At 40.4% G+C, this 143,503-nt stretch overlaps 11 protein-coding genes and 1 non-coding gene across 17 annotated transcripts in view; 7 read left to right on the plus strand and 5 right to left on the minus strand.

Moving 5' to 3' along the window:
• Nucleotides 1-279, plus strand: part of LOC115018958 (carboxypeptidase O-like) — a 73,627-nt gene extending 73,348 nt beyond the window's left edge. The window contains exon 9 of the mRNA XM_029448245.1: nt 1-279. This exon is cut by the window's left edge and continues 302 nt beyond it. The gene's annotated coding sequence lies outside the window, so the exon portion shown is untranslated.
• nudt15 (nudix (nucleoside diphosphate linked moiety X)-type motif 15) lies at nt 232-1,895 on the minus strand. The gene is made up of 3 exons (XM_029448257.1): nt 1,425-1,895; nt 732-928; nt 232-651 (listed from the first exon to the last, which is right to left on the minus strand). The coding sequence occupies exons 1-3, from the start codon at nt 1,571-1,573 to the stop codon at nt 530-532; spliced, it is 468 nt and encodes a 155-aa protein (XP_029304117.1). The 5' UTR covers nt 1,574-1,895; the 3' UTR covers nt 232-529.
• Nucleotides 1,896-4,474: 2,579 nt separating this feature from the next.
• Nucleotides 4,475-6,351, plus strand: LOC115017171 (TSC22 domain family protein 1). Its single transcript, XM_029445429.1, has one exon. It carries the CDS (start codon nt 5,229-5,231, stop codon nt 6,204-6,206), a length of 978 nt encoding a protein of 325 aa, XP_029301289.1. The 5' UTR covers nt 4,475-5,228; the 3' UTR covers nt 6,207-6,351.
• A 15,685-nt stretch (nt 6,352-22,036) lies between these two features.
• LOC115017179 (TSC22 domain family protein 1-like) lies at nt 22,037-28,885 on the plus strand. Its single transcript, XM_029445440.1, has 3 exons — nt 22,037-24,779; nt 25,148-25,199; nt 27,135-28,885. Exons 1-3 carry the CDS (start codon nt 24,328-24,330, stop codon nt 27,399-27,401), a joined length of 771 nt encoding a protein of 256 aa, XP_029301300.1. The 5' UTR covers nt 22,037-24,327; the 3' UTR covers nt 27,402-28,885.
• Nucleotides 28,886-45,050: 16,165 nt separating this feature from the next.
• On the minus strand, nt 45,051-47,504 carry ccdc122 (coiled-coil domain containing 122). Its single transcript, XM_029444495.1, has 6 exons — nt 47,477-47,504; nt 47,099-47,214; nt 46,066-46,464; nt 45,853-45,969; nt 45,475-45,548; nt 45,051-45,279 (listed from the first exon to the last, which is right to left on the minus strand). Exons 1-6 carry the CDS (start codon nt 47,502-47,504, stop codon nt 45,183-45,185), a joined length of 831 nt encoding a protein of 276 aa, XP_029300355.1. The 3' UTR covers nt 45,051-45,182.
• Nucleotides 47,505-47,730: 226 nt separating this feature from the next.
• Nucleotides 47,731-53,035, plus strand: mtrf1 (mitochondrial translational release factor 1). 3 transcript variants are annotated; one of them, XM_029444463.1, is made up of 10 exons: nt 47,731-47,806; nt 47,887-48,287; nt 48,706-48,803; nt 48,884-48,965; nt 49,094-49,201; nt 51,700-51,872; nt 52,013-52,130; nt 52,237-52,373; nt 52,456-52,554; nt 52,726-53,035. In XM_029444463.1, exons 2-10 carry the CDS (start codon nt 47,891-47,893, stop codon nt 52,858-52,860), a joined length of 1,347 nt encoding a protein of 448 aa, XP_029300323.1. In that variant the 5' UTR covers nt 47,731-47,806; nt 47,887-47,890; the 3' UTR covers nt 52,861-53,035. The 3 variants fall into 3 exon arrangements, with proteins under 3 accessions (XP_029300323.1, XP_029300333.1, XP_029300340.1); XM_029444473.1 differs by lacking the exon at nt 47,731-47,806 and having other exon boundaries at nt 47,813-48,287; XM_029444480.1 differs by lacking the exons at nt 47,731-47,806; nt 47,887-48,287 and having other exon boundaries at nt 48,748-48,817.
• An 819-nt stretch (nt 53,036-53,854) lies between these two features.
• On the minus strand, nt 53,855-57,877 carry wbp4 (WW domain binding protein 4). Its single transcript, XM_029444664.1, is given in 11 exon segments — nt 53,855-54,872; nt 54,952-55,262; nt 55,353-55,379; nt 55,381-55,556; nt 55,664-55,739; nt 55,827-55,888; nt 55,983-56,288; nt 56,371-56,497; nt 57,323-57,385; nt 57,471-57,543; nt 57,726-57,877. Coding segments are annotated over 11 exon segments (1,434 nt in total). The 5' UTR covers nt 57,728-57,877; the 3' UTR covers nt 53,855-54,661.
• Nucleotides 57,878-59,034: 1,157 nt separating this feature from the next.
• trnae-uuc (transfer RNA glutamic acid (anticodon UUC)) lies at nt 59,035-59,106 on the plus strand. Its single transcript has one exon. It is a non-coding gene; the product is annotated as a tRNA-Glu (tRNA).
• A 216-nt stretch (nt 59,107-59,322) lies between these two features.
• LOC115020962 (glycerol kinase) lies at nt 59,323-70,675 on the plus strand. 2 transcript variants are annotated; one of them, XM_029451068.1, is made up of 21 exons: nt 59,323-59,531; nt 61,168-61,241; nt 61,340-61,446; nt 61,528-61,605; nt 61,743-61,822; nt 62,278-62,415; nt 62,500-62,609; nt 63,078-63,144; nt 63,398-63,415; nt 64,387-64,422; nt 64,536-64,603; nt 66,283-66,325; nt 66,417-66,497; nt 66,603-66,681; nt 66,873-66,969; nt 67,054-67,138; nt 67,438-67,558; nt 67,958-68,101; nt 68,192-68,278; nt 68,923-69,009; nt 69,197-70,675. In XM_029451068.1, exons 1-21 carry the CDS (start codon nt 59,439-59,441, stop codon nt 69,205-69,207), a joined length of 1,704 nt encoding a protein of 567 aa, XP_029306928.1. In that variant the 5' UTR covers nt 59,323-59,438; the 3' UTR covers nt 69,208-70,675. The 2 variants fall into 2 exon arrangements, with proteins under 2 accessions (XP_029306928.1, XP_029306935.1); XM_029451075.1 differs by lacking the exon at nt 63,398-63,415 and having other exon boundaries at nt 59,324-59,531.
• On the plus strand, nt 69,772-81,719 carry nfkbiz (nuclear factor of kappa light polypeptide gene enhancer in B-cells inhibitor, zeta). Its single transcript, XM_029452734.1, is given in 14 exon segments — nt 69,772-69,779; nt 71,158-71,273; nt 71,966-72,073; nt 73,062-73,150; nt 73,456-73,712; nt 74,411-74,516; nt 74,600-74,746; nt 74,842-74,851; nt 75,463-75,557; nt 79,887-79,950; nt 80,042-80,211; nt 80,417-80,527; nt 80,608-80,775; nt 80,902-81,719. Coding segments are annotated over 14 exon segments (1,494 nt in total). The 3' UTR covers nt 80,947-81,719.
• Nucleotides 81,720-81,951: 232 nt separating this feature from the next.
• On the minus strand, nt 81,952-84,587 carry LOC115018461 (protein jagunal homolog 1-B). Of its 3 annotated transcripts, none has more exons than XM_029447418.1 (4): nt 84,401-84,587; nt 83,763-83,860; nt 83,456-83,528; nt 81,952-83,363 (listed from the first exon to the last, which is right to left on the minus strand). In XM_029447418.1, the coding sequence occupies exons 2-4, from the start codon at nt 83,849-83,851 to the stop codon at nt 82,974-82,976; spliced, it is 552 nt and encodes a 183-aa protein (XP_029303278.1). In that variant the 5' UTR covers nt 83,852-83,860; nt 84,401-84,587; the 3' UTR covers nt 81,952-82,973. The 3 variants fall into 3 exon arrangements, with proteins under 3 accessions (XP_029303278.1, XP_029303271.1, XP_029303287.1); XM_029447411.1 differs by lacking the exon at nt 84,401-84,587 and adding an exon at nt 84,065-84,271; XM_029447427.1 differs by lacking the exon at nt 84,401-84,587 and adding an exon at nt 83,952-84,058.
• Nucleotides 84,588-85,439: 852 nt separating this feature from the next.
• Nucleotides 85,440-106,125, minus strand: LOC115018457 (collagen alpha-1(VIII) chain-like). The gene is made up of 4 exons (XM_029447396.1): nt 106,096-106,125; nt 91,311-91,493; nt 89,105-89,417; nt 85,440-88,572 (listed from the first exon to the last, which is right to left on the minus strand). Exons 3-4 carry the CDS (start codon nt 89,412-89,414, stop codon nt 86,624-86,626), a joined length of 2,259 nt encoding a protein of 752 aa, XP_029303256.1. The 5' UTR covers nt 89,415-89,417; nt 91,311-91,493; nt 106,096-106,125; the 3' UTR covers nt 85,440-86,623.
• Between the last annotated feature and the right edge of the window lie 37,378 nt (nt 106,126-143,503).

The following is a 143,503-nucleotide window of genomic DNA, read 5'->3' on the forward strand; positions in this document are numbered from 1 at the left end:
TTGCATTCATCTTGCATGAGCGGCACCAGTGTGTAGTTTAGTGTGTAATGTTTTTTTTTAGACAGAACCTTTTGTTGATGAATTATGATCAATAGTATGGAAATGAATGTTGATAAATAATAATGGACCTTTGGTTCAAACTATTATATACTCTTTTGTAAAGTGTCTTAAAAGAAAAAATGTTCACACTTCTATTTTATATCATTGTATATCATGACATGAATTACATTATGTGGCCCCTAAAGAGTTATAATAAAAGAATAAAATCCCATTCGCCCAATTTAATTAGAATTTTGTTTGTTGCATCATTTGCTTAAAATCTCAATGAAAGCGCAGCTGACAATCTGTGTATCATGAAATCCTTCTACTAAATCTTTTAATATTGGCAAACATTACAGTATACCGTAACAGAAATACATGAGGTTTGAGAAAAAGCACATGTAAACCAACTACTGAAGTAAAACAACAAGTTGAGTTTTGAAGAGGTATGCTTGTTTTATCCTTTGGGAAAGTGTCCCAACAGGAAGTTTTAAAGCTGCGTTTCAGTGCTTCTTGTCCTGAACGGATTGAAGCCTTGTTGTCTCAGACCAGCTAGTGGCAAGAAGAGCTGCTCCTCTGGAGGAAACGTATCCCACGGCGTCCACGTCCAACCTGTCAGGCAGAGAAAAACAGATTATTAACTGCTTTTTTCATTTAAAACTTGTGAAAATCAGGAGTTCCACTTCACATACCCTCATTCTTCTCTGGCTCCAGGTTCTCTGGCTCTCCTGACTGCTTCCTGTCCAGCTCTCCTTGCATAATAATGGTGACGTAGTGGTACTGCTCCTCCAGTCTGATGGAGTTCACCACGGAGGCAAATGAGACGTTTACCAAACGCACCCCTGCTTCCTCCAACACCTCTCTGTGAGCACACTCCTCCCATGTCTCTCTTTCAATGACAGAAATGAGAGTCATCCACTGGAAGTCATCATGCATGTACAGTTAGTACATTGAGGAACATATTTACACTACTACCTCAAATAGCTGAACTTTTACTTTGAAATAACTGACTGTCTAAAGAAGGATCTCAAAATAAGCCTCACTACTGAACACCAAATTGCATTTACAAAATAGCAAATTAGTATTTGTGCACACTTATTTGGCAGGCACGTGTTACAACACAAATTCAGAACATGTCTTAACATTTGCTGAACACTTTGGGGTAATTCGGCACAATGATAACTTGCGAAGACATTTTTATTTCTTATTATTATTTATTTTTAAGTGAAAAAGTGTGTGTTTTGTTAGAATAAGAGATGTTTGCCGAGTTGTATGAAGGAAGGCAAGAGTTGGACGTTCATAAACGGTCTTGCGTCACTTATGTACGCTACTTAACTGTCAGATTTGTGAATGGGGTTTGCTATCTAGCTGCCTAGGTTACCTACCCAAACTCCAAGTGGCCACCGGGGAGCTGGTACTTCCCTTTGCCCATCGCGCTTCTCCGTTTTCCCAGGAGAACACAGTCTGGGCGGGCTGAGTCTGTTACCAGCACCCCAACCCCAACTCCGGGACGTTTCACAATTGTATTTGACATCTGGTCAAATTTAAAAACGACCCATAAATGACACAAAGTTAGCTAAACAGACCCAACTCGACCGGGCTGCATTGAGGATAAGCTATTCGGGAAATACAAGAGGTTTCCCTTTGAGTACTTCCGTCTTCGCTTTAACAATAAATCGTTTAGGAGGCCACTCTCTTGTTGTCCTACATTCGGCAATGTAAATGTATTGACAACTATACACTTTTTCTCTCCTCTTTTTACTGCCTTCTCATCAAATGAGTACAATGTGTTCTTCAGGTTTTATCACATTAACATTGTGTCTTATTTATATTTTGTCTGGATTTCCTGCTCTTTCTGTTTTCTGGAGGACTGTGATCGCCATCTTGTGGTGTTTTTTTGTTTTTCTCCCTGCTGTTTGCTAACCAGCAGGTGATAATGATTTGAGCTGATTACTGCCTCTACAAGAAATGCCTGTTTTTCTCTTTCACACTTCCCTAAAAACCTGAAAATATACTATTAACAGTCTGCAGGCCTCTTTTGTGCCCTGCAGTTAATTATTGTTTATCTTACACCGGACTATTTTTCTCTGGATGTGCGCAGACTTCTGTAATGAATCAAAACGAAAATAAATGTAAACAGAAAATAATAATTGGGAAAATAATTAAATATGAAAATAGAAGAACACAAGTTGAAGTAATTTTTCAAATACATTTTGTTCATATATTTTTCTATTACTGTACATATCATTTTCAAATTATCCTTCATATTTATTTGATAATTGAGGGTTTTCTTTCCACATTTTCTTTCTTTCTTTTCTTTATTAAATTATTTAATCATTAAATTATTTATTAGTTTATTATAATGCCAGCTTTATTCCTCCATACTCAAATGTGTTCAAACAAATGTTCGGATTTGCAATAAGAAATCCGGATTTGCAATTTACTTTTTGGTACGTAATCACTAATGTGGGTCTTAAATGTCATATATTTGTTTCCATAACAAAGCCTCTGCTGATGTTCACGTGTTTGACGTTGTGTATAGAAAATGTTAAATGTTATTCCCAGATATCAGGCATCATTTTTGCCATAATGACCATAATGAATTGCTTTATTACTTATACCATTTTGAGGAGGTTGTTCAATTCAACTGAGCAATAAATAGAACTCATCACTTGAAAGGTCTATACTTGATATTTTGAACATCACTACTGGAGATTAAAACAGCACACAGTAGATGGCGGTTGGTATGTCCCAGTTTGGAGAAGCAGACAGGAGTAACAGCAAGAAGCTAAGAAATGTACTGCTGTGGACGGGGGCAGCAGCAAAACCTTTAGCCTCCTAAAAGAAAGGCTCACCTAAATGTTCCCTGTTGGAAACATAGACTGTATAGCTGTTTGACTGCAAGGTGAAACGTTGAAAATATTCTAAATATAGCAACACTTTTACTGACATTGACTTTCTTTAGGTGGCTAAAACTAATTTTCTGCTTCCCCTGTTTACAGCAGTACGTTGCTTAGCTTCCTACTGGTACGCCTATCTTTTTCTCCAAACTTGAAGCGTGCCAACCGCCATCTCCTGTAGGTAATACGCTGACTATGGTTATGTAACCCATACAACCCCACTTCAAAACATCCAAACTATCACTTTAAATTGATCATTTGTTGCATTAAATTACATTAAATTGTCATGTTTTTGGGGTCTGTTTGTATAAACTATGAATCGTTTTCTTATTGCATTTTTTTTCCCATGTGGAATTAAATCATTGATCAAGTCGAAAATGTCCTGGTATGAGCTTTTTCTACATTTGAATTAATTTAAGTGAAGGTTGACATGACTCCTGTTGACACTATCTAAACTCCTTATCAGCAGAAGCTGGGGCTGTCCAGGAACAGTCTTGACGTTCAGGTTGAACGTTTACAGAAAGCATGGCTTACGTCTCTCTGTTTACTTGCTGCAGTTTCAACATTATGCAACCTTTGGAATCAGACTTCTGAGTGGAACTTTCCCATAGCTCGCCCTCCCCTACAGGTACATGTGATGTGTTTATGAATAGCTGCGATGCTGACATGTTGGAAGTCATCTGACAGGCGTGTCTCAACTCTTTGATGGCTGTCATGTTTAACAAGAGAATCTGTTGCCAGGTCGGAGTGGTTTTTGATGCATAAGATATGTAGGGGGGTTAAATAAATGTAAAGCTGGTCCTATATGAAGAGATTATTCAACTTCATCTTCGTGCCAAGACTTGTTTTGCATGAAATGTCAGCATTGATTGGCTTGTCATTCCTTTCACCAAAAGGTTATTTAAATACAGAAAATAGAGGCTGGAACCTTTCTAAAATGCAGTATGCTGTATTTTCTGAGGAAAATCACATGTTTATAATTCATGTGTAAAGGGGTAAATATTAGACAATAGTTTCATAAGAAAAGATAAAATAAGATGCAATAGGACACCTGAACATTTATTATGTTTTAACGTCTATGGGATTAAACAGTGAGCAGCAAATAAACAATGGAAATACTGTGCTTAGAGCAGCTTCAAAGACATTAAGCAGCACTGTTTAGTTTATATGTCTTGCTAATAGTAGCGCTTCCAAAACAGTGGGGTCCAAGAAAATAAATAAACACATCCCAAAGTCGAGTGCTGCCTTCATATCTTAGTAAATATTGTAAAACTGGCATTCTAACCGTGGACATTTGGTTCAAGAGGTAAATACTTTGGAAAACATCCAATTGTCCAACAATTAAATTGTCTAAATCATTTAAAAAATAAGATTAATATAAGAATAAATCGATCTTTATATTAAAAAAAGACCTGACATACATACTGAATAGCTGGAAGGGTACTTTCCGATTTAACAGCAGAACCTGAACGTTGCACAGGTCTGAAAAAAAATGGGCAGAGACGCGCATGCGCAGTCCCAGTGTTTGCATTCCTCCTCCCTCCTCTGAGACTGACAGCCCGTTAGCTGCTCACCGGCAATGATACAGCAAACACGGACTGAGTAAGACTCATCGAGATGGACTTAGCGGGCACTTTTTACCACTACAAAGACGGATATTATTTAGACACTGTTGTCTAATGACAAGATAAGGAGTTTATTCTTCGCCAGGATCATTTTTGTTCCGTATAAAAAGGAGACTCGACGTCCATGAGAGGAATTGATGCGACGTCTGATTTCCTGCGACATACACCGGCCAGCTAAGAAGCTTTCACATTCACTTTGAAGACCACCTGAGTAAACCTAAACTATTCCGGGCTAGACCTAATTTGGTGTGCTAAATTGTGACATTAACATCTGCAAAATAGTCCTGACAAGTAGTGAAGAGATACACCAAGTTATGGAAGAGCGTGGCTAATCGCTACTGGCGACCCCATACAGCTTTAAGCTAACCAACGGCTAGCTGAATTTAACATTCTTTGTTTATTTTATTTGCTGTGTTTTTATCTTTGGATTAATACTTGTGTTAGGAAGAGTAACGCCACTCATAAGCAAACGTTTCAGTGGAACTACATCCCGGAACATCTAGCTTGATTTTTAAAGGACATAAATCATCTGACTTCTCACTTATGGCTCGTTAGTATCGCGGTACTGCAGCTGACCCAGCTAGCTAGCATCTATTTTAGCTAGAAGGTAGCGCCAACAGCCGTCAGCCACTTCTTGGCCTTTAGTAACTCATTGACGGTAAAGATGCACCACCAGGACTTTTCTGGAGATCCGCCTGGGACTGGGAGTAGGAAGACGGGTTACCACTACAGGAGGGGTAGCAGCGGTGCGTCTGCCTCCCCAGCAGCCGGTGGCAGTGGAGCCAACACGGTTGACGACAATCCAACCCAAGCTGGATCCAATTCTCCCGGACTCCACCACCAGCCCCAGTCTCAAGCGGCTGGCGCTCAGGTGAAGAAGAAGAGTGGCTTCCAGATAACAAGTGTCACCTCAGCGCAGATCAACGTGAGCGGCAACAACAGTTTAGCAGATGATACTGAGAGCTATGATGATATGGATGAGTCACACACAGAAGACCTCTCCTCCTCTGATATGCTGGATGTTTCCGTGTCCAGGGCCACGGATACAGGTCTGCCGGAGAGAAGCTCTTCTGATGAGACACTCAATAGTCTCCATGGGGTTGACACACCTGGAATCGTGTCACCCAACGAGCCTCTTCACCCTCATTCCATCCCTCAGGGGTCTCAGCAGCACACATCAATGGTAAATGGGACCATGCACCATCATTATTATCCTCAGCAACAAAGCCAGCCCCACCTTCAGCACTCTGACAGCTTGGGAGGAGGTGAACCCTCAATACCAGCTCTTCCTATAGCTCCTCTGGCTAGCTCTAGCCCTGCTATGGCTTCCAAAGTTGGGCCTAGCCAGTCGCAGAGGTCACCCATGTTGGATAACAGTAAACCTGCAGGTGGGACAACCCAACCATTAGCCCCTATTGTGGGTGGGACTGCCACTGATCCACAGCTACAAGGCAGTCTGAACGTTTCTAATGTGTCTGCTGTCACTGCTGCTGCAGTTCCTGCCGTCTGGGCCTGCAGGTTTCGACAACACTGGTACGAGTGGGCATTTAGCTTCTGTTGGAGGAGGAACTGGCCCGTCTGCTGCCCCCAACACTCAAACCCAGCACACCCAAACTCAGACAGCCACCGGCTCTCGTTTTAGGGTGGTGAAACTAGACACTAACTCTGAGCCATTCCGCAAAGGAAGATGGACGTGCACAGAGTATTACGAAAAGGAGCTTCCTCCTCCAACTACATCTGAGGCACCAAAAGGTGTAGAAGTGGCTGTCGAGACTGAGGCAGGCAACGCTGGGATTAATCAGGGCATAACTGCTGTACAGCCACCTCACACACTTCAGCCCTATCAGTCGCCGAGCCAGGACTTCACTAGTCCACAAGCGATGCAGAGTCCACCACAGGGACTTGCTCAAACCACTCCTCTGACCTATGTTTCACCCCAAGAAGTTGCTGGTGGGGCCCACATTCAGCAAGGTCCTTTCACTCTCCCTACAACAACACCACAGACCGGGGTAAATCAGCCTCCCCCTGTAATACCCCAGCAGCTGCCCTACACTGTGGATCCCCACCAGGCTCAACCCCAGGGAGGTTACCCTGCACCTCAGTTCCATTCAGGGGTCATAGCCCCGGGAAGTGTCCGACAGCCAGACTTCATCCAGCCCACTGCTCCCTTCCAGACCCAGGTCCAGCCTCCGCTGCCTCAAAGTACAGCAGGAATCTCTAATATATCACTTCCACAGCCACCGATCAACATTATTCAGCTGCTGTCCCATCACGGTCAGGTAGCCCCACCTGCCCAGGCAACATTTGCAGGACAGCCACACCCCCTCCCAACTCAAATTCACCCCACACAAGTCCAGCCCCCCTCCACTGCTACAGTCCCAGTAGTGCCCACCCATGGGAGCCCCTACATGCCTTTGACTGCATTGCAAGCTGACCTCCAGCCTCTCCTCACCCTGGGTGCGACCCTCACCCAGGTCCCGGGAGGAGGGAGCTCCATAAGATCATCCCAGCTAGGAGGATGCCCAGCGGCTTCTGCTCCAGCACCAAGGCCTGCTGGCTCTTCCCCGGTTCGGGATGACAACAGGTGGAGACGGGGAAGCAGAGGTCGGCGGTGCTGCCGGAACGCTGGCCCATATGGGGATGTCGGCTGAGGCCAGTGCTTTCATGGCCGCTGCTGCTGCTGCTGCAGGCCTCAGGACTCAGCATGCTGAAGGAGAGGAGGACAGGTGAGGACGGACGGCCTGTGCTGCCAAAGCTGTTTATTTCAATGTCAATTCTGTTTTGCAGATGAAGGTTTATTAGAAAACATTGTCATTTAGGCTGCTTTTGTTGTTGCTTTTGGCAAAAACGGGCACTGAAATATATTTTATTTGCTTATCACATCATTGAAACAACCAAGCGTGATTTAGAAAGTGTGACTATGGTGTCTGGCTAAGGATTTTGTTTTTCACCAACATAACTGTACTTCTCTGACAACTATTTTCATAGTTTATAAAGTAATTTTTTCATGCAAAAATAACAGAAAATGCTGTTTTCAGCCTCTTAAATATGGATACTTCTCTGTTATATTAAACTGAAAATCTTTTGGTTTTGGACTGACAACACAAGACACTTAAAGACCATCACCTTGGACTTTGAGAAACTGGGATGGACATTTTCACTATTTTCTGACATTTTCTAGACTATTCGAGAATGCAATCGGCAGATTAATCGATGATGAAAATATGCATACGTTGCAGACCTGCTGGTAAAAGCATCCTGCAACTGGTTTTCTGTTCTCTGAGTTGCATTCACAATGTAGAAGTCCAATGTCACATCTGCTTGATCCCGTCCTCTGACGTCACTCGGTCAGCCTCCAGAAGACAGTGGTTGAAAAGCAGCTCACTGGACATGTTGTAAAAATATCAGTGGCTGGAGTAGAAGCAGTGGAGTTGCTGAGTCACAGAGGGAGCTGGTGACTCAGCAAATGCTCTGCCCTGGTCAACCCCCTACCATCACACATCCACCTCCATTAGCTCAGAACTCTTTGTGTCAGTAAAAGCTGCATTTTCCCTGTTGCACTTCCTCACACTATCCTTCCTTTCTCTTCTCCCCCTGGTTCAGTCTTTTATTAGACACTAGATATGTTGATTTGTGTACCACCCGAGGGAACTGTGCAATCGTTTGTTTCTGTGTACAATTACTCAACCCCATGCTCCTGTTAGTTTTGATCCTCAAAAGTGGTTATTGCTGTTGCAGAGAGTTTCTAAAAATGCACGGTTGGTCTAAATAGAGTCGATGCCCTGGAAAAAAATCCTCCCGTGTCCCATTTGAAGATGCAGTGTTCGTCTCTCAGTCTGTGCTGTAGAAGCTGCAGAGGGCCTGACCAGGAGTTGAGTTGCAAAAATCTGATAAACTCTCGCTGCAGAGAAATAGGGCACTGTTGTGGCAGCAGTCTAGTGTTACTACTATATTGCCCTGTGTTCCGGTTTAGCAGGAGTTTCATGTTGAGTACAGTAATAATGCCTGCAGGGTATGGTGGGAGCCTCACCCATGCACCCATAACTGAAAACATGTTCTGCAATATTCTGGTTATATTTAGCTGTTGGCAACAAATGCAACCCACCTGAAAAGTTCTTCCAAAATATTGTAAAAATGCATGCTTTGAAATTTAAACAAAGATTTAGTTTCATGAATAAAACAGTTGCTGGGCGAACCAGGAAACATACTTCTAATTCAATTATCAGCACAGCAGGGTCATTGGTGAGCTGAAGCTGTGTATTTTCAGCTGTTCAGATTGTGTCTGAACTGGAGAGACGGAGGGTGCAACAACTGCTGGTTTAATGTTGACGTAGTCATAGTCATGTTCAGCTGCAGACAGAGCAGGACTGTGTTCAGTGTGGAGGCTTTTGTCAGCAATTCGTGGCACCCCATCATGACCGCTTGTGTGTCTTTTTGCATGCGTGTTTTCCGTCTATCAGTCTGTTTGTCGGCCCATTTTCTTGACGTGAATCTGCCACTGTCCTGCAGACAGTCTTGGTGTGTGCGTGTCTGCTTTGTTCATGGTCATGGTCATGTCATTCTGCAATCTGGCTCCGTCTCTCTATTACTGGCTCTATTCTCCCTTTGTCACCCTCTCTTTCTTTCTTTCTCTCCGTCTCCTTTCCTTCAGCAGCGAACTGTTCTCCTATAACCTCTTCTTCTAGACGCTAGTCTGTTCTTTTCTTTCCACTCTTAATATATCCCTCTCCTTTCCCTGCATACATTGCAACAATTCCTCCAATGTAATAGCATCCAGCCATAGTGAAGTTTACAGGTTTTTCATTTACACCCCTATTCGCTAACAGTCAGTACCCTTAGTTATGATCTCACAATGTCCAAGAACAACACCTGTATCAGTAGTGACAGTGACAGCACAGAGTGAAGGCCACTGCAAAGGCATTGTTGTTGTTTCTACCAGTCAAACAACTAGAGTCGTAAATCAAAGCCATCAGATTGACAAATCATCACCAATTTGTACTGCTTTTGTCATCGACAGATTGAAGCAAGGGGCTTTGTACAGTATTTAGGTTAGTGCTGCAACTAATGATTATTTAATCTAATCTAATTTTGTCGAAAGATGTCAGAAAAAACATTGAGTGCAACGTGACTTTTTTAAAATTAGTTTTTGACCAACAAATGGTCCATACAGAAGAAGATTAGAGTTTTTAAAGTCAAATATATTTAAAAAGAATTCAGATCTCAAAACTCAAACACATTTTTCAAATGTGGCCCTAATCTTAATCCATAAATCCAAATCCCCACAGATATTCAGTTTAGATTTTCTTTTAAAACAGAAAAGCAGAAAATATCTGACACATTGGAGATCTTTTGTGACGTAACATTTTGTTTGTTTTTGCTTGAAAAATGACTTAAATGATTAATCGGTTACCCTAAACAAGGTTCAAAATGTTTGCTCGTTTTTCCCCCGTCCGTGAGTGACTAGCTGTCCAGTGTGATTGTTGTACCGGGAGCACAAATGGACTGTTTTCATTCTCCATTTCAGTTGTGGCAACTTGTTGTCAGAGTCCAGTTCGGCACTTTCAAAGCATCACGTTGCAGCTCTCATGACTTTGACAACGCCTGATCTAGCACAGCTGTGTACATGAATTGTGTCATGTTGCAAATCGGGGAGGGTGTGTCTGTGTTTTGTAGGATTATTTCTGCTTGTGTCTTTTCACCTGCCTTTGCTGTATGTTTCTATATCCGTCAGCGATGTTGATGTCAGTGAAAGTGGCGTAAGAGCAGAGATATTAATCAGAGCTTTCATCAGGTCCTCGTGCCTCCCCCGGGTGGAATTTCATCCTGCTGGCCGGTCCCGGTATAATTTTACTTTTGGATCGCTGCCATCATCATCTTGACAGTAGAAGCGGCGCACTTGTGACTTCCATACCCACACTTCCAGTTTATTATACGCCTGTTGTGCGTGTCATATCCACACCCCTTTCAACAACTACAGAGAAATATAACTTTTCTTACAGGTTGCAGAGAGTGCATTCATTTTATTACTTAAAATTTAAACATTTAAATAGTCCCTTTTTAAACTAAGTTATAGAGCTGTAAATGCATAAATAGTCTCAATAATATCACACAGCTCGGCTTATATGAGCACAGTCAGTGTCACGGCATGCTTTGCCAATGAGCCAAAACCCAAATAATGCCTTTAGCATATAGCCACTCTTCAATGCATCATTTTGGAATAATTCACCAATGCTAAAATACTTTTCTCTTCCACCTGTGTAAAGGTGCTGCGTGCTTGTGTGTGAATCATGTGCTTGTTTGTTGAAGAGGAAATGTGTATTTCCCAGGTAACTAAATGTCAAAGATATATGGAGTGTCATAGTACATAGTGTTTTATTAGGGTTATTTATCTGTATGGCCTCATGGAGCCATAACAATTAGAGTTGCAACCTTTATTGATTATTTACTCATAAAACTAGCACTCTCTACAGTTTTTATGACCGCGGCATTCTTTTTAAAAGTTTTATTAACATTTTAATGAAGTAAGCTTAACGGGTGTAATCATCAATCATTCAAGACTGCCTCTTTAACAGCACGTGCGCCAAAAGTGGATGGAAGAGAATCCTTTATGATGCATACAAAGCATATTCTAAGGTTGTCGGAATAGCCTTGGTCTAATAGAGACTGAATATTTTAATGTAGTGACAAAGAGCTGTGTAGTTTTTCTGAGCAGTTTTTAAAAGATGCCCAGTCACAGATTAGAGATTCTTTTTCTTTGTTTTTTTGCTGGTAAAATGTGGCCGATAGTAAAAGAAGAATAACGTGTTAGTTTGGATTCTGTCGTTGATTGTCATTTCTAGGCACTTTCCTCAAACGTGTTTGTCGTCTTTCTCCATGCTGGCTTCCTCTATGATGAAAGCAGACTAACAAAAAAACAGCAGTATTAATTAGTAGAGTTAATACTTAGCCATAGTTACTTAATAATCTGTTTTAGGAGAAAGAACGTTGTTTTCCAACCCTCCCTCTACGCCTTCTTTACCTCCTCCGTCAACGGGGCCTGTTCTGCTACTTGGGGATAGCTACTGTAAGCTTTTTGTTTGTTTGAGTTGCTAGTTATTTTTGTTACGTTGTCTCCTATGTCCTGGGCTTTTATTGTGAAAGGGAGATCGCGACCCGGAGGCTGAAAGAATGGCATCCTGACAGGGAACAAATCTAAACGCCAATGGTGTCGTTATTCTACAGCCATTACATTGTGCAATCAACACGTACTTCATGATGATAAGTTACAGCAAGTTGCCTCTTTAAGTTTACTTAGTAGGTGTCATTGAAAGATTTAGCTCCTTTAAACCCTCTCTGACTGTTTAATGTCAACATGGGACTGTTTTGTTTTTATCGTGGCGCTTGAGATGACGCGCTCACTGTGGAGCTCTGCAGTTATACCGGCTTTGACTCGTGATATTCATATTGACACGCCTGTTTTCAGTTGACTCAGCATCCAAAACTAGGCTTTTACGAGGTACAGGGAGCCCCGACGGCTAACACCAAATATAGATAAATGCTTGAAGCATCTACAAGAATAGAGCTATGATGTATGATTTCCAGAAAATCCAAGAAAACCTCTAAACATTTTTTACTGAGCGTTAAGTTTCTAAATGTAACCCAACACTATTCTAACTCTATTTACGGTACAAACATCAAGCTGAGCATTGAGTCAGAACTAACAACAAACATGTGTGAATCATTGCTCTCGTGAACACACCCCAAGATAAGAATGTTAGGTGTACCGCTGCTTTGTTTATACACGCTTAGGCGATTTATAAACGTAACAAAGACGAGAATAAACTGAGACTCATCATCTTAAAATGGAAAACTTAATCCTCAATGACTGTATTTCGCCTGGAAGAAAGTTGGCTGTACAGAATCACTTTTATTATATTATTATATATTTGTTTGTATTCAAGTCAGACCTTGTTATATAAACATAGAATGTTCTGTGATATTTTGTAGGTTTATGAGAAAGTGTGAGGGAGGGAGAGTTGTGCAGAAAAGTATATGTATATGTTTTTATTAAAGATTAATACTGCTCATTCCACCTATGACTGAAGCTTAGTTGCATGATTTGAATGAATACATCTTAAACTTTATATTTTGTTTTTAAAAGCTTTTTCTAAAATATTAAAAGTTGAACTCTGTGACATCCTGGCTCTACAGGCACATCTGCTGGTGTTTTTATTATCTGACAGCAGCATGATACGCATCACTGTAAACCCCAGGTAGTTTAACTAAGGCAAGAAACAGATGTGCTTATATGGAAACTCAGCTTCTAATGCACGTCGTCTTTGAGCAACCAGATGGCTTGCATTTGGCACATGATGCGTGCTATAATTGACCGTCCAGTCTCAAGGTTTGGCCTGCCTGTGCACACCATTTGCAATCTTGGTTCCTGTCTGGTGCATCTTTAGATTGGAAGTCGGTCAGCAGCTTTGTGAAACGGTGACTCTCGCGGTGCTTCTTATTTCTTGGGCGGCATCTCCTGGACGTCAAGAGCAATAAATGAAACCTGCGGGTAGTTCAGTCATTTGTGTATTAATGAGATGTGACGTTCAATCGTGCTTGAATAGAGACATTACCTTTTGCTGTCACTCTTCACTGCCCTTTGAAGAGTGCTGTGTTGTACTGCTGTTTCCCCACAAGGTAGCAGTGTTGGTTCATAAATCCCCTGGCCTGGTTAACACTTGTTTATATAACACTGACGTGCTTTGAGAATCGCTGACCTAAAATGTGCCTTGCAGCTAAGTGGAAAGGTCCTTCCTGCACGCAACCACCACGTGGTTTCAGATCTTCTCTGCCTTTTATCAGAAATGGATGTGAAATATCTGCTCAGTGTGGTTTCTGGCTGCACAAGGCCCCAGCGCTGTGTGGCTGATATCATATATCCTTTGACAGCGGTTGGAACTCAGTGGGTGGGCTTATTTTTAGGGATGGACTGATTCCCATGCTCAAGTTTATATCAGCCGGTCTGAATGAGTCAGACTATGAGAGGGAAAAGATTATCTGTCTTACTGCAAAAGATTTGTATGAAATTAAACTTTGCGTAGTGCATAGGTCTAATGATTATTCGGCTTATCTTATCAGAACATCTGGTGTTTTTATTTACAGGGCTGCAACTAATAATTATTTTCATTATCGATTAATCTGTCAATTATTCTCTTAATTAATCATTTGGACAATTTTTTCACTATTTTCTGACATTTTATAGACCAAAGTGATGTCTTCAAATGTGGTTAGGGTTAGGGTTAGGGTTAGGCCAGAGCAAAACCTTTTAATATGATATAAAAACAGAGAAAAGCAGGAAATCTCCATATTTGAAAAGCATTTTCTGAAATCTTTTTAATCAATTATTAAAGTAGTTTGTAATTAGCCGAGCGACTAATCGTTGCATCTTTATTTGTTTGTTTAGCTGTTATGTGGATACTTAACTATGACTCTCTAGTTCCTATTATATTATATTATATCATATTATATTATATCATATCATATTATATTATACAGACTTGTACTTGTAAGGCTGATTGATTTTCATACCAAATAAAAAAATCATCGTTGTATTGCTCAACAAAAATGAAATCTAAAATGACTATTTTATATTCTTTCAAAGACTATTTTGATAATTGATTGATCTTTTTTCAAACAATAATACCAAACATAACCTTTGATCCAGTTTAATTGTGAGGATTTTATGTATGTAAGTAATGTTTCATCCAAAAATGTTAATATCTTTTGACAAAACAAGACATTTAAAGACTTTGAGAAACTTGGACGGGACATTTTCCACTCTTTTCTGACATTTATTAGACCAAAAACCATTAATCTTTTTAATTTAGAAAGGAATCATCCGATTAATGGAATGAAAATATGGTTAGTTGCAGCCATCTGTGTGAAAGCAAACTGAATATGTTAAGTTTAAGCACAAAACTATTTGCATGTCATCTTGGACTTTTTTGGTGTGTAAACTAAACTGTTAATCTATTAATTGAGAAAATCATCAGGAGATGAATGGATGTTATAAATATTAGTTGTAGTCGACAGAGCGTGTTTTAGAGTCTTAGCTCAGTGGTCTGACTTCATTATTTATGCACATATGTGCACATGTTTGAGTCCTGTTTGCGGGGACATTGGGAGGACTATGTTTTCAGGCTTTAGAGAATATAATATGTGTCCATGCATGTCTGTGTGCTGGATCATGTTTATGAGCTCACCTGTCAGGATGCTTTATGGTGTGTAGGCTACAGGTGTGTGAAAGGGTAGGTGTTTACAGTGGAGTGCTTTTTAATGCTGTTCTTGCCCCTTCGGGCATTTTCATCGAGGGAAAAACACAAGCAGTTTTAACTGGTTGTGTCACCCTCACTGTTAGGATACCTGTATTTTCGTGTTCTTTTCTCGGTCGTTGCCTTCTTATATAATTTTAACCTCTGGAGGAAAAGACTGTACAGGAGAGAAATGTGATATTTCAGGCCCTATAATTGAACCTTTGGTGCCAAAACACCTGAAAGTATCCAGCTGAGTTTACTGCAAGAGGAGAATATACTGTGACCTGCCACTGAACGAGTGGAGTTACTGTAATCTCCAAAAACTGATATTGGATATGAATACAGAATCTGCACAGACTTTAGTGTAGAAAGCATTCTGGTTTGTAGTCTGAGTAGTATTGACCAATCACGTTTAAGCGGGCTTTTGTTGAAGGCTTGTGTAGGAACGCACTGGCCCGAATGCAATCTCTGAACCCATCGGCTATTGTCTGATGACGATTTAGCTTTTTTCTTTTTAGCTTGTAAAGTGGCTCCTTGTGAAACATCCGTTCGTAGAGCGTGCTCGCTAAACGGGTAACAAGTGTAAACAAGTCTTGGCCCGGATATCGGCTGGCTGCACTTAGGCATCGCACCGCTATGAAAATATTAAGTATATTAATAAATATTATTCCGCTAATTATCAAAATATGTGTAAAACTCGTAAACTGGCCCTAAAACATATCACTTAACATTACCCTTTGTTAAGAAACTAATCTTTTTATTGCATCACATTTAGGACACGCATCCGCTTTAGTGAGTGAGAATCAATCGATCTCGAATAAAGAAGTTAATCATAAATCATAAGGTCCTCCAGTATACATGAAAGATAGGCCTAAATAAAACATGGTGTGAGTCTGTTCTTTCTTGCATGATAATCCCTTTATTCCTCAATCAGGCTCTATTTTTCACTTCTCTACCATGACAGAGCGACGACTCTTTCAAATCACTCCTTATGAGGATATTCACGATTATCCCGATAATGGAAATGAAACACGATCAACTTATTTTGAGTGTTTTTTTTATCCTGATCCGCGATAAAATCCTTTATGTTCCCATCCCTACCAAAATATTGGCCCTTGCTTTCAGAGTCTGCAGGTGTTTTGTCTTAAAATAAACACAAGTTTGAACTCTACTGCGGTACTTTCAGCCCGGCTGGTGGTAATAATGATCCAATTAAAGTAGATTTTAAAGTACGTGGAAGAGCCTGTTTTCACTTTGTCCTGCTGGACATTAATGTAATGTGATGCTTTGTTGACTAGAAAAGCAAAGGGATGTCACCCATAAAGCAGGCAGGGAGTGCGTCTTGCTCAAGGGCACTTCATCAGGGCGTATCCTTGTTTAACCTGGATAAACAGTCCTTTCCCGTTTCTTTTTGTTGTTGTTGAGGAAAGACGTCAAACTCATCGCAGTAACCGGACTACTTTACTACCTGTCGAGGACAAACATTATTCCCCCCCCCCTTAAAGTGACACTTCCTGGTAAAGAGAAATAATATTTCTGCGTAAAGCCAGTCCTGATTGTTTTGTGTCAGAGCCTTGACCCTTCCGACTGTGAAAACACATTCAGACCTCCGCATGAAGCCCGCCCACTGCAGAGAGCCTCGAGCAAAGTTTCTCAACCGCTGCTGAGAAGATCCTCGCTGTTGATGCTCCGACAGCGAGCTTCATGACTCTGTTTACATCCAGCCCTCAAACCTTTAGAGACGGATACACTGTGAGAATCCATGTGGCACAACTTCTGTGACGCTTTAATGTTGCCATAGTGTCGTGATGTTGTGTAATATTTGATTGTATAATATTTATTTTAACACATGGATTAGAAAGAGTTGGAGTCAGAGAGACTGTGTGTGTGTGTGTGTGTGTGTGTGTGTGGCTCTTACAACTACAAATATACATTTGAGGAGCCTACTTGACAGTTTGTGGGGTGTGTAGACACAAATGGAAGCAGGAGGAGATGAGATACGTGTTGATTTTAGCCAGATTTTGTTTAATCTTTTAATCGTCGGTATTTGTGCCCGTGCATGTCGTCGTCCTCTTTATTTGTTTATTTGGTAGTAAACTGAATATATTTGCAATTTTTCAGCTTCACTTCAGGCTTTTGGGAGGTATTTTCACGCATGATAGCGTCTCATCTTTTTGCCAGTTTTCTACAACACTCCTTCCTTGCTGGACGTAGAAGAGAAAAAACTCCCTCCGTTATTTTTTTTACCTCGGCTAAAAATGTGTCCTCACTTCATTGTGGGAGAGGAATGTGTAGAAAGTGAATAGCTCATCCATCAGTAGAACAAGGCATGTCTAGTAGAGATGTCGGAGCACGGCCTCTTTTCTTCCCCGTCTCTCTCCTCGTCTCTCTCCCGTCTCTCTCCCATATGGCTCAGAGGTTGGTTATGTAAGGGGTTGCGTGCATGGCAGACCGATTACACTTCCGCTCCAAAGAGCTGCTGCCCTGCAGCTCTGTGATGCCATGAGAGCTGCTTGAGTTTTGGGGCGTTTCTGCTATTTGTTTTGACTGTTTGGGCAAAGATCAGGGTGGATTAACCCCAAGTTGCAAACAAGGTTGTTTCTGATCGCTACCTTCGTACGCTTCACCCGGTCATGAATTATGAAAATGACAAATGAAGGTCAAAATTTGAACAAATCTTGTTACTGTTACTTTTATTTCTAAATTTGGCAAGTGTCTTTGTGCGCAGTGGGGTTGATCTTGCCGTCGGCCTTGGTTCTCCTCTGTTCAAAATGCCAGTGCTCAAAAGCCTCCTGAAATCCGGATCCCGCCAGTTTGCAAACGTAGCCTCACAAACACACGCGCGCACACACACACACACACACACACACACACACACACACACACACACACACACACACACACACACACAAGCTCATGTCTCCCAACTGCTTGAGGACAAGTGATGCGGAAGGCAGGCGGGCGAATCACAGAGCGGCACACAAACTGATAGATGAGAGGAGAGAAGCAGTGAAAGGGATATAAAAGGGAACCTAATATTAAAATGTCTGACATCATTTAGTCAATAACTTCCCTTTGTTATCAAACCCATTTAATATAACTTACAGTTGGATCTTTTTCAGGACCACACACACTGCAGTGATGGCCCAGTTCTGCTTTCACTCTAACGGCACAATAAAGTGAGGCGGAAGTGTTCCTTACACTCGGCTGGATTCGTTTGTGAATATGTGGATACAGGGAGTGTTGTGGTAGAAAGGGGGGGAGAGGGGGGTTGACTTCTAGTGTATGTACAAAAAACAACACAAGAAGGCTTTTAGGTTTCAGTCTGCACTATTGATTTGACACTTCTTCTCTCCTTTCTTTTACTCTCACCTCCTTAAATAGTCGTGTGGATTTAGAAAGATGTTTCTGTATTATGAAGATGTGGTCCTAAACACTCCAAAGATGCGTCTGAATTCACACATTCACACTCAGTTTAGCTGCCCCAGTTTAGTTTTTATGGCTTCTATCTCAAAGATTACAAAATAATTGCCTGAGGTTTGGATACGGAAAAGCCTACAACTTCCAGGATTTAAAGATAAGTGTCACCTTCCTCAAATATAGTTTTCTCTCCTTGCCTTGCAATGAAACTTTATATTTTGAACTATGTGTGCAATGCAAGCACCATCTGTTCTTTTCATTCCTGCTGCCACACTGTGGCTGCACATCCACCCTTATGTAAGCTCCACGGGGTGTGGCGAAGATGAAAACCACCACACTTCTCCTTTCTATTCAGATCTGTTTGAAATGTTGTCCAAGGTGATTTCATAAACGTGGTTGCTTATATACCCAAAATATCCCACACACAAATTATGAAATATTTTGAAGAATCTATTAAGTGTATTTTTATTTCCTTTTCAAAACTATTCAACACATTAACTCATCAAATCAAATCAAATCAAATTTATTTGTATAGCCCAATATCACAAATTATACATTTGTCTCAGTGTGCTTTACAGACTGTACAGGTTACGACACCCTCTGTCCTTAGACCCTCGCATCGCACAAGGAAAGACTTCCTAAAAGAAACCCCATAATTAAAGGGGAAAAAATGGAAGAAACCTCAGGGAGAGCAACTGACTGTTCTACATCTTTTGTGTTTTGTAAACACTGGATTTATGTGATGGCTAAATATGCTGTTTTGTTAAAGGCTTAAGGGAACACTGTGCCTGTTAGTTGTTTTATCCACAGCTTGGCAAGGTGCAGAGCTCATTACCCAACTAATAAAGTCTAATAGCTTGGTGGAACATCAACAGTAACCTGGACGATTTTAATTTGCCATTAAAGTGACTTAAAGTATTACACTATCGCTTCTTTTCCCAGGTCTGTTTTCGAAGTTTCCCACGTGTAGTATCCATTAAGCGTTACCATAGTAGTTAAGTAATATATGGGTCAACCCATGACACATACACAAGCTTTAGATGGACGTAGATACATAATGAATGAAAGCATCCCAACTGTGATGTCTGTTGACGTCGAGGTCTCTCGCCATTGGTTGAGCCGAGTCTGCTGCGCCATCAGCGATTGGCTGGAAGTCAACAGTCTCCACATCAGTGAACGCTCCCCTCAGACGAGTTCTGAGCCTTTTGTTCTAAGCGGGCATGCGTACACTGACTCCAACCCTTTTTAAGTACACAATGTACAGATATGCAGTATATGAAGAGCTCTGTTTTCAAATTACAAATACACGTAGGAATTGGCACTCATTAATAATGGTAGTTTTGAATGGGTAGTAAGCGCATCACTTTCCTACATCTCCTGTTGCTTATAAAAGAACTCTTATTGCTCTTGTTTTGTGGCCCTTGGATCAGCGACACACACAGTGGAGAGAAGAAAAGAATGTGACCTTCACCTAATGAGGTTAATAATATTACCGCATGCATTGAGCTCAATCCCACCAACAAACTCACGCCCCTCGCCGCCATTTTGTGGTCTCCACAACTGCGCACCATCTTCGACGAGGGTTGCCTCTTCCCTTTATTTTCTACAGTTCCTCTACTCGACGCTTGATGCCGTTCTTTCTTAGCTCTTTGCCTCGTCTACCGTCTCGCTAGCCTTTGTTCAGACTGTAATGCGTGTCTGCGTGGGAGACTGCCAAAGATGGAGGTACACGTGAGCCATGCTCCAGTGGAGACCCATACTGTGAGAGTGTGTATTCAGTGTGCATCCACTGATGAGGAGTGACAAGGCGGCTACAGGCATGCGAAGTACAACATACACATTCTCCTTGAGATAACTTAAGGAGGAGCACAGTGTGAGAGATGCAGGAGGTGGATGTTTGTTGTTATATTCAGAAATATAAGGGAAAAGTCCTATAAAGTGATAGAAGGAGGTTTAGAGTGGGGTACCGCTCCCATGTCCAGCACCATCCCTGTGAGGATGTTGCAGGAAACGAACAAGAAAGACTTGAAGGAGGGAGAGGTTGCAGACCGAAGGGAGTTGCTTGTAGGCGGCTCTTGGCATGCTAAGTGGGTGTGTGGTCAAAAGTAGCTCATCCTATTGGACGGATCACATTAATCTCTACTGACTGTTTATGTAACATCAGAAGGGGAGGTGACATGTCTCCTTAAGCAGTGACATCACACACCACCCACCTATCTCCCCTCACCATGCACCCAATCGTCTGAGAGTCTATATGTGATTCAGGCTTGGTAAGAGAGGACTCGCGCTCCCGTTGTACACACACACACACACACACACACACACACACACTCCCATCCCCGTTCTCCATTGTTGAGCTAGCTCTCCTGTGTGAATATCCCACAGCTAACAGGAGAAGGGGGTCTGGGCCAAAGGGCGCAGGTCACGAGGACGAAGGAAGTGCGGTGGTGGTGTTTGTTTTGGGGTGTTTTTGGTGGGGCGGTCATGGGGGCCCTCTGCTTTGGCCGGGAGTGTGTGGTTTAGCCTGAGAGCATCAATGAGAGAGAAGGGGCTGGCCGGGGCAGGAGGAGCGCAGGGCGGGGACGCCACGGCCCTAAAGCTGCTCTTCTGGGAGCTGGAGAAGCATCTGAAGAGGTAACGATGGCTGTGGTGTTGTCACGTTGTCAGGGGGTCGGCGGTGGTGGAGCGGGGGTCAGGTCCACTGCCGCAGCCTGGGGATTATACGAGGGGCTTTGTGTATGTATCTGTCTGATCGTGGTGGTGTTCAGTCGAGTGCATGTTGTCTGTCGTTTAGAGTAGGACCTGCTGTTATCAACGCATTTATCCAGTAAATGTAACACCTACTGTTTTTAAATCTAATGAGGTTTTCTTATTACGCCGCACTCCGGACAATGTCCAGAGAATTGTAGCCGGACATTGTCTGGAGTTTCCGTTCTCACATGGTGCACACAACAGGAGATTGTCTGTGTCAGGCGCGTTTTCACTTACTGGAAATACTTTGGTTTATGCGATTTAGAGCCTCTTTTAATTGTCACACACAGTGAAATTTAGATCAATCAATAAACTTTATTGTCATTTCGAGCTATATAATGTACAAATCAAATTTCGTTTGAAATTTAGATTTCGATAGCATTTAAATTGAATGTAGTATTAGGAGCAGTGGGCAGATGCTATACAGCGCCTGGGGAGCAGTGTGGTGGTCCGAAGCCTTGCTCAAGGGCTCCTCGGCAGTGGCCAGGAGACGTGGACTGGTGCTTCTAAAGGTACCAGGTACCACACTCCGTACTTTGTCTGTGAACCGTCGACCCTCCGGACCATGCAGGACATGAAGCACATTATACCGCATTAACAACAGAGTCTCTTGCCGTTCCTTGAATTTTACGATTTTGGCGTCGGCCCTTAGACAGAAGTTCCTGAATCCTGAAAGAAAAAAAAAAATGTATTGGCATCTTCATTTAAAATACCCATCGGATGTTTTTTCCAGTTTCACGCCAACCGTAAAGAAACTTCACCAACACGCCTACTTACTAGAATTCTCCTGAGAATGGACTACTGGGGAGCTGGCAGGGGGAAGCCTTGTGAACATGGGAGAGTGGTGCCTCTACCTGCAACGAGGCATCAAGGCTCATCACCTCAGCCTGTGCATTCTCCCGCTCAGCAGCCCTGAATGAATATCAATGTGACTTCAGGACACAATGTTCTTGCTTCAGCACATGCATGGTGTTACGCCTGACTGTGTGTGTGAGTATGAACGCGTGGCTGGTTGATGTTCATTCACTGTAACGTGTTCCTGGACACATCCAGACCAAGATTTGAACTTGTCTGCTATTTAAAAAAAAAAAAATGTTTCCCTTCCAATCTCAACTGCCAGAGATGAGCATCATGTTCCAGTTCCTCAATTGATCCAGTCTGCCCATTATTGCTTCCCTTTGCTCAGTTATCACGCCACTATTAGACTCCATCCTCCGATACCCAATAAACCAATATGTGTAACATGAAAACTACAATATGCAAAAATACATTTGTCCTGCAGTTGACAAACTACTTTTGTTTTGCGCCCAACACCTCGAGAGTTTATTATTCGTCTTTGCATAAGCATATATGAGTAGGGTCTTTACAACAGCATGTAAAGCTGCTCCTGTGGAACAAAAGTAAAAGGAGAAGTCACTCCAATCGTTATTTTCCAGTTCTCTAAAATCCCTCAATGCAGTCAGAGTTCCCTTGACCGTTGAGCCCTATAATACAAAGATAAGAGGAGGTTTTTGTCTTCCCCTCAAACAACTTTGTGATCTCCAAACCCCCATGTTAACACACTTCCACTTACTGAAGCCAGAGACGGTTAGAACAGCTTAAAGGTGTCTGACGTGCAGGCAAAGATCTTAAAGCTTTATTGGTGAAGCTCTTAAATGTGTCCAGTCAAAGTCGATGAAAGGTGTAAACGGCTCAGACTGATTTAATTAAAATGCGTGTGTGTGGTCCGGAATGAGAACAGAAACCTCACCCTGATTGTAGAAGGTACACTACATCTGACTTGTTTGCACTAAATGAACTTCGTTTTCCTTGTGTGCTCTTTATCTAACCGGTATCTTTCAATGGTGACGACATCAGTCACTCACACCATCAAATCACATTATTGTTAAGTAAATTAAGTTAAATATTGATCTGATAAGCTGCTTGAGTAATTTAAACCACATGATTAAATCAAAAATCATTTAAGATCTGCCTTTGTGTAATTAAAGTGGCATGTGCTTCTTTCATGTATAAAGCAACAGGTGGTTAATCAAAGGTACCGACATTCTTTAAATTAGGGCTGCAACTAATGGTTACTTTTATTTTTGAATGAATCCATCGATAATATTCCTGATTATTTCATTGCTTTTTGAAATATTTCCGTCAAAAAATGTTTTGCTGTTTTTATATAATTGTAAACTTGAATATGTTTTGGGGTTTTCTACTGTTGGTCAGTTAAAACAAGGCTAAACAGATGAATGGATAAAAAACGTAACCGCTGGCTACTGAACTAGTTTCCTCTTCTCACTTTTTTGTTTTCCAACACTGCCGTTACAAAACATACAAATTAGGGATACCACACACATTTATGATACCACAACTTTAACTGTGGTTGTCTCTGAATTTGAGGATAGGGTTAGATGGTAAATTAATAAATTACAGATAACAAAAACAGACTAACTGAGGAATAAGAGCTGCAACTTACAATTTTCTTTATCATTATTGATACATTTGTATTTATTTATTTATAATTGGTTGATCGTTCAGGCTATAAAATGTCAGAAAGTGATAAACAAAAAAACAAACACTTTTTCCCGGGTCCAAGGTCTTCAAATATTAAAAACATTTCGACCAACAATTCCAAACCCTGAAGATATGATACTAAATGTGTATATTTATGTATAACCTCACATTTATGGCTGAAACCAGAAAATATTTGTTTGATAAATTACTTTATTATGAAACTAGTTGGCTATTCATTGTCTGTCCGTTGATTCAGTGTTTCAGCTCTCACACATTACAGAAATGTAAAAAATCTTGAGGCAACTCCTAATTTGTGATGGAGCCTAATACAGAACAGAGGGATGGTCCTGTTTTAACTGTGAAGAACAGTGTGTTCCCATTTCAGACATTCAAACTGAGGTAGAGGACAAAGGAGCTCCGCTTCTATTGTTTCTCTGCTTTTATTTACTCTCACAGCTGTCAGTGTCAGTCTTTGCCACAGAGGCAGCTTGTGGCCTATTGATGATGTTTACTTCAAATGACAATGAAGTATGTGTATGTGACCCCCTTAATACACGAGTAATAACCGATAGGTGGAGACATTGTTTCATTGTTTCAACACTAAGCATGATAACAACAGAACGGCACATTTATATCTCAGTTTCAGACCACACAGACGCTTAAAAGCTCAATGTCTGCTGATAAATTGCCGTGTTGCCCCTTTTTCTAAGTCGAGGCAGTCCCTCTTCTGTTCCGTAGCTGGATGCGGGTTTTTATAGAGGACGGTGCAGCAGGTCGAGAGATGTTGCATAATTTATTACCATGAGCAAACCTCTCCTCCAATCCGGGACGCTGCAGCGCTATTTTCTGGTTAACATTATGCTAATGAGCTCAGTCCTCCGCCAATCACGTGGCTGCTCGCGCTGTTTTCCTGCATGCATTACCCAGAGAGTGAGCCGCGGTGCGTGGAGCTGCAGCCCGCCGCTCAGTCTTTTGTGTGCTCTGTCCCGTCTGCGAGCTCTGTGGTCGCCCGGAGAGCAGACCCGACATCCTGCCATCAATAATGCGCTATTTTTTCTACTTTTATACCACTGGAGTTCCAGTTTGTACAGCCGAAGAATCGCCTTTGGGGGTTTTAATGGGCTGGATAGCATGAATTCCCAATGTTACACAGTGGCGATGGATCTTAGCGTTTGTCAACTGAGGAATTTCTCGATATCGTTTCTGTCCTCTGTGCTCGGGAAGGAGAGTGCATCAGTCCGGCTTGACGATAGGTAATGTCACACGGCTTTCTGCGCATTGTCTCACGGTTTTCATATGCGATTTGTGGCAAATTGTTTAATGCCTGAATATGTTGCCTCATTAATTCTCCGCCATCAAAGTCAAAGCCTGCATTCTCGACCTCCATTTGCTTTGTTGCAGATTTCCTCTTAATGTTTTGTTTTCCTCATGACAGCTTCATAATGTTACATCAGACTGTCTTTATTTGTGATTTGGCAGCATAAAACCGTCAGAAATGCCAGTCACGTCTCTGGGAAAAAAAAAACAACCCATTGATTCATCCAATCCACCCTGCAGTATTCAGCTAATGCAACATCACATATGCTGTTATAATAAACCTCTTCTTCTCCCTGTGTTCCAGCTCTTCCGGTGCAAGTGTGGTGGCCATTGACAACAAGATTGAACAAGCAATGGTAAGCATCTAAAACCCACTCCTAAACCACCTGCAGTGTTGGTAAATAGGCTTTACATGTATGTTAATGCAGCGTTATGTAAGCCGAGCACGGTGTGTTCTAATCCCCTTTATGCTTTTATTTTGAAATATTTTTGATTGACTGTTAAATGTTATTTGTAAGATATTCTATGGAGGGAATCTCAGGTTGGTATAAAGCAAGTAGAATTAATTAAGAATTAATTAAGTAATTACGGGGCTTTTCTGAATTCTAGAATTTTATTATAAATTCAGCGCCAGATTCGTCACATACACACATTTCCCCCGCATATATGCACCTGCTGGTTTATATATTAGAGGTAGCAGGAGTTTCCTGCTCGGTCACGGTGTTAGAGAGATGACCTCCGGCTTGCTGGCAACTTGATGTGGGCCAGACTAAGGTTCACACGCCATCCCCTTCTCCCATTCATATACATACATTAGTCCCTTGCCCTCTCCCTCTCTCTGTCCCGTGTTGCTAGGCAAGCAGCAGCCTCCCCGCGGCTCAGTATAAATAACTCCACCGGTGATTGGCTCCTCCCACTCCGGTGCAGGAACATTTTGTTCCCTCGCTGCGTACCGGGGCAGGGAGGAGGAGGAGGAGGAGGAGGAGGAGGGGCGGGTCCACAGAGCAGGGATGCTCAGATTTTAAATCCTCCTTCAGCATGCGGCCACAGCACACTGCTCAGGCATCATCATGGGAACGCACTATACAGCTGTTTCTCTTTTAGAAATCCACCTTTTTTTCCCCCTAAAGGAATTCATGCATGCCTTGTTTTCCTGCTATCATTCATTTAGAGAGCTGGCTTGTGCTGTGCTAGACTGAAGTGATGCAAGTAGCCTTTGCTCCTGACACTGTGTCACACGGGTTTCCCCCTGTCGGCACGTTTCTGAGTCACTTTTTCCTGCAGTTAATTTAACTGTAAGAGTAGTTTATTTTTGTTAATGCAAGTAGGAAGTCTCCCGTGGTTACTACCAGGGAGTCAATAAAATCATAGACACGTCAAATTACATTTGATAAAAATAGAAAGGATGTTAACTTAAGATGGGTTAGGAAGCAGATGTGAATCATGGAGTTTGGGATGTGGTCGCAACTAGTTTTATTATCCACTAATCTGCTGATTGTATAAAATTATTGAAAAACGTCCAAAGGCTAAAATAACATTTTAATTGGAATTTGTGCTTGAAAAATGACAGAAAGGATCTGTTCAGATCTTTATTAAGATCACGTTAAAACATGTCACTAAATGCTGCAGATTAATCGCCTGACTCATAGCTTCATTGACTAATAGTTTTAGTTGTAATGTGGCTTGACTTAAAAAAGAAAAGTAAAGTAATAAAGTAAATGACATCGGTCTGTAGCGAACAGCTCCAAGTGTTGCTCATCATTTTTATTTTTTACAAGTGTATTCATTGTGTTTAAAGCTGGTATTTGTGCACCGCTGCAGATAAAGTATTACAGTATTTGTAGAATTAGATTCCAGCGTAGGATTGCTTCGGACTCGTCTGATCTAAATACTTCCAATAAGTCCAGAGCGTTGTGAAGTCGAAAGTGAAGGTTTATTGAAAGAAGATAGATGTAATCATTTCCCAAATTTCAATGTTTTTATCTAACAAAATATTCAGATTCATATTTGTTGCCGTTTAATTCTTCCACTGTGCACTTGTATTACCGGGCCGTAATCTAACAGCACCATTACCTTACATTTATATAACCACAATAACAAAACAACTAATTTTCCTAAAAATAAATTGAGTGATGTCAAAAACTATGACGACATACATTGAAAGCTTCATTAGAAAACCTCAAGAGAAGCTTTGAATGACATTCGGTACAGCCCTAATATGACATGTCTGTGTATAGTTGATGACATGATGACTTCCCTAGCTAACCATATTTGCCTCTCTCCGTCCTCAGGACTTGGTGAAGAGCCACCTGATGTATGCCGTGCGCGAGGAGGTGGAGGTGCTGAAGGAGCAGATCAAAGAGCTGATCGAGCGCAACACTCAGCTGGAGCAGGAGAACAACTTGCTGAAGAACCTGGCCAGCCCCGAGCAGATGGCTCAGTTCCAGGCGCAGGTCCAGACCGGCTCCCCGACCGGCCCCAGTCAGCCTCTGGTGCCGGTCCCCGCCGGAAACACACAAGTCCTCCCCTCCACACAGAGCTCCGGCACATCTGCGTAACACAGAAACTGCACAGTGGAGAGCCCCCTGAGGATGAGAGATAGGGGGGGATGGAAGGTAGAAGAGGAGGAGGAGGAAGGAGTCTTGCCATACTGTGAAACGACTCTAGCATCAACACAGACTATGCCACCGTCTCAAGGATACGCACACTTCAACTTCACCGGATTACGAACTTTCTTTTGCTGCACATTTAATTTAACTGAAAGACGTTGGAGTTGCACCAGTGTGTGTGTCCCGCTTTTATCACCTGCTTCAGACAATCTTCATCATGGTGATGATGAGGGGAATGGCAGAGCTGACAGGAAGTGACCGTCGAGCCTCACAGCCGCCGCCATTGTTCCGCGGCGGAAGGAGCTAACTCAGTCGGAGGGGAACACGCTGTAGAATCCCTCGCTGTGTGACCTGTGGAAAGTGCCATCGTCTTTGCTCCTTCATCTCAACCCAGCACTAGTCCATCAGCACACACTTAACACTTAACTTGTTTCATTTATCAGTGCTGCAGTCCATGCACTTTTTTCAGGCGAACTATAAAGATTCGTACGACCCATCCGGAATGGGAGTCAAGGTCACATTTTTCTTTATCTGAAGATGTTGTAGTGATGGGTTGAGACGGGGCTTAAAATTAGAATTATGAAATATATATATATTAGACGCACCTCATTGTTTCACGTTGCGAACTTTGTTCTTTCTCGAGGTTCACGCCGCTGTCCCCGCCCTCAGCGCGCTCTCTCCCCGTTCTTGGATGGAGCGTTCAACATTTATGCAGGGAATCAAAAGTTTTCTAGGGAAAGGTTTGTTTTTGTCTGTTTATGTTTCCGCTCTTGTTGATGTAATTAATGTCCTAGTGATCTGTAAAAATTATTGGGGAGACATAAGTAGGACATGACTGTTTATAGTTAGGGAACTTTGTACAGAATAAACATTTCCAATTAAACTCTGCCAAGTGCCTGGTTTCTAACCATAGATACATATATACAAGCTTTTTTTAGTTGTTTTAGTCAATATGTGTATATATCTATATATATCTATATATATCTATGGTTTGCCAGGTTTTGAACTACCTGTGATGTCATTACTCAGGGTGGCAACACGAGGATTCTTTACCTCAACACTAAGATGCTGTCGCTCCTGCAGTGACACACGGCCTCGTACTGTATGTGAACTCTCCTCTGCCGTCGCTTAACTCGCTCGCTCAAATGATCTGGACACTTTTAGCATTTGTAGACAAGTGAATTGTTCTTTTTTTCTTTTCTTTTTTTTTTCATTAATGACGATGGTTTCTTTTTCTTTTTTTTGTGTCTTTTGTACAGCCAAGTGTTTTGAGTTGTTCGTTGTGCAACTGGAGCGCTGAACACAATGAGAAAAAAGGAAAATGCCTAGCCGAAGTATGTCGATGTTTTGTGCATGTTCCTCAGCCCATCACAAATGTGACGTTACAATTGCACTAGACAGTTGCACCTCAAATAAAAAGTGAAAACAAAAAAGTAAAAACTGTTTGACTTTCTTTTTCAACCATGTCGTGTTTTGGGGTTTTATGGCGTGTTCGCTTTGTACTGGGAGGTGGGAAATCAGGAGCTGGGAATCATGTCACAGTTCTAGCCAGGCTAACTTTGTTAGCAATACCAGGTAATAATGATGCAATACGCTGTATTTTACACCTACAAAAACAGACAGAAGTTGTTTAGTACTGTGTATACAACTGATTTAATGAGACATTACTAAGACAGAAGTGCTAATAAACAGTATATTAATACAGCTTTCACACTGTTAATGCAAGGAGAAGCCATCTCAGATTTTTAGGAAATCTGATTTCAGACAATTGAAATAATTAGGTTTACCAGTAGTTAAATTTAGTCATAAATATCCCATACATGTATGCCCTTTCTCTAAGAACCTAAAAATTCCCGATTTCTAAGTCTTTAAATTGAACAAAAATGTGGTTTGACCTTAGACAAATCCTCACATTCCACAATATAAAATATATAGCTGGTTTTCCCTCCACTCTCTACATTTTCTAGCTAATAAACAACCCTCACTACCTCCCAGTTAAACCAGAATATCCCAGTTAAATGCATGAACGTCTGGTTCCCCGCTAGACCTTGTTGCACATGCGCAGAAGCAGATTGCCATGTAAATATTTACCTATATGCGGTCCTCTCATTGGTGACATACATCCGAGCCCCCTCAGCCATTTTACGGTTGCTCCGCCCACCGCACGTGGACCTGCAAGATTAGTGGGCGCGCGCGAACGGGAGCGCGCGTGAATATAGGACGACGTCATGTGTAGGCAATTATATAAACTGAAACGCTGTAAATACGACGTGTCTGGTGTGTAAATTGACTTTAGAACCGCCTTTTAAATGTAGTATTTAGCGTTATTTACACAGAAAAAGCCAATAGGCTCTGTTTGTGTTTTATTTTACATATATCTATGGTTTGCCAGGTTATAAAATGTATAATAGGTGACTGTGAGGAAAAACAAACCCCCATTTTTAACATGTGAGGATGATAACACTTTTAATATAGCATTCAAAACTAGGTATTACTAAATTGCTTTAAAACAGAAAAAGAGAATAAACTGTATATGTGTGAAAATAACTTGCATACATACAAAAATATAAATGTATTTTTACATACGTATATAAACCTGTGTACACACAGTGAGTCTTGTATATATTAATAGTTCTGCTGTGATGTCTCTATAGTATTAATGTAAAATGTAAGATAGGATTACTGTAAATCTTTTCTATTATCTCCCAACATGTACAGATGCTATGTACTTATGTAGATACATTTGATTGTAGTACTTTTAGCTGTCTTGTATAAAGCAGGCCATAACATAATATTACACACAGGTTTATTCGATAAATTAAATATAGCTGTGCAATAAAACCTACCTGCATTATATGGGTATGATGAAGGTACACTAAATATAGAATAAAACTGAACATGATAACCTTCATATTCCACTTAATGTGTAATAATGTATTCATACAATGGGATGCAGCAGCAGGACATTTAAAAAATAAGAACTTATTATTATTATTATTATTATTATCACATATGTATATGAAGGACAGGCGGTTGTTTGATATGATTGAAGTCTGTCTAAACAGGCACTTTTTATATTATTTAATTTGAATATAGGCACAAAAAAGGTCCTTTAAGGAAATCCTTTAATAACATAATGCTGTCTCTATTATTGTATTCATCCAGTAGTAAAACTATGGAGCTTTAGCTATTTTCCAATGCATTAAACTAATATTTAACATACTCATGAGTACATTATACAATAAGGGGTGTAAAGATTTATCCTAACAATTATTTTCTCTTCTTCGAGCAAAGATTCTGATTAATTTCTTCATTTAAAAAACTTTAAAACGAACCAAACTGATTCAAGTCATCGTGCATTTTACACCAAGAAAGTATGAACTTTTATTTTTAAGGCCAAATGTTGACCTCGAGGTACAGCAGCTCGGTGTGTCTGCGTGATATTTTTAGCAACTTTTTCTAGGCTGCACAGCAGAGAGCTCAGTTCTCTCAATTCAGACAATCAGAACTACTTTATTTTGTGTTTCTTAATGAAAACAAACCACTTAATGTGATATTCTAGTCGTATCAAAAGACTTGTGTGTTTCACACCCCTGGAATGATAAAAGGTAGAAGAATAGAGCTTACATTTTGTGTGTCCTGGGACAAAATCTAATTAAATGAGGTCTTTGATGAAATATATATCTATTTCTAGGGCCTCCACCCGCCCTTCTCTGTGCTCCCCCCTCTCCCTCCTCAGTCTCATCCCACATCCCGACCTCGGAGTGGCTGAGCTCCGTGGATCAGACGCTGCGTGGACACAGAGCTCCTGTCCAGATGGCACTTTCGCAAATCCTGTTTCATTGACAAAAGGTGTTTTCTTCAAGCACGCCGCCGCGGGGACAGGATGTACTCTGAGGCCGAGGGATCAAGCGCGGATTAACCTCAACTATTTGTGCTGCTGCTGATGTTTGGAGGCACAAATATAGACGGCAGTTATTTACATTATCTGTTGTGATCCATCAAGGAAGTGTGTAGTCCAGCTGCTGCCACATTTAGGCGATTCTTCCTGTCAATTAACACATAAATTGATATGCATGCAACCTGTATTTCCGCCCTACTTTTTCCAGACATGCAAAAACCATTCTGCCCCAAAATGAATCCCCAAAAATCCTCTTTGCACCCCCTGAACTGGGACCCCCCTCTGTGCTGTTCCTTGTTGCTGAGAAAGCAGGTGGCCTGCTGGTTAAACCCTGAGCGTCCCCATCTCCTGTGCCCCCCCCCCCCGAGACCCCACTGTACTCGGGGATAAGCCCGTCCGGTGTCTGGGCATCAGACACACGCTTCATGTTTGTACACACACAGGAAAAAACCTGTTAACAGCATTCTGATCGCTGCAAAATCCCAAATGTACTGCGGATGGAAGCAGATTTGAAGCTGAGTTAAGAGGAAGAATCCAGACTTAAGCCACTAAGTGCACTATAGAGCACATAGGCAACGATTTCTCTTGTTGGGGGATTCTTTTGTTTTTCCCTAACAAATCAGTGCTAAGTAGCGTAGCTGTTGCTAGGAGCAGTTAACTTCACATTGATCAGAGAAGTTCAGTAAGTTGACTAAGATTCTGCACGTTTCTGATGTTATTTTTCGCGATGTAGGAATACGACCTCCTCATTTTTTGATCCACCGACTAAGCTTGGATTGGTCAATTTGTTTTTATGGGAAACAGCCGTACACATGATGATCTCCATGGATGCCAAGGAACAGCTGTTCAAAAAGAGGGACAAAACTACAACCACACTTATGCACTTCCTGTCTGTTTTCTGAGGCTAAAATGACTCCACTCCCCCCCAAAGCTATATATGAGGCTGTGATGTCATGTCTTCTCTTTTAACTGTATGTGGGTCAGACATAATAATCTGATGTTCTGTTTCCTTGAGATCCCTTTGATCACATGCACATTTAATTAATCGATTCAGCGCTCTGTGGTTATGTCTGAGTCTTCCACACAAATAGCTCGCCTGTGGTTTTTGTCACACACACTCACACACACACACACACACACACACACACACACACACACACACACACACACACACACACACGTGCAATCAATCAGCTTTCAACTCAAGTCAGCTGCTGCCACACATGTGAACATCCAGCCACACAAACGACAGACAAAGGGGGATTTGATGGAGTTTGTGACGCCTCTCCAAACATGTGTGGACATGTTCTGCTCCTCCGCAGCTCTACTACGCTACGTGATCTAAGATACATCTATTAATCCAGAACAAAAATGGCAGATTAATAATGAAAATAGTGAGAATAAACTAAAATCAGCACATATCGTAGATGGTGTGTGTGTTTGTGTGTGTGTGTGTGTGTGTGTGTGTGTGTGTGTGTCTCAGGGTCACTCTTCAGTTTGTCCCTGTCCTTGTTTGTCCTCCACCCAAAGTCACACAGCTCAGAGGCACGTGCCCCTCCGCCCAGCGAGAGCCCTCTGAAAATTCAAAACAAAGCGCAGACAGAAGCATGGAGAGAGAGACAGAGGCTCGTCGCTGGCGCCCCATGGGGAGAGAGGGGGATTATGGGGGATTACAGCCCCTCTCTAATCCTCCACTTTTCCTCCTCTCAGCACCTCCTCCTGCTCCCAGGAAACAAGCAAGGTTTTAATGTCACGAACTTGACTTACTGTCTGTAATGGTTTTCTTCTGTCTGTCTGAAGTGTTTCCTTATCGTGTAAATCTGGTTTCACCCGTTTATTAAATGGCTGTCATCGCTGATGCGTGTTTGAGATCTACAAGACGATTTGTAAGGGATACTATGGGAGATTATTAAAAGACACGAGAGGTTCACTTCATCTTGTAATTCTTTGTTAGCCTGGACACTAAAATGTTCATTTTAAGAACAAGAAGAATATATGTAGTTAATGCATGATTGTGAAGTGGTGCGCACATGACTGGATAGATGAGACTTGGAATGAACTGCACTCCCATATAGTTTTGCTGTTGTTAAACGCGGCGCCCATTTACATCCATTCATTTAGAATTGTCTCCGTGCCAGCTCCAAATGAGTGACTACTTTTGTCTACAACTGTCTGAAATCAAAGATCAATTATTTCTAAAAATGACAGAATTTGGAGTAAATCTGCCTCTGTTATCGTTGCAAACTGCTTATGTGCGTAAAGCCTTACAGGCGTGGACAGGCCTTAGCGAACAGATGATTGCTTCACACTGTGGCATCAATAGTAATGGATTTCCATCCTCACACAGATGAAGTGGAGACGACGTGTTCTCTGCAGACAATGTGCTGATCAGCAACAACCAGAGGGTACGTGCGGCCGTCACAATGCCAGCGTGAGCATTTAATTCGTCCTTCCTCTGCTCACTCAGCACTCAGAGTTCAGACGGGAGGAAAGAGAAGTCTCGACCTTGTGCGACACAGTAATGTGACCTAAAAGCACAGCAACCGCAAACAGAGCGCGACCGTGACCTGATTGAGAAAGACCGGCGTGTGTGATCTTTCAGGTCAAAACAATCCAGTGTTACGGGATGTGTGTCCTGGAATATTACCAGTAACAGGACTAATACTGCCAGGTGAATGAAATACAAATTATAATTAAAACAATTATAACAATAAAATGGGGATAAATAACTTCATAGATGTCAAATTATAAGATAAAAAGTAGACCTTCTTCTTTTAAAGATTTCATCAAACAAGTCGGTGACATCACTCGTCTTGTTTGTGGGCTACCGCTTTGACGCTTGGAGTTTTCGCCGCCATCTTGTTTTGTTTGGAACCAGCAGTGACACGTGGAGTGAAGCACAACCGAACGCTGAACAACACATTTTTTTAGGAAACCAAAATGTTACACTTAACTTTCATCAACTGAAAACACACTGTGAGAGGAGGGCACTCGAACACCTTGGAAGCAACCTGTCAATCACACGGTAGCCCCGCCCTAAAGCATAATCTACTTTATCGTCTATTTTACTCCAAGTGGGACCGTCATTTAGAAAACAAACATCACACTGTATTGAAGACGGAGCAGAAGCCATGCAGCCCTGACCTGAGATCTGCCCAGATACTGGAAGCTTTGTGTAAATAAGCAGTTGAAGGCATCATCTGGCTGACATCTGGCCGTCTGCACTGACACGTCTGCACGAGAAGCCCTCAGAGCCTACGTTTTGTTTGCAGGGCCGGACACCGGGTGTGCTCCGTGTGCAGCAGGCAAACTAACGCTTCCACTTTCTCAACAAAGCTTCCTTTTCCTGTAGCTTTAACTGAGATGGATGGAGCTGATTTGTGTCGGTGTGGAACAGACTCTCTAATATGTCTTCATGTATTTTCAGCGCTGCTGAAACTCTAACTGTGTGTGTGTCCGCCACGTCCTCGAACCCTCAGCCTGCGTCTGGTACGCGGTGTTCAGCCACATGTGCAAACACAAACACACAGTCTGAGGTCAGCTTCTATCACTGCGCTGCACTTCCTGTTTGCTTCCTTTTTTCTTTGAGACAGGAAGAGAAATCAGCCGCCCTTCACCTCAGTCTGGTTTCCACTTCCATTATCTTTTATAAAAGGGCGGTGGGAAGACACGCAACTTCTTTGTGGGCCAATAGTGTCATGTGAACATGAAATGAGCAGAGAACCAAAATAGTAAAAAAATAAAAACTTCACAACTTGCAAACTGAGCAGCCGTGTAAAACACTCCCCGAATATGATCACGAACCCTCTTGAAGGCCCCACCTGCCCCTATATTTATGTGTTCCTTTTAAATTCTTCCCTCCTACATCTGCGGTTCTCCCTCACGTTTTCAGTGCGGCTCCAGGCAGCAGACAGAGACACGTGAAGCGACATCAGCAGGAAGAAAATGCAGGCAGAGGCAAGAAAAAAGAAAAGAGGAGCACAAAACCAGGAGAGAGAAACATGCTCTCTGAGGGCGGCTTCAAAGACTCAGCGTCCAGCATCTGCCACACGACAGGATGCAATTACAAATATGATCCTGGATGTAATCAATATTAGACTGTTTACCATGTTAAATGTAAGTTAGATGCACCAGCCAATCAAAAGACATGTGACTTTAAGCACGATGAAACTCATTCGATACATTTTGCAACTCCTCTTTAAGTTCATTCTACCAGTTTCCTGCTTGTTCCATATAATGCAGCACATAGTTGAAATGAAATATATAAGTATTATCTATTAATATAGATTCTTTCCATCAAGAAAGAAGAAGAAGAAAACCAGAGCCGAAGACTAAACAATCTTCTGAATCAGGATGATGCGACACAGATATAGTAGTTATACTCGCATGCTGCGTTGATATGTAGGTTGTCTACACACACACACATACATATACACACACACACGCCACCCCTCCTCTCTTTAGCTGAAGCGTTTTGGGCTTTGAGAAGTACAAGCTGTTCCAGTACAGTCTGTACATATAGTTAACAGCTCGCACGTTTGCATGCATCAGAATGTTTCCGCCTATCTGCACAGAAAGACATTTTCTATTCTTTACATTGTTTTTAATATTTCCATCAGTGAGTCCTCCAGAGCAGGTGCCCTTTTAAAAAAAAAATGAGCATAAAGCCTGCAGTACGTATGGAATATGGAATACGGTATGAATATGTTGTCATTTCTGTAATGTTCAGTGTGTTACTGTAGAGCAGAACATAATGTTTTGCCCTCTGGACATATCGCTGCGTAGACTTTATTGTACTTGCGTGATGTCTTAATCATTTACAAGAAGGAGCAAATGTACTCATCATCAGCACATTCTTAAATTGTCTCTTTGTCTCAGGCATAAGGAAAAGTAGAGTGCATACACTTGATGTTCGACTTTATTCATAACCCCCCCCCCCCCTTTACTTGGCCCTAAAACTCTTCCGTGGGAATTCTCATTTGGCATTTGGATTTAAAAGCACCCTGAGCGTCCACCCTAATTCATATTCTATTCTCTCTCTTCAAAAATGTTCCCAAACAAGATCTTATTTCTCTCCTTCATCCAACGCCGACACAAACGCTGCATTTGTAACTTTAGAAATGTGGGAATTGAAGCGGAGTACAACTCACACCAGCTCGCAGTGATCAATGTACACAAAGAAGCACACACACACACACACACACACACACACACACACACACACACACACACACACACACACACACACACACACACACACACACGTACACACAAACCATAGTAGAGAGCAAAGGAAAAGGCAGAGGCAGTGTTTCAGCTGCAGTCACGATACAGCAGAGCGTGGGCAGAGTGTGTAAAATACTGTCTTTAAAGAAGAAAGCCGCTGCGCTTTCAGGTTGTTTCCTGCTCAGCATTGTTCTACAGCTTTATGGGATTGAGTGTCAAAGCTAACGTGACATGAGCTGCTGTCACGGTTTACAAAGACACCCCGACATAAGAACAAAGATGTGACAGTGAAGCTTGTAATGTGACATGTTTTTGAACGATTATTCCCAGAGGGAGTAGGCGCCGAGTGACTGACTGAGAAGGAAAATGACAACGTCTAACGTTTACTGCAATGGACTTTCTACTAAAGTCCGGGCTCTTCATGCAAACCACATGCCTGCAGCTGACCACTGATGCTCTCAGTATCAGTATAGGCAAATGTTGGCGTCTCAACACCCACACGCACATGGTGTTCCGTACCGAGTGGTAAACAAGCAGCCTCTTCACAAGCTGGAGTTGAAAAAGGCTGCTGGGTTAGTTTGCATGATTTGTTTATCGAGGTCTTTATTTAAAACGCCATCAGAGAAGTTCAGCCATGAAGTCTTTGACATTATTTCTGCCGTCTGTGTCGAGAGGAATGTTGTCATGGTCCTATATTTAGTCCACATTTCTAGTGTTTGTAGGAGATATGCTAAATAAAGCTTCATTCTGGTGGAACTTCCATCTTCTAGAACAGCCGTGTCCTCAGCTGAGGTCAGTCTTTATGTTGTCAGTCATATAGGAACATTTTAGGAACAGGGCGGGTGAAGAGGAGGAAGCTGTTCATATTTTTGGCGGTTTAATTCCCTGTGAAAAAAACAAAACAACCTGCAGCTGTGGTGTCTGTGTGAGGGGAATAAATGGGGAACAGTATGTACGGGACAGTGCAGCGCTTTTCCATCTCTGTATGTGAGGGGGAGAAAAGACACAGGGGGGGGGGGGGGTACTTGAGTTTTACTTCCTTCCCACTTGCTTCCTTCTCAGCTTTTCATTCATAATTTACTGTGTGGATACAAAGAGGAGATAAGATAACGCGAGCCGCCTCCTCTTTGCTAGCACGCACACTTGTTATGACGTGGTGTGCGGCCCGGGACTCCCTGCTGCTCCCCTTAGCTGCCCTACTTTCTAGCTGCGGAGGAACTAAATCGCCTGCTCATCTCTTGCGCCGCAGTTTCAAAGGAGGCCTGAGCTCATTACGGCGCGGCCTGCATCTGGCACGTAAAGCATCCAGTGTCCTAGATTGCACTGTTTATTTGCCACGCTATTTATAAGTAATGTGCTGATATAAAATGTTAAGGCTGACTTTGCATTTAGCACCTGGCTTTAAAATGCAGACGCCGGTCTAATGCAAGTTCATGTCCTCAAATGAACCATTTTGGAAAAGGCACATTGGGTCAGGACGGGTGCAGTCAGGAGACTTCTGAACACACGCTGAGTCACAGTCTGGGCAGAAGTGACAAATGGTTTTGCATAATTTGAGGTCAAGACAAAATACAAAAGCTATTTTAGGACTATATTGTACTTTTTATTGCACTACAAGCACTTTTCTGCAAATGAAGCTATTAAAAATCCATATTGAGCACATACTAACGCTGCATTAATGCATCACAGGGCTGCAAATACAGCTATCTTTTCAATTATTGGAGTTATTGTTTGGTCTATAAAAAGTAAAGAGATTCTGTCAGTTCAAGGTGACGTCTTCTTTTGTCTTAAAGCCCTGTCACACATCTCCGTATGACAGAAACGTATGCTGGAGTATATGAAAATCTGTCAGAGTCCAAATACGTCCAACTTTTGCCCAGAGACACACGTGTAGAGGACAGAACAGACATACCAGGTGATGAGTCAGAGGGTGTAGGCCAGAATATGTTTACTGAACTCAGCACCACTCTACAACCTTTTAAACTACAACCTTGGTTTCACCATGTGAACTAAGATATAAAGAGGGGAGTCAGTGCGCAGCTGGCTGGGTACTTATGTGCTACAAAATAAAATGCTACAAATGTTCTCATTCATACAACTGTGGAGGTGGAATCATGATTAAATAAATGACTATATGTCACAGTTCTGGTCGCTATGTGGAGGCCAGTGTTCGTGCCTCTATCGGCAGCTTCCTGCCGCCCACAGGTATTGTATTACGTAAGCCGGTTGTAGGTCAAAGACTTGCTGAATGTGTCCGAACATGAAGGTCCTGTTATCTGCCATGGCTACCAGTCCATGGATGCGAGTGCGTTTGTTTGCGTTGCTCAGGTACAGAGCAGGGTGGAGCTCCATTACAGAACTGTGTGTGTGTGTGTGTGTGGGTTAATCTATTTTTGGCCCAGGCTATTTCCTTAGTTAAGCGAAACCTTTTCGACACGTCAAAGAGTTCTTCCCACATTCCCGATGCAAAGTAACACTGTGGACCATTTCATGCCGGTGCAAACCGAGACATTCCTCAGACTAATGCCCGACCGCACCCTGTAACAGATCCAAACGCCTTTATCTGGTTTCTGTGTAAGAAGGGCACAGCTCTCAAACTCTGGATAATGAACGCCCTCGTGACCCCCAGTGGGCTTGTTTTAAGAATGAAGATTTGAGTCATCGATGAGTCACAAGCAACGTGTTCAAAGTTTGTTTAGAAGTCGGCAGGATTTGTCGGTAAACTGGAAAGCTGGTGTTGTTTAGTCTAACAAGAAGCCATGGGAGCAATTAGAGGGCAGCAGAGTCCCTGTGGTTCCCCCTGTGTGTGTTCAGGGATATCCCCTCCTCACTTCTTTTTAATTTGCTTACCCACACACAAACTACCCCCCCCCCCCCACACACACACACACACACACACACACACACACACCACCACCCCTGCACAAACACAGACAGGATAAGTCTGCTTTGTGAGACGGGACCTTCTCTTAGTCGTCTGGATAACTTTACAGAGACGGCAATCAATTGTACAAACAAAAGCAGGTAAATAAACTCTGAAGTCTCTGGAGGTGAAGCCGCACTCCAGCTGACGGAGCTGTCGCCTGAGGGAGGGTATGAGGCGCTAAGCTTCTCAAAGCCGCAGTAAAACAATTACCGGGAGCATGGAAACAAAGGTTTCTGCGGGACATGATCAGCTTCTGTTCTTCTTTCAGAGATCAAGAGCAAACCCATCCCCTATGATGTCTGCTGCGACAGGGAGAGGAGGAAGGATGGTCATTCGGGGGCGTTTTTTCTTGTTCTCCGAAAGCTCATCCCACCTTTCCTCTGGCGTGACCGCACTGCTGATGTCACGGAAGAAAACCTTACTCGGCGTGTTTATGCAAACAAAAGCTCAGCTGGCACAGTTGAGTCAGTCGAGGTGAAGTGCTGCGTGAGAGTCAGTTGTTACCGTGATCCTATTCTCCCCTGTTTTAGTGTGACTAATCGGGACAACAATCTTTGAAATGTAATCGCTCGTGGTAATTCCGCACAGTCAACATAGTAAAACAGTAGCATCAGACTCACAATGACATAGAGATCTTACACATTTTTTACAGTTTAACAGTGAGTAGTTTAACAGTTTGAATCATAAAGCAGATGTGTCTTTGCATTTACACTAAGAATGCATCACATTAAGTCAGGTGATGTACTCCTATAGAACTAACAGAAAACGAGCCGTGACTTGACCTGTAGTGCCGCTTCACGTTGTATTCTTTCATCACGGAAATACATACGTTGCACGATAAACACACCAGTTTATTACTTGTTGCGGCTGGCAAAGTAAATCAATACGTGTCCGTCCATTCGCTCTGGAAGTGACGATTTTCAGAATCAACTCTAGGTTTCTTTGGCTTGGAGAGAGACATCTTGAAGCGTGTTGTTAGCGTGCCGAGCTAAAGTAAGGGAGTGTCTGAGCCGACGGCAGGTGCGGACAGAGTACGTTTTTTTCCGGAGTGGAATGGAAACACCTGCGTTTTCGCCTCATTTGGTGTGAATCAGGCTTTAGTTTTATTTATGCTATATATGCCAGCCCGATGTGCAGGCAACCTCTTGCGGGCCAGAAAAAAGTTCAGAAGGGCCGTATCCAGCCCGCGGGCCGCTAATTGAATAGGCCTGATGTACGCCAACTAAAAGGTCATTTCGGTCTTAGTCGACTAAGATTTCTTTAGTCGATGAGTCATTTTTTATTATTTCTGAATGACTTATCTGCAAGACACGTATGAGCACATCTCTGGTTTACACAATATTTAAATTGATGCTTTTGCATGATTCTTTGTGAAGAAACTCAACTGATTAAATCAACTAATCGACAATAAGATTTCCTTTAGACGAGGACAGCCCTAACTTATTCAGCCACGACAGTGAAAATCTTTTAGATAACACTAAGCTGCGCTTTCTGTACAACAACACAACAAACCCTGACAACACCGACATCGACGGTGCGGAACTGCCGTCTGCAGCGTTCTCGCTCGATGTTGCACAAACTTAAAAAGATGCCGTCCCCATTAGCAAGATGTTTGGCTTGATAAATTGGAAGCAGAGCTAAAAGGATTAGTCAATTAGCTGAAAACTTTAGCTTGTATTTTATAACTGCAGATGTAATCTCTCTCTTAAGGTTCATTTAAAATGATGTCTTTGCCAAATAAAACCTGGAAGCCTCTGAAATCTGGAACCTGGGGGGCTCATGTAAAATAAGAGCAGTGTTTTTTAATAACCTGCTTGTTGGAACAGTCCCCAGATGTACTTTGCTGTGAGAAAGCAGACACCCAACTTCAGTGTGAAATGTGAGTGTAGCTACAGTAGCAGATACACATCAGTAAGGAATGTGACCCGTAAGCCGATGAGTGACAACAAAGAGGAGGATTATCTTCACACTGAATTGTTTTCTAAATGGCTGTCGCAGATGTCTCTACCAGCTACCAGATGCAGGTGCACGTGAACACATACAAACATTCTGGAGACCAAAATAAACACCTTAGTGCATCCATGTCGGCCGCTCTGCAGTAAATACACCTCAACCTACAAAAAGCACCAGTTCAGGAATGCATTCCACTCCACCCAACACTCAAGGCATGCACCATTTCTCAGGTCAACATATATAGGCAGCGAGCCCATGGAGGTGTGAGGCAACCTCTACAACCTCTATTGGGAGGTATGCAGAGCTGCCTGCTAAATTGGCATGATTTAGCAGCCACATGCTGGTATAATACGAGAGTGGCTGGCAGATGCTGAAGTGTAACATTTGAACATAAAAGTTAATTTTGACCCTTGCAGCACAGCCTGAAATATGAAATGAACTGCATCAACAGTACAGTCATGCAGCCCCTCATTCTTTGGTACTTCATTTAGCTTTTTCCAAATGTATTTCCGCTGCATGTCACGATCCCCCTGAGCTGATTGCAGGTTATTCAGATCACCTGTTGGCCCCTGATTAACAATTGAGAGCAGCTTGGTGCGTTTCCCCTCTCGGCCAATCAGAGCGTGACGACGGCCTTTCTTTAGAGCTTAAGAGAGAAACTGCACACCCAGGATGTTCTGACCCTTCCTCCACTTAATGCACACATCCTCCCAGCAGAGACTTTCTTTGCTGTCTTAAAGTTTCTGATTAAAGATGATTTTGTGCAGTGAATATGAAAGAGCACATTTCCAATAGGTTACCTGCATCAGGGCAGATTTTAGTAATTTTGTGCAGGAGTTTATGCTTGCCTAACGATAACATAAGAAACAAATCTACACGGGGAAATAAACCCTCTGAGGCTCGACTATAATAAGAACCATCATGTGAAGAACTTACAGACAGCATCAGAACTAGACACCTCATGCAGATAACAGTACGATATTCATGATCAGGGTCTAAAATTAAGTTTTTTCCTCACCTGCTATATATTTTTCAATATAAGGAAACTGTTCTATTGTGACCTGACCTGCTGTCGGTGCTAGTCCCTGTTCTTGATGTTTAGGAGAATAAGGTCTGTTGCCGTGTGGTAGCTATAGAAACTAGCAGGTTTTCTCCCTAAAGAGAAAACGCAATTTGATTTTGGTGAAGATTAAAGAAAGTCAATTTCATGCATGACACGATAATGGATCCCTTTTTCTTTTTTCTTTTTTTTTACATCATTCTCAGTGAGAAAACCGGATTAAGGACGGACGCCAAATTCCTGTGATTACAAGATGAATTTGCCAAGAAACAAAATGACAGAAACTTGCTTACACTTCATTGGACGGTACCTTCTTTTTCATTTAAGATCACACATTTCTGGTTTTCATGTGACTTTTTCCCCCCAGTGATTTTAGCTGCACTGAGTTATTGTAATCGATATATTCTTTCTTTTTAGAGAAATTAAATGAGCTCAGCCGTCCAGCAGAGAGCTTCGCAGAGCATGTGAAGCTTGCCAAGCACCTTTTTTATTAGCATACTCATTTATCAAGAGGTGAACACAAGGTGAGAGATGTGTCTCGTGGAGAGGCAGGCCCGTTTCAAATGGATAAACTGCAGTTTTGTAAAAATGGCTTTTAAAGTTGAATGCTTCATATCTTTTACGGAAAGAAAACTCTAAAATGTCATCAATTTATTTAGTTTGTAAACCCCCCCCCCCCTCCCTCTTTATATTCTCTATTTCAAAAGCCAAGTGTGTTTTGAAGAGACGGTTGATGCCGAAGTGGAGTACACAAATGTGTTGCAGCCAAATAAATAAAAGCAGCATGTGGTTAATGGCTGGTGATGAATTAATTCCCCAATTAGCTAGACTGAAATAGCTCGGAGTGGGAGGATATGAAAGGCATTTATATAAAGAGTTACTTCGAAAGGAAAGTGGAAACCCCTCCATGTGCACGACACGGTACGCGTGACGACGTATAAATTGGCATTAATGTGGTAAGAGTTTAATTTCTGTCCAAATTATGAGAATACATTTTTAGATGTTTGTTTTTAATTCAAAAGAACATTGAGTGTAGAGGTTATTTATAGAATAACTTATCTTTGTAAAGACAGAAGGTTCACGCTATTATGTGTACAAGCACACATAAACATAAATTCCCTGTATGTTTCTATAAATAGAGGACGGTCCTCTCTGAGAGGATGTTTTGGGCAGCTTGATGCACATGTTTGGACAGTTTGTGTGGAGGCCGGCGGGGGCTGAGTGGAGGGCTGTCAGCCGGAGAGGACTGCGGTCGAGCCGGCAGCCAGACTGGCTGGATAAACTCCCTGAGCGCACCTTTAAGGTAATGGCCCACTAAAGTACAATTTGTGGTTAAGTGAGTAATAAGAACACTTCGACCACACTCCCTGATTGTATATTAAAGGTGAACCATTTCCAAAAGTCCTGCATGCTCTTCATATGGTCTAAGACAGTCGAAGATATGAGTAAACACAAACAACTCTCTGCTAAATGCAAACACTGGAGTTTGTGACGTCATCAAGTATAAAGTCTGGAACTGCCCCAGAGACAATGAATTGTGAGTGAAAGCACCAAGTTCTGTTTGAGAACACAATAGAATAAACTGGGTTAAGCTTAAGGAAAGGTCGATCTAAGACTCTTTTTAATGCCACTTCCGTTCTTTGTATATGCGTGACGTCTATGCGAGAGGAACTTGATTCATTATTACTTTTTTTAAATGTCAGTTATCATTTATTTTGAGATTTTAAATTGCAACATCTCATGAAATCCTACGTCCCATGTCTTTGCAATTTTGACTGATTTATTTAAGACATTTTAATACCAATTACGGCCTTTATTTCTGCAATAATTAATCCAATGCCTTATAAGGCCTTTAAAGGATCCACAGGAACCCTGAATAAAGCATATTTTGGTATTAAAAAAGAAAAGAAAACAAACATTCTGTGGCCATACAATCTCCCATTCGTTGTCTTTGGAGCAGCTCCAGACTTTATACGTAATGACCGCATTTACTAACTTCTCTGGCTTTGAGAGAGAAGCGCGCAATGTATTCTCATTCTCAATTATATAAGGACATGACAACAATTTTGTGAAAAGACAAGTTTCATTGTTTGATCAGTTTGGAGTTATGGCTGAAGTAGCCCGGTCAGTCACGCCCTTGTTAGCCGGCAGTGGGGCTGTCACCTCGCAGCCCGTCAGGCGACCCGGTGAAGCGGAAGATGGAACAGCATGTACCAAAACAACATCGACAGTTAGAGCAGACACTCGGCTTCTGTTGTGCACGGGTCTGTTGTAGACACTGACTGCAGAAACCGATTAACTGTCATCAGCCGACCTACAATCCCATCCCACGCGCTGCTGATGCCCTCGAGCTATTCTCTGGACAGCTGCAGGAAAGTGCATGCTGTCCAGGTGTTAAAGGAAATCAAACGATGTGATAACAGACACATATTTTAATACTACGTCTTCTCTTTGACAGAACTCGTGCATCTAAGCGAACACAGTCGGTGTTAATATCAGACTACTGTACAACAGTCTGAACTGAAACAGGACAAAGACATTTAGTTGACGCTGCTGCCCCCAGCTGTTCAATTGTAGCAACAGCAACAACAAACAGACCCATAATAACTACAGTAACATCCAATATATCATGAAGCATGTTGATCCAGTAAACAAGCCTGCAGGTTAATGCCCACTGACCGCTGAGTCCTGAGATGACCCCAGCTGCTCTTTGAGCTCCGCTAGCTGTCTCTCCATGTGGTACACATCTTCAGACATCTGCCTGAGGAAAGCACAGCAGAGTTTAATATGGAACTGTTTATTTAGTAGCCTCCTGTTAAATAACAAAAGTATGTACATTTCTACATATTTAATAAAATAACGCCTCATTTGCACATTTAAACATAACATTTCAGTAAACTTTAATTGTCTTAATCTAAGTAATAACCGGGGGAACTACAACGTTTTCTCTCCCCACCTGTGGACGGCCTGGGCTCGGCTCAGTTGGCAGTGGAGGCGCTTGACGATAGCTTCATAGCGCCTGTTCTGGATCTGAGAAACAAAATGGAGTTTGAGTTTCCACTGGGGATAAAACAGGAACTCAAATTATGATTTTGGGCTGATATATTTAATGGTAGATATGTATTTTAGAATCAGATGTGTAACAGTCATCCTTCAGGTGTTGCAAATATTGGCTAAAGAGTACTGGTCTGTTATAGTAGACATGCATTATCTTTGGGTTTTGAACTGTTGGTTCGGTTGGATTAATGTCGTCAATTTGTAGATTCATAGATGACGAAAATACTTTGTTAGTTGAAGCCCTAGTCAATAAATTCTCTATTTCTCTTCTCCATACCTCTATGTCTTTCTTTATCTGGGTATGAGTCTCAAGCTCTTTCCGCACGTTCTCTCTCTTCTCAGCTATAGTCTCGCTCATCACGGAGATCTCCTGCTTCAGAGTATCATTCTCACTCTGCAGAGAACATAAGAAAGGATGTCATATTTACGATTAACATGTCAAGTTTGAGTTTTCAATGTAATTTAGTATCATCCCATTCCTTTTCTCCACCTTCGCCATCTGCACTGTGTTTCCATTTGGATTCTCCAAATCTGCCTTCAGCTCCTCTTTCTTCTGTCTCAGCATCCTGACCAGCGCTCTCTTCTCCTCCAGCTCTTTATGGGCCTCACTCTGGCTCGCCGCATGCAAAACAGCTGTTTTGTGACCCTCCATCTTGTTTCGGTAAGTGTTGAACCTTGCCAGTGCAACTTGAGCGTTCACCTCCTCCTCACTTATACCATACTGGACTTCTGTGTTTTCCTTGCTGATGGATGCACAGCGATCCTGCAGGACTTTTGACTGTCGCTCCAGGTGCTCCATCTCGCCCTCCAGCATTAGGAATTCCCTCACTGTAGGTCTCAGCTCCTGCTCCATCATCTCACCTTTCTTCTCAACCTCTGAAAGAGTTGCCTGGAAAAGGAGGCAAACCAAAATGTCCAAATCAGTGTCTACTCCCCAAAGACACATTTTTGTAAGGCAAAGGCGTTTGAAACAAGCAGGAAGATGAATCTCACAACTCTTTTAGAGAGATTAGTCAACGTGTCTACTCCTTATTTATTGCATGGATGCATATTCCTTAATAATAAACTATTTGTACATCCAAAACATTTTGTGTCACGTGTACGTTAAACCCTACTAACGTCTGCCTCATCTAAATAAATAAAAACTACTGCTGCACTTTAAATGTGTTGAAACTATTTAGGATTTCCATAACTGCAGTGGCATTGGTACACACACTCCCCTGTTTTTCATGACTGTTTGGAATTGTATTGAATGTCCCGATTGTGGTGTGTTTCTTTTCGCACTCTTGATGCGTTTAATGTTATATGTAAAGTAAATTGCCTTGTTGTTAAAATGTGCTCTACAAACTCGCCTTGACTTCTACCTCTAAAACATTTACTGTTACTACCACTGCTAATAGGAAATGTGAACACTTTGCTAGAACGTGCATAATGGGCAGAATTATTTGGTTTACAAGATGAGTTAGTTAAAACCAAAAACTATATTTGAGCCTACAGTTAATTAAGCTGAGGGAAAGATGAACCTGCAGGAAGTTGAGTGTCTTCTGTTTGTCTTTCAGGGCCTCAGTCTGGGCATAGCCGTGTTGACTGACATCCTCCACTGCCTTGGTTAATGAAAACCGAGGCTTCTCCTGTATTTCTGAGGAATAGTTAAACATGTAGCACGAGCAGCACATAAAAGTTAACAGCAAGTTCAAAGCTTTGAAACATGTCAAAGTGAGCTGAAATTATGCTAGCTAATAATAATAATAATAATAACAAAGTTATGCTAGTTAGTTAAGATTAGCGTTAATGTTTTTATTAAAGATAAATCGCCTTTCATAGACTCAGTTAAACACTCTTAAACATTATTATGTTTCGTTAATAGGCATGTTTAAATATAACGTGAGTTAATATCTTACCATCTTCACTTGCTCCAAAGTTTGACATTTTGACATCAGTTAGCTAACGTTATGTTTGCGAGAAGTTAATAAACATAGCTAATTGACCTAGCTAACAATAACATTGGTATTTGAGTGTTTAGGCAACTGAGCCTATAAAATACAATTTAATTGACAAAAAATAACGATAATTTAAATGTTGTTAGAAAATAATAAGATAGGTAGATATTCAGATTTTATTATTATACAACTTGGCCTTACTGCGGATACTGAAACTACAGTTCCCAGAATTCCCTTCTTCTTCTCCTTGAACTCGTTTCCCAAACTACATCCGGTCTCTCCTACAGCAAGGTACAGTGACAGTTGTTTAAACACTTGAACGACACACGGGAATATTGTTTTACTTTATTAATGTCTCTTTTGAAATGTAGTCAAATGCTCGTCAATCGCGGGTCTCGACTGCGCTGTTTGTGCAGCTGTGTAGTTTACAGCAGCAGAGGAAGAAGAGCAGGATGGAGGACACTAACAGGACACACCAGTCTGAAGTTTGCTAACATCACACAGGTGCAACACTGGGGTACAGTAGCACCAACACGCTTCTACCACAGTGATTTGGAGGACTTGTACAAGACCGAGTCTGTTCAGAGGTATCTCCAGCAGCTCATGGAGGAGTACAGAGACGTCAGAAAGAAGTTACAATATGCACACCTCAGCGAGACGGATAGAAAAGTGCTTATCAAGAAACGTGCAGAGCTGCTGCCTCTGGCAATTGTGTTTGATACTATTGAACAAACCTTGAAAGACCTCGAGGAAGTCCTTTCACTTCTGCATAGTGAGTATGTTTTTTGTTTATGTCACTAACAATTGTCAAAATATTTGTATTTTATAGGAAATTAATTTCTATAAGATGCATGTAATGACTAATAAACTCCCAATTCAGCCACACATGGACTTCAACTGTATTTCTGATGTTTTCCAGGAGTCTATAATAAGTCTGCAAACTATGAATTTAAGGTATTAACACTATTAGAATGTATTTAAAGTAACTAAGGCTATTGCCGTCTGTATTACTGTCCATGTTCTTGTACAAAACATTTCCTGATGTCCTTTTTTATTGCATCAGAACATTCAGCCTGTATTTCCAGCTGTAAATTAGCTGATTTTTCATTAATAATATTTGTAAAAAGTCATTCTTAAATTGCAGATGCAATCAAAATATGTGAGACTGCTGCATTCCTTTGTGACTGCAGGTTCAGCTGGTACCAAAGATGAAGATGAACAATTGACCCAGCTGTTGAAAGAGGAGGAAGTGCAAATCTCCCGCAAGATTTTGGACTTAAGAGAAGATGTAAGAACACAAAGGTACGATCAGACATGTGTAGAAATGTATTCTAGAGCCGTTAATGAGTGAATCTTCTTTCTCTTCAGTTGATCAAAGCTCTCATTCCCACCGACCCTCTCGACGCCAGTAATATTTTGCTGGAGGTTGTATCAGGACGAACAACAGGAGGTATGAAAGAATTGTCACTCTCTGCTTAACTGAAGCCTTATATGGCAGGTAGATACATCTCTGCAACAACAACAACAACAACAACAACATACAGTGTCTTTTCTTAATATCTGTTTATGTGGTTTCAGGTGACATCTGTCAGCAGTTCACCAGAGAAATGTTTGACATGTACCAGGGCTTTGCTTCTTACATGAACTGGGATTTTGAGATTTTTAACTACACGACTGCTGAGTATGGTAAGTTGTTTTGTATTACTACATCATTTATCTGTACTGAATATCATTTCATTTACATTTGAAGCGTCTTTTGAGGTTTTTGAATGAAGCGTCAAATGTCTGTCTGTCTGTATATTTTATGACTCCATCATAGGGCTGGGCAATATGACCAAAATCTTCTATCCCAATATACTGTAGATAATTTCATATCTCAATAACCATATCTATCACGTTTTCTGGTAAATCAGTAATAAATAGTCTATATGAAAAAATGTGAAGTGAATGAAAAAGTGAAGCCTATTTTCACGTGATTGAAATCAGTATTTTCTAATTTAAGAAGTAATGGAGCTTCAAAGGGAGAGAGAGAAAGAAAAGGTCAACTATTGCACGCAAAATAGTTTCTGTAAGTTATTAATAAGAGTAATTTGAATGTTCCATCCATCGTCTACCGCTGGTGTCAGGTCGCGGGGGCAGCAGCTCAAGAAAGGAACCCCAATCTTCCCTTCTCCGGGCCACATCCTCCAGCTCCGACTGAGGGATCCCGAGGCGTTCCCAGGACAGTGAGGAGATATAATCTCTCCACCGAGTCCTGGGTCTTCCCCGGGGTCTCCTCCCAGCTGGACATGCCTGGAACACCTCCCTAGGGAGGCACCCAGGTGGCATCCTTACTAGATGCCCGAACCACCTCAGCTGGCTCCTTTCAACGCAAAGGAGCAGCGGCTCTACTCCGAGTCTCTCACGGATGGTTGAGCTTCTCGCCCTGTCTCTAACGGAGATGCCCATCTGAGAAAACCCATTTTGGCCGCTTGTACCCGTGATCTTGTTCTTTCGGTCATGACCCAGCCTTCATGACCATAGGTGAGGGTAGGAACGAAGGTCGACTGGTAGATCAATCTCTCGCTCCATCGTCCCCTCACTCGCGAACAAGACCCCGAGGTACTTGAACTCCTTCACTTGGGGTAAGGGCTCATTCCCTTCCCGGAGTAGGCAATTCTCCGGGTTCCTACTGAGAGCCATGGCCTCAGATTTTGAGGTGCTGATCCTCATCCCAACCGCTTAACACTTGGCTGTGAACCGATCCAGTGACTGTTTAAGGTCACAGACAGAGCAGCGATGAGATCCTCAGGCCACCGAACTGCAACCCCTCTCCTCCACGACTACGCCTCGATATCCTGTCCGTGAAAATCACGAACAGGATTGGTGATAAAGCGCAGCCCTGGCGGAGGACCAACATTCACTGGGAACGAGTCCGACTTAGTGCCGAGTATCCGGACACAACTCTCGCTTTGGGCGTACAGGGATTGGATGCCCTCAGAAGTGACCCCCCTCACCCCATACTCCCACAGCACCTCCCACAGTATGACCCGGGGGACTCGGTCATACGCCTTCTCCAGATCTACAAAACACATGTAGGCGTACTCCCAGGCCTCCTCCAGGATCCTTGCGAGAGTGAAAAGTTGGTCCGTTGTTCCACGACCAGGACGGAATCCGCATTGTTCCTCTTCAATCCGAGGTTCGGCCGAACCCTCCTTTCCAGTACCTTGGAGTAGACTTTACCAGGAAGGCTGAGAAGTGTGATACCCCTGTAGTTGGCACACACCCTCTAGTCCCCCATTTTGAATAGGGAAACCACCACCCCAGTCTGCCACCCCCTAGGCACTGTCCCAGACTTCCATGCAATGTTGACGAGACGTGTCCACCAAGACAGCCCCTCAACACCCAAAGCCTTCAGCATTTCTGGATGGATCTCATCAACCCCTAGGGCCTTTCCACTGTGGAGTTGTTTGACTACCTCAGTGACCTCCATCAGGGAAATTGACGATGATCCCCCATCAGCTTCCAGCTCTGCCTCAACCATAGAGGGCGTGTTAGTCGGATTCAGGAGTTCCTCAAAGTGCTCCTTCCACCGCCCGATAACCTTCTCATTCAAAGTCAGTAGGGTCCCACCTTTGCTTTACACAGCTTGGATGGTTCCCCGCTTCCCCCTCCTGCGGTGCCGGACGGTTTTCCAGAAGCACCTTGGTGCTGACCGAAAGTCCTTCTCCATAGCTTCCCGAACTTCTCCCACACCTGCTGCATTGCCTCTGACACGGCTTCGAGTAATTTGAATGTTAACGTTATGAATGAAGCTTCAAAGCTCCTAGCTATTCAACTATACAGCCAGTTATTTTTGGAATTCAAAAACTTCTCAAAAAAGCTGAAATAAATAGTGAACCTATAATTTCTCAGTTTCCAGTGTTTTGCCAGAGGGACTCATTGCTCTCTTGTTCTTATGTATTTCTAGTGTAATTTATCTCCACAGAAACAGAAAAACGTTCGATATAGCTTCACTAATGCAGTGGTTCCTAAAGCAGGGGGTGCAGAGGGGGTGTGCAATAACCATAGGATATTTTGACCTGTCTCACTCAGGTGCAGTAATTACTGTAAAGGAGCCGTCGTTAATGTTATCAGTTCCACCTGTGCTTTTCTCGCTCGAGGCAAAGTGTAACCTTGTGTCCTGACTCGCCGGTGTCTCTCAGGTGGCCTGCACCACGCAGCGGTGAGAATAGCTGGGGAGAATGTGTACAGACATGTGAAGCATGAAGGAGGAACACACCGGGTGCAAAGGATCCCTGAGGTGGGCCTCTCCTCCAGGATGCAGCGTATCCACACGGGAACCATGACGGTCATTGTCCTGCCTCAGCCAGTGGAGGTACACCACTTATTAGCATGATTAAAAAGTATGCCTTGCCTATAATATAAAAAAACCCTGAAGATGTAATGTGGAATGTGGAAATGATTCCATTATTTGGTGCTACATTCTTTTTTTTTTTTTGTCCTGCATCTTCATAGTTTGACGTCCAAATTGATCAGAAGGATCTTCGCATCGACACTTTCAGATCTCGAGGTGCTGGGGGCCAAAGTGTCAACACAACAGACAGCGCAGTGCGCATCGTTCATCTTCCCACCGGTAAAACGTGCCAGAATAGTTATCCACTATTCCAGATTAGAGCCGGTTCTGCTCTCGTGTCGTATAAACAGGAGGCCTCGTCATCTATCTTCACGCTTATCAACAGGTATTACAGCCGAGTGTCAGCAGAGTCGCTCTCAGCTGAAGAACAGAGACACCGCCATGGGTGTGCTGAAGGCCCGGATCTACCAGAGCATCATGGGTAAAGACACGGAGCAGAGAGATTCAGCGCGAAAGCAGCAGGTGAGTGATCTCCACACAATGTGAATGATAGTCACAGATCTTTTTTTCTTCATTCTTATCCCTTTGATCCCACGTCCTACAGTTGGGCACACGTTCTCAGTCAGAGAGGATTCGTACCTACAACTTCAGCCAGGATCGTGTCACAGACCACCGGACTGGATATGTTACGAGAGATATTAAGGTAAGATATTAGGATTCTGCATTAATCATAAGAAACCTGTGCATTTTGTTTGTTGTCCTTGTCATTTTCAACCAGCAGATGACACAGTTGACTCTTTCGTGCATTGCCTCCTTTAATTCTTTATCTCCACATCTTAGTCGTGAGTTAAAATGTGTTGTGCTCCATGTTTAGGAGTTCATGAAAGGAGGAGAAGCACTCCATGATCTGATCTCTGACGTACGTGAACATGCAGAGAGGGAGGCTCTTCTGGAGCTGGTGGAGAGCAGCAGGCTGAAACCTCCAGAGTCTGGACAATCTGCACACTGACACATTGACCGACACCCCTCGCAGTACTGTGACTGCACACCAGGGCTGAAATATACATGATATGAATGTATGCTTGTACAATAGTCTTATTACAAAATGTGCAACGTTGGACAAACTGCACCCACTCATAATCAAGTATGGAGTTTTTATTTTTGTAATAAAATATTAAATTATGTGTTTTGTGTCATGGTAATACCCTGAATAACGCAATAGCTTTATAAATGACTACTAAATATTTATAAATTATCAATACTATTAATTTAATTGCATTTTCAGCATTTAAGCAGTGGTGGAGGTAGTATTCAGTAAAATAACGAGTACCACACTGTTAAAACACTCTAATTGAAGTAAAAGTATGTAAATATAATCAGGAAAGTGTACTTAAAGTAATCAATTCAGAAGAATACCAGAAGAAGACTGTTATACTATATCACTGGATAGATTTAGATACATTAAAGTAGTGAATCCTCACATTAGTGAAGCTTGAATGAACCATCAAAGATTAAACAATTAAAATAGTTGGCAATTAATTTTCTGTTCAATTAAAAAGTGCAATATTTCCCTTTGAAATGTAGAGCAGTAGAAGTATAAAGTAGCAGGAAAGAAAATTACATTAAATGTGTACTTAAGTACAGTTACTTTCCACCACTAAGTACATATTGTTCTCAATTTATTTTTAGCTTTTGTGTGTTTTTAAGTCTTAATGAAACCTGACCTGGCAGTTTGTAGTGTTTCCTAAATGAGCAGGAGGCTGCACTGCTGCTGAAACTTTGTATTACAGGAGAGGAACGCTGACTTTTTATATTGAATGTAAACAGACATCAGTGCTGAGAGAGAGAGAGAGAGAGAGAGAGAGAGAGAGAGAGAGAGAGAGAGAGAGAGAGAGAGAGAGAGAGAGAGAGAGAGAGAGAGAGAGAGAGAGAGAGAGAGAGAGAGAGAGAGACCTGTTTAATGTTTACCTACATTCAGTTAAAATGTAAAAATCATTTCCAGACTTCTGGTCATTTATGGAGATCACAGCCAGATCTTTAATCATTTCTATCTTTACTGCTTTATGAAAGTATGACAATCAAGTATTGCAATATTGTTTCCACAAAGATGCCTTTCTAGCTTTTCATTACTTACAATGGTAAAAAAAATAAATGGGAAATACAAAAGGTTATTGGAATTGCTCTGTATAGATACATCAGGATGAACGATCACGTCCGTTAGCAATTAATCTGCCGATTAGTTTCTAGATTGATCGATTCTTAAAAAATGTCCATTTTAGCTTCTCACAGTCCAAAGTGATGCATTTAAATGTCTTGTTCCGTCAGTCCAAAACCCAAAAATATTCACTTTAATATGATGTCCAACAAAGTAAAGCAGGAAGTCTCAGAGACTGAAAAAAGCATTTTCTGCATGAAAAATTACTTTAACAATTAATCGATTGTTAAAGTAATTGGCGATGATTTTCCTGTCGATCGACTAATTGTTACAGCTCTAATATTGTATACATGAGATAATAATATAAAAGTGTTGCGCACCTTAAGACAATAATTGACAATTTATTTTAAAGAAATAGCATTTTTACTTTTCAAGTTTCTCCAATTTGTCCTAAAAAAATGTTGTTGAAAAAGTTGTTCATCTTCAAAACAAAAAACACTCCCAATACATTTAACAACAAAAATTAAACGGTGCTTAAAAATAGAAAAAGTTCATGTCTCTGCTGACACTCGGCTGTTGGGAGTTCTGAGAGAAGCATAAAGAAAGAGTTTGATTTGTGTAAGCGTCTCCTGCATGAAGCTGTTCTGGGATTGGGTCAGTCGTCCTCGTCGTCTCTCTGTCGGATGCTTCTGGATTTGCCGTTGTGCGTCTTGTTTTTCCTGAATGAAGTGGGTCCGCCTTCCTCTCCGAGGGAAGTGATGATGCGTTCCTTGAACGTTTTATTCTGTTTTGGCTCTGCCGGCAGGATGGCTGGAGCGCAGACGATGTTTCCCTCCACCTGGGGCAACTGTAAGTCCACCTTGGCACTGGAGAGGAAAGAAAAAGAACAGTTAGCTACGAGCACATATATCTAGTATCATGATCAACCATTCAAACAGCACTTACTATGGATCCTCCTCTTCCTGGATCTCTTCCCAGGCCCCATATGGGTTGGCAGATTTTGGTCTTCTGACTCGCGTCTTCACGGGTGCCACCTCTTTCTCTTTCTTCTCCTCTTTCTCTTTCTTCTCCTCTTTCTCTTTCACTTTCTCTTTCACTTTATTCTCCTCCTTCTCTTTCTTCTCCTCTGGTGCAGCTGTTAAGCTTTGGACATATTCCTCTTTCTTCATCTCTTCTTCAGCCTCCTCTTTAGGAGCATCATCTCCCTCTTTATCTTCTCCCTCCTTTTCTGAGGACTCGGCTTCTGCTTTCCTTTTCTGCAAACAAGGAGGAAAAAGTATGAGTTCTGGAATAGCAGAAGTCAAATTCTTAACGTGTTCTCATTCACAGCCAGGACTTCCTCTCACCCTGAAGTTGATCTTTGGGTATTTGGACTTGCTGGCTGGCTTCTCCAGGGACTTCAGGCTCCTGAGATGCCGGGGCCCCGCTGGAGCTCTCCTCTCCCCCTGAAGGCGGCTGAGGTGCTGAAGGCTCCTCCTGACTCTGTCCCGCGTTGTTGGATGCAGATGCTTCACTTGAAGGAAAGCCTGGAGGCTTCTCCCAGCTGGTCTCTGTGAGGTGAGGGAGAGAGAGCATCAGACCATCATCTCCATAAATAATTATATAGAAATAATATTACAATTAATTTTAGATGCATTAAAAAAAGAAAAGGTTCCACCTGCAGTCTCTGAGTTGTAGTAATATTTATAACCATCAGGACTGACCGCTTCCATCCAAGAACCGCCTTCAGAGCTCTAAAGACAAACACAATAGTAACGCATAAATTCACGTCATCAGCTACTAAAATCAACATACTAAAAATGCACAAAAACAATATTAACCTCAGGCTGCGCAGAGGCAGAGTTTTGTTCGTGGAATCCCTCTGGATTTTGCCATTTAGATTCTGTAGTTAAAAGACAAAGACAACAAAACCATGTTGGAGAGAGTCACACAAATCTTGTGTGAGTATGCTGATGTACAGGACGATGTTTGCGTACCTCTAGTCATTGTGTTGTAATAGTACGCGTGTCCATCATCCGTCCGGCCTTCAACCCAGACCTGCGCTCCTGCTTGGCCTCTGGGCGCCCTGTTTGCGTTCTGTTTCTTTTGCTGTTTTTTGGGCTGGGGTTTTGCGTGGGGACCTGCCTTGGGACCTGCCTTGGGACCTGCCTGGGGACATGCATGGGGACCTGTCTTGGGTCTTGCCTGGGGTCCCACCTGAGTTCTTGCTTGATGTTTTGCCGGAGGTGTTTCCTGTGGTTGTGGCTCTGTTGTTGTTGTTGTTTCGCATGGTGAACCTGATCCTAACACAAAAACACATAATTTAAAAAAGTTATAAGTAGCCCGTGGGTTACACAATATTTCAGTAAAATATCAAGCATTTACCTGCTGCCTCCCTCTCCATCCTCTTCAGATCCTCCTGATATGCCTTCAGCGCAGCCTCCTCCATCGCTGCGAACTCTTTACAATTACGTTCCTCCTGCTTTGCCTTGTCCATGCTCTTCTTTTTAATCTGCAGAGGGTGAGATAAAATGTGATGAGAGGCAGCAGCTGGTAGCCAATAAGAAGAGAGCTGTAGAGTCAGAGTGTTATGTCTGGCCCTTATCTCTCCTGCGAGTCCTGAGGACGATGCCAAGAAGTTGTTTTCATAGCGGTGTGCCACTGAGGACCCTCGTTGATGAATATAGATTATAGGCAGGGTTCGTTCAACATGTTATTCTCATCTTTTAGGTTCATACTTGTATTTTGGGTTTCTAATAGAACTAATGTTTTAATGTTTGAAAAACATGTTTCTCATACCATCTGTCTAAATATACCTGTTCACAAAGTTAGATCTCAAGCCGTGGGTGGAGATACTCAGCTGGAGGGCAGTATATTCTAATGAGCCTGCATGTGACATAGGAACGGGAGCCAAATCTGAATGGGTTGTTGAATCCCACTGATCTAGGCAACCAACAAAAAAGTGACTGGGTTGTCTTATTTCACAGTTTGAGGGTTGATAGGCACTCGAGATACAGCACAAGCAATGAAAAATATATTTTCAAATATGTCCCTTTTTAACTCAAATGGGGAACAAAATTAAATATTTTATAATTTGAAAGGCCCCGGAGGTCTGGCATCAAAAATTATACTGACTTTAAAGTCTTTCTTTGATCAATCTAATGTTCAATTTGATCTAGACTAAAGCCTGTAAACCTTTTTTACTAAAGCCACCTGACTCACTGTGTGTAGCACCTATCCATTTGAGTGAATAGGGAGGTCAAACTACTGAGTGTATTTGATTGTTTAGTCAGGACTGTCCCACCATAACCAAGAATATATGTATGAAAGTGAATACCTCAGAGATTTTTGCAGCCACATTTTCTTTGTGATTCTTCCCTCTTTCGTGGAACTCAACGCTCTGCAGAACAAACACGAGGAGACACATTAGTATTATATGTTCAAATGTCTTCAGCAACATGAACTGCATCTTTTGGCCTACTCACAGGCTTATTGTCCGCAATCCAGCACTTGCAGTACTGACAGAATTTCCTTGGTTGAGACTTCCAGTAGTCCGCCCTGAAAATACACAACAACGATCATTAGCTAACAAAACATTTGTGAAATACATTGCCTTTAGCCAGTGACAGCTAACGTGGCTAACTGGTCAAATTCCTGCCCAGGGTTGATTATTTAACTTTAATAATAATTATACTCAATTAACTTAAAGAACATGTATGTCAATGTATCTCAATACTTACATTTTAGGTCTTGGTGGTCAATATATGGCAAAAGGATTTAAAAGGAACCAAATAAAAAGACCGCTTCCCACATTTCAAGAATGACAACACTGTCCGTTGGTGATGACGTCATCGCCAGTCGCCGCAGTTGTCTTTTTTATTTTTTAATTAAATTGGACAAATTGCACTTTGACAATTAGAAACACCGTGCAAAATTAATACATCCAGACAAGCCAGGGGTGAACTGCAGACGGTGAGAAAAATAGACAAATATAAATACATTTAAAAAAGTAAATAATTAATAATAAAGATGCTACATGCTTAATAATTTACAGGCAACAAATGCCTGGTACAGTTTGTATGGCTTTTTTTGTGCACGATTTATTAATTTTTATGTACAAGGTGAAATCTTTGACAAAAGCCTTTGGCTTCGAATTAACACTTATGTATACAGCAATTGGCTTGAATAATTAATAGATTTATGATTATATCCCTTTTCCTCGAACTTCTTGTTATAGGTAAAGTATCCGAATATAACATGTCTATGAAAAAATGCAAAATCTTTGTACAAGATGTCACTGATAAACTTGGCAACATCATTCCATAGAGTAGTGACGATGCCAGAAAAGATGGACACGGTTTCAGGTTGAGCTGTGCAAAAAATAGAATTCAAATTTAAATAATCCTTAAATGTCTTGAGAAAATGCTTTGCAGGGTAAATCTTGTGTATTTTTTTTAAAGGAAGCGTTATTTGCAATAAAGTGTAAAGCAATGACAAAACCTTAACCAATATACTAAGCAAAGTTACTCCAATATGTAATGACATAAAGCTGTGTGGCAAACTCACAATGAAGCCTTGTTATTATTCTTAAAGTCTGGTGAGAAACACATTTTCCAACAAAGGGTGTCAACAGTATTAACCAAAGAAACACCAATATTATATGAAAAATCCTGACACAAAATCCCAGAAGCATCATCTCATCTCAATACCCAGAAAATAATCAGGCTTCTATCCTGAATACTATTCTGCCCTAGGTTTGTGTCTTTTAGTTTGTGGTCATTTGATTAAACATAAATGTATTCCGGTGAATGCAACATGTAAGCATGATATCAGCTCAAATAATGAAGGTATACAAATAGCTTGTGACATAGGATGCGTCTACAAAACAAGCTTAGATAAAATGCAGGAATTTCCCTTACCATTTTAATTCATATTGTGTTAAGTTTGCGTGCCCAACATGATCAACATTTGATGAATATTATAGTAAGACTATACTTTCTCATAATTAATACATATAAAATGGGTTGATTGGAAGTGCAGTGCATACCTTCCCATATGGTCTAGCGGTTAGGATTCCTGGTTTTCACCCAGGCGGCCCGGGTTCGACTCCCGGTATGGGAACTACCCGTTTTGGTTATAAGCTGGTTATGGAGACATTGAAGATTGAATTACTTTCAGTTCAGAATGAGAAAGAACGTTACTTTAATGTTGTGCTACTAAGAGAAAGATCAGTGATCCGTTTGCTCCCTCAAGGTTATAGAGAAGGTCATATTAAACTATGTTTTTTGCATTGGCGTTGCAAGGACGCCACTGGTTGCGTCATCACTGAGCGCCAGGACGAACTGTACGTCAAAGTCCGCGACACCTCCCGTCTTTGGTTTATCTTGAGCCGCTTTGCCGGTGTTGCTAATAGGTTTCCTCTCCAGTTCAGTGCCAAAGCTTCAGGGCTGCCCATGAACAGCACCATGGCCGCGTCCTCGCATAGGATAATGTTGGGGCCCCTGGTTGCAGCCATCGACCAGGGCACGAGCTCCACTCGTTTTTTGGTAAGGCGAACCACGGCGCGAGCTATCTGTGTTGTATTTAATGTCTGGCTCATAAAGGTGTCAAACCTGGCGGTGTCCTTGGGCGTGATTTCAACCTACTGTTTTTATAATGGAGCGTGTAGTCCTGCAAGTGCAGGAACGGGTTGTAGTCAGTGTTTGGTGCCAGTTAATGGTAATAAATAAGCTGTGTTGTTGGATAAAACGCTGATACTTAGCTTATTATGCTGCCTTCAAGTGCTTCTTATACAGAGGTGAGATGTATGCTAATTTACATTCCACTCAAGTTTTGTACTAACTACAATTTTGAGGTATTTGTACATCACTTGAGTCTTTTCTACCTCTACTACACAACATTTCAGAGGGAAATATTGAAGTTTTTACTCCACTACATTTATCTGCCAGCTTTAGTTCCTAGTTACTTCACAAATAAAGATTTATTTGCACAGAAAACATGAAGAGTTTGACTATAAGAGCCACTTTTTTTTAACATTTCATGGAACCAATTTCTAAAACGATTTGTTGATTTTACTTCCTCATTTAAATGTTAAAATGTAAGCATTTTTGTAAAAAAAAAATGGAGGATTTGACTGTTGATTTGCCAAAACAAACACTGTGAAAGTGAAATTGTGACAGCATTTCAGAGTTTTTACAAACTAAATAATTTATCAATAATCATTGATTGCATTCCGATACAAAAAAGTAAAAAATGAGCTCCACCAACTACAATCCTCCATTTAATGCACAAGTAATAATAATCAAATTATATAATAATAGTATAACATTATGCAATACTAGTACTTTTTAATAATTTTAAGTATATTTTCATAATTAGACTTGCATACTTTTACATAAGTAACATTTTCAAAGCAGGACACTTACTTGTAAAAGTACTTTTTATTTATTTAGTTTTTTGTATGTTTCTTCTCTGAGGGTGTGGGATTACTTTGTATTTGTAATTTGTATAATACTGATATCCAATGTGAACAAAATTGAACAAAACAACTATTGCAATATTAATGCATCTTACTGTATTCCACCATTGAAATGTAGCTCAACAGATTCTTTAATTTTTTATTGATACTTTTCACTCCATGTGGAGCATAACCAAACACAAGTGTTCTTTGTGTTTGCTCTCTAACTAGAAGGAACTGTTTTCTTTCTGGGTGTGGCTCATAGTTGAGAGCCAATAATCTTTTAATTGACATGAGTCACCTCAAACTGTCGGAAAACAAAAACAAAACACACACACAGATCAAACAAAGCCACAGATCTCTAAACTTTAGATTGAAATATGGAGTGACATTTTAAAGAAAGATTTGGAATGTAGTTTTTAAATTAATATTGATTTAGATTTTGTAATCCTTTTATGTTTTTAACACCAACTGGTAAATGCCACTTGACAGGCAGAGATATTTATGGATAATTACACCGTGAAAAGGTGATTCTGCTTGTACAGTTACAACACTGTAGAATGAAAACACTGCTCTGGAAAATACAGGATATCATTACTTTTGTTTTAATATAACTGTACTTTTGTAATTATTGAAGGTGTGTCTGAAAGTACACTAGATGAGGTCTGTTCTCCCTGGTGTCAAGAGTCAAACTCCATTCTTTCTCTTGTGCTCCCTTTTTGAAGGTGTTTAATTCAAAAACGGCCGAGCTCCTCAGCCATCATCAGGTGGAAATCAAACAGAGCTTCCCCAAAGAAGGGTAAGTGAGAAGATCCGATACACTTCCTCAAAGGTGCAAACGCAACTTTAGAAAATGTGTAGATCTTATTTGTTGAGATTCTTCGCCCTCGTTTCCAGATGGGTGGAGGAAGACCCCAAAGAAATCCTGCAGTCGGTGTACGAGTGCATGGAGCGTACGTGTGAAAAACTCACCCAGCTCAACATAGACATCTCCAACATTAAAGGTATGTAAGCGCACACGGGGCTCACGCCACCACCTGCATTTACCATCTTAAAATCTTTGGAAATTGTTTACATTTGTCTAGCTATTGGAGTGACCAACCAAAGAGAGACCACGCTTGTTTGGGACAAAGAGACGGGGGAGCCTCTCTACAATGCCATCGGTAAAGTTTTGATGTGTCCTTTTATTATTTCTGCACAGATCTCTTTGCCAGAGTAAGCAACACATTAAAACAGCAGATAGGGTTGTCGGATTATATTCTTGGTTGCTGTGAAATAACCGCAGTGTGTTTTTGTTCAGTTTGGCTGGACCTGCGGACTCAATCGACAGTTGAACGTCTAATCAACAAAACGCCAGGAAGGAATAAGAACCACTTGAAGGTGAGCGCTGAGCTTTGTTTAATTTTGTTTTTGTTTTCCATCGTCATCAGCATCCACAGGTGCTGCCAGCCTTTACTGTTGGCCAGACAATAGGCCCTTTCCCACGGGACATAAAGCCACTAACACCCACTGACATCCGGCTTTTGTCTTGAGTGGTAAAAGGTACAATCTGCATTCATTCCCGGGACAAATGACTCTGCAGGAGTCGCAGGTATTTATCGGCTCCAGCTCCGATCTGCAGTGAGACAAAACTCCCAGGTGGAAACGCTGTTTTGAAGAAAATATATAATAAATAAAATCAATAGGGATTTGGACACTTTATCGGCTTGTTGTCTAATCTTTTTAAACTCCTATCTATTTGAATGTCATTTTTCCTTCCTACATATTTAATATTACTTTAAGCGCCTTCCTTGCCGTGGAGAAGTACAATTGTTTATGTCTTTGTCATCCTGCAGCATAAAACGGGGCTCCCGATCAGCACTTACTTCAGCGCGGTGAAACTTCGCTGGATGATGGACAACGTGGACGAGGTCCGTAAAGCCGTCGTGTCACACCGCGCCATGTTCGGCACCGTGGACTCCTGGCTCATCTGGGTAAGCTGCAGCAGCACGGATGTCATTTAAATGTTGTACGACGGGGAATAACTGACTTTATGTATGTTTGATGCTGTGATACAGTGTTTGACTGGAGGGAAGTCGGGCGGAGTCCACTGCACAGATGTGACCAACGCAAGCAGAACCATGCTGTTCAACATTCACACTTTGGACTGGGACCCAGAACTTTGCGAGTACGACTTCCCCTTTTAATCCCGTCGTTTGAAATTCATGCTGTGTATTTGAGTTCTAACTATATTCTCAGAACTACAATTTTTAAATACATTTTAAAATAAATTCTGACTTTAATCTCAGAATTCTGATTTAAAATTTAGAATCCTGACTAAATTCTTTAAAAATAAAACGTTCATTTAATACAATAATCCAGTTATTTCTTCCGTATCGTGGTCATTTCTGGTTTTTCAATATATCACAGAAAAGTGGGAGAAAACTTTACTTGTAAATCCTATCCGTTGCAAAATTCCACTAAAATTGTGCTTTTTGTCTCATTTTAACTTGAATTTGTTAAAGCCGCAGAACATTTTCAGGATATCTTTTTATTGCAACAAATAATGTGTAGTTTACAACTTTGTTAGCAAATGAAATAAATTGTCAGAAAATCAGAATTGTCTTAATTATATCGTTCCTCTTATTCCTGTCAGATATTTTGGTATTCCCATGGAGATCTTGCCCAGAGTGAGAAGTTCTTCAGAAATCTATGGCCTCATGGTAAGCATGCATACATACATATAGCCAAGTCTACTTACAATTTCACTATAATACGTGTGTTTATCAACTTATTCTATGCTAAAATATGATTGCCGTGTCTAGTGTGACGCCTCTAATAACATCTTGGAGTTTGTTTTTCCCTTTTTGGTGAATTATGTTTTCAGACTTTTCTGTGCTTGAAGGTTGACTGAGAAATTATTTTAGGAATTATTATTTTTTTTGTGTGCCATTCTCTCTCTTCTCTCACTGGTAGAAAATATGTTCTAGTCGGGTAAGTAATACTCGCCATCATTATTTTCCTCAACATGCAAAGCAACTCGTCCTGCTTCACACAGTGCATTTCCAAGATTCTTACAAAGGAAGGAGCTGAGCTGTTTAGTTTGCCTTATTGCTAATTGCAGGGAAATATAAAAAGGTCACATTGTTGTAACTAACTCTTGACTAACAAGGTGTGTTTCCCACTGCTCTATGGGGCTTTATAGCAACTTATTGTTATGGTATTCCAGCTTTTCTTTACTCCTTTTAGCTCATTGTAATAGAACATTTAGCAGCTAAAGAGCCAGATATTTCATTAAGGAGTTAAACTGAAAGTGAATATTTGTCGTGTGGCCAGACATTTTATGCAGCTTTATCCCAGAGACTAGTGTCCAAAAGATGAACTTTATTAATTAGATTAACTTTTTTCAGTGATTTTGAACCCAGCAAACGCACACACGCACGCACACGCACAAGCACACACATGAGGGCAGACGTGTCGGCTGTATTGGAAATGTACTGGATGCTCCCTGTCCCTCATTGCTTCTGTCGTGGCATGCCACTCAGCTGGTTCTCATTGGCGCCGTCTTCCTCCGCAACGTCCCAAAATCTCTTCACTCTTTTGGCAAAAGTTTAATATATCCAGCCTCACGAGTAGGAGTGAAGACATTTGAATGTGTACAGGTTCACACTCTCCTCACTGCATTCTTTATGTCCAAAACTATGGTGCTAGAATTCAAATCTGTTTTTAGATTTATTATTTGGCTTCATCTAGTCAAATAATGACCCTTTTTTTGTTTTTAGTGTTGGCTCATAGTGATTAAAACATTTATGATTGATGATTTATTGCTATATATTTGATAAATATGTACAAATAACAATGTTTAAGTTTAAGGTTTTACAAACCGACAAAATGAGATAAAACTACAAAATGCTCCTTTTTAATGTGACCTCAACGTTAAGTTCATTAATATTTTCTTCTTGCAGAAATCTGGAGCTCTCTCCGGTATCCCTATTTCAGGGGTAGGTTCATCTCACTTTTATCTCTCCAACATCGTCTCCGTGTTCTTAATATGCTTCCAAGTGTTTGAGGCTTTGCAGCGGTGCCACCTGATGTTTGTGTCGTTTGAAAACAGTGTCTCGGGGATCAGTCGGCAGCTCTCGTTGGACAGATGTGTTTTCAGGATGGGCAGGCGAAAAACACGTAAGTGACTTTGTGTGTGTGTGTTTTTAAAAGGAATAATAACAATAATAATAATAATAATAATAATAATAATAATAATAATAATAAGCTTTATTTGTATAGCACCTGTCATGGAAGAATTGCAGCCCAAAGTGCTTCACAGCAAAAACAAACATTTGTGTAATCGAGTCGGCTTGAGATAAAAGCATGGATTAGTTTTTCAGCATCCTTTTGATTTATAAATTGTCTGATTTTAGCTATATTTCTAAGGTGGAAGAATGATGTTTTTGTCACCTTGTTTATGTGGGATTTAAAGCTTAGATCTGAGTCTATGATAACACCAAGACTTGTAACTTCAGGTTTAATCAAAGGAGTAAGTTTCCCCATGTTATTCAGCTTCATCTCTCTTTTTGTTACAGGACCTACTAGTAGGATTTCAGTTTTGTTCTCATTTAATTTTAAGAAATTATTGCTCATCCATTTATTTATTGCTGACAGACAGGTGGGGATGGAGTTAACAGCTGTAGCATCATTTGGTTCAGCAGAGATGTACAGTTGTGTGTCATCCGCGTAGCTATGGAAGCACACATTCTCTAATGATGTCTCCTAGTGGTAGCATGTATAGGGAGAACAGTAATGGACCGAGGCAGCTCCCTTGTGGAACTCCAAAGTGGGCATCATGCTTCTCTGACACATGATCTCCAAGCCTGACAAAATACTTTCTCCCTTTGATATATGTTCTGAACCAGTTTAATACACAGTCAGAAAGACCAACCAGTTTTTCTAGATGATTAATTAGGATGTCATGGTCGATCGTGTCAAATGCTGCGCTCAGGTCTAGCAGGATAAGAATTGAGACCTTGTTTGTATCAGAGTTTAGTCTGAGGTCACTAATTATTTTAGTCAGAGCAGTTTCGGTACTGTGGCATGCTCTGAAGCCTGATTGAAATTCCTCCAGGGTGTTGTTTTCTTTAAGAAGGGAGTTTATTTGGACCGAGACAATTTTTTCTAGTATTTTGCTGATGAATGGAAGGTTAGATATTGGCCTATAGTTGGTCAGCGTATTACTGTCTGGGGTTAGGTTAGCAAGGGTTTTATAATGGCTGTTTTGAAGACGACTGGGAAGATGCACGTTAGAGACATGTTTATAATATATAGGACGTGACTTGAAATGCTGTTGAATATCCGCTTAAAGAATGCAGTAGGTATCGGGTCAACACAAGAGGTGGAGGAGTTACATTCCATCACAGTTTCATGAAGCTCAGTTAATGTGATGCAGGTGAATGTTCCCATGGTTACATCACAATGTTTGCAGATGTTCTCTGTGTCTGCATCATAAGTGATGCTGGCTCTGATTGAAGTTATTTTATTATTGAGGAACAATGCGAGTTCTTCACACTTTGAATCAGAGGACTGCGGAGGGGTGGGGGCAGTGTTCAGTAGTTGGTTAATAGTCGAGAATAGTATTCTAGAATTTCCAGCATTCTCAGTGATAATCTTAGAAAAGTGTGGAACATTTAACTAAATAATTCAACCGGATGATAGTTAGTTAGTTGGGCTGCAACCAACAATTATTTTCATTATCGAGTAATCTGCTGATTTATTTTCTCAATTAATGGTTTGGTCTATAAAATGTGTTATCAGAGGAACTACTTTTTAGATGTACTTGAACTAACAGTTTGGTCCGTGTCGTGTTTCAGGTATGGAACTGGCTGCTTTCTCCTGCGAAACACTGGAGCCAAGGTACAACACTTGAGATTTGTATTTGAATCTTTTATCCCTGCACACATTGTTTACACACTGTAGCATGTTTCTTGTTTCTGTTGCTTCGCAGCCTGTAATGTCGGAACACGGCCTTCTGACCACTGTGGCGTACAAACTTGGCCGGGACCAACCTGCCTGTTACGCGCTCGAGGTACGCTACGTTAAACACACAAGTATTCTCACAGCTGTCATCCCCCGTATCATCGTTCAGTACTTTTAATCGTACAGTTGTTGTTCTCCCGGTACTTGTTGCCAGGGCTCTGTGGCCATCGCAGGAGCTGTGGTTCGTTGGCTGCAGGACAATCTCGGGATCATCGGGTCATCTGAAGAGCTCGGTATGTGCTGCCGCCGCTCTTCACAGACGTCACGTGTGACGAGCAACATCCATGTGCTGTCATATAATCCAGACACTACAACTGTTGCACGATATAAAATTGTTCTGATGTTCACTGATGACTTCAATCTTCATCTCAAGAGAAACCCAGGTAGTGATGTGTTGTGTTTGTCTGTTTCCTTCCCGGTGCAGAGAAGTTGGCTGCATCAGTCGGCACATCCTACGGTTGTTATTTTGTTCCTGCATTTTCGGGTCTCTACGCACCTTACTGGGAGCCCAGTGCGAGAGGGTAAGAAGATGAAATGAATGAAACACAGAACTTACTTCGCACAGATTTACTCTCCGATTCACTAAATCTGTCTCTGTTTCACAGGATCATCTGTGGGTTAACTCAGTTTACTAATAAGAGTCACGTTGCATTCGCTGCACTGGAAGCTGTGTGTTTCCAGACACGGGAGGTAAGCCCCGCCTTCTCTAATTGGTCATCGGAGAAAAGCACGAGAGCCCGGCACGTGCTGCCAGCTTAGTGGAGTCTAAAACCCTTTTTTGTCCAGGTGGAAAAGGTTTTGATTTTGGAAAATGTAACTCTATAATCTCATTTAATAATCAGTTTCTGCTGAAAAACATTTTTACTTTCATATAAAAATAAATTCACCAGTGTGAGATTATTCACAAAACCACTACTTTTTTTTTTAATGATATTTATTTGTTTATATGCAGGTGTAATAATCTGGATTATTATAATTTATTTAAACAGATACTGGACGCCATGAATCAGGACAGCGGCATCCCACTAACTCAGCTCCAGGTGGACGGAGGAATGACGTCCAACAAGCTGCTGATGCAGCTGCAGGCAGACATTCTCTGCATTCCTGTTGGTGAGATTCTGTTCCATCCTTTTCTTATCATATTTATATTAAAGTGAGTAAAGGGAACAAGTGTGCTGCTAAAGTGAAACTATTGACAGCCACGTGACACTTTTCCTTTGCTTATATCAAAGTGTTCAACAGCCTGCTTGTTATTTTCCAGCTTGTTTCAAACTGTTAATGTGCAGCACTGGAAGCATTACTGCCCTCTGCTGGCATCATCTGGAATACATGATAACGCACATATATTCATATAAATTGCAATTTTTGGCCAATATGCAGAACAGATCACATTCTTTCATTGGTTTACAACGTTATTACTACTCGTCATTGAGAGTAGTAGAGGTTCCGTCACAAAGCGACATATTGTCGTTATTACCCGTAAAGATGGTGTTGATTTGTCGTTTCCAGTGAAGCCGTCCATGCCCGAGACCACAGCTCTGGGTGCAGCGATGGCGGCAGGGGCGGCGGAGGGTGTGAGTGTGTGGAGTCTGAACCCAGAGGACCTGAGTGAAGTCACCTCGGAGAAGTTCGAGCCTCAGATCAACACCGAAGGTACAGCTGACGTCCCCACACACCCGGGAACAGTCCGTGTCCTTCAGTAGCCGCCGCTCACAAAGTAAAGGCCTGTGTGTTCACTTGCAGAGAGCGAGTTTCGGTACGCTCGATGGAAGAAGGCGGTTCAGAAATCCATGAACTGGGAGACGACGGAGCCTGCCGGTAATGGAAACGGTATGCAGGCACCACTCGCCAAACAAATCGCAAAACGATTAATCGATTTAATCTAGAAAATAATTGGCAGATTAATTGATAATGAAAATTAATAATTTGCTGCAACACTAAATGTAAATGTTGGCCTGAATATTAAATGATAGCTTCACTTATTGTCATCTTAAACCAATAGTGGTATAATATGTGCATTGAGAGGATTATTATATAGTTATTGTTCCTCCTGTCCATCAACATCTGTCCTACGCTCGGAGAGAAGACGACCCGAACGACATTTTCTGTTCCTGCATTTTTAGCACTTAATCAACATTAATAATATTTACACATTATTCTATTTTTACATAATTACTGCCATATTGCAGTACAATGCACACATTTTACATACTTCATTCTTATTTCTATTTCTCTTATAACTTCTCTATGTTTGCAGATATTTTTATTCTAAAATGGAGCAACTATAACACGACCCAATTTGCCCCTGAGGATTAAAGTATTTCTATATTATAAAATATAAATAGTGCTAAAGGGTTTCAGTAAATATTGACGCAGTTTGGCTTCTTTGGATTGTGATTGATTATTTTTCTTTTCTTCTGCGTGCTTGCTCTTCTGTCTCCTCTCTGTGTTGATCCTGTTCCAATGACCAAAAGGTGAATCTAGTATCTTCAGCAGCGTCCCCCTGGGCTTCTTCATCATCGGCAGCTTGTTTATGTTAGTCGGTGCAAAATACCTCGCAGGTCAGTGACTACTTCAGTGTGTGTATGAAGCACGTTCTTCATTTGTTGTGCACAAATATGCAAGTATTTCCAGTGTGTGTGTAAGTAATGGTACTTGTAAGTTAATCTCTTAGTATTGTGTGGTTTATATTTGTAATAAATGTAAAGATGTTCCTGGTTTTTGGATTTGTTTTCTTCTGTTTATCAGGCAACAACTAGGCTCAGACTCCTGGAGGCATTAAAGCAAAGAGGAAGAGGAAGCAAACTCTTCGTCTGGACCACCACCTGTACTCTCGGTTGCACTTCCAAAAGGCATTACAGGAGCACAACACTGCTGCTGCAACTCACTGCAAAACCAGGCCAAGTTTGACTAACGGGACTTTATTATTACTTCCCCTTTGCTTTTCTTTTGAAATGCATCTTTCACCGCAGCAGACGTTGGTACGTGGAGATTAATTCAAGCGGGAGTGTGCATGCAGTATTTCTTTTTTCACTATGTTGATATGATTTTGAATTTCTGAGATTATTTATGTAGAAACTCCACCAATGGTACTTCAGATGGTTGTAAAAGTTCAACTTGTCTAATTGGCATTACTTGTTTGTGTTGCTCCAGACGCTCCCCTATGAGCGACAGAGGACTTTTTTTAACAGCACTTTTACTTTTTTTGTTTGGTCTCGTGGGAGCTGTGAACTAACATTTTATTTTTCTATCAATTTGGGATTCTGACATAGAACGCTTGAATATATGTAAAATATGTTTTGTGTAAAGGGTGAAGGACAATGATGACGCCGTAGGTAATTGTTTGGATTGTGGACGTGATCCTTTTTCAATTCATCTGTGGGAAGTACACATTTTTTGTTGCTCCAGTTATCAACCTGAAATGTTCCCAACAAGTTAAATGAAGTTCCACGGCATGCAAACTGTTTACACCTTTAATATGCATCCTTAAAGAAGTGTATTGCACTCACAAGTTCGAGTAGTACGCAGGAATATTAGTGCCACATGTCTGACTTTTGCACATGTGGCACTAATCATCTTCCGTAGATTCTTCATTTTTGTCTGATTTTTAATTATTTTCATTCAAAGGAAGATTTATAAAATCATAGAAACACAAGTTCTTAAGCTGTATAGTCATGGTTTGAAGAGTTAACTTTAAGGAAGTTAAAACGAGTTAACAAACATTTATTCTGCTGCCCAACATGTTTGCTTCTGTGTGGATGTGATGTGAGCTTCATGGAGGCGGAACAAGTATTTTTGTTTAAGATATAATTCAGCGTTTGCTTTATATGGTCCTGCAGTTACTTTTTGAACTGAAGGTATGAAATGACTGCACTCAAAGTGCTCTTCTGGGATATAAACACTGTTTTAAATCAGCTCAAATTAGACAGACTTACACTTATAGCAAGCGTGTTAGCAAAGTGTGCGACCGATTCTCATGCGAGACCTTCCAACTGTTGGTTTTCATGATGAATTGTTTCATATCTAACAATGGAAATATGTCTGCACCGTTTTGCTACTCGCTCCGAGTTTCATTCCCCTCGACCCTTTCACACTGGAATCAATATAAAAAGGAAACGTAAAAAAAAAAAAAGAATGTACTGCTGGTTTAAAATGACGAAACAATGTGTGGAAACGTCTTTTATGGGAGAGCTAATGTCATGACAAATAAACGTATTTATTTCTGAACTTCATTGTGGTTTTATATTGTGCAAACACTTTCTATGACACTTTAATTATTGTTATAAGTACTCAGAGTTATTCATAATGCATTATGACCTGCAAAATAAATAAATATATATCTAGAGAGAGAGATTTAATGTTTACCTACATTCAGAGAGAGCTCTCTATCTTGAGAGAGAGAGAGAGAGAGAGAAAAAAATTAATTTTCACTTTCACTTTACTTAAAGCAAATAATGTCCATGTATGTATGAATGGACATTATTTGCTTTAAGTAAAGTGAAAGTGAAAATTAATGTTTGCTGTATGTTTTCTTGACTACTTAGAGTAACTTACATTCTTATTATAGTACAATTCTAATGTATTACAAATGTGGGATTTATAATAAACTATGATCTTTGCAAAAGGAAGAAATGTCAGTGAGGGCTCATCAGGTGTAAAGTATTTGAAATAAGCTTGTCGGAGAAAGTGTGATGAGTAATGTTATAAAGCTGCCAGGTTACTGCCAACATAAACAATTTCTGCAACCCTGTCAGTTTGGACTAAAGCCAATCTGCCTTTCTTCACGGGGTAATGACCACAGACAGGATCTGTGAGCAGGGGAGTGGTTTGTACAACAACATGCATGTAAGTCTCCTTTCACTTCTGAGGCAGCGAGGCTTCATCCAGATGTTCCAACTGTGGCGCACAGCTTGACCAGTAAGTCTTTAATTGCCGTGTGAAACTAAAGTACAACCTTACTGTGTATGTGTTTTAATTTATGTTTGTATTTAAATGTCACTCGTTATTACAAAAGCAACTGTTTTCTATAGTTTTTAGTCTGCTTTATGAATAAGCATATTTGTTTATTAATACTTATATTTCCAGTTTGCTCTGCAGTTACTAATTGACGTATAAAGGCTGTAACAAGGTTTTGCAGTCATTTGAGCTCATTTGCATTTTAACTGATGAAGTGGACTTTCAACTGACTGGGTGATTTAATACTTTCATATTGTTTTTAGGTCATGATTTACTTTGTACTTGTTTTTTTCCTCATCGTATCATTTACTTTCAGCTTGAAATTAAAAGAAAATATTCTTTATTTTTGAAGTAATAGAACTAAATGTACCTTCTAGCAAAAGTTCCAGGATTCATTTTCAGTTGTGACGAAAATGTTTAAGACCTTTATTTTGAAACGGACGAGACACACCTTAGTAACCTGTCAAACAAGGAAGCAGAGCGAGGTGTGGGGATGTTTTGTTTGGCGGTTGTTCCTTGTTACTGATCTTGCTGTGTGCTGACAGACACTTTGCTTTCCAGGTGTGTCGGAGAAGGTAAAAGTTCAGTTCATAAATAAAACCTTTAACAAGTTGGATCCAATAAGGAGCGAGATTATGCCAATGGGGACCAACTTCTACCAAAGCCAAGGTCAGATGTTTTATATGTACTTCCACCGTTTTCAAAAGTATCAATTCTTCTTTTATCTTCTTGTTCCTGAACATTTGATGCCACTTGTATTGTATTCATTAAATGGGCAATGAGGAAGTCCGCCTACTGAATTTGTCTCATTGTTGACATTAGAGAAACGCTTCACAGTAGAAGTATTCAGATCCTCAAGTAGAATCATTAATACCGCAGTGTACACATACCCTGTGTTCAAAATCTTACTCAAGTAAAAGTACAAGTATTAACATCAAAATATACTTAAAAGGTATGTTATATATGTTGTTGAGTTTCAAACAGTTTTCCAACCTAAATAAATCTGTCATGTTTCTTTTTTAACACACACTTTTTACATCTTAGTCATTTTTAACCAGATGAATTTAAGTTACTTGTACTTTACTTGAGTAAAGTCACTTTACACTTCTACTCCTCTACAGTTCACAGGGGAATATTGTGCCTTTTACTCCATTAAATGAAAATTCTAGATTTTACATTTCACAAAGTCCAAAACAATGAATAGAAAATGATACATAAAATACAAAGGGTCTGCTGTGCAGAGTGTAAAGGCCTCTGATGCGAGGATGATCTTTCTATGTTACTTCATTTATTGTTTCCATCTGTAAACCAGTGAAAACATTTTTTGAAAAAGAAATTGCCGGTTTCACTTTTCTAAGTTACCTTTTTGTTTTGTTTTTTGGCAGGTAACTTAGAAAGATGATCCTTTCCTTTCCCCCCACCTGTCATAAACACAGGATGGACAACTATTTAGATCAGAAATGGAGAATTTAGCCTCTCAGGGATTCTGTATTCTTACACATGAACGCTTTCGTATTAAAAATCTAAGAATGTCCATTATAAGCAGCGATCTTTCTATAGAATGGAGACTTTTGATACTTTTAAGTAAAATTTGAATGCATGAATGTGTTTATTTGCCAAATATTTGTTTGTTTAACAGTCAGTTTTTCTCTCTCAGGCTTTGTTAACACTGATCCCAGGCCACCAGACTACGCCCACGCTGTGCAGCAGAAGACTGTGAAAGAACTGCTGATGATGAAATGCTTGGTAAGTCACTCGTATTTGTACAAGCACAGGGACACGCTAAAACAAGTTTAATATAAGTTTCAAACTAACTCCATTAGTCACGTTTGATCTATTACATATCTACTATTTCTTCATGGATGTGTTTGTCTATCTCGTTCCGTATGAGGGAAGACAAAGGATCCTTCAGTATGAGGAAGAAGTGGAGCATTCCTCCACAAGTACAAGTTCTTCGTATGCAAATAATTTACAGGCAGTGCCAAATATTTGCTTGTTACAAAAGTATTATTCAGGAATTAAATTACAGTTTGGAAATTATTCTCTTTCAGAAACAGAACTACTTGCATGGCGACAACAACTTCATTAAGTCTGAAGATTTTGCCAGTGACCTGAGTCCTCAGCTGTTTGGCCATCAAGGACCAGTAAAGTCCCCACAGCACATGCAACATGACACCCTGTGGGGACAAGAGTCTCCACCTGCTGAAGGGAAACCCACTTTATTTCACTGGCAAATACAGCGAGACGCACAGAGGGTCGGAGGAATTTCTCCAGAGATGCTGTACATGCAGGATGCGGATGGTGACACGTATGTATTGATGAAGAAAGTTGCCAATTGTGAGCACCAGAGCTTAAAGTAATGTATAAACATTTGAAAGAGTAAGCTACCAATCCTACCCCGAGGAAAGTTTGATTTTCACTTTTCACTTTATTTCCTGCATTCGAGTGAATTTTTCTTGCACCAATTTAAGGTGCAAATGTCTTAATTCATGTGAAGGAAAACACAAAACTCAAGAAGCAGGTGACGATTCAAAATAAAAATATATTCTCATTGTGAATTAATGAGAATAAATCATAACATTTCAAACATTACAGAGACAAGCTTCTGCTAGGGTACGGCAACAGCACTTGAACAAACTTGACGCAGAACTGCAGTACAACATAATACCTATAGTGATGATAATGGCAATTTGTTTAGTTTATATATGATTATGATTACATTTGCTAATGATTATTTCAGTAGGCGATGGTTGCTTGTCAGGGCATTGCAAAAAAACCAACAACATATTTTTAATCAATATATAGGGGGGTGCATTTAGAGCATAATTGAACTTTGTGCAACGAAATAAAGGAATTCTATTGCATCTATTCTATGCGTACCCCCCTATATATATTATAATTACAGCCTTGACACAAAACCTAAATAAAGGAACCTTTACATTGACACGTGGACATTATTTGCATGTGGATTTACTCTAATTTTTAATTTTCTGTCCCAACATCCAGATTACTTCACATAGCAGTGGCACAAGGTAGACGGGCTCTGGCTTTTGTTCTCGCTGCAAAAATGTCTCCATTTGGCTCTCTGGACGTGAAGGAACGCAACGGGCAGGTACAAACGCTGATGTGTTGTGTTGTGTGTTCATCTCAATAAATAGCACACATGCTTTGTAAAGCCCTGCTCTTTGTACACAGTCAGCTCTTCAGATAGCGGCTGTCACCAATCATCAGTTCATAGTCCACGACCTGCTGGCACACGGAGCACAGATCAACATCCAAGACCTCTGGGGCCGCTCTCCTTTGCACCTGTGTGCTGAGAAAGGACATTTTCTCACTCTGCAGGTAGGAATGAACTGTTAATGCGTGCAGGTCGTGATTAAATGCCATGGATTCATCAATGTTTAAAAGAGTTTTGAACCCTTTTTGAATACTCACAGTACACCTGGAGTTTGTGCCAGTACTGCTTTTTGTAAGGGTGATTTGATTTCACCAACGGTAAATGCTAAATATGCAAAATGCATTTGAAAAGGTTTTGAGATGTTTAATTAGAATAACATTTATATTTGTGGAACTCACACAAAACAATTAAAGTTTTTCAATGATTGGGTCACAAGATCAATCTGAGGGGTTGTGAGATGAATAATGGGAGAGGGGAAAAACAAAGTTCTGCAACACAAATAGTTTTTGTTTTTCTAATCTTTTCTTTACTTGAGTTATAAAGTTAGAAGATTTAGAAGTTTTACTTTAGAAAGTAGAGTTTATAAAGTTCAACACAGAGACACACTTAAATAATGATCCATTTTAATTCCCTTGCTCATCATGTAAATATCTTATCAAGTGGGTCTGGAGGATGTTAGATCCTTGCTGAAATCTGATTATTAATTTTGAAGTTGGATTTTTTTTTGCATTTTATGAACAATAAAGCTACATGAATTTACTTGACAACAACTGGTAAAGTTAGTTCAGTAATAGCACATTTGGGTGTTGCAGTTCTGTATGTGGTGAGTTGTAGTCTCGATGAGGCGCGATTTTGCTCTGATCGGCGAACTGACCCAAAGACACTTCCGCGTTGCAACTTGACCGAAAGACAAATGGCGGACGACAGCATGAAGGAGGAAACAACATAAATAACTGGAGCTTCTTGTGTTATGAGGTCAGTTAGAGGCTGAACGGCCACACAAAACAAACACAAACACACGGTCGCTGCGGTGCTAGCTAGCTTATAGCTAACGTATGCTAACGTCTGTACAGTTGGTACTTTGGCTCTATGGGGCGAATAAACAAACGACCCAGCGGTCAAATTCACCCAAATAATGCGGGGCGAAAACTAAAGATTATGGGGAGAAGTAAGATGGAGTTGTTTATCGCTTTTGTTACAGTTTTCGTAGTGTAATTGTCAGAGGAAATTAACAACACGTGAGCACTTAACGAAAGCGAAAAGCTTAAAGGCTCTCAAACAACATCAGCGGAACGAAGAAGCTACACTCACAACTACTTTAAGTTTAAGAAACTAATTAATTTTGGAAACGGCTAACGTAATCAACCCCATTTGGTCTGTAACTCATATTTGAGGTGACATTTTTTAACATGATTAACAAGTAATAAATAATTGTATTGTAATTTTAAAGTAAAACATTTAGCAGAGGAATTTTTTCTTTAGTTCTCCCCTCCTTTCCTCCGCTCTGTCTCTGACTGTAAGTGTGTGTCGGTAGCAAAGCCCTGCCCTTCACGAAACAGAGCAGAGGAGAAACTGTGCAAAGCAAGCAGTAGACCGGGGGTGTCAAACTCAATCACAGAGAGGGCCAACATTAAAAACTGGGACTACGTCGAGGGCCAACATTAAAAACTGGGACTACGTCGAGGGCCAAACACCGTCCACATTTATTGAACAGGATAGACATATTGGATAAAGTGCAAAAAGATATGGAACATATTTAGGTAGCCTACATTCTCCTTTTATGCAGTCAGAGCCAGATGTTTGGAATCTTTTCTTAGCTGCCAGTTTAATGTTTGGCGTCCCTCAGTGAGTGAAGGTGTGCATCAGTGAGACGACTCCTGTCTGGGTTTTTGTTCATCTTCATCACAGAAAAGCTGCTCACACAGGTATGTGCTTCTAAACATGCATAGCATCTGAGCGGCATGAAGGCGAGTTGAGGCATCGTTTCGGGGATGAAGCTTGGAAACTGTGCAGCGCCCATAGTCATATTTTGCCTTGAGTGTGTCAATCAGCTCCATTTGAATGTTCACAGATGCTGTTTCCACGTCAACTGCAAACAGATTGCTGAGCAGTTCAATTTTAATTTCTGAGCTGCAAAGTCGCTCAGTTTATCAGCAGAATGCGCAGTCGGGAACGCAGCAGTGGAGATGGTTTGTCAGTGTTTGGAAACACGCAGTGACCAAAGTGTCCATGCTGCATCAGAGTCTCCCACAGGCAGCTTGGCTTGGAACGCTCTCACTGCATCACACATGTCCGTGATCACACGGCCCTGAAGCTGCAGGTTTAACAGTGAGATGCTTCAGTTATGTCGCACAAAAAGGCCAGCTCACATCGACACCTTTCGTCCCAGAGATCTGTGGTGTGTTTCCCTCTGCTTTCCAAAAAACTGGCAGATTTCCTCACGCAACACGAAAAATCTATTCAGCACTCGACTCAGCCATCGCACCACCATGTTCAGAAAATACTTAAATTGGCTCTTATAAAGTTTCCTGTCTGTGTTACGGTGCTTATTACATGTTCCATCTCCAGAGCTTTACAACACAGCGCTTCCTGGTGTATGATGCAGTGATTCACCGTCAGCTGCATCTTCTCCTGCATCCTGCCCACCAATCCACTCTTTTCACCGCATCGCAGGTGTTACACCTGTCGTTAGTCCCGTCAGTTTGTCCCGGGGCAGTTTCATTTCATTCACACATGTAGATACCGTATTTTCCGCACTATAAGGCGCACTTAAAAGCCTTTAATTTTCTCAAAAAGCGACAGTGCGCCTTATAATCCGGAGCGCTTTATATATGGATTAATTCTGGTTGTGTTTACTGATCTCGAAGCGATTTTGTGTGGTACACGGCGCTCTGTCAAAATGTTTTAGTACGACTTTTGTAAACTACAAAGCCGCACTGTGCTGCTTATTTCTATGTTTATAGAGTTGGGACATGTTTTTTGACTCAGAGTGAGCGCTCATTGGTTTGTTGGTTTGCTGGGGGCGTGTCAGAGTGAGCGCTTCTGCTTTGCGAGGATCTTTGTTTACGGAGCTGCGAGATCAACACGTGGAGCAGAGACGCTAAAAAACTGTTTGTGTCTGTGATGCTTGAGCCTTGGAAACTATTTGTCTTTTTACGAAGTAAAATAAGAACAGTAAAGTCAAGAAAGCAAACCTTGCATCTTTATTGGAGGACTTTTGCATGTTAGCTAACTGTCTAGCTACGCATAGGGATACGCGCTGTACTTGCATAACACGCACCGCTTGCAGCATTACGGCTACCGTAGTCAGGAGCGTCGCGGAGTAATACATACTGTGCTTCACCATAATATTACAGTGTGTGTGTATAAGGACCCCAAAATGGCACCTGTCAAGAGACACGCTTACGACGCGGACTTCAAACTCAAGGCTATCAGTCACGCAGTAGAACATGGGAATAGAGAGAATTCAACATTAATGAATCAATGGTACGGAAGTGGAGGAAGCAAGAAGACGACGTTTGATTTGGCGGTATCAGACTGTTTTTTTTACGTGTTACAACTGAACAAGGTTGGGAGTTATTGTGAATACGCTCATTAACGTTTGAACAATGTTGAGTTATTGTGAACACGTTTAATAAAGTTTGACTGACTGACTTATCTGACTGTTTTGTTTCGCTTAATGCGCCTTATAGTCCGGTGCGCTTTATATATGAAAACAGATCGAAAATAGACCATTCATTGACAGTGCGCCTTATAATCCAGTGCGCTCTATAGTGCGGAAAATACGGTACTTCCTCAAATAATGTATTTTCCCGTGGTTGTGCCATGCATTGATTTAATTACCAAAACCGGCGGGCCAGTTATGATAGACATGATATTTTTTTGCGGGCCGGATATAATTGCCTTGAGTTTGACACCCGTGCAGTAAACACTGAAACGTGCACATAAATTAGATAAATAACAAAAGCATTTAGTTTATTCAATAAAAGAGCAATGAAACACTGATAGTGCTTTTAGTACTCGGAGACGTGTTATACTTAAAAAATGCACGCATAAAGTTGCATTCAATTTATTAAATATATGGCTCTCAAGGAAATACATTTAAAAATATTTGGCTTTTATGGCTCTCCCAGCCAAAAATAACTCCAGAGTAACGTCTTTCCATCTCACGTTTCGGTTTGTTTTTTCTACTTCATAAATGCTTATTTAATTATTATTATTTAAATCATATTATTTCTAAGAAATAAAATAAATATACATATGCTAATTGAAAATAAATGGGCTTTAAATTGTAAAATAATAATCAAAATTGTTTTACATTATTTTGATTGGTTTGTAACTGTCCATTATGTTGTTTTGAAGAAATATTGAAATAATTATTTTTTTGTTGAAAACCCCGATTAAAACGTAATTAAGTAACCAATAGATGAAAATTCAGCTCAAAGTTCAGTAAATCTTTATGACAATAACACGTTTTGTTCATTTCCTCTGACAATAACAGTAGAACTGTAACTAAAGTGATATAAAACGCCATGTAGTTTTCGCCTCGCATCATTCAGGGAGAATTTGACCGCTGTGTCGTTTGTGTATTCGCCCCAAAAACAGCCAAAGTACAGACGTTAGCTGTAAGCTAGCAATAGACGTGGGGACCCTGTGTTAGTTTTAGTGTTAGTGTGGCCGTTCAGCCTCTCACTGACCTCGTAACACAAGAAGCTCCAGCTCTTTCAGTTGTTTTCCTCTCAACCTCCAAACTTCTTAATAAACAGCTGCACCGTTGTCGCTGATCAATGTCTTCGGGTCAGTTCGTCGATCTGAGCGAAGTCGCGTCTTGTGTCGGGAGGAAGACACAAGATAAAGCATGCTTTATATTAGGCTATATTTCAATTGAATTATTTCTAAAATGGTTTCTACGTCCTGAAAATGTCGGGATCATGACTATGTGCCCGAAGTTCCATGTTCACAGGGCACTTGTGTCTCTTGATAATAACTAACATTGTAAGAGATCAGTAATCATCCCATCTTAAAATCTTTTAAGCCAGTGTGGACATTTAGGCACAAAGAAGCCAAGAAAACTTTCTTACCTGCAAATTTGAGGGGTATAACATCAGTAGGCTATAAGCTGTAGGTGAAACATTTGACCCAGGGAACAACATTGCTGAGAACATAAACCCTTTTGAAAGGTCTCCTTAGTGTCATATTAAGAGGATATTGATCTGGGGAACATAGTTAAATGCTCAAGTCATGTTAATATTACTCCTTGTATTTTAACATATTGGATGTTTAATCGTTTTCTTATTTCCACAGAGCATCTCGAGGACCCTAAAGGGGAGTGGCCAGATGGTTGATATTGAAATGTTCAATTATGATGGTGAGTATGTTTTATTGAACGTAAGAACTGGTCTGTATGATTCTTATGTAAAGTGTCTTTGTGATGAAAAACTGCTGTTCTCTGTCTGTAGGTTTTACACCGCTGCATGCAGCAGTCTTGTCTCACAACGCTGTTGTTAAAGAGAAGAGGAGTCTGGGAAATCTTTGTGCATATATGGAAAAGGAGCTGGTGAAGAGGACACGCATGTATGTTGAGTGTATTAAGACTCTGCTGCTCATGGGCGCCTCCAGTGGGACAAAGGTAACTATTAAAATATGTTCTTCCAAAAAAAGATCTGTTGTTCTTGCTCAGGGAACTGTGACAGAAACATTTGTCCTATACTAAATGTTAAAAGTCCCACCTGATTTCTTTAGGATTAAAAAGCCACTTGGGCCAAAGATGAATGTTATTGTTGTTGCATCACCATGAAGCTTGACTTTGTGGAAATAACCTTGTTTTCATGCAGGATCTAAAAAGTGGAAGAACGTGTCTTCACTTGGCTTCTGAGGAGGCTAATGTGGAGCTGTTTAACATTCTGCTGGACCAGCCATCTTCACTGTCGGTTGTAAATGTGAAGGTAAGTTGTTTGGTTGCAATGAAACGAGTGTAATGCACATAAACTGCGTGTGATGTAATGTGTCATTCTGTATGTCTCAGACATTCAGTGGAAACACAGCCCTGCACATCGTCAGCGCTTTGCAAAATCATAAAAGTCAAGTGAAGGCAGTGAAGCTGCTGGTAAGAAAAGGCGCGGACCCCGGGACCAGGAACCTTGAAAATGAACTGCCGTCTCAGCTGGTGCCTGGAGGACCCATCGGTGAAAAGGTACGGGGGCAAAGGGAATTAATGAAACAATATGCAATCACTGAATGTAATGATTCCTCATTGTTACGCAATAACCGGAATATACAAGTTGTCTTAATATCAAACTGATGAGTTTTTTTTCTCCAGGTGCAGAAGATCCTGAAAGGGAAATATTCATTCATGCTTAAGTGAAGCTCTAACACACTGTCAGTCAGACAGTCCATTCTATCATAGTATTATTTGCCAGAACAAGGCAGATGCTGGTTGTTTCAGTGAAACATACTAAATTGTTCATTACCATGTAATGCTCATAAGAGAAAGTGAAAAAATGAATTGTATTTTATTGTTTATTAACTTTAAGGTGATACTTTAAGATCACCATACAATGAGCGAACATGCTCTCCAAATCTTTGTTTTGGGTGATTTATGATTATTGCATTATTACATTTTTCATAGTTATGGAGGATTTCATTTTTAATAAATTGTTTTAAGAGATTTCCGTAATAACTTTTGCATACTTTTGGTTTCTTTGGTTCAGTTGAAGGAAGTGTTATTCTACAAATCATTGTATTTGTAAATCGATATCAGTTACATGTTGTACTTGATTTGAAAAATATTTATCCATCTTTGTTTAAAGGTTTAATATTGTACTTTTAAAGTTTACTGTGTGATATCATGAAATTTCTGAACAACATTCTTTTAATAGATTAATATTTCATATTTTATTTTTTTATTCAAAGGGTTAAGCAACATGTCATTTTTCTGGTGTATACTGTATTATGTATAATATTGTAGATCACAAAAAAATCTTTTTTATTGAATATATTGTGCTGATACATCTAAGTTGTCTTCCCAAACGTTTCTTGAACTTAATGTTATTCTTGAAGATTTGTAAATGTGTTTTAATCAAAATGTTATAAATGATCCATGTACCTAATTTCCCTGCTGGGGATCAATAAAGGTTTATCTCATCTGATCTTAAGTTTATTTTAGACAAGAGATCACCTGGAAAACAATTCTCAAACTGATCTATAAATCACCTTTAAAAAAAAAACCATTGCGCCGTTGAGCTCATGTGCTTTGTCAACAGTGACCTTTTAACTCCACGCCCCTCTATTGTTTTTACCACACACACACACACACACACACACACTTAGTGAAACCCTGTGACAACTAAAAGTGCAAAATAGCCAACAATCCAGTCTTATATTCAAATTTATTTTTGGATTTGTTTCCAAAACATCAACTCACATGTGATTACAGTCTTCTTCCAGTTACACCTGGTCTGTTTACACTGTCAGTACCTGAAATAACGAGGTACAAACACAAAACATTTACACTTTATTATTTTGAATGATGAAAGGCCTGGAGGAGTAAAGGTGGAGTCTGATTCTAATCCAATACACTTAATTCAGCGAATACTTCCTCACGATCCGCTCGCTGGCTGTTCTGTGCACTGAAAAAGAAATCCATTCGAGAACTCTTGAGGTTTTCAAAAGAAGCTTTGAATGTCTATAAATACAGGCGAGGGTGTGTGTGCAGTCAGCTGTGTTTGGGCCACAGTTAAAAATATTTTAAATGTTAAACAACAAATATGGATTGAAGTGGAATATTTCATTCGATAAAAGCATGTTGTGAATTTTGAAAATGATCAGATCTATTTTTCTTTCAAAAGTGAGCTTTGGACTAGGACAATTAAAGGGATGAGGACTGGCTGCGCTGGCTTTGCGTGTTTGAGAGAGTGACAGAGTGGGGAAGCGAAGGTGGACTATTGCACACATTATTTCTGTAAAGCTGAGTGTCCATACAGCGTTTATTTCTGGCAGACAAGTTTAGAGATTTTTTTATCTAGAAGCGTTGGAACAAGAGAATCGGAGCGCTCTGGAAAATTGAAAACATTTGAATGTCAACGTCATGCATGAAGCTTCAAACTATTCGGTAGAGCCCTAGAGCCACACAACACAAGGCAGTGAGGGAAGGTAAATCTGGAGGGGCCTGTTGGTTTGAGTGTCAACAATCTTTCTCCAGACTCCACCTTTAAACGTACACAGTGAAGGCAGCATTAGCAAACAGTCCAGGGAATTATTTTCTATGAAAAATTGAACAATGATGTCCTCACTGTCAAATATAAATATAGAAAAAGATGAATACTTTTTAGAGTCTCTTCTCTTGGCTGGCTCAATCCACCAGTTCAGTGACTTGTTTCCAAAAAGGCAAACTCATTTCTTCTTCTTCTCCTGCGTGCTGGTGAACCACTGGTCCAGCAGCTTCTTGCTATAGTAGATCTGCCAGGCGTGCACCTGCACAGCGATGACGATCACCAGGTACATGACCGTCACAGCGGAGAAGCCGAAGATGAAGCGGTAGGATTTGCCGTGCCGATAGAGCTGCTGTGCCACGGGGAACATTTCCATGCTGCCGTAGAGCAGCGGGGCCACACAGAAGAGCCCGGAGCTGATCATGGAGATAACCAGGTAGCTGATGTTGTTGCGAGGCAACGCCAAGAAGCTGAAGACTGTGGGAATCATGCTCAGGAGGTAGGTGTACTCCCACTGGTATGGAGAGGCTACCACCTTGTGGGACACCAGGCCCAGCTGGCTCACTATCACCTGAGAAAAGATCCACAACACAGAGTCAAAACTAGCTCACCTCGTACAACTGTCAAGCACAAAAAATACTTTGCTTTAAGGTTTGCCATTACCTGAGCTGCCATCAGCACCCAGATCAGCACATGGACAATGTTGAGTTTACGAATTTCAGACTTCAGGGCAACGCTGTGTCAAATGAAACAGATAGTCACACAAAACACGTAGATTTAAGAGTTAATTGAATTTGGCGATGCATTGATGACAAATTAATCTTTATTAAAAGTGACTAAAGGTAAGCTACAGATATAAACACTCCCAGATTTAGTTGCATTTCACACAACAGAGTGAGATCTGATGTTACTTACAAATTGATATCCCTCAGAGTTAATACTAAATTACTCTCATAGTAAAATAACCTACCTCATCTGGTAGTGTGAGGCGACTCGCTCCCTGTGCTGAAAGTCACTGCCATCTGTGCCTGCTGCTCTCGGACCTGCTCGAGAAGCCATAGTGGATATCTGGAAGCAAAACATAACATGTTTTAAATCATCGTTTCGAAACAGTAAGAACATTATTTCAGAGATGTTATAATATATATTGTAACGTTACTATAGCAGGTGTTTGTTGTTGTCAGAATCATGTATTAGACTCCACCATAAAGTATCCACAGCCTCAATACAATATTACATTAACGTCATCAGCTTCACAGCTGCAGCATCTACCTTCCATGCACGTCTCATTTGCTAGCGTTGCTAACTTAGCATGGGTGACGTTTCAAATGTCTGGCTTGCCACGTGCTCTAAATTAGCATGTCAGTCCAAATCCACAAAAGCTTGATTTCAATTCAAACGCCATCATTACCGTTGAGAGGTTAAAGTTAAATGAAATTGTGCGCAGCATAAATTAAGGCAGCTGACAGCTGAGCTAACAAGCTAATTGTTAGCTAGTCACCAAGATGGGAGTGTTAGCTAGGTAGCGTGAGATAAATGGGAAGCTAAGCTACCAAAATGTCACGTAACGTTAGTGAAAACATATGCGAGAATAATTAAAGCACTTACTTTTTATTTGTTGTTGTTGATAAAAAAAGTATTAAACCATAAATACGGTGGTCGAAACAGGGAGACCCGCTAGCTGACTAAATCCATGCAGGCAGGAAGGAGTGAGGGACATACATCGTCACTGTGACGTCTCAAACTCTGATTGGCCAGACTCTCGAGTTCTCTCGCAAGTTCCTGTTACTTCAAGCAGCACTTAAGTATAGGTTGCAAGAGACAACAGCTGATACTTCGGCATATTAGACAGTCTGAACCTTTAATGGTGTGCAGTTCAGTTGTCCAAGCCAATTCAGGGCTATCAATTGTCTCTCCTCTCTTCCTCAATCAATGAGGGATTAGAAAGTTGTAAATCTCTTGTGGTGGAAAGAAGTAGTAGCAGTTAATCAAGTACTTAAGTACAATTTTGAGTTACTTGTACTTTTATGTTACAGCACTAAATTTCAGAGGGAAATATTTAGTTTTTTAATACAACATATGATTAACAAATTAATTATCACGTATTAATATAGATACAGTGTATACATTTATTTAAACTAGCCCCAGCTTTAAAAGCTGAACGAGAGTGATGATTACACATAAATGCATAATCATAATTCATTTATATTATATATATTATTCTGAAATGGGCCATTCTGCATAATGAGCACTTTTACTTTTGGTAGTTTAAGTATACTTTTACTCAAGTAAAATTTTGAATGCATGACTTTACTTGTACTGAGTAATTCTACACTGTTGTACTTCTTCCAACACTACATGTAGATCACACTCAGAGGTCACAGACTTGACCTATGATGACATCGCTGCAATCATGCCAAGGCGGAATTTTGTTACAGAAAGCACTTTTATCTAAGATGTCTGTCCATATGTAGCCAAATATAAATTAAATTGAGAAGTAATGGATTGTGTACAATATTTTGGTTAAATGTTTTTTTCTGTTTTGTTTATCACCACTAAACTAGACTAAGTCATTTTTGATGGGATAATGTCCGTTGTATGCAGAAAACTGTTGAAATGTGATGATAATGAAAATCAAGTCAAGACAGATGTTTGTATTTCTTTATTAAACCAATATCCAACGAATCAAAGCAACTAAATTCACATATTTTAGGCACAGTTTCTCATTTAATGCTTTGCACCATTGTCCAATGAAAAGAAAAAAAGCTTTAAGAATTTCATTCAGTTTGAAGAAATAAAGTACAAATTAAAAAATAAACTGACACATAGTATAAATGGGAATGATTCTGAAAATGTTTTTTGAAAATTTTGTTATGTTTTGCCACAGAACATGTACGTTCTGCATTTTGGAATAAATTCCATAATTTTACTGTCAACACACAGACATTAATACAATTCCAAATATTCAGTAGTCAAAACAAATAAATTACAGAGAATACTGACAAACTGACAAAAAACCTTTTTAAGAATTCATGTCACAAACAAAACAAGACAAATCATGACATCAAATGGTCAAAAGCAAAGAATCAAAAGATAGTTCAACTGCCAAATTGTGGACAACACTGTTCTGTTGTGGACTGAGATATGGTATGAAATTGGATTTAAAACTGACCATATAGGTCTACTTATTTTACGCTCATATTTTTCTGCATTAAAAAGATGTCTTTTCAAAATAGTGTTAAAAGACTAACAATAACTTAATAACGGTATGATTACCCTACATACATAACCCAGCATTATGTAGTAATAGCTTTGAGTAAATGCATTGAACAATGAAACCAATATGTTCTTATGTGCCCAGTATACAGTATATAACTGTAAAGCAAAAAATTAGTGAAAAGTGAATACAATTCTGCAACTTAAAGCCTCATTGTTCCAGGAATTATTCAAGCCATGACATGAACACTGATATACAGTGTCTAGATGGATATAAGAATAAATGCACATTGTAACCATACAAGAATTATGACAACTGAGATATTTGGTAGAATTTTTTGTTTTTACCTCTGCTTTCCTCTTGCATATCACAGCCAATGACCAGATTTATATTCATACAATGTCATTTCATAACTGCATAACTTTCAGAGTTTCTAAGACACATTCAATGAAGTATGTTGCTGCTATATATGAAACGAAACGATTCTCCCACTCTTTGTAAACCTTTTAAATGTGACCTACATTGTATCTTTGAGACTGTAGTAGTTTTATCACAAATATGGTAAAACATACCATCAGTGGGTCATTTATACCATCTTTGTTTATACACATTTCTTACATTGGGTACAATAAGTATCCAGAAAACGTGGAGTGGACATATTGACCAGCATAAAGTCCTGACGCCTGGTCAGATGGCAGCTGTATATCAACAGTGTCTCCTTGTCGTAACGGGAGTACAGCACTCCCCGATGCCTGATCCAGCAAGCCCTTTTTGTATTCATCATATGTGTACATTACTGGCTCATTGTTCTTCATCAGTGCCACCCACAGATTACTCCCTTTGCAGTGGACATGGTAAGCAAAGTAGTAGACCCCTGGTACACTACAGGTGAAAACACCATTTTGTGGATTGTAGTCTTGATTGCCATTGTGCAGGAGTTTGTCAAAGATGACAGGAGATCCAACAAGAGGGAATGGATTAGTGAGTTTAGCTGTGAACGCAGGCATCTCCACGCCATTTCCACCAATGTCGCCTCCATTCTTCTTGTAACCTTGTTTCTGGCCAGTGTATGGACCGGTCGCGGGGAGGATCTGTCCAATATCAGGAGATGCAGCAGGTAGTCCTGGAGGACCAGGGGGTCCAGGTTGTCCTGGTTGCCCTGGAAGTCCAGCAGGGCCACTTGGCCCAGAGTTACCTTGAGGACCAATATGACCAGCAGGTCCTAGCTTTCCCTCACCAGGATAGCCAGGTTTACCAGGTAGGCCTGTTTCACCTTTTTTCCCTGGCAGCCCAGGAGGTCCAAGTGGTCCCCCTGGTCCTGTAAGCCCTGGGATACCTTGTGGTCCCTGGTAGCCTTTCTCTCCAGTTTGCCCCCCCTCTCCTCTTGGTCCAGTTAATCCTGCAGCACCAGGGGCACCAGGTGAACCCCTACTACTAGCTTCTCCTTTAGGGCCCATAGGCCCTTGAAAACCTCTTGGTCCTGGTTGTCCACCCCCACCTGACAAACCTGGCTGTCCAGGAAGACCTGGGGTGCCTATGTCACCCTTCATTCCAGGATTTCCTTTTTGTCCCCCAACACCATCCTCTCCCTTTTGCCCTGGGAAGCCAAGGCTACCAGGATGCCCTATTGGTCCTGGTGGGCCAGGAATACCATTAGGACCAGTGGCACCGATGACCCCTGGAAGACCTCCATGACCTTTGTCACCTTTTACACCTGGAGGTCCAGAAAGACCAGCATGTCCACTGTGACCCTTAGGTCCTGGAAACCCTGGTTTACCATAACCTGGCATGCCTGGACCACCTGGTAAACCAGGAGGACCTGATTCCCCTTTCCCTCCAGAGGGCCCTGGTTGCCCTCTAAAACCATCATTTCCTGGTTTTCCAATCCCTGGCAAGCCTGGTGGTCCCGGTTGGCCCCTTTCCCCAGATGACCCTGCTAGTCCTGACTCTCCAGGAGGACCAGGTTTTCCTGGTATCCCTGGTTGTCCAGGGAGACCATTCAAGCCAGGTTTGCCAAGCCCATGGATGCCTACATTCCCAGGTGGACCTGGTGGTCCGCTAGGTCCTTTCAAACCTGGCAAACCAGGTTGACCATATCCTCTGTCTCCCTTGGGGCCTGTAGGACCAGGAAACCCAGTTGGACCTTTATGGCCAGGCTCCCCGAGGTGACCAAGCTGGCCGGGCAGACCCTGACCTCCTGGTTTTGAAAGCCCCGGGAGTCCTGGGGGACCTGGGTTCCCTGGACGCCCAGGAAGTCCAGTTGGTCCTTCACCACCATTAGGACCAAGGTCACCTTTTGGTCCTGTTAATCCGGGTCCTCCAGGTTTTCCTGGCAATCCTGGCATGCCAGGTTTTCCGATTCCTGGGTATCCTTGAGGACCAGAAGGCCCTGGCTTTCCTGGTGGCCCTGGCAATCCCTGGCCTGGTAGCCCTGCAGGGCCTTGTGGTCCTGGCGGTCCTGTTGGTCCTGCGGGGCCCTGAACTCCTTGTGGTCCCTCTCTGAGACCTTCTCCACCAGGACCAGGGGGAAGTGGACCTTTAGCCCCTCTGATGAATGTTTGTCCTGTAAACAATAGGGAACATTTGGTAGATAAAGGAGCATATTGACTAAATCAATCACAAATATAGTCCCAATATAATCTGATATAATTTTATTTTATATCAAGCTTTATAATGGCATATCGAGACCACTGAGGAGTTTACTTGAAAATAAATAAATACATTTAAATTAAAGAAAATGTAAATATGCTTGTGATAATGGTGATACTGATAAATAATTTAAATTTATAGTTTGCGCTTTAAAGCTAAAACTATGGAACCCCCTATAGTTCATTAACTGTAGTAATTTATGTCAGCCCTTAATTAATTTAGCAAAGAATACTTTTCCTGTTTTGCCGTTTCATGTCGTAAAACAAAACAGAATGATGTGATTTGAAGACACCTTTAAGGCAAGTTTACTCTTGGCAAAAGTATTTATCTGGAACCTGTGTGTCAATTTGTCATTCAAAAGTCTCTTTCTGCTATTTCACCTAAGGTATATATTAAGTGACAACTAAATTACTGCTAGCAGTTTACCACGGTTTAGTTGACCTCACCTTTGCCTCCAGTCAGTAGCCTATCGTTGCCCTTTTGTACAGGCAGTTGAGGAAGCTCTTTTCTGTACTGAGGCAGTAATGGCACTTCTTTGCCATAAGGCATGTGTGGCATCTCGTTCCCCAAAAACTGCTGCTGAGGATAGCCATCATTGTACTGTGGCAAGGGCTGGGGCTGGGGCTGGGGCTGGGGCTGGGGCTGGGGCTGGGGCTGGGGCTGTCCATAATACGCCCCACCGTTGGCCAGGTGTAATAAACACAGCTGGAACACTGTGATGAGTAGATAGGAAGTGTGGAGGGGCACAGCCACCATTTTCTGCAGTGGAGAAGAAAATAAGTAAAAAATGTAACAGTACATGTACATAGGCCTCTTTGCAGCTATGAACTTATAGAACAAAAAGAAGCATAAATATAACATTATACCAAATTTAGTATTAGAGTATTGTGCAGACTCAAGACTGAGTTCCTGACTTTAAGTGCTGTATGTGGCAAGCAAAAAGAAAACCTCAATCCTACACTTCCCATAATGCAACAGGATAGTGTCGTCACACGTTTTTACAAAGTCTTTCTTGTATACATTTGTTGTCTCCAAAACCAAAGCCAACAAAACCCTGATGATATCACTATGACATAATTTGGGTTATTCTCTCTACAGAGCCACACAACACAGTGCACCGCTGTTTTCCCGACGAGTTCACGAGCAGCGATTGAAAATGCGTTGGATATTCTTCGTCTCTGAATGGTTGTTTTCCTTGTGCGCGGTGGATTTTTGCAAATGTCATTACAAACACTGGCAGAGGAAAATTATTATTTTTCACAGATTATCAGTGGCATGAACTATTGTAAGGATATAGTGACAGTTTCATAAAATATAACAAAACATTTTTTTTTTATAAAATGAGCAACTGCAGCTTTAATGTGTACAATTGGTGGAATGTCCCTTTAAATGGTTATTTACTTATTTTCCAGCCAGGCAGAATTGAGAGCTGGTTAAGAAGTCCTGCAGTCTGTAATATGCTGCGTACACCACTGGGATATATATACTGTACACACACCATTAAACTCTAAAGCAGCCTTCATGTTAGTCCATGACCAGCAGGCTGTGCTCTTCCATCTTGCATCTGAGTTCAGAAATTATAAAACCCACTGTGGTCGAATCAAAAACCCTTTACTGCCTGACTTTGGTCCTTCTTTCCCCTTGTTTACACATCTATGTGACCACACTGTGTGTAGGCCTCAGAGTCTCATATCCTTGAGGTGAATTACACAAAGCGCATGCTGCTAAAACACATATCGTAATTAAGAGGCCCCACAAGGGACATGGTCAGTTTTGAACATAATCCCTAATCCTTTAAACATGTCTGTGCTAAAGAGATTGGCTAAGTGCTGCCAAGAGCACAGTGTGAAAATAAACAGTGATGGGTGAATGTGTTCCTCCCCTGTGTGTCCTGAAACAGTACCGCTACATCAAGGTTTTTAAAATATAACTTGCTCACATTTTTCTGGGCCATTACTAAAAAAACAAACTATAGAGTCAGGCTGTACAATATATTTTAGCACACACTTCATAATCTATGTCGTTCATCTGCACAATTAGTGTGTTACAGGTACAAATGGTTACCAGAGTATGAAACAAATTAATTAAATGTTTACTTTTATGAAACTAAACTGGGAATTTGAGGGTTAAGGCTGATTGTGATAATGTGAATATCTTCGACATTGGTTGCAAAAAGGCTTTAAAATCAGATCATATTGTAGGGGGATGCAATATACAAAAGATATATATTTTACAAATATTTTACATATTTTAGTTTAGTTGAAGGTTTGATGGTTGATTTTTGGATGGCCTCAGCATTTTTAATTTCCAACTATGGCTGTGCTGATCAATTAACATAATAAAAGTTAAATATTAATTTAGTATTTTGTGAACTTTTGTAATTTTGTTGCAATTCCCAGTTTACTAAGATAAATCTATACATTTAAGTCTAAAAACAATAATTACTGACTTTACTTATTGCACCATTTTATATAATACATAAATTCAGGTGACATGTTTTTATACGTTTCAAAAACATTCTATACCATATAATAGAAATCAAAAGAAATGTACAAAACAGAGTTTAACATGCGATTTACCTTTTAAATGTATGTAATTTAATCTTTTATGGAGAGTTTACAGCCACAGGTGCAAAACGACAAAGTCTCTTACTTTCAGATTTTCCCTGCTCTCAAACCGAAGGTCGTCGCTTCCTCTGGCCTGCGCCTCCTTTGTCTGGTTTCTCCTCTACTTCCGCTCACTTTAGGTCGTTTTTCTGGGTCTTTTCCAAGGCATGAGTGGGACGGCGGCCATTCATGGGATCCAGCCAGGTGTTAGCTGCAGTCCTGCTGGGCCCTGTGAACATATGAATGTCAAGTTCGATGAATGTCAGGTGGTGACCTTTCGCGGAGGCCTGGGGTTTGTAACACTAAGCTGCCATCTCCACCTGGTAGACATATTTTGGCCTCGATACAGTTATGCTGAGACGCAACTCGTTCCTTGAGGAATGTAGGGACGGATTACAAATAAATGTAACAGAACTGTAAAGCTATAAAATGTTATCTATGTAGGAACTAAGTGTCAACACGAAACTTCCTCGGTTACAATATTCATCTTGTCCGATTCTTTAAAGTTTTGACAGTGTGTCTGATGCTCATCCCAATGCTAATATTACCATTACTAAGTACGTATTAATAACAGTAGCTGAATTATTGGAGGTACATAGAAAGTAGTAAGTAAGTAAGTAAACTTTATTTATAAAGCGTCTTTCAAAACCAGCGCTACAAGGTGCTGTCCAATGCATACATTGAAGAAAAATAGATAAAAGCGTAAATGTAAAAGTATAGACGAATAGAAAAGGGGAAAATATTCAAGGGGACATTTTATTCATGTCCTTAGTCACAACATTCAGTTTCACACATTATAGCAAATGTACAGTATATTCATACAGTACACAATAAACTAAATCTCATATGAAGGACTTAATGATCATTTTAAAGCAGCAGTTGTTTGGTCATCACACAGAGGACTTTCAAAGTAAAAGCTGCTCTAATGTATAGATCCAGCACCATGGACAGAGCCTGCACACACTGTCCACCTGTGAGACTGAATTCCCTGTTTCACTGTTCATCAGCTTCATAACCACAGCAGCAGAAACATATTAACATTAGACATTATATTATACATTTTAAAGCTATTTTCCTTTGTTTCACCACGATTGAAAATGAACAGACTCGTTGTAAAACAAAAGCAGAAAGTAAGAACCCACCAATTGCTTATCTAATAAAGTTAATTACTACCTGGCAAGTTCAACCTCAGGACTGTGTGACATGTGGGTGGCCTTAGCAAAATCTGTGCTTTTAAATTCTTAACGAATGTTTAGTTGAGAAAATAAGGCAATTAAAAGTTACAGGCAGACAATTACATTGTTAATTGACTAAAACTTGGTCATGTAAGTGTTTCACTGCCACATGCAGCCATTACAAACAGCAGTTTTGTGTATGTTTTTCTTAAACCCCAGTGCTGGAGCAAATCACTTGTTCAACATCTTTATCAGATATAAAACCAGATCCTCAGGTATTGATCTTCTTAATGGAACATGATTTCCCACATGGGGATGTCAAACTGATCAGTGCCGAGGTCAAACCCCCTCGTTCTCCCACAATGCAATCTACTCTCCGCGCACAGAAAAAGGGAACACATGCTTGGCGAGGAAACGAGACAACCACCGTAAAAAAAAAAGAAGTCAGTCAGCAAAACAAGGCGGACAGAGCGTTGCTTTGAAACACATGTTCCCTCCGACCTCCAAGAACACGTCAAGTCTTCATGGCTCACAGAGACGAAGCAGACAAAAACACATCCTCTAACATTTACTGGACTAGATGCAGGAGGAGCAGAGCTCGTTTTTCAAGTTGGACGCAGCTTCAGAACTTCATCAGTGGTGACTTAATGTCTTACAGACACATGGGTATATTAACCACTTATGGCTTTTAGTTAAATATCTTACATGTATTGATTGATAACAGGTAAGAAGAGGACAAGTTATATAACCTCATCTGTTCTTTCATTTCATTAGATTTATTTCTGCAGTCATGTTCACATTTTAAAAACTCTTGGTGTGTCTTTAGTGTCTAGAACTTTGGTTCTGTATCCATGTTTGATATTTTCTGCAGAAACACTGTGCAGTTTTCAGATCAAATTTCAATGAACACAATGTTCTGATGCTATGATGAAGTCCATATGTACCTAAACATATTGAGTCTATACGTACATTCACAATTTAGAGTCCAAAATTAGGAGTAGAATATAATTTTGGGTAAAAAGTGTTGCACACTTATTGTGATATGTGTGTAATACATTGTTAAAAGAAAAGAAAAAAGGGAAAATAAATGACCACAAATTGTCTAAACGTTACTAATTTACTGCATCCTGCTGCCAATGAAGTATCTATTCTTAAATAACAGAGGTTGAAACTCCACTTTAATATTTCCATGGGAGCGTTGAGTGCTATTGTTACTGTTATTGAACCAGGCTGCTGTTCGGACCATTTTGGTTTTACAGCAAGTAAGTTCAATTAGTGAGGTTTCCATTTCTGTTTGCTTTGGATAAAGTTAGATTTAGCTTCTTTTTTTAAACTAGTCCTCTTTTGGTTAAATGTATTTATTTGCTTTGTAGTTCACCTTCTTTGTTCCCCGTAAATAAAATAACTATTTTACAGATTCCATCGGGTTTTATGTCGCCTCCCGTTCCCCTAGTGAGCAGGGTTGTAACGCGATGTATTGTGTTGTAGCTAACAATTACTTTGCAGAAAGAGACTTCCAAGTCATCTTTGGGTTTCCAGAATGGGGAAGAATTGGATCTTTTTCACAGCAGACATTTTTGACTTGATCCGTTTTGTATTTATTAACATTAGCGGAGGTCCTGGTGTTGTGCGTACTGGCTCACTGGATAGTTTACTGGGACACTTAATGGAACTGAGCCATCGTTCGACCACAGAATTATAAGGATATTATAGCTTTAAATCCCTACATGTTTTAAAGTCTTTTCCTAAGTCACCCTGTTGCTTTATGTCCATCACACAAGCTCCTCCTACTCCTTTTGAAGATGTAACAGGTAATGTCCAGGAAGTGTTTTCTCCAGCACAACATACGCTTTCAATTATAACAAAGAACAAGAAGTGATGGGGCAAGACTTGTTGAGCTATTTAAAGTAAAAGCCCTGTGGAGCTGGAATTCACTGTAATGTCGGATCTTTCACGGTATTTTAGTTTAGTCTGGGACCTTATCAAAGGACTGGATCCGTTCATGTATTCATGTGGTGTTGGAGAATGAGACATAATGATGACCTGAGCTTTCAGATCTGTGTCAGTCACCTTTCAGATGCTTTTTCTATCAATATAACCCAAAAGCTGTTCATATGAGCAAAATCATCAGAATAGACCTTTTTCACGGCGGACGTTTATATCAGGAAAACACAGGTGAATGTAATAACATTAATGATGGCCCGCATTCCACTTCGGGGAGGTCCTGGTTTTGTGCGAGCTGGCTTCTTTAACTGAATCTCAGAGTTTTGGCTGAAGTGCCTCGACCCTGGAAATTCAAAGAATGCCTCTTTAGAATGTGAAAAAAAAAAGAATCAACACGGGCAGAGTTGTGAGGGGGGCGAGGACACACCCAGTCACGTCTGTGGTCGGCTCATTATTTTCCATAACCAGTGTAGCATCACAAGCGTTTTCTCTCTTTTCTGTCCACAGAAAGTAAAGTGGCCCAAAATCAGAATGACAAAGATCAGATTCCGTGTGATTTGTGATGAAAAAAACTGTCACAAAATCAGATTTAAGCCACTTTTTCCTGCAATATGTACATAACCTAAAACAAGTCAAAATGTCTGCCATCTTAGTTTTACCAGATGATGTAAACATCTTTTTCTATTTTCAGCTACTGAACTTCTTCTTACAAGTACTACAGTTTACAACATCATCCACACTCAGTGTTACACTTTTTGCCAAAAGTTAGGTGTGAAGATTGATTCCAGTCTCGTGTCTGTGCAGTAAAAATGCTTCCAGTCCACAAAGACTGGAAACGGAGGGGAAACAGCTAGCCTGACTCCGTCTAAAGGGTAACTAAATCTGCCTACCAGCGCCTGTAAAGCTCACTGAGTTACACTTTACATCTTGTTCGTTTAATCCAAGTCTTGGCCAGGTGCCGTCACTTCCTGAGTGTGTAAAGACCAGATAATAGGATTTATTTTCGTCTAGCTGGAAGATACAGGGTGATGCATTAAAGCACACATAACATTGACACAAAGTACATTGATACAAAGTCTGGCAAGTAAAATATATATTGATTTAGCATTATTGGTTGCTAGATAATGCATTGCTAGTCACTGTTGTACCGTTGCAGGTATATTACTGAATTACTGTATACGTGTATTCGGATGGTTCCACTTGTAATCCTTACATTTCAAAAACACCAAACAGGAACTTTCTTGCTTATTTAAAAAAAGAAACATCTTGTGCATTAACTTTGATGAAAACTCTTCAGACACCTCCTCAGCCCTCGCTTGATGACAATCCCATGCAACACAGACTGCCTGCCCCAGAATGGATGCTGGTTCCTCTGAAGCTCTGTGCCAACACTTACAACCACAGCCGGCCTCACTTGGTGATGAGCCACAAGTCTTTTATCACCTCCAGCTCGGCTTTGAAAATAATCAAATTTCTCTGCTGACCGATTCCAGATGGGGGACTCCGGCGCTCGATAAACAAACGAAGAGGAACAGAGGCATGTCATTGCTTACAGATATGGGTGCCAATCTTAATCGCTGGTGGTCAGGCCGGGCTTTTGTTTCTCAAACTGATTGCAGAGGGTCCTTCTTTCCCAATGGGAGCGGGCAGCTAAACACAAACTGTCATCGAACCTAAATGAAGACACCGATTCATAATGCTTACACATGTTGGTATTTATGTGTGTAAAGATTTTCTTCTTTTCTTTTAATTTTATACTTAAAAATGAAACATCTTTGGGGTCGGACAAAACAAGCAGTTTCCGACTGACATTTTCTGACATTTCACAGCCCTGCTCGTACGTAGAGTATAACATGGCTTACTGTTGATGTAAAGTAAATCACTTTTATTCATTTAGACAGCACATTTCAGACAAAGGAATGATAAATCTCTCTGCTTCAACAGAGGAAACTCAATTCAGTTACATTTTCAATTCTATCAGTCTTGTTTGCTGGTGCAGAACTAAATGTTCTTCCAGTGGCAAAGACTGTTTGCTGGCTGATTTAAACACTTTTGTACAAATCAGATTTTAGTGGAATGAAATACTGGACGTTGGTTTTGTGCATCACGCATTATTTTCACAAACCACAAGTCATATTCTGAGAATATTCTGGATATGAAACTGTTTCTTTTGTGCGCTCGCTGCCATGTCTGTCTCCGAGCAGGTGATTTACCCGGCCTCAATCATCACGGAACATGTTTGTTTCCCCCCACAGCTCAGTTTATCTTGATGGGAAGAGAACATCAGAGTTCCAGTCCCTCTCCAACCTTTTTTGCTCTTTTACAGCATTCCTTCACACCTACTCGATCTCTTTGCAGGGCGAAGGCCGGAGTCTCCTTTTGGAGACGTCTACAGCCTAGAACTCGACAAGGCAGACGACGGGTCAGCTGACCTTCAGGCGGATTGAAAAGCCTAATTTCAAAACTGATGTTCCAAATAACCACGGGGAGGGGAAGCAGCGTCCGCATGACTTTCAAATTGGCAACCACCGTGTTTGCTTACTGTTGCTCGAACCTCTGACATACACGTACGTACAGTACATGATTTTTTGCACACACACACACACACACACACACACACACACACACACACACACACACACACACACACACACACACACACACACACACACACACAGTCTGTCCGACCTCTTCACCCATCTCATTGACAGATTTTCCCTCTCCTACAGCTCTGGGAACCGCAAGTCACCCAATGTCTGGCCACAATTTATTTCAGACAAAAATCTGAGCGGGAGGAGAATTATTTTCCTATTAGCTTTGAGTTCTGTCAAAACACAATATCTGGTGTCAGAGGACAGCGTTTAATAGCACTTAAAAACTAAGATGCACTTTAGGTCTTTACATACTTTCACAGAAGATGTTCATATGTTCAGAGAGGAATACATTAAACGGGAAGAATACATTTTTGAATCTGAATATTTGCTCTGAAGAGAGTTTATTTTACATGACATGTTCCACTATCTTGCACAGCAGGAAGGAAACACTTTGCAGACTTTTCCAAACTTAATCCAAGTTATCGCCTGAGCTTCATGCGGTTTTGCCACTTTTATTTTCTTGCTCTCTCTCATATTTGGACTGGCTCTCAAAGGGACACTCCACCGGAGAGTGATTATTTTTATAGGCAATAACAACGTTTGGCCAATAATCAGATCCGATCACTGATACGATGCTTAAACCACAGACTCCAGTGGGGAATTCTGCAGTTTGCAGCTGCATAAATATATTTGATGTACCGTGTAAAAGGACAGCCCACAATGTGCAAGAGGCCACATGTTGTCTGCTCTTTCCAATGAACGGTGGTGGAAAGTACCGTACAAATGTACAATTTAGGTGCTTAACTTTTTCCATTTGATGCTAATAAAATATATACTTCTATTTACTACATTGTACGGAAGCCCTGAAAGGCAGGTGAGGAAATCCTTTTTCTAATTCTTATCTAAAGTGTTTTTTCTTCTGTGTTTATGACATAATGATATGTGAGAAAAATAAGTTTTTTCCAGAATAATCTTTCTAAGTTCTTTCATTTAAAAATAAATACAAATGTTTCACCTGTTTTACAGATTTAAATGTTTTCAGGAATTTAGAAAGATTATCCTGGCAAAACATTTTTTTCACCTGCTAAATCATAAAAACAGGAGAGAAAACTATTTAAAACTTAGACAATTAATCACAAGAATCTTTATTTTTCTAACCTTGCAGGGCTTCCGTACATTTGAGTGGAAATATTTTTTACTCCACAATAGATATTTGTTAGCTCACTGGTTAATTTTCAGATTAAGATTTAAAAACATCATAGACTGTTAAATATTAAACAAAATGCCAATAAAGCTCCAACACAAAATGACCACAAATACTTTAGATTCATGCTTTTTGGAGGGTGGGAGGAGTCGAATATAAAAAAATGACCGGGTGGTGATTATATGTCGCTGTCTTAAAGTGTGACTGTAAACTGTAACTCTCTGTAATGCACAGACTCCTGCAGGGCTTTTCATTTGTCTTCATTTGCAAGCGTTCTAATTTATTGAGATGGCCCGACATCATTCAGGACTTGCTGCACCATGCACGCGTCTCCTGATGACAGTAATGGGATACGATGACAGTCCAGGAAAGCTTAATGCGTTATACAGTCACACCGTAAAATATGCCACTCAGAGAAAAAATATGATCCTCCCTTTCCCGACTGTCCAGATGTTTTGCAGTGGAGTATTTACGAGGGATAATAAGAACTACGACTCGGGTGTTTATATAAGAGACACTTTGCAGTAAACCTGCATAATTTAAGATACTGTCCGACCTCGCAGCTTTAATAGTTGCAGAAAATATGTATATGGTTAACAACGCTATATATATTATACATTTCATATTTTGAGACATGTCCTGGGCCGCAGTGCTCTGCACGGTAGCAGGAGAGTGTTTGGACACATGGCTTCGAGTCACAGCGGCTGCAGCTGCGGGATCAAGAGACACATTCCCTCTGAGCTGCATAAACACTTCCTGTTCAGTAGGTGAGAACTGTGAGGGACTTTGAAAACTGAAACACCGTCAAGAGACATTAACGGAGTGACAAATATATAAAGTCACAGCTTCTGATTCACTCCCTGCACTGACTTTTATAAAAGTCTGGAGATTCAAAGTTGCAGCTTTGACAAAGTTCTGCTTCTGCAACCTTCATCGTTTCTACAGCTTCTGCTCTCACAGCTTCTGTACCTCAACAACAACAACAACAAAAAACTAACTTTATAAGAGACGTTCACATCCTCTATTATCTGAAACAAGGAATAACTACAACCTTGAAGAAGCCAGGAGACAGTTGGCTTAGCTTAGCATAAAGACTGGAAACAGGGGAAACGGCGGGCCTGTCTCTGTCCAAAGCTAACAACCTACCAGCGCCTCTCAAGCTCACTTATAACACGTTATATCTTGTTTGTTTAATATGTACAAATATAAAAAATCAAACAGTTTTGCGGCGCTGCTCTCCTGTTTTCACTCCTTTCTTCATTTTGGGCCGTTTCAAAAAGTTGTATTGTCGAATCTGTCAATTCCTGACGAGCTGATGTTTTTGAAACAAGTATAAACTTTTAGAGTTGTGAAGCGACTCTGTGGCCAAACCTCAAAGTTCACAGGAGAACATCCAGCTACCCTCAGGCCCTTGTTTATACGCAGGTTACGCCTCGGACACTAAAAAGCTTTTGTTCTGAAACGATCGTGTTTGTTGCATTAAAGATGAACTCCTGACCTCAACATCTTTACATAACTTCCACCTGATCATCGGGCTGAGCTGAGCTTCATAACATTTAAGTGTACAATATTATCTTCATCTTCCCTGAACCCAGATCATCACCTGAAGATACAAATTAGGGGAGTCGTAATATACTGTGATGTTTGCATTAATTCACTTCATCTGGTTGCCTTTTACTATCCATTAGTGCAATTGTTCATTTTGTCTCCACCTCGCTACTCTTAACCCTAAACTAGCTGTTTGCTGAAGTGGGGAATCTCCCCCCCCCCCCAATTATCCTCTTTCTAATATAGAGAAAGCACGCAGTCATGGAAAAACAAAACAAACCCCTCCCACTCCCGCGGTATCATGTCCGGTCGGTCCGGAAGAATGACCCACAACCTCTGGGCATACATCTTCTTGATTTGAGCTTCCGTGACTTCCTCACATCTGCAGAACGGTGTTATGCGTGTTTCCACGGAGCTGCTGCCACATTCTGCCGATGCCAACAATCCTTTCAGAGGATTACACTACGAGTGTTACGGTAATCAAAAACCATCGGCAACTTAATTGTGCAACTTCCTTAACCTCAACTATGTGAGCTCACCACATTTTCCCCTAATTAAGAGTTTTCTCTCAAAGAAAGGAAAAACATGATCACTTTAAATGGCAATAAAGAGCTGGAAGTTAGAAGCAGCTGCAGGAAAATCCAACAAAGTTTCTCTCAGTTCCATAAAAACTGACCATTGTGGTATCTAAGATTTTATTAAGACGCTTATCACCTCACCAGGCCTGTGGAGCTCGTTAGCTAGATGCTACATTCCACTTCTTCTACTCCAAAATAATCTGCTGCCGTGCTATCGCAAGCTACTTGCAAGTTAAAGCAGCAATCAGAACACATTTCCACCCTGTTGCAACAGAAGCAACACTCTGAATCCACATCGGGTGTGAAACAGGGATTCCCAAGTGTTTCCTGGCAGGTGCACACACACATATTCTGTGATCAAGTTAAAGAGAGCATAAAGAGGCAAACAAATCTGAATGATTTGGAGCTTCTGGTCAGTTTGAAATTTAACGTTAATCCTTTTTAAGTTGAATTTGGATTGGATAATCCATTTTCAGCAGGGGACACAAGCCTGAGTCGAGCTATAAATAACACCAAAGATTGAAAACACTCTGGTTTTGGGTAGAAAGAAAGTTGCCTAAAAGATTTCCTGAACCCCAAACTTTCCATCTTGGATTCATTTCTCAGAGCCCACGTGCTGCCAGAAAGCCTCTTTCTAAAAGCGACTTTAATCCCGTTCTCTCTTATGCATGTGGCACAGTTGAAACTACAATAACCTTAACACTGCATCCTCAAACATTTGATGAAAAAATACCTACATTTTCCCCCTCTGTGTTGAAAGACCTGCAACTAAAAATCTCCAAAATGTCAAGACATTCCATTAACTGTTGCTAAATCCTGTCAAGATGCTGCACCGTGCATTTATTTTAACAAGCTTAAGCCCGAGTTATTCTTCCCAGGTGTCTCTTTTGGATGTTGTTTGCGTTTGGAAAACAGTCAGACGTTATCTGCAGAGACTTCTGTCAGCAGAGGCTTTACAGCAGAGAGCTTTGTGAAGCAGGATGTCTTATGAAACATTTTGGAACTTTTGTTTTTCTTCGCTTCTCTATCACCATGATATTTTTCCTCGCGTGCCATTCCAAAAGTTACTTGTGTATTGTTCCAGGGATTCAAACAGGACGTGATTTGAATTTTTTCCCCCGAGGGAATGGAGAAACTGATACACTCATGGCATTGCAATCGGACAACCATGCAAGAGAAACACATCAAACCTCAAACTAATGCTCACTTGCTTTTACTGCTAAACACAACGGCATGCCAACTAAAACCTCATCAAAGCCTGCCGTGCCATGGAGACGCATCACTTACCTTTGTGTGTGTGCTGCTGCTGCTGCTGCTGCTGCAGGGTGGAAGTATCACAGAGCTTTGAGGAGCTTGGGACAGATGCTGAACAGCAGCTCTGCTCAGGGGTTTGGCTTTTATCTGCAGGTGGGTGGAGCTGCACAAGCTGAGAGAGGAGAAGCATGAGAAGGAGGGAGGAAAAACAGAAGAGAGGATAACAGGATCTGTAAGAGAGAAAGCACTACTGGAACTGCATGTTTGCATGACGTTATTAGAGACAGAAACAAACTGACCCAATCAGCTGCACAACTGCAGGAGGAAGGTTCTCGTTGGACTTGGAGCTCTCGCTGCATTCTTTGCATGCACAAAAGATTTCAGGGCAGGGTCTCACTTTGGTTAGCCAGCGCTGGCTGAGGTCACGATCGAGCTTAGAGGAGAGGCTTCTTGTTACTACCACATTGTGTACACACACACACCCGCACGCACACACACACACGCAATTCCAGATGCGAGGACACTAAATGTTGGGTCAGGGAATAAATAAAAGGCCAGTGTAATATAGTATATAAGTATTCAGGGGCTAGTCCATTGAGTCATTTGAAAACTAATAAAAAAGGATCTTAAAATCTATTTTCTAAAACTGACAGGAAACCAATGAAGGGACTTTGGGACAGGTGAGGTGGTCTTGGTCAGTACACATTCTGTAAGTGTGTTATATTTATAGCTTTCTTAGGTCGACTAGAAAAGGTAGTAAAAGGCAGTTTTGGTGACATTACTGATGTGAAATTTAACATTCAAATTAGGGTCAAGAAGCACGGCAAGATTTTTTGCTGGGGACTTGGTGTTTTGTTCACAGCATTTCTTTCTGGACCTTTGCTCCATTAATTAAAGTATCAGTCTAATCTTTGTTCACTTGCAAGGAATGACCCACCAAGTTGATCTGATCAATGCATTGAACCAGTTTATCAATAGGGCTGATGTCATTGAGTGCTAAGCAGATGTACAGTTGTGCATCATCGGCATAGCTATGAAATGTGTCCCGTGTGCTTTTCTCTTGTTCTTTCTCTTTATTTGAACATTGAAAAAGGCAAGAATGATACATATTCCTCTGCTAGTATCAAGACAAGGCACAGGCATGCTTTGGATTAAAAGCTAACATCAGCGTGCCAACATGCAGGTATAATGTTTACCCTGTTCACCATCTTAACGTGCTAACATTTGCAAATTAGCACCAAACACAAAGTACAGCTGAGCTGATAGGAATGTCATTAGTTTTCAAAGGTATTTGGTGAACAAAAGTATTACAGAGATTCAACATTTTGTGGCGCTAGAAGAACATTCAGTGGATCACCAAAGTTCAAACATTCACAATCTGAACAGCTGCTTCACATTTAAAGAAGTATTCTTTGTGTTATTGTTTGTGCTGTTAGTTCAGTTCTTTAACATGTTCTTCCCGGGCAGCAACTACTTGTAGAGAAAACATTTTGGTTCCCCACCCGATTGATTTTGCCATCATTGTGCTGAAATTCACGGTGCTAATTTGTGCTCGTTAAAGTAATTTGCAATGCAAATAATCACGACTTCACTCTCTGGTCAGTTAAAATGTATTGCTACAAATCTGAAAGATAAATCTGTTCATTATTTTTTATTGTCCGTCTCCAGTCATCACTTTAAATGTTATGAAGTCCAGAGCAGCAGACTGTTTTCTCAACATAAACCAGAGAGAACAACAAGCTGCGTGGAAATACTGACCTCATACCTGTCTGCATGCAGACTTCCTGTTCATGTAGTTATTAACCTGCGACTTAGATCTCAAGGCCAAGTTGCCTCAGCAACAGGAAGAGCACAAAAACCCTGGCAACGACTCTTATAACTTGCCGTTTCCTGTTCCTCAATCAGCTTACTCTCATTTTTGGATTGGCAGCTCGTAGTCATGAGTAATGCTAACTGATGCTCTGGTACAATAGCAGGACTTTGGTTTGTGTTTCATGCGTGTCCCGATTCCTCGTGATCTTTCTGTCAAAAGGGATTAACAATTTACTTTGTTCACATTATTTTCTGAAGTTTTGGCCTTAAAAACTGGCACTATTCATGAGCGTCACGCACTTTTTCCTAATTCTATGTGATCCATGTGATTGACTGAAATGTGATTAATCCAGTCATCATGAATTTAATTTGTTTGTGGGCATTGGTTTCATCTACCATTTGGCAAAAACTAAAAAACATGTTAATGCTCCAAAACCAACAAAACACTGAAAGAAAATCTAAATAAAAAAAAACTCTTTGTGGGCTTAATGTCTTTTCCTGGCTCCTCTCTCTGACATGAGTGTTGGAGTGTAATAGGAACATAGTCAGGGGCCTTTTACATGTACTTCATCCTCGATCACCTCACTAGAGGTTGTTTCTATTAGTGTGTATTCTAGTGTGTATAAGTTTTGGGATTTTATTGTCATTTTCTTTTAAATAGGACACCAATTCACTTATTTATGATACAAAACAACGTTGTTTGCTCAGTGTGCATTTCTCAAAGAATAAAAAACAAAATCCAGATGAAGGGGGGAAATTAGACAGTGTACCCTGGCTCCACTTCTGTCACCACATATTTGAGTACCACTCTCAGCTTTCCGACCTCTTTCCATTTAGCAGACCCACAGCTGTCGAATTTTGGCCCATCGTTAGAACTCATAAAGTCACCTAACGACTCAGAAAAATGCAGACTTTCCCCTTCCTCCAGTGCACCTCTTGGTTATTTGGTAGAGAAAAGGACTCAGGAAATAATTGAGCATTTTGAAGACTGTGGCTGGCATTTCATTATAAACTGGAAAAGTGTGAGAATTCAGAAAGAAGCCAATGACCCATTTCAGCTCGGCCATAACAATGTGCACATCAGTTAGGTTCTGTAAATGTGACCACTGACTTGGCAAGAGAAAAATGGAGAAGAGGGTTTTTTTGCTTTCTGCATTTTAGTGAGTCGACTAGTCCCAGTTTCTGCAGGGCCTCTTTTAGTCTTGCAAATAATGACAATGTAATCTTTGTTTTCATGCTTAGATTTATCCAGTCTGATCTCACCTGTGATGCCTCTCTAAAATCACTAGTTTCAACTCTCCTTCACCACAGCATGATGTTCATTTAGTAAATTATAGTCCATTTAATTAAAATAGACGATAAAGCAATGTATGCTTACAGTACTTATCTCTAAAGGAGAAGGCATTTTGTTTTAAGCATGTTGTTATTGCCAGCAATAAACACAGTCTATGGTGAAAACAGAAAAGGAGTGTAGTTTAGCGAATGGTCAGTTCTGAAATCCATGCACAGACCACATGCTACTGCCATTTATAAGTATCCATTATTCAGCATGAAGAGACATTAGTTTCCATTTATGATTTTAGGTGTTAACCTCTGCTTGCTAAAGGCAATAAATAACGGAGCAGCTCAACAGCAAAAATGTATCAATCCTGCACCTCTGAGTCGTCCATCATTCATGCCTCGACTACAATTCATCCTAAAGCCTTGTTGAGAAATATATGAGCTCTCTGTGGACTTCCTGTTGCTAGCGCAAGATTTTTCAGATGTCCCTACATCAAGCGTGTATGGAGGGATTTCCCTTGTCACACCTTTTTGGCAGCCTGCCAATGTGTAAATGTGACATCTTCAAACTTTCCAACAAAAAAAAAAAAGAAGGTCTCCCAGGTTTGATGTGTGTACATGCACTCATTTCTAAATGGCTAACAGAGCTCTGTCTTACATTGTGGATCTGTTTTTCGTCCTTTATAGAATGTTTTTGTAAGATTTTGGCTCTAAAAGACTTTACAGATGCGGGTCCTGACTGTAGCCACATGATGTCATTACATGAAACGATGCAAACTAAATACCAGTTACAGCTTTACAGCTGAAGCTAATAGTCCTAATGCAATGAGGCAGAACTGCATATACATTCCCAGTCGATACATATGGGGAAAAGCTATACATCAGTCCACACGGTCTGCAGTACTTCCACCATGAAACAAGCTGGAACCAGTTACTTAATGCGGTGACGACTCTCTCTCTCTCTCTCTCCCTCTCTCATGACCACCTCTGAATTTTTCTGTCTGGCTGTTTCGTCTCAGAGTCGCTTTGAGTCGGGGCTACAACTCAACGTTCCTCTCCACTTTTGGTGGATGGTTTGAAAAATGCTGGCAACCGGATACAAAAGGTTCTGGAGATGACAGATTGTCTTCATCCCGTCATTAAAGCCAGCAGGCGGTGTGAAAGGTCCAAGGTCTAGCACTGACGTTTTAAAAGATAATAATTCCGCCCTCTCACTTTCCCTCTGAGGTCTGTCCTACTGACAGATAGTGGAAACAGCTTAATTGGCTGAATAAAGCATCAAATGTGTAACAGATTAACCCAAGAATGTACAGTATAGGTACAAAGCTCCAAACCTAGGAAAACTTGTGCCAGTCAAAGTTCCCTTTTACTTTGAAAATTAAGGAATAAGTGAAGCACGAGCAGCACAAAAACAAACAACAGTAGAAAAAGAGCTGTTTACCTTCTAAAAACTTGCTCCATGGTATTTTCCACATCAGGTGTAACTGATCACATTAACGACGGCTTCCAACCAATCACGTGTCCCTGCATGCTCACTAGCAGGACCCTGAAACTGAATTATTAAATATGTGCTAATTTGCATACATTTCCAAAACAGGAATCTGAATATTGGGTAAAGCCAGGCTCAAATCTTTTTTTCTTTTTCTTTGGTGACAGAGTCAAAGGTTTTTACAGAGGGGATTTTGGATATCTCTTTGTACCACTCTATAAATTAGAAAAATAAAGTTTTTCGCCATGTTTTTTAGGACTAAAATGTGATATAAATCAGGCTATGAGTATAGATGGGAATGAAACTGGAAAGTTTGGTGTATGTAAATATTACTGAAGTATAGATTTGGCTCAGAGTAAAAATCATTAATCATCATTAAAGATATGTATTGTACTTCCCCAGTTCATTAATAACATCAGGACAATTCTTTAATATATATATATTTCTGAAAAGTTATTAGGCATTATCTAAATGCTAACTTTTGGTGAATTTAGGAGAAATCTACAGACACAAATAGACAAAGTTAAGTTTTTTTTAAAGACAGAAGACACAACTCTTAATCACAACTGTTACAGTAGTTCTCAAGATAACTAGATGATGGATAACTTTATATGCTTAAAATAAGTCTACATATATTTTTGTGCAATTGTCTAACTTTCATTAAAGAGTAAAACTTTGTGCTTTGAGTTATCAGAGCAGATTCCAGAGTTCAGAGACAGTGTCACAGCTGTCTTCCTGTCTCACTGCTCTCAGAACATTTCCAAGAACAAGCATTTAATTTAATCACAAGAAATGTGTTCTTGATAAACGTTAACCATGCTTCACATGTGCTTGTAATATCAAAATGTATTTCTCTGCAGGCACAGTACCCCGCTACAGAATAACAAAATGGAGAACTTTAATGTAACGTTAACTACTTCATGCAGACAGACACTTAATGTTTAGATCCAAAACAGACATAAAAAAATAGTTTTATTTTTAATCCAAACTACCTCACGAACACCAAACCTGGGCTTTACTCACAAGGTTAATATTATCATTAACATCTCACTAAGTAAGACATTCACTGCGACGTGGGACAGCTTGTGAAAACTTAATACAAAACAGCAGAATACTGTTTATTCATTTTGACGCTGCGTGTTTTCCTTTGGGTGAAGTCAGGCCAATTACAGAGCAGACCAAAGCACGCCAGCTCCCCGTGATATCACAGGAAAAGGATCATTAGACGCTGACCGCCTTCACCAACATTTCCTGTGGTCATTAGGTCTGATGTGAACACAGAAACAGCCGGGTTGTACGGGGCAAATCACCTCCACTGTCCGTCACTGTACTGGAAATACATCACGTTGATCTGTGGAGTGCGTATGGATCGCAGTGTGGATGTTGTCCTAAGTTGTGACGCAATCGTGTAGGTTCAGACAACCAGGAAATAATTAATCATTCGGCTGAAGTAATGGTTGCATTAGCCTCAGGTACTGTGAGTATTACAGTGCAATTTTACATACTGTTACACAGATAAGATCAGTTTGGGATGTAAAATGTTTCCACATGTTTCGTTATTTACTTTTATTCCTTGTTCTTCCTTGATTCCCCAACATTTTCCATAATGTAACCACAAAGACAGGAAGACAATTTCCTGCTTTTATTCAATGGTGGACAGATAAACATTAAAAGTTCTGGTCACCCTTATTGGCACCCTTAAATGGAAATGTACAAAGTTTGTATTTAATAGGATGTCCAAACCCTTCCTTAATATTTGGTTGCACACCCTTTAACAACGATCACTGCCTCCAAACGTTTCTTGTAGCCATCTATAAGCTTCTTGCACTTGTCAGCTGGTAGTTTCTCCCACTCTTCCTTAGCAATTTGTTCAAGCTCTTTAATGTTTGCAGGATTCCTTTCCCCAATGGCAGATTTCAGTTATCTCCAAAGATTTTCAATGGGATTGAGATCAGGACTCACTGCTGGCCTGTTTAAAACAGTAAATATTTCCTTTTCAACCATTCTTGAGTGCTTTTGAATGTGTGCTTTGGGTCTTTATCGTGCTGGAGGAACCCATGATCTTCGACCCCAACCTAGTTTTCTTACACTGGGTAGCATATTTTGCTCTAAAATCCCTCTGATTTCATGATTCCTTCAATACGGTCAAGGACTCCAGTACCAGAAGCAGCAAAGCAGCCCCACAACATTATGGATCCTCCACCATGCTTAACTGTAGGTAGGGTGTTCTTTTCCTTATAAACTTCATTTTGTCGTCTATAAACAAATCACTGGTGTGCATTGCCAAAAGCTCTATTTTAGTTTTGTCTATCCACAGAATATTTGCCCAGAAGGATTATGGTTTGTCCAGGGACTCATTGGCAAAGATCAGTCGATCCTTTTTATGTCTGTTTTTCAGCAGTGGGGTCCTCCTTGGCCTTCGCCCATAAAGACCTTCTTGGTTTAGTGTGCAGCGTATGGTACGTGTTGAAACCATGACTCCAGATTGTTCCAGGTCAATCTTCAGCTCTTCGGATGTTTTACGTGGTGTTTTTTCCACAGGTTGCATCAACCTTCGAAGACTTCTTGCATTGATTTTCCTCTTACCACCACGTCCAGGGAGGTTCTTAACAGTTCCATGCTTAGCAAACTTCTTAATAACGTTGCACACTGTTGAAACAGGGATACCAAGGTCTTTGGAGATGGCCTTGTACACTTTAGAGCAGCGGTCCCCAACCTTTTTTGCAGCACGGACCTGTTTCATGTAAGAAAAGAGGAGGTATAGGGTATAGACATATATAAGAGACATAGGACACAGAGAGAGGAGAGAGACAGAGAGACACAGAGAGAGAGAGAGAGAGAGAGAGACAGAGAGACACAGAGAGAGAGAGAGAGACAGAGAGACACAGAGAGAGAGAGAGAGACAGAGAGACACAGAGAGAGAGAGAGAGAGACAGAGAGACAGAGAGAGAGAGAGAGACAGAGAGACACAGAGAGAGAGAGAGAGGAGACAGGAGACACAGAGAGAGAGAGAGAGAGACAGAGAGACACAGAGAGAGGAGAGAGAGACAGAGAGACACAGAGGAGAGAGAAGGACAGAGAGACACAGAGAGAGAGAGAGAGACAGAGAGACACAGAGAGAGAGAGAGAGAGACAGAGAGACACAGAGAGAGAGAGAGAGAGACAGAGACACAGAGAGAGAGAGAGAGAGAGACAGAGAGACACAGAGAGAGAGAGAGAGACAGAGAGAGACAGAGAGAGAGAGAGAGACAGAGAGACACAGAGAGAGAGAGAGAGAGACAGAGAGACACAGAGAGAGAGAGAGAGAACGAGAGACAGAGAGAGAGAAGAGAGACAGAGAGACACAGAGAGAGAGAGAGGAGCAGAGAGAACAGGAGAGAGAGAGAGAGACAGAGAGCACAGAGAGAGAGAGAGACAGAGAGACAAGCGAGAGAGAGAGAGACAGAGAGACACAGAGAGAGAGAGAGACAGAGAGACACAGAGAGAGAGACAGAGAGACAGAGAGAGAGAGACAGAGAGACACAGAGAGAGAGACAGAGAGACACAGAGAGAGACAGAGAGACACAGAGAGAGAGACAGAGAGACACAGAGAGAGAGACAGAGAGAGACAGAGAGAGAGAGAGACACAGAGACACAGAGAGAGACACAGAGACACAGAGAGAGAGAGAGACAGAGAGACACAGAGAGAGAGAGAGAGACAGAGAGAGACAGAGAGAGAGAGAGAGACAGAGAGACACAGAGAGAGAGAGGAGCGAGACAGAGAGACACAGAGAGAGAGAGAGAGACAGAGAGACAGAGAGAGAGAGGAGAGCGAGAGAGACAGAGAGAGAGGAGAGAGACAGAGAGACACAAGGGAAGAGAGAGAGACAGAGAGACAAGAGAGAGAGAGAGAGACAGAGAGACACAGAGAGAGAGAGAGGAGACAGAGAGACAAGAGAGAGAGAGAGGACAGAGAGACACAGAGAGAGAGAGAGAGAGACAGAGAGACACAGAGAGAGAGGAGAGAGCAGAGAGACACAGAGAGAGAGAGAGAGAGACAGAGAGACACAGAGAGAGAGAGAGACAGAGAGACACAGAGAGAGAGAGAGACACAGAGACAGACAGACAGAGAGACAGAGAGACACAGAGAGAGAGAGAGAGACAGACAGACACAGAGAGAGAGAGAGACAAGACAGACACAGAGAGAGAGAGACAGAGAGACACAGAGAGAGACAGAGAGACACAGAGAGAGACACAGAGAGACACAGAGACAGAGAGACACAGAGAGCGAGAGAGGAACAGAGAGACAGAGAGACACGAGAGAGAAGAGACAGAGAGACACAGACAGAGAGAGACAGAGAGAGAGGACAGAGAGACACAGACAGAGAGACAGGATAGACAGAGAGAGAGACAGAAGAGAGAGACAGAGAGAGACACAGACACAGAGCCAAACAGGAGAAGAAAGGACACCGACAGAGACAGAGAGAGAGAGAGAGAGAGAGCGCGAGAGAGAGAGAGACAGAGTGAGAGACACACAGAGAGAGAGAGAACAGAGAGAGAGAGGAGAGATAGAGAGAAGAGAGAGAGAGACACAGAGAGAAGACACAGAGGAGAGAGAGACACACAGACAGAGAGATAGACACACAGACAGAAGAGTAGAGAGATATATACACACATAATATATAGAGATAGACAAACAGACATATATATATATATATAGATATATATATATACACACATACATATATATATTCACATATCCCCTGAAAGGATATAACAGAATATTTGCAAAAATCTAAAGGGTGTACTCACTTTTGAGATATACTGTACATGTATGTGTGTATATATATACATGTATGTGTGTATATATATACATGTATGTGTGTATATATACACATGTATGTGTGTATATATACATGTATGTGTGTATATATATATATGTATGTGTGTATATATATACATGTATGTGTGTATATATATACATGTATGTGTGTATATATATACACATGTATGTGTGTATATATATATACATGTATGTGTGTATATATATATGTATGTGTGTATATATATATATATATGTATGTGTATATATATATATATGTATGTGTATATATATATATATATATATGTATGTGTGTATATATATACACACACACATACATGTATATATATACACACACACACATGTATATATATATACACACACATACATGTATATATATACACACACACATGTATATATATATACACACATACATGTGTATATATATATATATACACACATACACACACACACACACACACACACATACATACATACGCTGGTTTTGGCCCCCGGGCCGCATGTTTGACACCCCTGGTCTCGTCTATTGATTCTAGACATAATTATACGGAAATGTTACATATTTAAGAGAGTGCTACGTATGCTACTAGTGGAGGAAAACATTTAATCTTAGATGTTTCATACAAAAAGCTTTGTATGTACTTTTTCCACAATCAGAATAACAAGAGTATCTCACTCTGGTGTCAGGGTAATCCATATTGGCCAAATAAAAATGGCAAACAATAAAAAACTGGTCCAGAAATGCAAAGTAGATTATCAGAATGTCCTGAACAGTCAAAGTTGAGGCTTTTAGTCGACAGTATGGGTCTAACTCCAGACAGCCAGCACTCTACATAATGCAACTCAGCCGTCTGTTTTGTCCACAAAGACTTGATAAAGAGCAAACACCCACACAGTTCATTCAGCCATCTCAGAAAGTCTCCATCAATAGAGCTACTGTGCACAGCTGTATGTGCGTGTGTCTGGGCAGGTAACAGGATTAGAGTAATTACATTATGAAAAATGGTGAATATGATCCATAAATGTTTACTTTTTCTACTTCTCTGCAGTCTGTCAGATACCAAATACTACACACTCAAAAAAATGCACGCACACACACACACACACCTGAACACACACACCTGAACACACTCACCAAAAGCCCTTTATAAGTACATTTGACTGCACTCAACGGTAATTTGATTTAAAGTACCGGACAAATGTGACACTCCATGTCTAACTCTTATTTTAAGCAAAGGTACTTACACTTTGAGAGTGCAAACTTAATTTTTGTAAACACCATTTGTCAATAATCTTATTGGATGATATCACAGTGAAACTAACGGTCCATGTTACTGCGTATTTTAAATATCTTTAATGATATACTATACTGAGACTCTTTTGCACAGCATATGTACAGAATTATAGTACTTTCCCCACTTTCGTCCACATTATGTCAACCATGTTGTCATCTGACTCTGAGGCCTTGGACATGAAGGTAATCTCTGTGCTTCAACATTACTGCATGGTGCGCTCTCGGCGAGCCTCCCTCTCAAATGTTTTATTTATTTGGCTGGAAGTTTGAGCCAAATGCTTCGGTTTGCATTTCATTCCTCTGCTGCCCTTGGAGCGGAGGCCACATATGTGCGGACTGGAAACCCCCGCTGTTTGACGGTGGGAAATAAATTAATCAATTTTAGGTGGATCCAGAAGAAAAAAAGAAGCTTGCTCACAGCTTGAAAAGCCGCTGAGTCATGTCTGTTCATGTGGTCTGCAGTCCGGCCAAAGTCTGGGCCCATGCCGAGCACTTTGGGGCAAATATGAGCTTGTTGCAGCATTTCTCCACCTTCTTCTTTGAAAGGAGCATCATTTACACTTGTTCGCTGGATATACACCAACTTGTGAACACACGGGGACATCCTAGCCTGCTGAAATCCTACATCTATCACTTATTTTGTATTCTGTGTCAGATTTAGGAGTAGAATATAATTTTGGGTAATAAATGTTGGCACACTTTTGTGATATGTGTGTACTACCTTGTTAAAAGAACAGAAAAAAGGAAAATAAATGACCACAACTTGCCCTAATCGTGACTAATACATGCATCCTGCTCCAAATGAAGTATCTATTCTTAATAAAATAGGTTGAACCTCTACTTGAATTTTCCATGGAAGCGTTGAGTGCTATTGTTACTGTTATTGAACCAGGCTGCTGTTCGGACCATTTTGGTTTTACAGCACGTAAGTTCAATTAGTGGTTTCCCATTTCTGTTTTGCTTGATAAGTTAGATTTAGCTTTTCTTTTTTTTAAAGCTATCCTCTTTTGGTTAAATGGTCTTTATTTGCTTTGTAGTTACCTTCCTTTGTTCACCGTAATAAAATAACTATTTTACAGATTCCATCGGGTTTGATGTCGCCTCCCTTTCCCGCTAGTGAGCAGGTCGTACGATGTCATTGTTGTTGTACTAACAATTAACCTTGCCGAAAGTAGACTTCAAGTCCATCTTGGGTTCCAGAATGGGGAAGAATTGAATCTTTTTCACAGCAAGACATTTTGACTTGATCCGTTTTTGTATTTATTAACATTAGCGGAGGTCCTGGTGTTGTGCGTACTGCTCACTGGATAGTTTACTGGTACCTTAATGGAACTGATCCCCGTTCTACCACAAATTATAAGTGATATAATAGCTTTTATACCCTACATGTTTTTAAAGTCTTTGTCCGAAGTCACCCTGGTTGCTTATGTCCATCCACAAGCTCCTCCGACTCCTTTTTTGAAGATGTACAGGTAGGTCCAGGAAGTGTTTCTCCAGCACAACATACGCTTTCAATTATACAAAAACGAAGTGATGGGCAAGACGTGTTGACTATTTAAAGTAAAGCCCTGTGGAGCTGGAATTTCCTGAATTCGGATCTTTCCCCCGGTATTTTATTTTAGTCTGGGCCCTTATCAAGTACTGGATCCGTCATGTTTCATGTGGTGTTGGAGAATAGACATACATGTGACCTGAGCTGTCAATCTGTGTCCATCACCTTTCAGATGCTTTTCTATCAATTAACCCAAAGCTTTTCATATGATCAAAAGTCATCAGAATAGACCTTTTATCACACGGCGGACGTTTTATACATGAAAACCATGTGAATGTAAAACTTAAATTAATGGCCCGCATTTCCCCCTTCCACTTCGGTGATGGTCCGGTTTTGTGCGTGCTGGCCTTCCTTAACTGAATCTCAGGTGCTGGCTGAAGTGGCCTCGACCCTGAAATTCAAAGAATGCCTCTTTAGATGTGAACAAAAAGATCCACACGTCAGAGTTGTGAGGGGGGCGAGGACACCACACCCAGCACTTCGTGGTCGGCTCATTTTTTCCATAACCAGTGTAGCAATCACAAGAGTTTTTCTCTTCTTTTCTGTCCACATAAATAAAGTGGCCCCAAAATCAGAATGACAAGATCCATATTCCGTGTGATTTGTGATGAAAACTTCAGCAAATCGATTAAGCCACTTTTTCCTTTCCTGCAATATGTAGCTAACGCTAAACAAGTCAAAATTTCTGCCGTCTTATTTTTACGCAGATGATGTGAAACAATCTTTTTCTATTTTCAGCAACTGAACTTCTTCTTACAAGTACTACTTTTTACACAGTCATCCACACTCAGTTGTCACTTTTTGCCAAAGTTAGGTTTTGAAAGATGGATTCCAGTCTCGTGTCAGGGCAGTAAAAATCTTCCAGGTCCACAAAGACTGACCGAGGGAGGGGAACAGCTCCCTGACTCCGTCTAAAAGGGTACTAATCTGCCACCAGCACAGCAACACTGTAAAGCTCCCTGAGGTACACTTTACAATCGTTGTCGTTTAATGCCAAGTCTTGGCCAGGTGCCGTCACTTCTGAGTGTGTCAAGACCAGATAATAGGATTTATTTTCGGCAGCTGGAAATACAGGGATGCATTAAATCACACTAACATTGACACAAATACAATTTGGTTACAAAGTCTGGCACGTAAATATATATTGATTTAGCAGAATTGGTTGCTAATAATGCATTCTAGTCACTGTGTGTTAAAAACCGTTGCAGTATATTACACTGACTTAACTTTATAGTGTATTCGGGATGGTTCCACTTGTAATCCTTACATTTCAAAACACCAACGGAACTTTTTCTTATGTAAAAAAAGAACCTCTTTGTGCATTACTTTGAGAAAACGCTTCAGACACCTCCTCATCCTCGCTTGATGACATCCAACGCCATTCAACACAGACTGCCTGCCCCAGAATGGATTCTGGTTCCTCTGAAGCTCTGTGCCAACACTTACACCACAGCCGGCGCCGGCCTCCACTTGGTGATGATCCACAAGTCTTTTATTCACCTCCATCGCGGCTTGAAAATAATCAAATTTCTCTGCTGACCGATTCCAATGGTTGACTCCGGCGCTCGATCAACAAACGAAGCGAAACAGAGGCATGTCATTGCTTACAGATATGGGTGCCAATCTTAAATCGCTGTGGTCATGCCGGGCTTTTGTTTCTCAAACTGATTGCAGGGTCCGTCTTCCCAATTGGAACGGCGTTTAAACACAAACTGTCATCGAAACCTAAATGAAGACAACCGATTCATAATGCTTACACTGGGGTATTTAGTGTGTAAAATTTTTTTCTTTCGTTTCTTTTTAAAATTTTATACGTAAAAAATGTAAACATCTTGGGGTCTGACAAACAAGGCGTTTCCGACTGACATTTTCTGACATTTCACAGCCCTGCTCGTCGTAGATTATAACAGGCTTACGTTGATGAATAAATCAACTTTTATGCTTGAGACAAGCACATTTCAGACAAAGAATGATAAATCTCTCTTCTTCAACGAGGAAACTCAATTCAGTTACATTTCAATTCTATCATTCTTGTTGCTTGGTTGCAGAACTAAATTTCTTCCAGTTGCAAAGACTGTTTGCTGGCTGAATTTAAACACTTATGGTACAAATCAGATTTTAGTGGAATGAAATACTGGACGTGGTTTTTGTGCATCACGCATTATTTTCACAAACCCACGTCCTATTCCTGAGAATATTCGGGATATGAAACTTTTTCTTTTTTGCGCTCAGCGGCCATGTCTGTCCCAGCAGGTGATTTTACCCCGGCCTCAATCTCATCAACGGAAGCATGTTTGTTTCCCCCCCACACTCAGTTTTATCTGATGGGAAGAGAACATCAGAGTTTTCCCGTCCTCTCCAACCTTTTTTGCTCTGTTAGCAGCATCCTTCACACCTACTTCGATCTCTTTGCCGGGGCCGAAGGCCGGAGTCTTCCTTTTGGAGCCGTTCTACAGTCCTAGAACTCTGACAAAGGCAGACTAACGGGTCACGACCTTCATGCGGATTGAAAAGCAATCAAATACTGATGTTCCAAATAACCCGGGGAGGGAAGCAGCGTACCGCATGACTTTCAATTGGCAACCACCGTGTTTTTGCTTACTGTGGCTCGAACCCTACATACACGTAGGCGTACATAACATGAATTTTTTGCACGCACACACACACAAACACACACACACACCCACACACACACACACACACACACACACACACCAACACACACACACCAACACCACACACACACACACCACCACAGTCTGTCGACTCTTCACCCGATCTCATTGACATAGATTTCCCTCTCCTACAGCTCTGAACCGCAGTCACCCAATGGTCTGGCCACAATTTATTTCAGAAAAAATCTGAGGCGGGAGGAGAATTATTTTCCTATTAGCTTTGAGTTCTGTCAAACACAATATCGTGTTCAGAGTACAGCTATTAAAGCACTTAAAAACTAAGAGGCCGTTAGGTCTTTAACATACTTCACATACGATGGTTCATATGTTCAGAGAGGATACATTAAACGGGGAGAATACATTTTTGAATCTGAAATATTTTTTCTGAAAGAGTTGATTCTTACATGCCAATTTCCACTATCATTTGCAAACAGCGAATGAAACACTTGCAGACCTTTTCCACTAATCCAAGTTATCCGCCTGAGCTTCCATGCGGTTTTGCCACTTTTAATTTTCTTGCTATCTCTCATATTTGGACTGGCTCTCAAAGGGCGACACTCCACCGAGAGTGATTATTTTTATAAGCCATCACAACGTTTGCCATAATCAGATCCTATCACTGATACGATGCTTAAAAGAAACCACCGACTCCATGGTGAATTCTGCAGTTTGCCCAGCTGCATAAATATAGTTGATTACCGTGTCAAATGACAGGCCCACAATGTGCCAAGAGGCCCACATTTGGTCTGCTCTTTCAATGACCGGTGGGTGGAAAGTACCGTACAATGTCCAATTTCAGGTCCTTACTTTTTCCATTGATGCTACTAAATATATACTTCTATTTACTACTTGTACGGAAGGCCCTGAAAGGCAGTGAGGAAATCCTTTTTCTAATTCTTTATCTAAATTTTTTTTTTTCTTCTTCTGTGTTTATTACATACTGATGAGGTGAAAAAATAATTTTTTCCCAGAATACTCTTTCTAATTCTCTTTCATTTAAAAAATAAATACAATTTTTCACCGGTTTACAGATTTAAACGTTTTTTCAGGAATTTTAGAAAGATTATCCTGGCAAAACATTTTTTCACTCTGCTAAATCATAAAAACAGGAGAGAAAACTATTTAAAAACTTAGACAATTAATCACAAGATCATTTATTTTTCTAACCGTGCAGGGCTTCCGTACATTGAGTGGAAATATTTTTTACTCCACCTAGATATTTGTTTAGCTCACTGTTAATTTTCAGATTAAGTATTAATTAACAACCTCATAACTTTTAAATATTAACCAAAATGCCAATCAAGCTCCAACACAAATGACCAACAAATACTTTTAATTCATGCTTTTGGAGGGTGGGGATGGAGTCGAATAATAAAAAAATGACCGGGTGGGTGATTATAATGTCCGCTGTCTTAAAAAGTGTGACTGTAACGGTAACTCTCTGTAATTCCCAGACTCCTGCAGGCTTTTCATTGTCTTCATTTGCAAGCGTTCTAATTTATTGAGATTGCCCGACATCATTCAGGACTTGCTGCAACCATGCACGCGTCGCCTGATGACGTAATGGGATACGATGACAGTCCAGGAAATCTTAATGCGATTATAGACAGTCACACCGTAAATATCCACTCACGAAAAAATATGATCCGCCCTTTCCCGACTGGTCCCAGATGTTTGGACCAGGGAGTATTTAACGAGGATATAAGAACTACGACTCGGGTGTTTATATAAGAGACCCTTTGCAGTAACCTGCATACTTCAGATACTGTCCGACCTCGCAGCTTTAATAGTTGCGAAATATTATATGGTTAACAACGCTATAATATTATACATTTCATATTTTGAGACATGTCCTGGGGCGCAGTGCTCTGCCGGTAGCAGGAGAGTGTTTTGGACCCAGTGCTTCGAGTCACAGCGCCTGCAGCGCGGGATCAGAGACACCATTCCCCTCTAGCTGCATAAACACGTCCTGTTCATAGTGAACTGGGATGGAACTTTGAAAACTGAAACAACCGTCAAGGAGACATTACGGAGTGAGCAACTACTATAAAGTCACAGCTTCTGATTCACCTGCTCCCTGGCACTGACTTTTATAAAAGTCGGGAATATTCAAGTTGTCAGCTTTGACAAAGTTTCTGCTTCTGCAACCTTCTCGTTTCTCTATCTAACAAAGCTTCTTCTCTCAACAGCTTCTTGTACCTCAACAACAACAACAACAAAAACTAAACTTTATAAAGACGTCACATCCTCTATTATCAAAACAAGGAATAACTACAACCGTGAAGAAGCCAGGAGACGTTGGCTTAGCTTAGCATAAAGACTGGAAAACAGGGGAAACGGCGGCCCCCCCCCCCCCTTGGGGGGTCTCTGTCCAAAGCTAACAACCTACCAGCGCTCCAAGCTCACGTATACCACGTTATAAATCTTGTTGTGTTTATAGGTACAAATATAAAAATCAAACAGTTTTGCGGCGCTGCTCTCCTGTTTCACTCCTTTTTCTTTTCTCAAGTTTGGCCGTTTCAAAAAGTTGGATTGTCGAATCCTGTCAATTCCTGACGAGCTGATGTTTTTGAACCCAGTATAAACTTTTAGAGTCGTAAGCGACTCTGTGGCCACTCACAGTTCCACACAGATAACATCCAGCTACCCTCCAGGCACCTTGTTTTATACGCAGGTTAACGCCTCGGACACTAAAAGCTTTTGTTCTGAAACGATCGTGTTGTTGGCATTAAAGATGAACTGCCCTGACCCTCAACATCTTTACATAACTCCACCTATCATCGGGCTGAGAGCTGAGCTTCAATAACATTTAAGTGTACAATATTATCTTCATCTTCCCGAACCCAGAACATCACCGAAGATACAAATTAGGGAGTCGTTACTATACTGTGATTTTGCATTAATTCACTTCATCTGGTTGCCTTTTTAACAATCCATTAGTGCAATTGTTCATTTTGTCTACCGTCTCCACCATCGCTACTCTTAAACCCTAACTAGCTGTTTGCTGAAGTGGGGATCTCCCCTCCCCCTCTCCCCCCCCCCCAATTATCCTCTTTCTTCTAATTAGATAAAGCAACGCCAGTCATGGAAAAACAAAACCAACCCTCCACTCCCGCTGTACATGTCCGGTCCGGTCCGGAAGATGACCCACAACCTCTGGGCATGCATCTTCTTGATTTGAGCTCCGTGACTTTCTCACATCTGCAAACGGTGTTATGCGTGTTTTCCACGGAGCTGCTGGCCACATTCGGCGATGCCAACAATCTTTCAGGTGATTACCTACGAGTGTTTACGGTAATCAAAAACCATCGGCAACTTAATTGTGCACCTTCCTTTAACCTCAACTATGTGAGCTCACCACTTTTCCCCTAATTAAGAGTTTTCTCTCAAAGAACGTAAAAACAGATCACTTTAAATGGCATAAAGAGCGGGAAGTTAGAACACTGCAGGAAAAATCCAAACAAAGTTTACTCTCGTTCCAATAAAAAACTGACCATTGTGGTATCAATATTTTATTAAGACGGCTTATCACCCTCACCAGGCCTTGGAGCTCGTTAGCTAGTGCTAACATTTCACCCTCTTCTACTCCAAAATAATCGCTGTGGGCCCCGACTGCTTGGGGTGTGCTGCTGCGAGCCAACCTGCTGGGGTGCCCCGAGGGGGGCCCCCCGCCCGTGCTATCGCAAATCTACTTGCCAATTAACAGCAATCAGAACACCTTTCCTCCAATCCACCCTGTTGCAACAGAAGCAACACTCTGAATCCACATCGGTTGAAACCGGGATTCCCAGTGTTGCCTGGCAGGTGCAGCACACATATCTGTGATCAATTTAAAGATAGCATAAAGCGGCAAACAATCTGAATGATTTTTGGACTTCTGGTCATTTGAATTAACGTTATGATCCTTTTTAAGTGGAATTTGGTTGGATAATCCATTCTCGCAGGGGCAAAACAACACAATCCTGATCGAGCTTAAATAACACCAAGATTGAAAAACACTCGGTTTTGGGTAGAAAGAAAGTTGCCTAAAATGTCCTGAACCCCAACTTTCCCATCTTTGATTCATTTCTGCTCAGAGCCCCCACGTTCTTGCCAGAAATCCTCTTTCTTAAAACGACTTACTCCCGTTATCTCTTATGCATGTGGCAACAGTTGAAACTACAATAACCTTAACACTGCATCCTCAAACATGTGATTAAACAATAACTACATTTTCCCCTCTGTTTTTGAAAGACCTTCAACTAAATCTCCAAACTGTCAAGAACATTCCCATTAACTGTTGCTAAATCCTGTCAAGATGCTTCCGGGCATTTATTTTTAACAATCTTAAGCCGATTTATTCTCCCAGTGTCTTCTTTGGATGTTTTTTTGCGTTTGGAAACACAGTCAGACGTTTCTGCATAGACTTCTGTCAGCAGAGGCTTTACAGCTAGAGCTTTGTGAAGCAGGATGTCTTATGAAACAAGTTGGGACGTTTGTTTTTCTTCGCTTCTTTCTCTAGCACCATGATATTTTTCCTCGCGTGCCTTCCCAAAGTTACTTGTGTCTTGTTTCCAGTGGGATGCAACATGACGTTGTTTGAATTTTTTTCCCCCAGGGAATGGAAGAAACTGAGACACTCTCGGCATTGGCCATCGGACAAACCATGCAAGAGAACAACACTCAAAACCTCAAACTAATGCTCACTTGCTTTTACTGCTAATCACAACTGCATGCCAACTAAACCTTCATCAACAGCCTCTGCCTGTGCCATGGAGGAACGCATCACTTAATACCTTTGTGTGTGTGTGCTGCTGCTTGCTTCTGCTGCGCTGCAGGGTGGAAGTATCACAGAGCTTTGAGGAGCTTGGCGACAGATTCTTAACAGCACTCTGCTCAGAGGTTTGGCTTTTATCTTCAGGTGGGTGGATCTGCACAAAGCTGAGGAGGAGAAGCATGAGAAGGAGGGAGGGAAAAACCAGAAGAGAGGATAACCAGATCTGTAAGAGAGAAGCACTACTGGAACTGCATGTTTGCAATGACGGTATTAGAGACAGAAACCCAAAACTGACCCATCAGCTGCACACTGCAGGATGAGGTTCTCGTTGGACCTTGAGCTCCGCTTCATTCTTTTGCAATGCACACAAGAATTTTTCAGGGCAGGGGCTCACTTTGGTTAGCCAGCGCTGGCTGAGGTCACAATCGACTTAGAGGAGAGGCTCTTGTTACTACCACATTGTGTACACCACACACCCGCACGCCACACACACACGCATTCCCAGATGCGAGACACTAATTTGGTCAGGAATAAATAAAAGGCCACAGTGTAATATAGTAATACTAAGTATTCAGGGGCTATCATTGAGGTCATTTGAAACTAATAAAAAAGGACATCTTAAATCTATTTTCTAAAACTGACAGAAACAATGAAGGGACTTTGGGACAGGTGAGGTTGGTCTTGGTCAGTAACCACATTCTGTAGTGGTGTTTTATTTTAAGCTTTCTTAGGTCACTAGAAAGGTAGTAAAGGCAGTTTTGGTGAATTACTGAAGTGAAATTTAACATTCAATTAGGGTCAAGACGCACGCAAGATTTTTTGCTTGACTTGGTGTTTTGTCACAGCATTCTTTCTGGACCTTTGCTCCATAATTAAAGTAGTCAGTCAATCTTTGGTCACTTGCACGGAATGACCCACCAAGTTATCTGATCAATGCCTTGAACCGATTTATCAATAGGGCCTGATTCATTGAGTGTGCTAAGCGATTACAGTTTGCATCATCGGCATAGCTATGAATGTGTCCGTGTGCTTTTCTCTTGTTCTTTCTCTTGATTGAACATTGAAAACGGCAAGAATGATACATATTCCTTACAGTATACGACAAGGCACAGGCATCTTGTGATTAAAGCTAACATCAGCTTGCGCAACATGCAGGTATAAATGTTTCACCCTGTTTACCATCTTAACGTGCCTAATTTGCAAATTATCACCAAACACAGTACAGCTGAGCTGATATGAATGTCATTAGTTTTTTTCAAAGTATTTGGTGCACAAATATTACAGAGATTCACCATTTTGTGGCGTCTAGAAGAACATTCAGTGGATCAACCAAAGTGTCATACATTCACATGCTCTGAACACTGCTTCACATTTAAAGACGTATTCTTTGTGTTAATTTTTTGTGCTTTAGTTTTCGTTCTGAACATGTTCTTCCCGGGCAGCAACTACTTGTAGAGAAAACATTTTGTTCCCCACCCGATTGATTTGCCATCATGTGCTGAAATTCACGGTGCTAATTGTGGCTCGTTAAAGAAAGGTAATTTGCAATGCAAGAATCACGACTTCACTCTCTAACTCTCTGGTCAGTTAAAATGTATTGCACAATCTGAAAGATAAATCTGTCATTATTTATTGTCCGTCTCCAGTCATCCACTTCAATGTTATGAGTCCAACAGCAGACGGTTTTTTTCTCAATCATAAACCAGAGAGAACAACAGCTGGCGTGGAACTACTGACCTCATACCTTCTGCATGCAGCCTTCCTGTTCATGTAGTTATTAACCTGCGACTTAGATCTCAAGGCCAAGTGCCTCAGCAACGAAGAGCACAAAAACCCGGCAACGACTCTTATAACTTGCCGGTTTCCTGTTCCTCAATCAGCTTACTCTCTTTTTTGGATTGGCAGCTCGTAGTCATGCGTAATGCTAAACTGATGCTCTGGTAACAATAGGCAGACTTTGGTTTGTGTTTCATTGCGTTTCCCGATTCCTCGTGATCTTTCTGGCAAAAGGGATTAACAATTTACTTGTTCACATTATTGTCTGAGTTTGGCTTAAAAACTGGCACTAGTCATGAGCGTCCCGCCTTTTTGCCTAATTTCTATATGATTCTCCATGTATTGACCTGAAATGTGATTAATCGTCATCATGAATTAATTTGTTGGGTGGGCATTTGGTTTCATCTACCATTTGGCAAAACGAAAACATGTTCAAGCTCCAAAACCCAACAAACCTGAAAGAAATCGAAATAAAAAAAAACTCTTTGTGGCTTAATGTCTTTTCTGGCTCCTCTCTCTGCCATGAGTGTTTGGAGTGTAATAGGAACATAGTCCGTGGGCCTTTTACATGACTTCACTCGCCACCTCACTGAGGGTGTTTCTATTCGTGTGTATTCTATGTGTATAAGTTGGGATTTTATTGTCATTTCTGTTAAATAGGACACCAAAATCAATAAATAAACATATAATCAAATTCTATAAATATCCAAAATATTAAAAACAAAAATATAAAAAAAAAAAAATTAAATTCCCAAAAATTAAACCGAATTTTAAAAAAAAATTTAGTAAAAAAACCAATCAACCAATACAAATTCACCTTATTTATGATACCAAAACAACGTTGTTTGCTCAATGTGCATTTCTTCAAAGAATAAAAACCCAATTCCCAGATGAAGGGGAAATTAGAAACAGTGTACCCGGGCTCCACTTCTGTCACCACATATTTGAGTACCACTTCAGCGTTCCTTCCGACCTCTTTCCTTTAGAAACCCACAGCTTTTCGAATTTTGGCCCATCGTTAGAACTCATAAAGTCACCTAACGATCAGAAAAATGTCAGACTTTCCCCTTCCTCCAGTGCACCTCTTGGTTATTTGTAGAAGAAAAGGACTCAGGAAATAATTTGAGCATTTTTGAAGACCTGTGGCTTGGCATTTCATTCTAAACTGGAAAAGGTGAGAAATCAGAAAGAACCAATGGACCCCACTTTCATCAGCTCGGCCATAACAATGTCACATCGTTAGGTTCTGTAAATTACCACTGACTTGCAGAGAAAAGGGAAGAGGTTTTTTTGCTTTCTGCATTTTAGTGAGTCGACTAGTTCCCAGTTCTATTCTGCAGGGCCGTCTTTTAGTCTTCAAATAAGACAATGTAAGCTTTGTTTTCATGCTAGATTTTATCCATCTGATCTCACCTGTGATGCCTCTCTAAAATCACTTTTTCCAACTCCTCTTCACCACAGCAGGGAATTTCATTAGTAAATTATAGTCCATTTAATTAAATAGACGATAAAGCAATGTAGCTTACAGTACCTTATCTCTAAGAAAGGCATTTGTTTTAAGCATGTTGTTATTGCCAGCAATAAACACAAGTCTATGTTGAAACAGAAATGAGTGTAGTTTAGCGAATGGTCGTTTCTGAATCCCCCCATCACAGACTACATGCTACGCCATTTATAAGTATCCATTATCAGCAATAAGAGACATTAGTTTTTCCATTTATGATTTTAGGTGTTAACCGCTGCTTGCTAAGCAATTCCATACTGGAGCATCTCACAGCAAAATTAGCAACCTGCACCTCTGAGGTTCGTCCTCATTCATGCCTCGACTACAAAATCATCCTAAGCCAAGCCTTTTGAGAAATATATGAGCTCTCTGTGGACTTCCTGTTGCTAGCGCAAGATTTTTCCGATGTCCCTACATCAATCGTTTATTGATTGATTTCCCTTGTCAAGTTGGGTTCCCCCCCACCCCCCCCAAACAAAGCACAACCTTTTTGTCATCCTTCAATTGTGGTAAATGGTGACATCTCTTCCAACTTTCCACAAAAAAAAAAGAAGGTCTCCAGGTTTTATGTGTTACATGCCCATTTCTTAAATGGCTACACAGAGCTCTGTCTTACATTGTGGATCTGTTTTTCCGTTCATTTATAGAAATGTTTTTGTAGATTTTGGCTCTAAAAGACTTTACAGTGGCGGGTCCTGACTGTAGCCACTGATGTCATTACAATGAACTATCAAACTAAATACCAGTTACAGCTTTAACAGCTGAAGCTAATAAGTCTATGCATGAGGCAGAACTGCATATACATTCCCATCGATACAATATTTGGACAAGTCTATACATCAGTCCACACGGTCTGCAGTCCTTCCACCATAAACAAGCTGGAACCAGTACTTAATGCGGTTACGACTCTCTCTCCCTCTCTCCCTCTCTCTATGACCACCTCTGAATTTTTCTTGTCTGGCTGTTTCGTCTCAGAGATTCTCTTTAGTCTGGGCTACAACTTCAACGTTCCTCCCACTTTGGTGATGGTTTGAAAATGCGGCAACCCCGATACAAGGTTCTGGAGATGGAAGATGTCGTCATCCCGTCCTTACAAAGCCAGCAGGCGTGTGAAAAGGTCCAAGGTCTATCACTGACGTTTTAACAGATAATAATCCGCCTCAATCATTTCCCGCTGAGGTCTTCCTACTGACAGATAGTGGAAACAAGCTTAATTGGGGGCTCGAATAAACATCATGTGTAACAGATTACCCAAGAATTTACAGTATCGTTACAAAGCTCCAAACCTAGGAAAACTTGTGGCAGTCAAAGTTTCCCTTTTCCTTTGCAATTCAAGGAATAAAGTGAAGGCACGAGCACACAAAAACAACAACAGTAGAAAAGAAGCTTGTTTACCTTCTAAAAACTGCTCCATGGTATTTTCCCACATCAGGTGTACTGATCACAATTAACGACTGCTTCCAACCAATCACTTGTCCCTGCATGCTCACTAGCAGGACCCTGAACTTGAATTATTATCATGTGCTAATTTGCATACATTTCAAAACAAGGAATCGAGATTGGGTAAAGTCCCAGGCTCAATCTTTTTTTCTTTTTCTTTGGTGACAGAGTCAAAAAGGGTTTTACAGAGGGGATTTTGATATCTCTTTGGTACCACTCTATAAAATTAGAATAAAAATAAAGTTTTTCGCCATGTTTTTTTAGGACTAAACTGTGATATAAATCAGGCTTATATATAGATGGGAATGAACCGGAAAGTTTGGTGTATGTAAATATTACTGAAGTATAGATTTGCCAGAGTAAAAATCAGTATCATCATTAAGATTGGTATTGTACTTTCCCCCCGTTATTAATAACATCAGACATTCTTTGATATATATTTTCTGAAAGTTATTAGGCATTATCTAAATGCTAACTTTTGGTGAATTAGGAGAAATCACAGACACAAATAGACCAAGTTAAGTTTTTTTAAAGACGAATAACACAACTCTAATCACAACGTTACCGTAGTTCTCAAGATAACTAGATGATGGATAACTTTATATTTCTTAAATTAGTCCAAGATATTTTGGTGCAATTGTCTAACTTTCATTATTAAAGAGTAAAACTTGTGGCTTTTGCAGTTATCAGAGCAGATTTCCAGATTCAGAAGCACAGTTCACAGCTGGCTTCCTGTCTCATCAACTGCACATCATCCGAACATTTCCATAACATCATTTCATTAATCACAGAATGTTTTCTTGATAAAGTTACCATGCTCCAGTGCTTGTATATCAAATGTATTTCTCTGCAGGCACAGTACCCGCTACAGAATACAAAATGGAGAACTTTAATGTAACGTTAAACTACTTCATGCAGACAGACACGTTAAAAAATGTTTAGATCCAAAACAGACATAAAAAAAATGTTTTATTTTATCCAAACTACTCACGAACACCAAACCTCTGGGCTTTAACTCACAAGGTTTAAATATTATCATTACATCTCACTAAGTAAGACATTCACTGCCGACGGTGGGACAGCTGTGAAAACTTCAATACAACCATCAGAATACTGTTTTATTATTGCATGTTGACGCTGCGCGTTTTCCTTGGGTGAAGTCAGGCCATTAACATAGCAGACCAAAGCACGCCACTCCCCGTGTATCACAGGAAAAGATCATTAAGACGCTGCCGCCGCCTTCACCACCATTTCCTGTGGTCATTAGGTCTGAGTTGAACACAGAAACAGCCGGGTTGTACGTGGCAATCACCTCCACTGTCTCGTCCCTGTACGGGAAATACTCACTTTGATCTGTGAGTGCGTATGGATCGCAGTGTGGATGTGTCCGAGTGTGACGCAATCGTGTAGTTTCGACAACCAGAATAATTTAATCATTCGCTTAGTATGTTTACATTCGCTCAGGTTACTGTGAGTATTACAGACAGTGCACATTTACTACTGTTTCACAAGATAAGATCAGTTGGGGATGTAAAATTTGTTTCCACAATTTTTCGTTTTTTACTTTTTTCATTGTTCTTCCTTGATTCCCAACATTTTCCATAAATTACTCCAAAGACAGGCAGGCATTTCTGCTTTGTATTCAATGGTGGAACAGATAACATTACAGTTCTGGTCACCATTTTGGAACCCTGAATGGAAATGCAAGTTGGTATTGAATCGGATGTCCAAACCCCTTCTTATTTTGGTTGCACACCCTTTAACAAACGATGACTGCCTCCAAACTTTCTTGTACCATCTAGACCTTCTACTTGTCACTGGTAGTTTCTTCTCTCCCCTTCCTCCTTAGCACTTGTTCAAGCGCTTTAATGTTTTGCAGGATCCTTTCCCCAATGGCAGATTCAGTTATCTCCAAAGATTTTTCAATGATTGAGATCAGGACTCCTGCTGGCCTGTTTAACAGTAAATATTTCCTTTCAACATTCTGATTGCGTTTTGGATGTGTGCTTTGGGTCTTTCTCGTGCTGGAGAACCCATGATCTTCGACCCACACCTAGGTTTCTTTACACTGGGTAGCATATTTTTGCTCTAAAATCCCTCTGATTCATGATTCCTTCAATAACGTAAGGCCTCAGTACCATAAGCAGCGAAGCCCCACAAACATTATGGATCCTCCACCATGCTTAACTGTAGGTAGGGTGTCTTTTCCTTTATAACTTCCTTTTTTCGTCTATAAACAAATCACTGTTGTGCTGCCAAAAAGCGCTATTTGTTTTGTCTATCCACAGAATTTGCCCAGAAGATTATGGTTTGTCCAGGGACTCATTGGCAAAGACAGTCGATCCTTTTTATGTCTTTTTTTCAGCAGTGGTGGTCCTCCTGGGACTCTCCCATAAAGACCTTCTTGTTTATGGTTCAGCGGATGTACGTTTGAAACCTGATCCAGATTGGTTCGCAGGTCCATCTTCACTCTTCGGATGTTTTCCGTGTTGTTTTTTCCACAGGTTTGCAATCAACCTTCGAGACGTCTTGCATTGATTTTCCTCTTACCCACCACGTCCAGGATGTCTTACCAGTTCCATGCTTAGCAAACTTCTTAATAAACGTTGCACCGTTGAAACAGGGATACCAGGTCGTTGGAGATGGCCTTGTACACTTTAAGCAGCGGTCTCCCAACCTTTTTGCAGCAACTTACGCGTTTTCATGTAAGAAATATATAGTATATGTATATACTATATACATATATACATATATACACACATATATATATATATTGACATAATATACACATATTATATATAATATATAATCTACATATATACACATATAATATAATATATATATACATATATACCATCTCTACTATTATATATAACATATATACACATATATATAATATATATAACATATTACACATAGCTATTATATTAATACATAATACACAAATAATATATATATATACATATATACACATATCTATATAATATATCCATATCTACACTATATATATATATATCCAATATACACATATATATATATATATACATAGATACACATATATATATATATATATACAGATATACACATATATATATATATATATAACAGATCTACACTATATATATATCTATATACATCTATACACATATATATATATATATATATACATTATAACACCTATATAATAGTTCTATATACATATATACACATATATATATATATATATACATATATACACATATTATATATAATATACATATAATACACTATATATATATATATATACAATTTATTTACCCATATATATATAGAATATATACATATAATACCATAATATACATATATATACATATATACACATATCTATATATATATACATTATCCACATATATATATATATAATACAATATACCCAATATATATATATATACTATATAACACATATAGATTATATATCATATATACACATATATATTTATCATATATCACATATATATATATACATATATACACCTATAATAGTACATTAAATACAAGATATAATATACATAATACACCGATATATATACATATATAACCATCTATATATACATATCTACACATATATATATATATACACCTATACACTATAAAATACATATTATACACATTATTATATATATACATTATACACTATATCTATATTCTACATATATACACATATATATAGATATATACATATTCCACCTATTATATATATATATACCTATATACACATATATATATCTATACATATAAACCCATTTATATTATATATTCTATACATGATACACTATAGATATCTATATACATAGATACACATATAGATTATATATAGACATATATACACATATATATAGAGATATACATCTTACACATAAATATATATAATATCCATATATACACATATATAATATATATATACTAATATACACATATCTCTATATATATATACAAATACATTATACACATATAATATAATATATACCTATATACACATATATAAGTATTCTATACATATATACAATTATTAATATCTACAGATATACACCTATTATATATCTATACATATATACACATATATATATATATATCCCTATATACACATATATATATATATATATACATATAACACATATATATATATATACAATATATCACATATATATATATATATACTATACCACACATATATCCATATAATACCATATACTATATATACAATATACACATAACATATATACACTATATATATATAACATATATACACATATTAAACATATATATATATATACTATATACACATCATATATATACATATATATATATCCATATATCACATAACATATTATTACTATATAACATATATATATACATCTATATACATATACAATATATACCCATACACATATACATTACATATACATATATATACCACATACACATATACAGATATAATATATATATCTATAGAATATATATATATATATATACACATATATATAAGATACACACATATAGATATATATATACACATATATAATATATATATATATATACACATTTATATATTACACATACTATATATACACATACCTATTATATGTACACACATACATATATATATATACCCACATAAACTATATATATAATATATACCACATACATATAGTATAATACACACAATATATATATCATATAGATATATCTTGATTTTTGGATGGCCTCAGCATTTTTAATTTCCAACTATGGCTGTGCTGATCAATTAACATAATAAAAGTTAAATATTAATTTAGTATTTTGTGAACTTTTGTAATTTTGTTGCAATTCCCAGTTTACTAAGATAAATCTATACATTTAAGTCTAAAAACAATAATTACTGACTTTACTTATTGCACCATTTTATATAATACATAAATTCAGGTGACATGTTTTTATACGTTTCAAAAACATTCTATACCATATAATAGAAATCAAAAGAAATGTACAAAACAGAGTTTAACATGCGATTTACCTTTTAAATTTATGTAATTTAATCTTTTATGGAGAGTTTACAGCCACAGGTGCAAAACGACAAAGTCTCTTACTTTCAGATTTTCCCTGCTCTCAAACCGAAGGTCGTCGCTTCCTCTGGCCTGCGCCTCCTTTGTCTGGTTTCTCCTCTACTTCCGCTCACTTTAGGTCGTTTTTCTGGGTCTTTTCCAAGGCATGAGTGGGACGGCGGCCATTCATGGGATCCAGCCAGGTGTTAGCTGCAGTCCTGCTGGGCCCTGTGAACATATGAATGTCAAGTTCGATGAATGTCAGGTGGTGACCTTTCGCGGAGGCCTGGGGTTTGTAACACTAAGCTGCCATCTCCACCTGGTAGACATATTTTGGCCTCGATACAGTTATGCTGAGACGCAACTCGTTCCTTGAGGAATGTAGGGACGGATTACAAATAAATGTAACAGAACTGTAAAGCTATAAAATGTTATCTATGTAGGAACTAAGTGTCAACACGAAACTTCCTCGGTTACAATATTCATCTTGTCCGATTCTTTAAAGTTTTGACAGTGTGTCTGATGCTCATCCCAATGCTAATATTACCATTACTAAGTACGTATTAATAACAGTAGCTGAATTATTGGAGGTACATAGAAAGTAGTAAGTAAGGTAAGTAACTTTATTTATAAAGCGTCTTTCAAAACCAGCGCTACAAGGTGCTGTCCAATGCATACATTGAAGAAAAATAGATAAAAGCGTAAATGTAAAAGTATAGACGAACAGAAAAGGGGAAAATATTCAAGGGGACATTTTATTCATGTCCTTAGTCACAACATTCAGTTTCACACATTATAGCAAATGTACAGTATATTCATACAGTACACAATAAACTAAATCTCATATGAAGGACTTAATGATCATTTTAAAGCAGCAGTTGTTTGGTCATCACACAGAGGACTTTCAAAGTAAAAGCTGCTCTAATGTATAGATCCAGCACCATGGACAGAGCCTGCACACACTGTCCACCTGTGAGACTGAATTCCCTGTTTCACTGTTCATCAGCTTCATAACCACAGCAGCAGAAACATATTAACATTAGACATTATATTATACATTTTAAAGCTATTTTCCTTTGTTTCACCACGATTGAAATGAACAGACTCGTTGTAAAACAAAAGCAGAAAGTAAGAACCCACCAATTGCTTATCTAATAAAGTTAATTACTACCTGGCAAGTTCAACCTCAGGACTGTGTGACATGTGGGTGGCCTTAGCAAAATCTGTGCTTTTAAATTCTTAACGAATGTTTAGTTGAGAAAATAAGGCAATTAAAAGTTACAGGCAGACAATTACATTGTTAATTGACTAAAACTTGGTCATGTAAGTGTTTCACTGCCACATGCAGCCATTACAAACAGCAGTTTTTGTGTATGTTTTCTTAAACCCCAGTGCTGGAGCAAATCACTTGTTCAACATCTTTATCAGATATAAAACCAGATCCTCAGGTATTGATCTTCTTAATGGAACATGATTTCCCACATGGGGATGTCAAACTGATCAGTGCCGAGGTCAAACCCCCTCGTTCTCCCACAATGCAATCTACTCTCCGCGCACAGAAAAAGGGAACACATGCTTGGCGAGGAAACGAGACAACCACCGTAAAAAAAAAAGAAGTCAGTCAGCAAAACAAGGCGGACAGAGCGTTGCTTTGAACACATGTTCCCTCCGACCTCCAAGAACACGTCAAGTCTTCATGGCTCACAGAGACGAAGCAGACAAAAACACATCCTCTAACATTTACTGGACTAGATGCAGGAGGAGCAGAGCTCGTTTTTCAAGTTGGACGCAGCTTCAGAACTTCATCAGTGGTGACTTAATGTCTTACAGACACATGGGTATATTAACCACTTATGGCTTTTAGTTAAATATCTTACATGTATTGATTGATAACAGGTAAGAAGAGGACAAGTTATATAACCTCATCTGTTCTTTCATTTCATTAGATTTATTTCTGCAGTCATGTTCACATTTTAAAAACTCTTGGTGTGTCTTTAGTGTCTAGAACTTTGGTTCTGTATCCATGTTTGATATTTTCTGCAGAAACACTGTGCAGTTTTCAGATCAAATTTCAATGAACACAATGTTCTGATGCTATGATGAAGTCCATATGTACCTAAACATATTGAGTCTATACGTACATTCACAATTTAGAGTCCAAAATTAGGAGTAGAATATAATTTTGGGTAAAAAGTGTTGCACACTTATTGTGATATGTGTGTAATACATTGTTAAAAGAAAAGAAAAAAGGGAAAATAAATGACCACAAATTGTCTAAACGTTACTAATTTACTGCATCCTGCTGCCAATGAAGTATCTATTCTTAATAACAGAGGTTGAAACTCCACTTTAATATTTCCATGGGAGCGTTGAGTGCTATTGTTACTGTTATTGAACCAGGCTGCTGTTCGGACCATTTTGGTTTTACAGCAAGTAAGTTCAATTAGTGAGGTTTCCATTTCTGTTTGCTTTGGATAAAGTTAGATTTAGCTTCTTTTTTTAAACTAGTCCTCTTTTGGTTAAATGTATTTATTTGCTTTGTAGTTCACCTTCTTTGTTCCCCGTAAATAAAATAACTATTTTACAGATTCCATCGGGTTTTATGTCGCCTCCCGTTCCCCTAGTGAGCAGGGTCGTAACGCGATGTATTGTGTTGTAGCTAACAATTACTTTGCAGAAAGAGACTTCCAAGTCATCTTTGGGTTTCCAGAATGGGGAAGAATTGGATCTTTTTCACAGCAGACATTTTTGACTTGATCCGTTTTGTATTTATTAACATTAGCGGAGGTCCTGGTGTTGTGCGTACTGGCTCACTGGATAGTTTACTGGGACACTTAATGGAACTGAGCCATCGTTCGACCACAGAATTATAAGGATATTATAGCTTTAAATACCCTACATGTTTTAAAGTCTTTTCCTAAGTCACCCTGTTGCTTTATGTCCATCACACAAGCTCCTCCTACTCCTTTTGAAGATGTAACAGGTAATGTCCAGGAAGTGTTTTCTCCAGCACAACATACGCTTTCAATTATAACAAAGAACAAGAAGTGATGGGGCAAGACTTGTTGAGCTATTTAAAGTAAAAGCCCTGTGGAGCTGGAATTCACTGTAATGTCGGATCTTTCACGGTATTTTAGTTTAGTCTGGGACCTTATCAAAGGACTGGATCCGTTCATGTATTCATGTGGTGTTGGAGAATGAGACATAATGATGACCTGAGCTTTCAGATCTGTGTCAGTCACCTTTCAGATGCTTTTTCTATCAATATAACCCAAAAGCTGTTCATATGAGCAAAATCATCAGAATAGACCTTTTTCACGGCGGACGTTTATATCAGGAAAACACAGGTGAATGTAATAACATTAATGATGGCCCGCATTCCACTTCGGGGAGGTCCTGGTTTTGTGCGTGCTGGCTTCTTTAACTGAATCTCAGAGTTCTGGCTGAAGTGCCTCGACCCTGGAAATTCAAAGAATGCCTCTTTAGAATGTGAAAAAAAAAAGAATCAACACGGGCAGAGTTGTGAGGGGGGCGAGGACACACCCAGTCACGTCTGTGGTCGGCTCATTATTTTCCATAACCAGTGTAGCATCACAAGCGTTTTCTCTCTTTTCTGTCCACAGAAAGTAAAGTGGCCCAAAATCAGAATGACAAAGATCAGATTCCGTGTGATTTGTGATGAAAAAAACTGTCACAAAATCAGATTTAAGCCACTTTTTCCTGCAATATGTACATAACCTAAAACAAGTCAAAATGTCTGCCGTCTTAGTTTTACCAGATGATGTAAACATCTTTTTCTATTTTCAGCTACTGAACTTCTTCTTACAAGTACTACAGTTTACAACATCATCCACACTCAGTGTTACACTTTTTGCCAAAAGTTAGGTGTGAAGATTGATTCCAGTCTCGTGTCAGTGCAGTAAAAATGCTTCCAGTCCACAAAGACTGGAAACGGAGGGGAAACAGCTAGCCTGACTCCGTCTAAAGGGTAACTAAATCTGCCTACCAGCACCTGTAAAGCTCACTGAGTTACACTTTACATCTTGTTCGTTTAATCCAAGTCTTGGCCAGGTGCCGTCACTTCCTGAGTGTGTAAAGACCAGATAATAGGATTTATTTTCGTCTAGCTGGAAGATACAGGGTGATGCATTAAAGCACACATAACATTGACACAAAGTACATTGTTACAAAGTCTGGCAAGTAAAATATATATTGATTTAGCATTATTGGTTGCTAGATAATGCATTGCTAGTCACTGTTGTACCGTTGCAGGTATATTACTGAATTACTGTATACGTGTATTCGGATGGTTCCACTTGTAATCCTTACATTTCAAAAACACCAAACAGGAACTTTCTTGCTTATTTAAAAAAAGAAACATCTTGTGCATTAACTTTGATGAAAACTCTTCAGACACCTCCTCAGCCCTCGCTTGATGACAATCCCATGCAACACAGACTGCCTGCCCCAGAATGGATGCTGGTTCCTCTGAAGCTCTGTGCCAACACTTACAACCACAGCCGGCCTCACTTGGTGATGAGCCACAAGTCTTTTATCACCTCCAGCTCGGCTTTGAAAATAATCAAATTTCTCTGCTGACCGATTCCAGATGGGGGACTCCGGCGCTCGATAAACAAACGAAGAGGAACAGAGGCATGTCATTGCTTACAGATATGGGTGCCAATCTTAATCGCTGGTGGTCAGGCCGGGCTTTTGTTTCTCAAACTGATTGCAGAGGGTCCTTCTTTCCCAATGGGAGCGGGCAGTTAAACACAAACTGTCATCGAACCTAAATGAAGACACCGATTCATAATGCTTACACATGTTGGTATTTATGTGTGTAAAGATTTTTTTCTTTTCTTTTAATTTTATACTTAAAAATGAAACATCTTTGGGGTCGGACAAAACAAGCAGTTTCCGACTGACATTTTCTGACATTTCACAGCCCTGCTCGTACGTAGAGTATAACATGGCTTACTGTTGATGTAAAGTAAATCACTTTTATTCATTTAGACAGCACATTTCAGACAAAGGAATGATAAATCTCTCTGCTTCAACAGAGGAAACTCAATTCAGTTACATTTTCAATTCTATCAGTCTTGTTTGCTGGTGCAGAACTAAATGTTCTTCCAGTGGCAAAGACTGTTTGCTGGCTGATTTAAACACTTTTGTACAAATCAGATTTTAGTGGAATGAAATACTGGACGTTGGTTTTGTGCATCACGCATTATTTTCACAAACCACAAGTCATATTCTGAGAATATTCTGGATATGAAACTGTTTCTTTTGTGCGCTCGCTGCCATGTCTGTCTCCGAGCAGGTGATTTACCCGGCCTCAATCATCACGGAACATGTTTGTTTCCCCCCACAGCTCAGTTTATCTTGATGGGAAGAGAACATCAGAGTTCCAGTCCCTCTCCAACCTTTTTTGCTCTTTTACAGCATTCCTTCACACCTACTCGATCTCTTTGCAGGGCGAAGGCCGGAGTCTCCTTTTGGAGACGTCTACAGCCTAGAACTCGACAAGGCAGACGACGGGTCAGCTGACCTTCAGGCGGATTGAAAAGCCTAATTTCAAAACTGATGTTCCAAATAACCACGGGGAGGGGAAGCAGCGTCCGCATGACTTTCAAATTGGCAACCACCGTGTTTGCTTACTGTTGCTCGAACCTCTGACATACACGTACGTACAGTACATGATTTTTTGCACACACACACACACACACACACACACACACACACACACACACACCACACACACACACACACACACACACACACACACACACACACACACACACACACACACACACAGTCTGTCCGACCTCTTCACCCATCTCATTGACAGATTTTCCCTCTCCTACAGCTCTGGGAACCGCAAGTCACCCAATGTCTGGCCACAATTTATTTCAGACAAAAATCTGAGCGGGAGGAGAATTATTTTCCTATTAGCTTTGAGTTCTGTCAAAACACAATATCTGGTGTCAGAGGACAGCGTTTAATAGCACTTAAAAACTAAGATGCACTTTAGGTCTTTACATACTTTCACAGAAGATGTTCATATGTTCAGAGAGGAATACATTAAACGGGAAGAATACATTTTTGAATCTGAATATTTGCTCTGAAGAGAGTTTATTTTACATGACATGTTCCACTATCTTGCACAGCAGGAAGGAAACACTTTGCAGACTTTTCCAAACTTAATCCAAGTTATCGCCTGAGCTTCATGCGGTTTTGCCACTTTTATTTTCTTGCTCTCTCTCATATTTGGACTGGCTCTCAAAGGGACACTCCACCGGAGAGTGATTATTTTTATAGGCAATAACAACGTTTGGCCAATAATCAGATCCGATCACTGATACGATGCTTAAACCACAGACTCCAGTGGGGAATTCTGCAGTTTGCAGCTGCATAAATATATTTGATGTACCGTGTAAAAGGACAGCCCACAATGTGCAAGAGGCCACATGTTGTCTGCTCTTTCCAATGAACGGTGGTGGAAAGTACCGTACAAATGTACAATTTAGGTACTTAACTTTTTCCATTTGATGCTAATAAAATATATACTTCTATTTACTACATTGTACGGAAGCCCTGAAAGGCAGGTGAGGAAATCCTTTTTCTAATTCTTATCTAAAGTGTTTTTTCTTCTGTGTTTATGACATAATGATATGTGAGAAAAATAAGTTTTTTCCAGAATAATCTTTCTAAGTTCTTTCATTTAAAAATAAATACAAATGTTTCACCTGTTTTACAGATTTAAACGTTTTCAGGAATTTAGAAAGATTATCCTGGCAAAACATTTTTTTCACCTGCTAAATCATAAAAACAGGAGAGAAAACTATTTAAAACTTAGACAATTAATCACAAGAATCTTTATTTTTCTAACCTTGCAGGGCTTCCGTACATTTGAGTGGAAATATTTTTACTCCACAATAGATATTTGTTAGCTCACTGGTTAATTTTCAGATTAAGATTTAACAACATCATAGACTGTTAAATATTAAACAAAATGCCAATAAAGCTCCAACACAAAATGACCACAAATACTTTAGATTCATGCTTTTTGGAGGGTGGGAGGAGTCGAATATAAAAAAATGACCGGGTGGTGATTATATGTCGCTGTCTTAAAGTGTGACTGTAAACTGTAACTCTCTGTAATGCACAGACTCCTGCAGGGCTTTTCATTTGTCTTCATTTGCAAGCGTTCTAATTTATTGAGATGGCCCGACATCATTCAGGACTTGCTGCACCATGCACGCGTCTCCTGATGACAGTAATGGGATACGATGACAGTCCAGGAAAGCTTAATGCGTTATACAGTCACACCGTAAAATATGCCACTCAGAGAAAAAATATGATCCTCCCTTTCCCGACTGTCCAGATGTTTTGCAGTGGAGTATTTACGAGGGATAATAAGAACTACGACTCGGGTGTTTATATAAGAGACACTTTGCAGTAAACCTGCATAATTTAAGATACTGTCCGACCTCGCAGCTTTAATAGTTGCAGAAAATATGTATATGGTTAACAACGCTATATATATTATACATTTCATATTTTGAGACATGTCCTGGGCCGCAGTGCTCTGCACGGTAGCAGGAGAGTGTTTGGACACATGGCTTCGAGTCACAGCGGCTGCAGCTGCGGGATCAAGAGACACATTCCCTCTGAGCTGCATAAACACTTCCTGTTCAGTAGGTGAGAACTGTGAGGGACTTTGAAAACTGAAACACCGTCAAGAGACATTAACGGAGTGACAAATATATAAAGTCACAGCTTCTGATTCACTCCCTGCACTGACTTTTATAAAAGTCTGGAGATTCAAAGTTGCAGCTTTGACAAAGTTCTGCTTCTGCAACCTTCATCGTTTCTACAGCTTCTGCTCTCACAGCTTCTGTACCTCAACAACAACAACAACAAAAAACTAACTTTATAAGAGACGTTCACATCCTCTATTATCTGAAACAAGGAATAACTACAACCTTGAAGAAGCCAGGAGACAGTTGGCTTAGCTTAGCATAAAGACTGGAAACAGGGGAAACGGCGTGCCTGTCTCTGTCCAAAGCTAACAACCTACCAGCGCCTCTCAAGCTCACTTATAACACGTTATATCTTGTTTGTTTAATATGTACAAATATAAAAAATCAAACAGTTTTGCGGCGCTGCTCTCCTGTTTTCACTCCTTTCTTCATTTTGGGCCGTTTCAAAAAGTTGTATTGTCGAATCTGTCAATTCCTGACGAGCTGATGTTTTTGAAACAAGTATAAACTTTTAGAGTCGTGAAGCGACTCTGTGGCCAAACCTCAAAGTTCACAGGAGAACATCCAGCTACCCTCAGGCCCTTGTTTATACGCAGGTTACGCCTCGGACACTAAAAAGCTTTTGTTCTGAAACGATCGTGTTTGTTGCATTAAAGATGAACTCCTGACCTCAACATCTTTACATAACTTCCACCTGATCATCGGGCTGAGCTGAGCTTCATAACATTTAAGTGTACAATATTATCTTCATCTTCCCTGAACCCAGATCATCACCTGAAGATACAAATTAGGGGAGTCGTAATATACTGTGATGTTTGCATTAATTCACTTCATCTGGTTGCCTTTTACTATCCATTAGTGCAATTGTTCATTTTGTCTCCACCTCGCTACTCTTAACCCTAAACTAGCTGTTTGCTGAAGTGGGGAATCTCCCCCCCCCCCCAATTATCCTCTTTCTAATATAGAGAAAGCACGCAGTCATGGAAAAACAAAACAAACCCCTCCCACTCCCGCGGTATCATGTCCGGTCGGTCCGGAAGAATGACCCACAACCTCTGGGCATACATCTTCTTGATTTGAGCTTCCGTGACTTTCTCACATCTGCAGAACGGTGTTATGCGTGTTTCCACGGAGCTGCTGCCACATTCTGCCGATGCCAACAATCCTTTCAGAGGATTACACTACGAGTGTTACGGTAATCAAAAACCATCGGCAACTTAATTGTGCAACTTCCTTAACCTCAACTATGTGAGCTCACCACATTTTCCCCTAATTAAGAGTTTTCTCTCAAAGAAAGGAAAAACATGATCACTTTAAATGGCAATAAAGAGCTGGAAGTTAGAAGCAGCTGCAGGAAAATCCAACAAAGTTTCTCTCAGTTCCATAAAAACTGACCATTGTGGTATCTAAGATTTTATTAAGACGCTTATCACCTCACCAGGCCTGTGGAGCTCGTTAGCTAGATGCTACATTCCACTTCTTCTACTCCAAAATAATCTGCTGCCGTGCTATCGCAAGCTACTTGCAAGTTAAAGCAGCAATCAGAACACATTTCCACCCTGTTGCAACAGAAGCAACACTCTGAATCCACATCGGGTGTGAAACAGGGATTCCCAAGTGTTTCCTGGCAGGTGCACACACACATATTCTGTGATCAAGTTAAAGAGAGCATAAAGAGGCAAACAAATCTGAATGATTTGGAGCTTCTGGTCAGTTTGAAATTTAACGTTAATCCTTTTTAAGTTGAATTTGGATTGGATAATCCATTTTCAGCAGGGGACACAAGCCTGAGTCGAGCTATAAATAACACCAAAGATTGAAAACACTCTGGTTTTGGGTAGAAAGAAAGTTGCCTAAAAGATTTCCTGAACCCCAAACTTTCCATCTTGGATTCATTTCTCAGAGCCCACGTGCTGCCAGAAAGCCTCTTTCTAAAAGCGACTTTAATCCCGTTCTCTCTTATGCATGTGGCACAGTTGAAACTACAATAACCTTAACACTGCATCCTCAAACATTTGATGAAAAAATACCTACATTTTCCCCCTCTGTGTTGAAAGACCTGCAACTAAAAATCTCCAAAATGTCAAGACATTCCATTAACTGTTGCTAAATCCTGTCAAGATGCTGCACCGTGCATTTATTTTAACAAGCTTAAGCCCGAGTTATTCTTCCCAGGTGTCTCTTTTGGATGTTGTTTGCGTTTGGAAAACAGTCAGACGTTATCTGCAGAGACTTCTGTCAGCAGAGGCTTTACAGCAGAGAGCTTTGTGAAGCAGGATGTCTTATGAAACATTTTGGAACTTTTGTTTTTCTTCGCTTCTCTATCACCATGATATTTTTCCTCGCGTGCCATTCCAAAAGTTACTTGTGTATTGTTCCAGGGATTCAAACAGGACGTGATTTGAATTTTTTCCCCCGAGGGAATGGAGAAACTGATACACTCATGGCATTGCAATCGGACAACCATGCAAGAGAAACACATCAAACCTCAAACTAATGCTCACTTGCTTTTACTGCTAAACACAACGGCATGCCAACTAAAACCTCATCAAAGCCTGCCGTGCCATGGAGACGCATCACTTACCTTTGTGTGTGTGTGCTGCTGCTGCTGCTGCTGCAGGGTGGAAGTATCACAGAGCTTTGAGGAGCTTGGGACAGATGCTGAACAGCAGCTCTGCTCAGGGGTTTGGCTTTTATCTGCAGGTGGGTGGAGCTGCACAAGCTGAGAGAGGAGAAGCATGAGAAGGAGGGAGGAAAAACAGAAGAGAGGATAACAGGATCTGTAAGAGAGAAAGCACTACTGGAACTGCATGTTTGCATGACGTTATTAGAGACAGAAACAAACTGACCCAATCAGCTGCACAACTGCAGGAGGAAGGTTCTCGTTGGACTTGGAGCTCTCGCTGCATTCTTTGCATGCACAAAAGATTTCAGGGCAGGGTCTCACTTTGGTTAGCCAGCGCTGGCTGAGGTCACGATCGAGCTTAGAGGAGAGGCTTCTTGTTACTACCACATTGTGTACACACACACACCCGCACGCACACACACACACGCAATTCCAGATGCGAGGACACTAAATGTTGGGTCAGGGAATAAATAAAAGGCCAGTGTAATATAGTATATAAGTATTCAGGGGCTAGTCCATTGAGTCATTTGAAAACTAATAAAAAAGGATCTTAAAATCTATTTTCTAAAACTGACAGGAAACCAATGAAGGGACTTTGGGACAGGTGAGGTGGTCTTGGTCAGTACACATTCTGTAAGTGTGTTATATTTATAGCTTTCTTAGGTCGACTAGAAAAGGTAGTAAAAGGCAGTTTTGGTGACATTACTGATGTGAAATTTAACATTCAAATTAGGGTCAAGAAGCACGGCAAGATTTTTTGCTGGGGACTTGGTGTTTTGTTCACAGCATTTCTTTCTGGACCTTTGCTCCATTAATTAAAGTATCAGTCTAATCTTTGTTCACTTGCAAGGAATGACCCACCAAGTTGATCTGATCAATGCATTGAACCAGTTTATCAATAGGGCTGATGTCATTGAGTGCTAAGCAGATGTACAGTTGTGCATCATCGGCATAGCTATGAAATGTGTCCCGTGTGCTTTTCTCTTGTTCTTTCTCTTTATTTGAACATTGAAAAAGGCAAGAATGATACATATTCCTCTGCTAGTATCAAGACAAGGCACAGGCATGCTTTGGATTAAAAGCTAACATCAGCGTGCCAACATGCAGGTATAATGTTTACCCTGTTCACCATCTTAACGTGCTAACATTTGCAAATTAGCACCAAACACAAAGTACAGCTGAGCTGATAGGAATGTCATTAGTTTTCAAAGGTATTTGGTGAACAAAAGTATTACAGAGATTCAACATTTTGTGGCGCTAGAAGAACATTCAGTGGATCACCAAAGTTCAAACATTCACAATCTGAACAGCTGCTTCACATTTAAAGAAGTATTCTTTGTGTTATTGTTTGTGCTGTTAGTTCAGTTCTTTAACATGTTCTTCCCGGGCAGCAACTACTTGTAGAGAAAACATTTTGGTTCCCCACCCGATTGATTTTGCCATCATTGTGCTGAAATTCACGGTGCTAATTTGTGCTCGTTAAAGTAATTTGCAATGCAAATAATCACGACTTCACTCTCTGGTCAGTTAAAATGTATTGCTACAAATCTGAAAGATAAATCTGTTCATTATTTTTTATTGTCCGTCTCCAGTCATCACTTTAAATGTTATGAAGTCCAGAGCAGCAGACTGTTTTCTCAACATAAACCAGAGAGAACAACAAGCTGCGTGGAAATACTGACCTCATACCTGTCTGCATGCAGACTTCCTGTTCATGTAGTTATTAACCTGCGACTTAGATCTCAAGGCCAAGTTGCCTCAGCAACAGGAAGAGCACAAAAACCCTGGCAACGACTCTTATAACTTGCCGTTTCCTGTTCCTCAATCAGCTTACTCTCATTTTTGGATTGGCAGCTCGTAGTCATGAGTAATGCTAACTGATGCTCTGGTACAATAGCAGGACTTTGGTTTGTGTTTCATGCGTGTCCCGATTCCTCGTGATCTTTCTGTCAAAAGGGATTAACAATTTACTTTGTTCACATTATTTTCTGAAGTTTTGGCCTTAAAAACTGGCACTATTCATGAGCGTCACGCACTTTTTCCTAATTCTATGTGATCCATGTGATTGACTGAAATGTGATTAATCCAGTCA

Source organism: Cottoperca gobio, chromosome 2 (genome assembly GCF_900634415.1).
Source record: "Cottoperca gobio chromosome 2, fCotGob3.1, whole genome shotgun sequence".
Lineage (NCBI taxonomy): Eukaryota > Metazoa > Chordata > Actinopteri > Perciformes > Bovichtidae > Cottoperca > Cottoperca gobio.

What these genes read in the sequence shown, in the direction of transcription:
- nudt15 (XM_029448257.1), bottom strand. Translation starts at nt 1,573, where the DNA reads ATGTCAAATACAATTGTGAAACGTCCCGGAGTTGGGGTTGGGGTGCTG. An exon ending in GGTGGCCACTTGGAGTTTGG is followed by an intron (nt 929 to 1,424) that starts GTAGGTAACCTA and finishes TGTCATTGAAAG; the next exon opens with AGAGACATGGGAGGAGTGTG. An exon ending in GGAGCCAGAGAAGAATGAGG is followed by an intron (nt 652 to 731) that starts GTATGTGAAGTG and finishes TCTGCCTGACAG; the next exon opens with GTTGGACGTGGACGCCGTGG.
- LOC115017171 (XM_029445429.1), top strand. Translation starts at nt 5,229, where the DNA reads ATGCACCACCAGGACTTTTCTGGAGATCCGCCTGGGACTGGGAGTAGG.
- LOC115017179 (XM_029445440.1), top strand. Translation starts at nt 24,328, where the DNA reads ATGAGCAAACCTCTCCTCCAATCCGGGACGCTGCAGCGCTATTTTCTG. An exon ending in TCAGTCCGGCTTGACGATAG is followed by an intron (nt 24,780 to 25,147) that starts GTAATGTCACAC and finishes CCTGTGTTCCAG; the next exon opens with CTCTTCCGGTGCAAGTGTGG. An exon ending in ACAAGATTGAACAAGCAATG is followed by an intron (nt 25,200 to 27,134) that starts GTAAGCATCTAA and finishes CTCCGTCCTCAG; the next exon opens with GACTTGGTGAAGAGCCACCT.
- ccdc122 (XM_029444495.1), bottom strand. Translation starts at nt 47,504, where the DNA reads ATGTCAAACTTTGGAGCAAGTGAAGATG. An exon ending in CTTTGGAGCAAGTGAAGATG is followed by an intron (nt 47,215 to 47,476) that starts GTAAGATATTAA and finishes ACTATTCCTCAG; the next exon opens with AAATACAGGAGAAGCCTCGG. An exon ending in CGAGCCCAGGCCGTCCACAG is followed by an intron (nt 45,280 to 45,474) that starts GTGGGGAGAGAA and finishes TGCTTTCCTCAG; the next exon opens with GCAGATGTCTGAAGATGTGT.
- mtrf1 (XM_029444473.1), top strand. Translation starts at nt 47,867, where the DNA reads ATGTCTCTTTTGAAATGTAGTCAAATGCTCGTCAATCGCGGGTCTCGA. An exon ending in CATCGTTCATCTTCCCACCG is followed by an intron (nt 52,131 to 52,236) that starts GTAAAACGTGCC and finishes GCTTATCAACAG; the next exon opens with GTATTACAGCCGAGTGTCAG. An exon ending in ATTCAGCGCGAAAGCAGCAG is followed by an intron (nt 52,374 to 52,455) that starts GTGAGTGATCTC and finishes CACGTCCTACAG; the next exon opens with TTGGGCACACGTTCTCAGTC.
- LOC115020962 (XM_029451068.1), top strand. Translation starts at nt 59,439, where the DNA reads ATGAACAGCACCATGGCCGCGTCCTCGCATAGGATAATGTTGGGGCCC. An exon ending in TGGACTCCTGGCTCATCTGG is followed by an intron (nt 62,416 to 62,499) that starts GTAAGCTGCAGC and finishes GCTGTGATACAG; the next exon opens with TGTTTGACTGGAGGGAAGTC. An exon ending in GCCTGCCGGTAATGGAAACG is followed by an intron (nt 68,279 to 68,922) that starts GTATGCAGGCAC and finishes AATGACCAAAAG; the next exon opens with GTGAATCTAGTATCTTCAGC.
- LOC115018461 (XM_029447411.1), bottom strand. An exon ending in GCCTCACACTACCAGATGAG is followed by an intron (nt 83,529 to 83,762) that starts GTAGGTTATTTT and finishes CATTTGACACAG; the next exon opens with CGTTGCCCTGAAGTCTGAAA. An exon ending in GGGTGCTGATGGCAGCTCAG is followed by an intron (nt 83,364 to 83,455) that starts GTAATGGCAAAC and finishes ATCTTTTCTCAG; the next exon opens with GTGATAGTGAGCCAGCTGGG.
- LOC115018457 (XM_029447396.1), bottom strand. Translation starts at nt 89,414, where the DNA reads ATGGTGGCTGTGCCCCTCCACACTTCCTATCTACTCATCACAGTGTTC. An exon ending in GCTACTGACTGGAGGCAAAG is followed by an intron (nt 88,573 to 89,104) that starts GTGAGGTCAACT and finishes TATTGTTTACAG; the next exon opens with GACAAACATTCATCAGAGGG.